Source organism: Somniosus microcephalus, chromosome 18 (genome assembly GCF_052327205.1).
Source record: "Somniosus microcephalus isolate GS21.2 chromosome 18, FLI_Smic_1.0, whole genome shotgun sequence".
Taxonomy (NCBI): Eukaryota; Metazoa; Chordata; class Chondrichthyes; order Squaliformes; family Somniosidae; genus Somniosus; species Somniosus microcephalus.
Window position 1 is genome coordinate 17856062 of NC_141004.1, and position 144179 is coordinate 18000240.

General features: G+C 48.0%; 1 protein-coding gene across 1 annotated transcript; it reads right to left on the bottom strand.

Moving 5' to 3' along the window:
• Positions 1–33121: 33121 nt before the first annotated feature.
• LOC147105063 (uncharacterized) lies at positions 33122–106311 on the bottom strand. The gene is made up of 9 exons (XM_086011127.1): positions 106002–106311; positions 70111–70230; positions 69278–69343; positions 67885–68037; positions 62591–62759; positions 59351–59889; positions 54964–55022; positions 44799–44851; positions 33122–38778 (listed from the first exon to the last, which is right to left on the bottom strand). The coding sequence occupies exons 1-8, from the start codon at positions 106032–106034 to the stop codon at positions 44824–44826; spliced, it is 1167 nt and encodes a 388-aa protein (XP_085867253.1). The 5' UTR covers positions 106035–106311; the 3' UTR covers positions 33122–38778; positions 44799–44823.
• Positions 106312–144179: the final 37868 nt, after the last annotated feature.

Genomic DNA, 144179 nt, shown 5'->3' on the forward strand with positions numbered 1-144179 from the left:
CAAGACGGTCCGGACGGCAGGCGAAGATGGCAAAGTGGAGAGTGTGCAGGAGCAGCCCGTACAGGAAACACCTCCGTGCGGAATGAAAAGGCACGGAGGGTATTTCCTTGAGACGGCTCAAGTTGTGAGGCGCCGGCTCCCGAGGGGAGTTTCGGGGCCGGGCGCCGATGAGGAATTCCGTCCAAACGGGGGAAAGCTCAGGCGGGATTGCCCCACGCGCTTGAGCCGCCTCGATACACCTTGTGGCGCTGGGGCGCAGTGTCGCTTTCATCGACTCGATGGCATTGACCGCGAGCTGGACGTTGGCCCAAGACATGCGCCGCGCCAACTCCTCCGGCGCCACCCAGCCCGCTCCTCCGCCATCGAGCAGGTCCCCGACTCTCGTCACCTTGCCAGGCACAGCCCTGCGCTCCGCCAGCCACCCGAACCCGCGGACGTGGAGGTGCGGATTCCTGAGCAGCGGCTCCCGAAGGATAGCCGCAATTCCTGACGGGGGAGAGCTGCGCCTGGAAGCGACGTAGTTCCAAACCCATAGCAGTTCCTGGTAGAAGACAGGCAGCTCCCGCAGGCTGGCACGCGTGCTGCCCACTTTCACAAACAGGAGCTGCATGTCGTAATTGAGGCCGTGCAGCTGGCGGAAAAAATACGTCGCCAGCGCACACCATCTCGGAGGATTCTCGACGTACAGGTATCTCTGCAGCGTCTGAAGACGGAAAGTCGCAGCCTGGGTGCGAAGGCACACCAGCGCCTGACCGCCCTCCCTAAGCGGGAGACTCAGAACCGCGGCAGAGACCCAGTGCTTCCTTTTGCCCCAGAAGAAGTCGTGAGCTTCTTCTGCATCTTGGCGACAAATGCAAGGGGAGGGATCAAAGTGACCAACCGGTACCACAACATGGCGGCCACCAGCCGGTTTATGACCAGCGCTCGACCCCTGTAGGACAACACTCGGAGCAGTCCTGTCCAGCGTCCTAAGCGAGTGGTGACTTTGGCCTCCAACTCTTGCCAGTTCGCCGGCCAGGCATCCTCGGCAGGGCTAAGGTAGACTCCCAAGTAGAGGAGGTGCGTGGTGCTCCAGGCGAAGGGCCTGAACTCCTCCGGCAGGGAGTCCACCCGCCACTGACCCACCAGGAGTCCGGAACATTTCTCCCAGTTGATCTTGGCGGAGGATGCATCCGAGTAAATCTGCTGGCATTCCCGCATCCTCCGCAAGTCAGCGGGATCCGTGACCATGAGGAGCACGTCATCGGCATAAGCCGAGAGGACCACCTCCATGCCCGGCCATTGCAGAGCCAGTCCCGTCAACCTCTTCCGCAAGAGGCGCAGGAAAGGCTCTACGCAAAGGGTGTATAACTGACTGGACATGGGGCATCCCTGATGCACCCCCCTCCCAAAGCGAAGGGGCGCCGTCAAGGACCCGTTAACTTTAATCAGACACTCTGCGGCAGCGTACAGAAGTCGGATCCGGGCGACAAAATGCGTCCCGAACCCGAATGCGCGCAGAGTCCCGAAGAGATATTCGTGATCCACCCTGTCGAACGCCTTCTCCTGATCCAGGGAAAGGAAGGCGACCGACAGACCAGCCCTCTGGGAATGGTGGACCAGGTCCCGGACCAGATGGATGTTATCGTGGATAGTCCGGCCCGGGACCGTGTAGGACTGGTCGGGGTGGATCATGTGGGCCAGCACGGCGCCAAGGCGAGCAGACATGGCCCTGGCAAAAATTTTATAGTCCGTGCTGAGGAGGGAGACTGGGCGCCAGTTCTTAAGGAGGCGGAGATCGCCCTTCTTAGGCAGCAGGACAATAACCGCCCTGCGCCAAGAGAGGGGCATCTCCCCGGTCGCCAAACTTTCCCCCAGGACCCGCGTGTAGTTGCCCCCTGATGCGCTATCAATTACTGAGAAAGACTGGAAGTTAAGAGAGTAACAAACAGGCTTTTATTAGCTAAAGAACGAAGGCAAGCCTCTAGTGGTCGACCGGTCCTGAATGCCTGGGGAACTGCAGAGCAGCCGCCTTTATACCAGGGCATATGGGTGGAGCCAGGGGTGGAGCCAGCTGAGGCATGCACAGACAGGTACAACAATGGGCAAGAGTGAACAACAGTGAAGTGAACAACAGTGAACAACAGTGGAGTGAACAACAGTGAACAACAGTGGTTTACCACATTCACCCCTTGCTTAAAATATGAGTCCGACGGGGTGAAGTGTATTAAAAGTTCATATAATTAAGTCTTTCTGGGGGTCTTGTATGCCGTCGTGATCATCGTGGCGACGGCTGAGGTGGTGCAGCTTCCGACGCCGAGTCCCACGTGGGCCGGAGCACTGGCGTGTCGTCCTCATGGGTGTTGAGTTGGTTGGTGATCAATGACGGGTCACGGTGCCACGGCGTGCCGTCTACAGGGGTTAGGTATGGGTCCGTTGCTGCCGGTGCATTGTGGGTAGCGGTGAAGGGCAATGGTAGTGGGTAGTGGGTGATGTTGGTTTCAGGGGCCCCCGAGGGTGCGAGGTCTCGTATGGAGACTGTGTCCTCCCGCCCGTCCGGGTACGCAACGTAGGCATACTGAGGGTTGGCGTGGAGGAGGTTGACCCTCTCAACCAGGGGGGCCGTTTTTTGGGTCCTCACGTGCTTCTGAAGTAGGACAGGCCCTGGAGACATCAGCCATGGTGGTAGCGAGGTCTCCGATGTGGACTTCCTAGGGAAGACGAACATTTTTTCGTGAGGGGTGCCGTTAGTGGCAGTACAGAGCAGTGACCGAATGGAGTGGAGCGCATCGGGGAGGACATCCTGCCAGTGGGAGGTTGGAAGGCCCTTAGATTTTAAGGCTAGCAGGGCGGCCTTCCAAACTGTCGCGTTCTCTCTTTCTACCTGTCCGTTCCCCCGGGGGTTGTAGCTGGTGGTCCTGCTTGTGGCAATACCTCTCACGAGCAGGTACTGGCGGAGTTTGTCGCTCATAAACGATGAGCCCCGGTCGCTATGGATATAGCTGGGGAAACCGAACAAGGCGAAGAGGTCGTTCAGGCCTTTAATGACCGTAGCACTGGTCATGTCTGGGCAGGGGATGGCAAACGGAAAACGGGAGTACTCGTCGATGATAGTGAGGAAGTACGCGTTGCGGTCAGAGGAGGGGAGGGGTCCTTTAAAATCGACACTCAGGCGCTCAAAGGGGCGAGTGGCTTTTATCAGGTGTGCTCTGTCTGGCCTATAAAAGTGCGGTTTGCACTCGGCACAGACTTGGCAGTTCCTGGTCATGGTCCTGACCTCCTCGATGGAGTAAGGCAGGTTGCGGGCCTTGATGAAATGGAAGAACCTGGTGACCCCTGGGTGGCAGAGGTCATTGTGGAGGGCCCGCAGTCTATCAACCTGTGCGTTGGCACATGTACCTCGCGATAGAGCATCCGGGGGCTCATTGAGTTTCCCGGGCCGGTACAAGATATCGTAATTGTAGGTGGAAAGTTCAATTCTCCACCTCAAAATCTTGTCGTTTTTGATTTTGCCCCTCTGCTTGTTATTAAACATAAAAGCAACTGAACGCTGGTCAGTGAGTAGGGTGAATCGTTTTCCGGCCAGGTAATGCCTCCAATGTCGCACAGCTTCCACAATGGCCTGGGCCTCCTTTTCGACAGAGGAGTGTCTGATTTCGGAGCCTTGGAGGGTTCGTGAAAAGAAGGCCACGGGCCTTCCCGCCTGGTTAAGGGTAGCGGCCAGGGCAAAGTCGGACGCATCGCTCTCCACCTGGAAAGGGATGGACTCGTCCACCGCGTGCATGGTGGCTTTAGCAATGTCCTTTTTGATACGGTGGAAGGCTAAGCGGGCCTCTGCCGCCAGGGGAAAAGAGGTGGACTTGATAAGTGGACGGGCTTTGTCCGCATAATTAGGGACCCACTGGGCGTAGTAGGAGAAAAACCCCAGGCATCTCTTCAGGGCCTTGAGGCAGTGGGGCAGGGGAAGGTCCATAAGGGGACGCATCCGGTCGGGGTCGGGGCCGATGACTCCGTGTTCCACAACACAGCCAAGGATAGCGAGGCGGGTTGTGCGGAATATGCACTTCTCCTTGTTATACGTAAGGTTTAGGAGTTGGGCAGTGCGGAGGAATTTGTCAAGGTTGGCGTCATGGTCCTGCAGGTCATGGCCGCAGATGGTCACATTGTCCAGGTAGGGAAAAGTGGCCTGCAACGCATTCTGGTCGACCATCCGGTCCATCTCCCTTTGGAAAACGGAGACCCCATTGGGAACGCCGAAGGGAACCCGAAGGAAGTGGTAGAGGCGGCCGTTTGCCTCGAAGGCAGTATACTGGCGGTCCTCATAGCGGATAGGGAGTTGGTGATATGCTGACTTAAGGTCAATGGTGGAGAATATGCGGTATTTGCAATCTGATTGACCATATCAGATATGCGGGGGAGGGGGTATGTGTCCAGTTGGGTATATCGATTAATTGTTTGGCTGTAGTCAACCTGGGCTCGCCAGGGGCTGGTGCTAGCTTCAATAATCCCCTCGTTCAGGAGCCGCTCCACCTCAGATTTAATAAAAACTCTGTCACCAGCGCTGTATCGCCTGCTTTTGGTGGCGATGGGCTTACAGTCGTGGGCGAGGTTAGCGAACAACGGGGGGGGGGGTGACTTTAAGCGTGGAGAGGCTGCAAAAGGTGCGCGGCAGGCAATTTGAAAACTGCTGGTTGCAGACTGTGAGTGGGGGAAGGGGTCCACCGTATGCCATTGTGACACTCTTAAGGTGGCACTGAAAATCCAACCCCAGTAGAACGGCAGCGCAGAGATGGGGCAGGACAAGCAGTTTAAAGTTTCTGTACTCTGTGCCCCTCACCGAAAGGGTCACCACGCAGTAGCCGCCGACGTCCGCTGAATGGGACTTGGAGGCCATAGAGACCCGGTGGCGCGCTGGCAGGACCGGGAGAGAGTAACGCCGCACCGTGTCGGGGTGGATAAAGCTCTCCGTGCTCCCGCAGTCGAAAAGGCAGGTCGTGGCGCGGCCGTTTACCTTAATGTCCATCATGGACCTGGCTAGTTGGTGAGGTCTAGATTGGTCCAGTGTAACGGAGGCCAGCGTAGGGTCAAGCGTGTCACTGCAGTCATCAGGTGAGGCGGTGGGTGAGTCGGGGGCCCGTTGCAAAAATGCCGGCCGGAACGGATCACCCAGGGTCGAAGGCGTCCAAGATGGCATCCAAGATGGTGGCGCCCATGAGCCACGCGCGGCTGGAGGCGTACAAGATGGTGTCCAAGATGGCGGCGTCCAAGATGGCGGCCCGCTCGGCCCACACGCGGCACTGCTGGAGTTTGGGGTAGGTTTAGCCTTGCAGACGCTGGCGTAGTGCCCTTTCTTCCCACAACCAGAGCAAGTAGCGTTTTTCGCCGGGCAGCGCGCTCTGGGGTGTTTGGCTTGGCCACAGAAGTAACACTTCGGGCCCCGGGACATCGCTGCAGAAGTTGGGCCGTTGGCGGGATGTGACGGGGGTGGCGCGGCGCAGGGTGGCGGTCCTACCGTGTCCCAGGATGGCGGCGCCCGCGCCATCCACGATGCGGCCGCGCGGTCAGGGGAGTAGGCGTCCATATTCCGGTGGGCCACGTCTAGCGAGAGTGCGAGGGCCGTGGCCTTCTTCAGGTCGAGTTCGCCCTGCTCCAACAGTCTCTGCCGGGTGTAGTTGGAGCTGAGGCCCGCGACTAAGGCGTCCCGGACAAGTTCCTCCGTGTACACCGCGGCCGACACCTCTTTACATTTGCAGGCCCGGCCGAGCACCTTCAGCGCCCGTAGGTATACCTCCATCGATTCCCCGGGTTGCTGTTTGCGGGACCCCAGGAGGTGTCTGGCGTAAACCTCATTTACCGGGCGTGCGTACTGTTCTTTAAGGAGGTCGAGAGCACCCTTGTAGGTAGTCGCATCTTGGATGAGCGAATAAGCTTGGTGGTTCACCTTGGAGGTCAGAATTTTTAGTTTGTCGCCATCGTTTTGAACTGTTTCGACGGAGGCTTCTAGGAAAAATTCAAAGCATCGCAGCCAGTGTGCGAACTTGGTAGATGAATCCGCCTCTTGAGGGTCTAGTTCCAGGCGTGCTGGTTTGAGGATTTGCTCCATCGAAAAAAAGTTTAGCTAATAAAATTGATGCGCTATCAATTACTGAGAATGACTGGAAGTTAAGAGAGTAACAAACAGGCTTTTATTAGCTAAAGAACGAAGGCATGCCTCTAGTGGTCGACCGGTCCTGAATGTCTGGGGAACTGCAGAGCAGCCGCCTTTATACCAGGGCATATGGGTGGAGCCAGGGGCGGAGCCAGCTGAGGCATGCACAGACAGGTACAACAATGGGCAAGAGTGAACAACAGTGAAGTGAACAACAGTGGAGTGAACAACAGTGAACAACAGTGGTTTACCACACCCCCCAAGACGTCCCAGAATGCCCTGTGGAACTCCACGGTCAGCCCGTCCAGCCCCGGGGACTTTCCCCTGGAGAGCTGGCGGAGGGCGCCGGTCAGCTCCTCCAGACACAGAGGAGCGTCCAATTTTTCGGCGCCCTCCAGGCCGACCTTCGGCAGGTCCTCCCACAAATCTCTGCGCGCATCCTCGCTGGACGGATCCAGAGAGAACAGAGCCCTGTAATAGGCGCGAGCCTCCGCGCTGATTCCCTCCGGATCCGAGACCAGAGATCCGTCGTCGGCCAGCAGCCCCAAGAGCTGCTTACGGACCCCCCGTCTTTTTTCCAGCAAGTAGAAGAAGGGGGAGCCGCGGTCCAGGTCCCGCAGGAACTGGATCCGCGACCTCACATATGCGCCTCGGGACCCGACGAGCTGCAGGTCCTTCAGCGCGCCCTTCTTCTCTTCGTACACCTTCCGCAGGGCCAGGTCCTCGACGACTTGACAGAGACGGGACTCCAGGTCGAGCACCTCCTTCTCCAACCGCCCGACCCGGGCCTCCCGCCTCTTGGTCGACCCCTTCGCGTACTCCTGACAGAAGAGACCGACGTGAGCCTTGCCCACGTCCCACCATAGCCTCAAGGAGGGGAAGCCCCCCTGCTTCCTTCTCCAGTCGGCCCAGAACCAACGAAACGAATCCCGGAACCGCGCGTCCTCCAGCAGCAGGTTGTTAAAATGCCAGTATGCGGCCCCCCCCCGCGCGCGCAGCGGAACGAGCTCCGCCCACACCAGGTGGTGGTCCGTGCACGGCACCGGCCGCATGGAAGCCGCCGGAACGCAGGAGACGTACGCCCGGGAAATGTAAAGGCGGTCGATTCTGGACCTTCCTCCTCCAGACCCCACGTAAGTGAAGGTGCTGGAGTCGGGATGGAGATTTCGCCAGACGTCCACCAAGTCGAAGGACCTGATCAGGTCCCTCAACTTCTCCATCGCCGCTGGGCATTGCAGGGGACCCGGACGGTCCCTCACCTCGAGGGTGCAGTTAAAATCCCCCCCGAGGATGACGCACTCGCCCACGTCGATGGAGCCCAGAAGAGCGGACACTTCTTCAAAGAAGCGCACTTGCTGCGCACCGGCCTGAGGGGCATACACATTCACTAGATGGAGCGGCACGCCCCCCAGGCGAACAGTGACCTGGAGCAAGTGGCCCGGCACGTGCGCCTTGACCCCCAAGATTTCCGGCTGAAAATGCGGGGCCAGCAAGATAGCCACCCCGCTGGAAACATTGGAGAGGTGACTCAAGCTGACCCCTCCTTGCCACTCCAGGAGCCACGTGGCTTCGTCTCCCGGAACGGTGTGGGTTTCTTGCAGGAAGCACACCGCATACTTCCCGTCCCGAAGGACCGAAAGGTTATTAAATCTGCGGCGAGCCTCCCTGCTGCCGTTGATGTTGAGGCTGGCTATGGTTATCTTCATATCAGAAGCATAGTGCAACCTCTACCTACACCTAATGGGAGGAGGGAGCGCAGCCGCTAGTCGACCGCCACTCCCTCAGAAGCCCAGTGAGGAACGACCTGAGCCGACGCAGCTCGAGCGGGCTCACGTCCGCGTCTGCGCCCATGATCTTGACGGCGGCGCGGACCAACCCAATGAGCAGCGCCAGCTCCGACCACCTGGCGAGGGCCAGCCGGGTCTTGTTTTGACGACCCTGGCACACGGCCACAAAATCCCGGAGTTCCCTGACGGGAATGAGGGGAGACTCGGCGAGGGGCACGAGGTCATCCATCGCCTCGTCGGCGATGGAATCCAACTTGTCCTCCGTGCCCATCACCGAGTCCCCGTCCTCCTCCGGGGGGTCGCCACCAGCGGCCGACCCGTCCGTCGCGCAGTGCGCAGCGAACGGCTTGGCCGCATCGGCCGGTCCCACCTCCGCCCGGATCCCACCCCCAGGATCGGTGGCAGAGGATTCCTCCCTGGGCTCCTCCGGGGGCGCCGGGCCAGAAGACGGCGGCGGTTCGGAGTCCCCCTCCGCCCCAGACGCCAGAACGTCCAGAGAAATCGGGGAGTAAACAAATGGAAATTCCTCTAGGACGTCCGGCGCTGGAGACACAGTCAGGGGGCCTTCCCCCTCCACGCCAGCAGCCTCCGACCCAGCGGAAGGGGTGCCTTCAACTAAACCCTCAACCAGGTCGAGCAGCCCCTGGGGAATGTCCGGGTCATATTGGGCGAGCTCATTTTCCTCGAGCTCGCCCGACCCAGACCCCAGGTCGCCCGACCCGGCGAGGGGTAACGGCACCGAGAGAATATCAATATCAGTTTCAATTTCTGCCGCGGGTTGTTCCGTGACCCCCCCCATGGGCAGGGTCTCATCCCCATCCCCGGGAGGCACGTGCCGGACAGACACATCTGCCTCAGCCTCCCGAGGGACAGGCGACCCCTGCCGATCGCTGGTGATGATGACAGCAGGGGGGGGGGGGCGCAGTACCCGCGGCGGGCGACGACTACCCCAGGTCAGAGGGACCTTCCTCCTCCCGGTCCTCCTCCTCCTCTAGGGGGTCGCGCCTTCTTTTTAGCACGGAGGGAGCGAGGGAGACCTCCATGTCTGCAGAGGCCTCCTCCTCTGCTCCCTCCGGCGGAGCAGGTTTGTCGGGTTCCTCGGGCCCGAGCCCGGCCGCAGGTATTGACGTTTCCGCCTCGGCGGTCGCGACCACAGGCTCGGGCACGAGGTCCCTCCCACCCTCGTCTGCCCGACCAACTCCACGATGAGCGCGGGTGTCAGGGGCTCCAGGTTCAATGGCCGGCCCTCCACGGGGGGACCCACCCTAAGGTGTTTGGTTTTTCTCCGTGCCTTTCTTCCGCCTGGACGCGCTCCCTCCCCCCCGCCGGAGGCCTTGATGGCATAGGCCTCCGGCGTCGACCGCGCATCGGTTGTTCGGGGGGCGCGGCCAGACCCGGGGAGAGGAGCGGCGGCGGCGCCAGCCTCGGCCGCACCAGACGATCCGGCGGCCTTGGAGGCGGGGCAGTTTTTCCGGATGTGCCCTACCTCCTTGCAGGCGTGGCACCGCACACCATCCGCTGTCCAAAAGGCGCGATAGGCGGTCCCCTCATGGAGGACGACGAATGCCCCGTCGGTGTCCTCCTCCCGCGCCAGCTGAATAAAGACCTGGCGCCGGAAGGAGAAGACACGCCGAAGGCTGGCTTCCCGGCAGCCGAGCGGGATAGGCGTGATCCCCGACCTCACCTCCCCAAGTTGGCGAAAGTCGGGGAGGATGAGCTCACCAGGAATATAGGGCGGGACGTTGGAAATAACGATCCTCCGCACGGTGGCCTCAAGAGGATGCACCGGCAGGAAGGTCCCGCCCACGGTGAGCCCCTTGGCGACGGCCAGGGACACCGCCCGCTCCGACCCCAGGAAGAACACAGGCTTTCCGTACATTTTTGAGGCGGCGAGGATGGCTGAAGGGCCGAGAACCCCATCCATGGCCTTTACACACGCCTCAATAGTCATTGTGGGGTGGGTGTAGCTCTTCACCCCAAGCTTTTTAGTGATCAATCAGAAAGGTGACGGGGCAGCAGAAGCAGCCGGAGCAGCCGTGGCTGTGGCTGCCACCACCGCATATGACCTTGCTAGCCCCATCACCGGCGATGAAGTAGTCGCCATTATGGTGGTGTTTTTTAGAAGAGCCACACTCACCCCAAGTCACAGGCCTGAAAGTGTTAATGGCCTCAGGTTAATTAGTGTCTTCTCTTGATCAGAGGGAGCTGTTAAATTGAAGGCACACCTCTCCCCTTATTAACTAAAATTGGGAGAGGGGCCTTCTCCCCTCTGCTCAAGTGGCAATTAATGTATATAAAATAGAGGTGCCTCAGAGAGAGAGGCAAAGAGAGACGAAGAGAGAGAGAGAGGTGGGGTTGGGAAGGAGGGAGGCCGCAAGGGCAGGGTCACCACTCAGGATGGTGGGTGGGTGTCGGCAGGGGTGCACTCTCCGATGGAAAAAATAAAGTCTGTTGTTGGTCTTCCGGTGGGGGGAGAAGATGTCTTCACCCGGGAAAGCTGGAGAATGCCCAGGCTCAGTCCTTTCCACCAGGTCTTAAATGGGTTGATTGACTTCGCCTAGGCAGCTCCAGCTGTCCCAGGTCAGGCAGTGGAAGGGGTGTTTTAATAGTGGTGTGTGTGGCCTAGTGTTTGACAAGAGCCACACACACACACACAGACACCCCTTGGTGTTCCGGCCTTCTGTCTTCTGTCTTCTTTCCTCCCCCCACCTACAAAACAAAGTCTTTAGGAGAGTGCACCTAATAACACCCACCTGTAGATGTTCTTATTCTTCCCTCCTTCCAAAAGGTTGGTCGGTGGTTGTTTCTCCCCTCTCTCCCTCTCCTGAAAAGGAGGCCAATTTGGGGAGGCAGTGATGGGAAGGGCCTCTCCCCTGGTTGATGATGAAGTTGGCCTTCCCCTTCCTCCTCTCCTCCTCTGTCCTCTCTCTCCAGGCACCTCAGTAGTTGAAGTTGATGGTAGAAGGAGACCACCACTTTCCACTCTGTTTCTCCTTAGACAGCAAGGCTGAGAATGAGCTGAGCAGGTCCAGTCCCTGCCTTGACTCTCTGTCCAGGTGAAGGCTTCAAACTCAGGGCTTTTATTAAGTAAGAATCTTGGCATCAGGTTAACACAGGGCAACCATCATTCATCACCAACCCAGCCCTTATGAGTAAAACCCAGCTCTTATAAATAAGACTCACACCAATCAGGAGGATCCATAAAGGCAGAGCTAGGGAGGAACATTAGTGGCTACACCTGTAAAACATTCCAGACATTAACAAGTACAACAACAGACAATCCAGAACACAGAGTTATTTCATCACAGGGCCACAAAGCTGGCCTACTGATTTCCTCAGCCCAATTTCTGATATGTGCTCCCGTCACTCGAAGCTTTGTGCTGTAAGTGCTAAATCCTAAAATGTACCCCATTATAAGATCATCGCAAATGTTGGAGCACTCCGACACAACCTTGGGTTCCTGCGGGGCTGGAATTCACTTCCAGAGTTAGTGGTTGAGGCAGCAACTCGGTCAAAAATCGAGATTAGATTAGATTAGATAGCTGGATGAAGGAAGAGGGAAGAAGGATGAAGGAATACGGGAGCAGGGCGGGTAAATGTGATTAGAACGATTTGCTTGCGTGGAGCGTAAATGCCGACACGGACTGGTTGGACCGAATGGCCTGTTTCCACATTGTAACTTCCATGTATTTCTACTTACATTTATTATAAAGAGCCTTGAAGAGTGTGTTGCAAATCTGTAACACATTGAGGGCTGTTACAGTCCCGGGTCTACTAAATTATTCTTACACCGAGATTATTTCGGCTCTTCTACCTTAGGTAACTAACACGGGAAAGTCCCAACTCCCCATCCCTTTGGGAGTGTCTAACCCTGCCTGGAGATCTAGGTAAGCTTTTGGTAACTGACTCAGAAAAAACCCAAAAAGTAAACTCTGTTCCTATGAGGTGCTGGACTTCCTTATATATCCACACGACAATCTTCAAAAGCAGTCGAGTGTCTCATTTTTTTTAGTTGAAGATATCACGTCAATTTAGCAAACAGCGAACGAGTGAACAATATGATAGCCGTTAAATATTTGCAATGGAAAGGGGCCGACTTCCGTTTATGGGGCAGATCGGGCGGGCAGTGGCTGAGTTGCCCACCCAGCCTGTTGGTTGGTGATAGCATCGAGCCCCGACTGATTTTAGTGATCATGCCCCATTCAGATACAAGTGGCGAGCCGCCAGTGCATTCCGAGCACTGAGAGGCAGCTTGCCGATCGGGGAAGGGATGAGAAATTCTCAGCAGAGTTGAGCCGGCGGTATTCAATTAATTGTGGGGGGAGGGGGGGTGTTACTGAGGGTCTGGCAGCAGTGGGGATGATATTAGCTGGACTCCGGCGCATGAATTGCTGCCCAGCATCGAAGCTTTGACCGCGCTCGATCAGCTCCGATGGACGGGCCACACCATCCGCATACCCGATACGAGACTCCCAAAACAAACGCTCTACTCGCAGCTCCGACACGGCAAGAGAGCAGGTGGGCAGAGGAAACCGCTTCAAGGACACCCTCAAAGCCTCCTTGAAAAAGTGTAACATCCCCACCGACATCTGGGAATCCCTGGCCCAAGACCGCACAAAGTGGAGGAGAAGCATCCGGGAAGGCGCCGAACACCGCGAGTCCCTTCGCCAGGAGCAAGCAGAAGTCAAACGCAGGCAGCGCAAGGAGCGCATGTCAACCCGAGCACCCCACCCACCCGCCCCTTCAACCACCGTCTGCCCCACCTGTGACAGAGACTGTAGGTCCCGCATTGGACTCATCAGTCACCTGCGGACTCATTTTTAGTGTGGAAGCAAGTCATCCTCGGTTCCGAGGGACTGCCTAAGAGAGAGAAGAGAGAGAGATTAGCCTCACAAGAATAGTTCCAAGAACTCACCCGGAGCGGTTTTTGCAAGCGGCCCTTGAAGGACTGCTGGTTGAGCTGCTCTATGTTGAGTTCCACTGGCCCATCCGCCACCCGTTGGACCACGAAAATCCCATTGGCACATACAGCACAGGAGCCTGATTTGCATATATTAATGAAGTTCCCCTAGGGATGGTGGCCATCTAAATCAAGGACTGCTCGGAAACTGCATCGGGTGGTCCTTGCGTGGCAAGGCAGGGGTGAATTTTTTTGTTGTCTATTTTTGTCTCCCTCCCCCGTCCCATTCAAATTGAGAATAAAAGTGGCAGCGAGATGAAAATGGCCCTCAAACATCTTTTACCGAAATCCTCAAGTGGAGGATAATAAGCTGTTTGTTATGTATAACTTCTATAAATATAGGTAGAATTTCTGCAACGTTCAGAAGGTGCAGCAGACGGTTAAGAAGGCAAATGGTATGTTGGCCTTCATAGCGAGAGGATTCGAGTACAGGAGCAGTTGTACTTCTTCTTCTTCTTAGGCAGTGCCTCGGAACCGAGGATGACTTGCTTCCACATCAAAAATGTGTTCTCAGGTGACTGATGAGTCCAATGCGGGACCTACAGTCTCTGTCACAGGTGGGGCAGACGGTGGTTGAAGGGGTGGGTGGGTGGGGTGCTTGGGTTGACGTGCGCTCCTTGCGCTGCCTGTGCTTGGCTTCCACTTGCTCCCGGCGAAGAGACTCGAGGTGTTCGGCGCCTTCCCGGATGCTTCGCCTCCACTTTGTGCGGTCTTGGGCCAGGGATTCCCAGGTGTCGGTGGGGATGTTACACTTTTTCAAGGCGGCTTTGAGGGTGTCCTTGAAGCATTTCCTCTGCCCACCTGGGGCTCTCTTGCCGTGCTGGAGTTCCGAGTAGAGCGCTTGTTTTGGGAGTCTCGTATCGGGCATGTGGACAATGTGACCCGTTTATCGGAGCTGATCGAGCGTGGTCAAAGCTTCGATGCTGGGGATGTTGGCCTGAGCAAGAACACTGACATTGGTGTGCCTATCCTGCCAGTGGATTTGCAGGATCTTGCGGAGGCAGATCTTGGAGAGGTATCACCAACGCTGCAGTTGTACAGGGCCTTGGTGAGACCACACCTTGAGTATTGTATGCAGTTTTGGTCGCCTTATCCGAGGAAGGATGCACTTGCCATGGAAGGAGTGCAGCGAAGATTCACCAGACTGATACCTGGGATGGCAGGAATGACGTATGAGGAGAGATTGGGTCGATTAGGCTTATACTCGCTGGAGTTTAGAAGAACGAGAGGGGATCTCATTGAAACTTATAAAATTCTAACAGGACTAGACAGACTAGATGCAGGAAGGATGTTCCCAATGGCGGGGGAGTCCAGAACCAGGGGTCACAGTCTAAGCCATTTAGGACAGAGTTGAGGAATTTCGTCACTCAGAGAGTGGTGAACCTGTGGAATTCTCTACCACAGAAGGCAGTTGAGGCCAACTTATTAAATATATTCAAGAAGGAGTTGGATATATTTCTTAAGGCTAAGGGGATCAAGGGATATGGGGAGAAGGCAGGGACAGGGTACTGAATTTGGATGATCAGCCATGATCTCATTGAATGGCGGAGCAGGCTCGAGGGGCCAAATGGCCTACTCCTGCTCCTATCTTCTATGTTTCTATGTTCGTCTGATCTCCCACCAAAAGAAAGACTTACATTTATATCATGGCCTCGGGACGTCCCAAAGTGTGTTTAAAACAAATGAAGTGCTTTTGAAGTGTGGCAATGTAGGGGACGCAGCAGCTTATTTGCGCACAGCAAGGTCCCACAAACAGCAATGAGCAATGTCCCTGTTAAGCTGCATGGCCGCGCAGTGATCTCAGATTCCCGTGCAGGCATCTCAACAGCTTTATAACGGGAAAACCGCGCATGCGCTATAATTTGAGTGGACCGCGCAGCCCCTTAAGGGGGCCGTGCACCCAAAAAAAATTAGCGGGAGCATTGGTAATGATGTTGGCTGAGGGATAAACATTGGCCATGTTCTACCCTACATAAATTGGAGGTCATCCAAAACTCAGCTGCCTGTGTCCTAACTTGCGCCAAGTCCCGTTCGCCCATCACCCCCTGTGCTCGATGACCTACATTGGCTCCCGGTTAAGCAGCGCCTCGATTTCAAAATTCTCATCCTTGTTTTCAAATCCCTTCATGGCCTCGCCCCTCCCTATCTCTGTAATCTCCTCCAGCCCCACAACCCCCCCCCCCGAGATATCTGCCCTCCTCAAATTCTGCCCTCTCGAGCATCCCTGATTATAATCGCTCAACCATTGGCAGCCGTGCCTTCTGTTGCCTAGGCCCTAAGCTCCGGAATTCCCTGCCTAAACCTCTCCACCTCGCTACCTCTCTCTCCTCCTTTAAGACGCTCCTTAAAACCTACCTCTTTGACCAAGCTTTTGGTCATCTGCCATAATTTCTCCTCATGTGGCTCGGTGTCAAATTTTGTGCCTTTTAACACTCCTGTGAAGCACCTTGGGATGTTTTACTACGTTAAAGGCGTTATATAAATGCAAGTTGTTGTTGTGCAAACTGAGAGGCGCGAGTGCTACCAACTGAGCCACAGCTGACACCTCCTCCCGACTCCACAATAACTTCGGTGGAAGATTGGTGGAGACCCCGCAGAAATGTGTCAACGCCTCTTTGTGCCGTTGTTCCGGAGTTTCCACTGATCTTCCGCAGAAAAACCCCTATGGAAATTCCAGGAGACAGTCCTTTTCTTTCCTACAATCTTTTCTGATCACGGGTGTAAGCTTATTCTACCTTATCTTTTACTTTCGTATTCATTCGATTATCTTCCGATTACTGAACTCAATAAACAGATCCAGCTACCAGTTGTCGTGGCTTGTTTTGGATTTTTCAAATTCGACAGTTGAATTTAAAATAATTGGCTTATAAAGCTTTTAATTCAATAAATCACGCTGTTTAGTCTAAGTTAACTTGGTTTCTCCCCTCAAGCTGGATCTGTTTATTGAGTTCAGTAATCGGAAGATAATCAAATGAATATGAAAGTAAAAGATAAGGTAGAATAAGCTTACACCCGTGATCAGAAAAGATTGTAGGAGAGAAAAGAACTGTTTGGTATAAGTTAACTTGGTTTCTCCCCTCAAGCGTACAGTTCGAAAGCCAGTTTGAACTGATCTTGCAAGATTTTATCAAAGTAAGCTTGGTACAGGGATCTGAACTGTAGTTGTGTTTTTTTTCAGACTTTATGTACAGTGACTGGACTAGACAAAAATACATAATTGGTTACAAATTGGGAAAGGGACGCCTGAGTGGTTTCATAGCATCTTCAAACTATGAAAGAAAGACTTGCATTTCTATAGCGCCTCACACGACCACCGTATGTCCCAAAGCACTTTACAGCCAATGAAGTACTTTTTTTGGAGTGTAGTCACTGTTGTGATGTAAGAAACGCGGCAGCCAATTTGCGCACAGCAAGCTCCCACAAACAACAATGTGATATTGGCCAGATAATCTTTTTTTTTAATGATGTTGATTGAGGGATAAATATTGGCCAGGACACCAGGGATAACTCCCCTGCTCTTTGAAGTAGTGGCCATGGGATCGTTTACATCCACCTGAGAGAGCAGACGGGGCCTCAGTTTAACGTCTCATCTGAAAGACGGCACCTCCGACAGTGCAGCGCTTCATGGAAACTTATAAAATTCTAACAGGACTGGACAGAGGAAGGATGTTCCTGATGGCTGGGGAGTCCAGAACCAGGGGTCACAGTCTAAGGATAAGGGGTAAGCCATTTAAGGACTGAGATGAGGAGGAATTTCTTCACCCAGAGAGTGGTGAACCTGTAGAATTCTCTACCACAGAAGGCAGTTGAGGCCAACTTATTAAATATTTTCAAGAAGGAGTTAGATATATTTCCTTAAGGCATATGGGGAGAAAGCAGGGACAGGGTACTGAATTTGGATGATCAGCCATGATCTCATTAAATGGCAGAACAGGCTCAAGGGGCCGAATGGCCTACTCCTGCTCCTATCTTCTATGTTTCCTCAGTACTGCACTGGGAGTGCCAGCCTAGATTTTTGTGCTCAAGTCCCTGGAGTGGGACTTGAACCCTCAACCTTCTGACTCAGGAGCGAGAGTGCTACCCACTGAGCCACGGCTGACACTCAATAGGATAAATTTTATGGCTATTTTACCCAAGGATAGAAATTCACATTGGTTGCGAATCAGTCATGCTTAACTCCGCACTCGAAATTGTGATACGCATTCCTGTCACCCGAACCTCTGCAACAGGAGCATTAAATTTTAGATAGATGGAATTATAAACCGTGTACAAGGCGGTCCTTTTTAAGTAGGATCTGGGGACTCTGTGGGATGTGTAGGAGCCAGGCTGTCTGAAGTTTCTTCTGCAATATTTTAGGTTCACTGTTGTCAGACCAGCTAACCTCTCTGGTTTGCCCATTAATATGTTGAATTGTGTCTTGGGGTCAGAGTTTTGGCGAAGATCAAGCTTCATTTGTACACAAAACGCCACAATATTCACAAGAGATGGTGGGATACACATGTTGGCTGCTGTGGTAGTGTTTAGAATGCAACTTAACAACTTTTGACATGAGAGCTTGGGAGTTGGTAGCGGCCAGCAGGTGTTAGAATCATGTCCGTGCCAGCCAGAAAAGAGCTATCCAGCCTAATCCCACTTTCCAGCACTAGGTCCATAGCCTTGTAGTGAGTTCCAGACCCCCATCACCCTCTGGGTGAAAATATTTTTCCTCATCTCCCCTCTAATCCTACCAACTAGTTTAAATCTGTGCCCCCTGGTTCTTGACCCCTCTGCTAAGGGAAATAGGTCCTTCCTATCCACTCTATCTAGGCCCCTCATAATTTTATACATCTCAATTAAATCTCCCCTCAGCCTCCTCTGTTCCATGGAAAACAATCTCAACCTATCCAATCTTTCCTCATAACTAAAGTTTTCCAGTCCTGGCAACATCCTCGTAAATCTCCTCTGCACCCTCTCCAGTGCAATCACATCCTTCCTGTAATGTGGTGACCAGAACTGCACGTAGTATTCTAGCTGTGGCCTAACCAGTGTTGTATACAGTTCTAGCATAACTTCCCTGCCCTTATATTCTATGCCTTGGCTAATAAAGGAAAGCATTCCGTATGCCTTTTTAACTACTTTATCGACCTGTCTGCTACCTTTAAGGATCTGTGGACATGCACTCCAAGGTCCTTCTGTTCCTCCACATCTCTCAGTATCCTCCTATTAATTGTATATTACTTTGCCTTGTTGCCTCTCCCCAAATGCATTACCTCACACTTTTCTGGATTGAATTCCATTTGCCACTTTTCTGCCCAACTGACCAGTTCAACGGGGAGGTCCGCTCGCTGTTGAAAGCACGCGACGTAGCATTTAAATCTGGCGACGCGGCGGCTTACAGTGCAGCTAGGACCAACCTAAAAAAGGGTATCAGGACTGCCAAAAGAAAACAGACACTGCGGATCGAGGATCATTTCCACAACAACTCGGACCCCCGGCGCATGTGGCAAGGCATCCAGTCTATCACCGACTATAAGAGTAAAAACACCAGCCCCCCGGTTAGCATTGACTCCCTTCCGGAGGAGCTTAACAACTTCTACCATCGCTTTGACAGGGACAACAGGGAGCCGGCTACCAAAGCCTTGCCACCCCCGGAAGACCAGGTGCTCACTCTGTCCACCTCCGACGTAAGGGGTGTTCTACGCGGAGTGAACACACGTAAGGCTGCTGGACCTGATAGCATCCCTGGACGGGTACTCAAGGAATGTGCTGATCAGCTGGCTGATGTCTTCACCGCCATCTTCAATCTGTCACTGGCCCAGGCAGTAGTCCCTACATGCTTCAAGACCGCCACCATTATTCCTGTGCCAAAGCAAACGGCTGTGACGTGTCTGAACGACTATCGAACTGTCGCACTCACACCCATCATAATGAAGTGTTTCGAGAGACTGGTCCTGGCTCACATCAAAGCCAGTGTTACCGCCTCTCTTGACCAACACCAGTTTGCCTATCGTGCAAACAGATCAATGGAGGATGCAATCACAACTGCTCTACACTCTGCACTGAATCACTTAGATGGTAAAGAGACCTACATCAGAATGCTGTTCATAGACTACAGCTCAGCATTCAACACCATCGTCCCCAACAAGCTGGCCACCAAACTCCACACTCTTGGCCTGAACACTTCCCTTTGCAACTGGACCCTGGACTTCCTAACAGACCCCAGTCTGTCAAATTAGGTAACCACACCTCCCCCCCCCCTGACCCTGAACACGGGGGCCCCACAAGGTTGTGTGCTGAGCCCCCTCCTCTACTCCCTCTTCACCCACGACTGTGTGGCTGTTCATGGTTCCAACACCATCATCAAGTTTGCGGATGATACCACGGTGGTAGGCCAGATCACCAACAACGATGAGTCAGCCTACAGGGAGGAGGTCCAGTACCTCGTGAAGTGGTGCGCCGACAACAACCTGGCCCTTAACATCAAGAAAACCAAGGAAATCATTGTGGACTTCAGGAAGTCTAAAGGCGGAAGACACACCCCGATCCACATCCAAGGAGCTGTGGTGGAAAGGGTGGGCAGCTTTAAGTTCCTCGGAGTCCACATCACGGAAGACCTCTCCTGGTCCCTCAATACCTCCTCTTTGGTGAAGAAGGCCCAGCAGCGCCTATATTTCCTAAGGAGGCTGAAGGGATGCAACCTGTCACCCTGGATCCTCTCTAACTTTTACCGCTGCACAATAAAGAGCATCCTGATGAACTGTATCACAGTGTGGTATGGCAGCTGTAGCTTCTATGACCGGAAAGCCCTGCAGCGGGTAGTCAAAACTGCCCAACGCATTACCGGCACCCGGCTACCGACCATTGAGAACACCTACCAGAAACGCTGTCTACGGAGGTCATTGACCACCATCAAAGACCCTACCCACCCCAGCCACAGTTTGTTCGCCCCCCTGCCATCTGGGAGACGCTACAGATGCATTCGCACCCGCACGACCAGATTTAGGAACAGCTTCTTTCCCAGGGCTGTCATCCTACTGAACTCTGCTAATAAACTCTAAAGCCTGCACATCTGTTAATGCACTTTATTATGTTTATGTTTATGTTACAAGCCAAATGTATGTTAAATGTCTTAATCAAAATGTACACTCTCGGGAGCCGCAAGCTTACATTTCGTTGTACTGCACTTGTGCACTATCAATGACAATAAAGTTGATTATTATTATTATTATATCTTCCTGCCGTCTGAAGCTTTCCTCCTCACTGTCAGCCACGCGGCCAATTTTTGTATCATCTGCAAATTTTTTTATCATGCCCCCATTTAAGTCTAAATCATTAATATATACTACAAAAAGTAAGGGACCAAGTACTGAGCCCTGTGGAACCCCACTGGAAACAACCTTCCAGTCGCAAAACCTCCCCTCAACCATTACCCTTTGCTTCCTGCCACTGAGCCAATTTTGGATCCAATTTGCCACTCTCCCTTGGATCCCATGGGCTTTTACTTTTTTGATCAGCCTGCCATGTGGGACCTTGTCAAAATCCTTGTTAAAATCCATGTAGACTACATCAAATGCACTGCCCTCATCGGCCCTCCTTGTTACCTCCTCAAAGAATTCAATCAAGTTAGTCAGACATGACTTTCCCTTAACAAAATCATGCTGACTGTCCTTGATTAATCTGTGTCTTTCTAAATGAAGGTTTATACTGTCCCTCAGAATTGATTCCAGTAACTTGCCCACCGCCGAGGTTAAACTAACTGGCTTGCACTTGCTCGGTTTATCCCTTCCTCCCTTTTTAAACAATGGTACAATGTTAGCAGTTCTCCGATCCTCTGGCACCACTCCTGTAGCCAGGGAGGATTGGAAAATGATGGTCAGAGCCTCTGCAATTTCCTCCCTTGCTTCTTTTAATAGCCTCGGATATATTTCATCCGGCCCTGGTGATTTATCTACTTTCAAGGATGCTAAACCCCTTAATACTTCCTCTCTTACTACGTTTATCCCGTCCAATATTTCACTATCTTCCTCCTTAACTTCAACGTTGGCATCGTCCCCCTCTTTTGTGAATACAGCTGCAGAGTATTAATTAAATACCTTACCCACATCCTCCGCCTCCACACATAGATCACCATTTTGGTCCCTGATAGGCCCTACTCTTTCCTTAGTAATCCTCTTGCTCTTTATGTAATTATAAAAGATCTTTGGGTTTTCTTTGATTCTACTTGTCAGTATTTTTTCATGCCCTCTTTTTGCTTTCCTAATTTCTTTCTTACTCTCACCCCTACACTTTCTATACTCTTCTAGGCTTTCTGTAGCATTGAGCTCACGATATCTGATATAGGCTTCCCTTTTTTGCCTTATCTTACCCTGTATGCACCTTGTCATCCAGGGGGCTCTGAATTTGACAGTTCTACCCTTTATCTTTGTGGGAACATGTTTACCCTGAACTCCATGGCCTCGATTTTAACTCAGCTACGGGCTATTGGCGTGTTCCCCGAATTTCGTGTTTCCCACACGAATCTAAATGGATGTGGGAGATTGATGCAATTTTAACTCAATTGGCCAATTGATTTCCAACGTGTGGGAAGCCTTTGCAAATGGGTTTCTCATGACTGAAAGTCCCCTCCGATGACGTCATCATTGCTGCTGCATTTAAGGTCCACAGCAAGCCTTGCTTCTTCTGCAGACTGCCAAGCTTTCTCCATTTGATGGCACAGGAACCTGCAGGAACAATGGCCAGCGGGAGGCCAAGAGCAGCTCCTAAGTTTGATGAGGCAGCACCACAGGCATTGGTGGATGGGGCTAGGGCCCACAGGGAGGTCCTGTTCCCTTCATCAGGGAGGAAGAGGCCTCCCAGTCAGACCAAGGCTGTGTGGATACAGGTGGCTGGGGAGGTCAACTCCTTGGGGGTCACACGGCGCACCTGGATGCAGTGCAGGAAAAGATTCCATGACCTTCAACGCACTGGAAAAGTAAGTATGAAGTTCCCATCACCCTTAATCTGATCCTCATTGCCTTTCCTCACCAGCACTCAGCTTTAGCAATCTCTTCCTCCACATCCCACTTGACACTCACATCCATGCACCCTTACCCATTCCCTCTCTCTCTATGCTCACATTCACATAACTATTCCACCATGCAGCCTTCACACTCCCTATCACTCTGATGCTTTGAACACAATTGACAACACACAGGGAGGGCCCTTGGTCTTGCAACCTCACTCCATCTTTGTTTCCTTCTAAGTATCTATGCTATGCAATCTCTACACTCACTCCTTCATTCTCACTCAACCTCCACTTGTCTCCCTCATTGCAGGAAAAGAGAGCTCACAATAAAAGGGAAAGTGCCAGGACAGGAGGAGGCCCCCCATCATTAGCCCAGCTCACCCCCTGGGAGGAAGCCGTCCTGGAAATTGTCGGGGTTGAAAAAGATGCGCACGTTGGGGACGGACAAATGGGTGCATCACAGCAAGCTGGTGACAGAATAGTTTTCCATCTCTCTCATTGACATTGCATGAGTCGCTGATAATGATTCTGAAACTACAACAGATGGACGTATGATCATCTGCAATATGCAATGTGCATATAACCTTGACCTCACATCTCTAACTCTTTCCTTTACTACCCCACAGGACCATCGAGAGCCCCCATCCCCACTGTGCAGGAAGAAGAGGCTGAGCAGCCAGACTCCTCAGAGGAATCTGCAACCGCTGAGGGTGCAGCGTCAGCAGAAATAAGCGCACCCAGCACCAGCGCAGACACTCACACCTCGGTGGGACCTTCGGGACATAGAGTAGCGTTGTCACCTCGTGTATCACAGCTCACAAGTGAGCATCAGCAGATTGTGGTGACAGGGACAGCAGTGGAGAGTCCTCGTCGGAGGGCGCAGGACTCTGCCAGCTCGGCTCAGCTGCATGTCGACCCTCTGCCTCTGGGTCCATCCGTAAGATCAGAGGTGATGGAACTCCAGGCACAGATGCAGGAGTCTCTGGCAGGTTTTGTCTCTAGGGTCGCTGCGAGTATGGAGCGAATGGAGGAGTCCATAGCGAACATGAGCAGAGCCTTTGTGGAGTCATTGGTGCATGAACGCATCAACACAGAAAGGATGGCTACCTACGTGGAAATGATTGCTGCCTCTGTGGTAAGGCTGGCTACGGTAGAGGAGAGGAGGGCTACGGCCATGGAGGAGGTTAGTCGCCAGAAAACATGGTGAGTGTTCAGAATAGAATGACATCTCTTGAGGAGCGATGGGCATCTATTGAACATAGAAACCAGACCTTCATGGAAGTCCTTCTGAGTAGGACTGCCATTGCAGAAACGGGTCCCCATGGCCCCCCTGATGTGCAGCAAGGTGCTCTCCAGCCACTTGCAGGCGCAGAGGGGGAGCTGACCCATGAGAGGGAGGTTGGTGGCAGACCTCAAGGAAGTGGGGGTTCCTCTCCAGGCGCTCACACTTCCATGCCACTTCCAAGCCCCACCGGAGTCCACACCCAAGTGAGATAGACGTCTCAACCCCTGCACAGCCGCAGGAGCAGCAGACTGTTGATGAGCCCTCACAGGCTCGCCACCCCAGAGGACGCCCGCCAAAGGTGACGAGACAGGAGCAGCAGGAAAGTGAGCATGGGGCCTCCACATCTGCTGAAACCCCAGGGGTACCACTATGTAGGAGCACGTGTAAGAGGAAAATAAAGCACAAGTAGTCACAAGGGTAGTCACTTGGGTGAAATTTTATGTATTGTTAAAAAAAGCCATCAGATGAATTCTGTCAATAAAAAGTCTGATGGCTACTGCTGTATACGAACATAAGAAATAGGAGCAGGAGTAGGCCAATCGGTCCCTCGAGCCTGCGCCACCATTCAATAAGATCATGGCTGATCTGTTCCTAACCTCAAATCTACTATCACTCTACATCCCTCCCGAACCCATGTGATCTCCTGGGAGAGGCGAAAAACCAGATAAAAAACCCAATGGCCAATTTGGGAGAAAAAAAATCTGGGAAATTCCTCTCCGACCCATCTAGGCGATCGAAACTCGTCCAGGAGATCACTGTCCCTATATTTTCTACAGTACTTACCTTCTGTAAAAGTTGATCTCCACCCCAGCCAGGAACAGGAATAGAACCATCTCCTGAAATCTAACACATAATTAGAACACAAGAAGTAGGAGCAGAACCAGGCTACACGGCCCCTGGGCCATGACTGTTCCGAACATAGACTCATGTCCAATTTCCTGCCTGATCCCCGTAACCCCTAATTCCCTTTACTTCTAAGAAACTGTCTATTTCTGTTTTAAATGCATTTAATGATGTAGCTTCCACAGCTTTCTGGGGCAGCAAATTCCACAGACCTACTACCCTCTGAGTGAAGAAGTTTCTCCTCATCGCAGTTTTGAAAGAGCAGCCCCTTATTCTAAGATTATGCCCCCTAGTTCTAGTTTCACCCATCATTGGGAACATCCTCAGCACATCCACCCGATCAAGCCCCTTCACAATCTTATATGTTTCAATAAGATCGCCTCTCATTCTTCTGAACTCCAATGAGTAGAGTCCCAACCTACTCAACCTCTCCTCATATGTCCACCCCCTCATCCCCGGGTTTAACCGAGTGAACCTTCTTTGTACTGACTCGAGAGCAAGTATGTCTTTTCTTAAGTATGGACACCAAAACTGTATGCAGTATTCCAGGTGCGGTCTCACCAATACCTTGTACAACTGCAACAATACCTCCCTGTTTTTATATTCTATCCCCCTAGCAATAAAAGCCAACATTCCATTGGCCTTCTTGATCACTTGCTGCACCTGCATACTAACTTTTTGAGTTTCGTGCACCAGGACCCCCAGATCCCTTTGTACTACAGTACTTTCCAGTTTCTTGCCATTAAGATAATAACTTGCTCTATGATTTTTCCTGCCAAAGTGCATAACCTCACACTTTTCAGTATTGTATTCCATCTGCCAAATCTCTGCCTACTTACTTAGCCTGTCTATGTCCCTTTGCAGGTTTTTTATGTCCTCCTCACTCACTGCTTTCCTTCCCATCTTTGTATCATCTGCAAACTTTGATATGTTACACTCGGTCCCCTCCTCCAAATCATTAATATAGATTGTAAAGAGTTGGGGACCCAGCACTGACCCCTGCAGAACACCACTAGTTACTGATTGCCAGTCTGAGAACGAACCATTTATCCCAACTCTCTGCTTTCTGTTAGATAGCCAATCCTCCACCTATGCCAGAATATTACCCCCAATCCCATGATTTTTTATCTTGAGCAACAATCTTTTGTGTGGCACCTTGTCAAATGCCTTTTGGAAGTCTAAATACACTACGTCTACTGGTTCCCCTTTATCCACCCTGTATGTTACTTCCTCAAAGAACTCAAGCAAATTTGTCAAACATGACTTCCCCTTCATAAAACCATGCTGACTTTGTCCTATTAAATTATGTTTATCCAAATGTCCCGTTACTGTCTCCTTAATAATGGACTCTAAAATTTTACCAATCACAGATGTTAGGCTAACAGGTCTATAGTTTCCAGCCTTCTGCCTACTACCCTTTTTAAATAAGGGTGTTACATTAGCAGTTTTCCAATCTGCCGGGACCTTTGCTGAGTCCAGGGAGTTTTGGAAAATTATTACCAATGCATCCACAATCCCTACCGCCACTTCCCTCAAGACCCTAGGATGTAAGCCATCAGGTCCAGGGGATTTATCCGCCTTGAGTCCCATTATTTTACCAAGTACCACTTCCTTAGTGATTTTAATCGTATTTAGCTCCTCCCCCCCTAGAGCCCCCTGTTTGTCCAGTGTTGGGATATTCTTAGTGTCCTCTACCGTAAAGACTGATACAAAATAATTGTTCAGCGTTTTTGCCATCTCCATGTTTCCCACCATTAATTTCCCGGTCTCATCCTCTAAGGGACCAACATTTACTTTAGCCACCCTTTTTCTTTTTATACAACTATAGAAACTTTTGCTATCTGTTTTTATATTTTTTGCTAATTGACTTTCATAATCTATCTTCCCTTTCTTAATCAATCTTTTAGTTATTTTTTGCTGTCTTTTAAAGACTTCCCAATCTTCTATCCTCCCACTAGATTGGGCTACTTTATATGCCCTTGTTTTTAGTCGGATACTATCCTTAATTACTTTACTTAGCCACGGATGGCTATCTTTTCTTTTACACCCTTTTTTCCTCAGTGGAATATTTTTTTTTTGGAAGTTGTAAAATAACTCCTTAAATGTACACCACTGATCATGTACCGTCTTACCCTTTAATCTATTTTCCCAGTCCACTCTAATCAATTCCGCTCTCATACCTTCATAGTCTCCTTTATTCAAGCTCAGCACGCATGTTTGAGATCCAACCTTCTCACCCTCTAATTGAATATGGAATTCAACCATGTTATGGTCACTCATTCCAAGGGGATCCTTTACTAAGACATTTTTAATTAATCCTGTCTCATTACACAGGACCAAATCTAAGGTTGCTTGCCCCCTGGTCAGTTCAGTTACATACTGCTCAAGAAACCCATCCCTAATACACTCAATGAACTCATCCCCAAGGCTGCCCTGCCCAATTTGATTTGTCCAGTTAATATGATAGTTAAAATCCCCCATAATTATAGCTGTTCCCTTATTACAAGCCTCAACTATTTCCTGATTAATACTCCGTCCAACAGAGTTGCAACTGTTCGGAGGCTTATAGACTATGCCCACCAGTGTTTTTTTCCCCTTATTATTCCGTATCTCCACCCAAACTGTTTCACTATCCTGATCCTTTGACCCAATATCATTTCTCTGTATTACAGTGATTCCTTCCTTTATTAACATAGCCACCCCACCTCTCCTTCCTTCCTGCCTGTCCTTCCTGATTGTTAAATAACCTGGTATATTTAATTCCCAGTCATGGTCACCTGCAGCCATGTTTCTGTAATGGCCACAAGATCATACCCATATGTAGTTATTTGTGCCGTTAACTCGTCCATTTTGTTATGAATGCTACGTGCATTCAGATAACGAACTTTCAAATATGTTTTGTGACACTTAGTTCCTGCTTTTTCCCCTTTTACTACTTTACCTTTTACTCCATACCTTCTGTCCCTTCCTGACATGCTCTGTTTTTTAATTCCCCCACTGCTACCTAAGTCTATGACCTTCTCCATAGTCATTTTTATTATTTGTGGCGTGTGTCATTTCGCGAATGGAATTTTCACATTGAGGCCTTAGGATTACTTGCAATTGTCAGTATGCTGGACAAAGAGCTAGGAATCCGCAGTGTCTTGGCCATTGTCGATGCTCAGGTAAGAAGCTGCGAGGCAAAAGTGCTTGATTGGCTAGGCTAAGCAAATCTGGCCAGGATGAGTGCGTTCCTTGCATCCCGGGCAGCAATGTTCTGGCGTAATGCTGCCACTGGTTGTTGTTATTGTTGTTGTTCCTCCTCCTCCTCATCATCATCATCATCTGAGGAGGGTATGTGAGGAGGCACTTGGTCCTCAGGAATCTGCAAGCCATGACGCTGTGCCATGTTGTGAAGTGCACAGCAAACCACGACGATTCTGGAGACCCTGGCTGCTGAGTACTGTAGGGCTCCACCTGATCTATCCAGGCACCTGAAGCGCATCTTCAGCAAACCGATAATGGATCTGGTGGAAATGTGGCTGGAGCTGTAGCGCTCCTCAGCTTCGTTGGCTGACCTCCTCAATGGCATCATTAGCCAGGACCTCAGGGGATAGCCCTTGTCTCCAAGTAGCCATCCGTGAAGTCGGTTTGGCGGCTTGAATAGCGGAGGCACACTAGACTGGTGCAGTATGAAGGAGTCATGGCAACTGCCAGGGTACATGGCACAAACATGCAAAATCTCCTTCTTATGGTCACACACCAGCTGAACATTAAGGGAGTGGAAGCCCTTGCGGTTGACAAAAATACCTGGATTGCGATGGGATGCCCTAAGGGCCACATGTGTGCAGTCAACGATGCCCTGCAGCCTTGGAAAGTCTGCCAGATGAGCTAATCCAACCGCGCGCGCCGTCACACTTGCGCGATCCTTGGTGAAATGGATGTGATTGTGCGCGAGGTCAAAGAGGGCATTGGTTATCTGTGTGATGCAAGGGGTTTCCCAGGAGTTCACACTGGAGATGTGTGTGAGGCTCCAACCTTCCACAGGTGTGGTTAAGCCTGGTAAAAGTTGCCCCAGGCCTGAGACAAAAAATCCTGCCACCTGCAAATGATGGCTGATCAAATCTCCTCTTTAATGGTGGACCTGCAGCTGATAGTCAGCAAGCCAATAGTACTCCCGCCAGGTTTCACAGTCATGATTCTCACCAGGCGTGAGGGGGGGGGGGACTGCAAGGGACTGTTAAAATGGCATTATAGACGCCATTTAGTGGTGATTAAGGGCCTTAAAGACCAGTCCCACCTGTTGGATGCGGGACAGATTCGGGACCATCAGACACGCCTGAGTAAAAGTGGCTCGGAGTCGGGAACCAGGCGGGGTGGTCCCGCCCGCCAGTTTTTGCGATTTTAACCCCCCGCACGCCTCCAAGCCCGCCTCCACGGCTCAGTTAAAATCGAGGCCCATGTATCTCCCCCTTGAATGACTTCCACTGCTCTCACACTGATTTATCTTCAAGTAACTGTTTCCAGTCCACTTTTGCTAAATCACTTCTCAACCTAGTAAAATTGGCCTTCCCCCAATTTAGAACCCTTACTCCTGCTTTTTCTTTGTCCTTATCCATAATTATGCTAAAACGAACTGAATTATGATCACTACCATAAAAATGCTCTCCCACTGATACTCCTTCCACCTGCCCAGCTTCATTCCCTAAAACTAAATCCAGAACTGCCCCCCCCCCCCTCTTGTTAGGCTTGCTACGTATTGGCTAAAAAAGTTCTCCAGAATGCAATTTAGGAATTCTGTGCCCTCTATACCTTTTACACTGGTAGTATCCCAGTTAATATTGGGGTAATTGAAATCCCCCACTATTACTTCCCTATTGTTCTTGCACTTGTCAGAAATTTGCCTACAAATTTGCTCTTCTAGCTCCCTCGGACTGTTTGGGGGTCTCTAGTACACTCCCAGCAGTGTGTTTGCCCCTTTTTTGTTCTTTAGTTCAACCCATATGGCCTTATTTGATGATCCTTCTAACATATCATCCCTCCTCACAGCTGTAATTGACTCTTTAATCAATACTGCGACCCCCCCTCCTTTTTTACCCCCCTATCTCATCTGAAAACCCTGTAACCAGGAATGTTGAGCTGCCATTCCTGCCCTCCTTTCAGCCATGTCTCAGTAATGGCTATAATATCATATTCCCACGTGTCTATCTGTGCCCTTCGCTCATTTCCCTTATTTCCTAGACTCCTTGCATTAAAGTATATACCATTTAGCACTGCCAAACTGTCTTCTTGTCTATTTCCTAGCCCTTGTTTCCTCTGCCTTCCAAACTCCCTTACTAATTTTCTGCCTTCCATTTCCAGCTTTGCTTCTCTCCCTTTTGAAAATACTCTCAGGTTTCCACCCCCCTGCCAAGCTAGTTTAAACCCTTCCCAAAAGCACTAGCAACCCCCCCGCCCCCCGCCGCGAGGATAATGGTCCCGGCTCTGTTGAGGTGCAACCCGTCCAGCTAATACTGGTTCCACCTCCCCCAGAAAAGGTCCCCAATGCCTCAGGAATCTAAAGCCCTCCCTCCTGTACCATCTCTCCAGCCACGCATTCATCTGCTCTACCCTCCTATTTCTGTACTCACTAGCACGTGGCACCAGGAGTAATCCGGAGATTACTACCTTTGAGGTCCTGCTTTTTAATCTCTCTCCTAGTTCCCTAAAATCTGCCTGCAGGACCTCATCCCTCTTTCTACCTGTCGTTGGTACCGATATGGACCACGACCTCTGGCTGATCACCCTCCTCCCTCAGAATGTCCTGCAGCCGTTCAGTGACATCCTTGACCCTGGCACCAGGGAGGCAACATACCATCCTGGAGTCACGTCTGCGGCTGCAGAAACGCCTGTCTGTTCCTCTATCGAATCCCCTATGACTATTGCTCTTCCACTCTTCTTCCTCCCCCCCCCCCCCCCCAGCTGTGCAGCTGAGCCACCCACGGTGCTGTGGACTTGGCTCTGGCTGCACTCCCCAGAGGAACCATCACCCCCCACCAGTATTCAGAGATAAAAATCAGTGATCGAGTGAGATGCATTCAGAGGATTCCTGCCCTATCTGCCTGGTGATCCTCTTCTGTCTGGCGGTCCCCCACTCCCTCTCTGCCTGCACTCTTAAGCTGCGGGGTGGCCACATCCTGAAACGTGCTATCCACGAAGTTCTCAGCCTCACGGATGCACCGCAGTGACTCCAGCCGCCACTCAAGCTCCGAAACCCGGAGCTCGAGCTGCTGTAGCTGGCGACACTTCCCGCATATGTGGTCGTCCAGGCCATGAGAAGCGTCCAGGACTTCCCACATGGCACAGGATGTGCACTCCATGGGACTGAGCTGCCCTGCCATGCCTCCATTTATTAGATTAATTAACTAAAGTTTTTAGTATACCTCTCTGCCCTAACTTAAAGACTAAAAGACAACAGACAAGAAAAAAAAGTGATACTCACCGGCCCGGAACCTGAATAGTAAAGAAAAACGACGTGACCTTTACCAACCAATCATTTACCAGCTATCCTGTGAGTCTGCAGTATAGTGGCTTTATAATGGTTCATAAAGTAAGACGAGGACAAGTCAGATGGTAATTGGTATGTTTAATCTGCAGTTTGATACAGTCTGTGCCTTGAATAAGAATGTAAAGCAGAAGCAGAAACGACCCTCAACACAAGGCCAGCTCATGTCACGTCACATCACGTCATGTCACGGGGTGAAGCATACAACACACCGAACAATATCAAGGTGATCACACTTAACTGGTAAAACATCCAACTTGTCAAAACATGTCAGGTTTCACATGGAGCAAAACATCAAGCACATCAGTGTGTCACAGTTGCAGTAAAAGCCATTATACATTATCTCCTGGCTGGCAGACGGAACTTCAATGAGCTTGCGCACAGATACGGCACACCAAGAAAATGGCCCCGAATCCCGCTGATGTGCTGCTTATGTCACAGTGCTCCTACTGACGATCACATCAAAGATACACAAAGCTCTCTTTTAAGAAAAAACACACCAACCCTTTGTTGAACATGGTGCAAAGCAAATAGGCATGTAGGAAAAATTGTTCCTTGGTGGACGTCTATCTTAGCAAGAAGTGCAATCAATGAACTGGCTTAAGCATTGAAAGTCTTTCTTTAGTTATACCAGGTCATGTAGCAAGGGAGGTTCAGCGGAGAAGACTGTCTCTCCACACTTTGTGGAACAAAGTAACAAGGCCGTTAGAAATGGGAGTATGATTTGGTTACACGCAGCGCACAGAGAAAATCTTACCCCGAGGTCTGAGGAATACTACAGGCCTTCAGCCAGGGTCGCCAACCCTCCAGGACTGACCTGGAGTCTCCAGGAGTTAAAGGTTAAACTCCAGGTCAACCTGGGAGAAAAATCATTGGCGCAGTGAATAAAGTGTTTGAACGCTTTTGCTCATTAGTTATAAAACATTTGGCGATGGGGGAAAAAAAAAGGCTGTTTGACCGGGCGGAGCGGTGGGAGGTGAGAGGTCATGTGATGTAACCTCCAGGAATACGTCCCAACCAGAGTTGGCGACCCTACCTTCAGCCCAGCTCACTCTCTCACACCTCAGTGGCGTCAAATACAGAATCCGTTCCATCCCGACCATTTTGTTCCAGCATCAATACAGAACAAACCTGCCACTGCCACACTGCCTCCTTTTCAAATTATATTCGCCCCAGATCAGTGCTATTTGTCCTGTTCCCAGTTCAATCTGTCATACTGTTATATAAATACTGAAATAGAACTAGTTGAAATATTTCTTTGGGTAATACAGGTTAAGAGTTTATGAAAGAAATACTAAACCTATGGAAATGAAATGTAAACCACCTCAAGGTGTTTGAACAATGATAGTGGGTGGCAATGCATGCGGATTGGTGGACCTGTGCTTTTATAGCCTAATGGGCAGACGCCTAAAAAAGGTTGTTAGATTGGACACAAAGTTTGGCTTTGTCCTTGTTTCACACTTATTCCACTCTTGTGTCCTATGGCACTTTCTGCTGACTTCTCCCGATTGCCTCTTGGCCATAGCCCCCGCTCTGGGCTTGTTGCTGCTAGGTGTGCAGCACTGCGGAGACGCCTGCTGACTCAGACAAATGAAAATGGGTAACAACAACTTCACTGCCTCCAGTGCTCCTCGTGTATCGGGATATGTCTCAAAATGCTTTGCAGGGCCGAGGAAAATGACAATTGAATGCAGGAGGGAAAAGGAGAAAACAGAACTTGGGGAGGGGATTGAAAGCACAGTCGAAGAGAGGCGTTTTGAAAACTAAGGTGACACCGTAGAGTGATTTAGAAAGGGGCTTTGAGCAACCCTATATCCTCTCCATCACCAAGATGACTTACTTCCAACTCTGGAACATTGCCCATCTCCGCCCCGCCTCAGCTCATCTGCTGTGAAACCCTCACCCATGCCTTTGTTACCTCCAGACTCAACTATTCCAATGCTCTCCTGGCCGGCCTCCCACTTTGCACCCTCCGTAAACTTGAGCTCATCCAAAATTCTGCTGCCCGTGTCCTAACTTGCACCCAGTCCCGTTCACCCATCGCCCCTGTGCTCAGTGCCCCGTGTCCTAACTCGCACCCAGTCCCGTTCACCCATCGCCCCTGTGCTCACTGCCCCGTGTCCTAACTTGCACCAAGTCCCGTTCACCCATCACCCCTGTGCTCACTGCCCTGTGTCCGAACTCGCACCAAGTCCCGTTCACCCATCACCCCCTGTGCTCACTGCCCCGTGTCCTAACTCGCACCAAGTCCCGTTCACCCATCACCCCTGTGCTCACTGCCGTGTCCTAACTCGCACCAAGTCCCGTTCACCCATCACCCCTGTGCTCACTGCCCCGTGTCCTAACTCACACCCAGTCCCGTTCACCCATCGCCCCCTGTGCTCACTGCCCCATGTCCTAACTCGCACCAAGTCCCGTTCACCCATCACCCCCTGTGCTCACTGCCCCGTGTCCTAACTCACACCCAGTCCTGTTCACCCATCACCCCCTGTGCTCACTGCCCCGTGTCCTAACTCACACCCAGTCCCGTTCACCCATCACCCCCTGTGCTCACTGCCCCGTGTCCTAACTCACACCCAGTCCCATTCACCCATCACCCCCTGTGCTCACTGCCCCGTGTCCTAACTCGCACCAAGTCCCGTTCACCCATCACCCCCTGTGCTCACTGCCCCGTGTCCTAACTCGCACCAAGTCCCGTTCACCCATCACCCCCTGTGCTCGCTGCCCCGTGTCCTAACTCGCACCAAGTCCCGTTCACCCATCGCCCCTGTGCTCACTGCCCCGTGCCCTAACTCGCACCAAGTCCCGTTCACCCATCGCCCCTGTGCTCACTGCCCCGTGTCCTAACTCGCACCAAGTCCCGTTCACCCATCGCCCCCTGTGCTCACTGCCCCGTGTCCTAACTCACACCCAGTCCCGTTCACCCATCGCCCCCTGTGCTCACTGCCCCGTGTCCTAACTCGCACCAAGTCCCGTTCACCCATCGCCCGTGCTCACTGCCCCGTGTCCTAACTCGCACCAAGTCCCGTTCACCCATCGCCCCCTGTGCTCACTGCCCCGTGTCCTAACTCGCACCAAGTCCCGTTCACCCATCGCCCCTGTGCTCACTGCCCCGTGTCCTAACTCGCACCAAGTCCCGTTCACCCATCGCCCCTGTGCTCACTGCCCCGTGTCCCAACTCGCACCACGTCCCGTTCACCCATCGCCCCTGTGCTTGCTGACCTACATTTGCTCCCGGTTAAGCAACAGCTCGATTTCAAAATTCTCATCCTTGCTTTCAAATCCCTCCACGGCCTCGCCCCGCAATATATCTCTGTAACCTCCTCCAGCCCCACAACCCTCCGAGATATCTGCGCTCCTCTAATTCTGCCCTCTGGAGCATCCCTGATTATAATCGCTCAACCATTGGTGGCCGTACCTTCAGCTGCCTGGGCCTTAAGAATTCTCTCCCTAAACCTCTCCTCCTCTCTCTCCTCCTTTAAGAAGCTCCTTAAAACCTACCTCTTGACCAATCTTTTGGTCACCTGTCCTAATAGCTCATGTGGCTCGGTGTCAAATATTGTCTGATAACGCTCCTGTGCAGCGCGTTGGGACGTTTTACTACGTTAAAGGCGCGATATAAATGCAAGTTGCTGTTGCAGTTGTGGAAATGATGCTGGAGCAGAGGGAACGAGGCGTAGAACAGTGTCAAAGGGGGCAGCGTGTGCATCCTGAGACATGGGCGGTGTGTGGGGTGGTGGGGAAGAAGTGGCGGGAGGGGGAAATAAAGCCATGGAGAGAATTGAAGGCACAGAATAGGATCCGTTTGGTGAGGCTCAGGAGCTCGGTAAGGAGTACAGGATTTTAATTTTTTTTTTTTTTACAGGTGAGGACAGGGACCATGGAATTCAGAGCAAGTGGAGGGATGGGAGAGGGAAGGGGCTGCTTTGGAGAGTTGAGTTTTGACGTGATAGAGGCATAGATTAGGGTTTAGGCTGTGATAAGTGGCGGAGATGGGAAATATTACAGAATTTGAAGAAAACAATCTTCGCAATGGAACAAAAATATTTAACATTCATAATAAAATGAAAGAACAAAAAAAAGTACAAAATAGTGAACATCTACGGATAAAAGGTGCATTGAGAAATCGGCCGTGTATATATACACATCAATTCTCAGATGAAGTAAATGAAAATTCTATGGTATCGTATGTCCAGAGATTAGCTTTACATTCTTTGCCATTTCTCCATGTGGGTACCTTCATATACTGTTTACTGGTATTTTTATACACCACTGTTCCCCTCTTTGGGCATCTGGCTGTAGGACATGACCAGATGGCACTCAAGGCTTTCCTTAAAATGGTCTGTCTAGATTATAAGGTTTATGATGACACAGATTACAATGGTGACAGGTTGTACAGCTGTTAAATATTATATTTATACTTTACATCTTACAAACATGAAAGGCTCCAAAATTCCATGGGAGACTGGCGGAACCCTCAGGAAAATGGCAGAGACCTGGTTTTGTGCTAGATCGCCACGGTTTCCTGGGAGGAACCTTGATTTGCCCCTTCATAGAATCATAGAAAAAATTACGGCACAGAAGGAGGCCGTTCGGCCCCTCGTGTCTATGCTGACCGAAAAAGAGCTATCCAGCCTAATCCCACTTTCCAGCTCCTGATCCGTCGCCCTGTAGTTTACGGCACTTCAGGTGCACATCCAAGTACTTTTTAAATGTGATGAGGGTTTCTGCCTCTACCACCCTTTCAGGCAGTGAGTTCCAGACCCCCACCGCCCTCTGGGTGAAAAAAATTCTCAACTCACCTCTAATCCTTTTACCGATTACTTTAAATCTATGCCCCCTGGTTATTGACCACCCTGCTAAGGGAAATAGATCCTTCCTATCCACTCTATCTAGGCCCCTCATTATTTTATACACCTCAATTAAGTCTCTCCTCTGTCCCTTACAAGGCAAACAGTAGCCAGGGGTCGGGAAGACCCTGAACTGAGTGTAGCGGGATGGACATATTAGCGGCGGCTGGTCTGCCCATTGAGTGGGGGCACACCGACCTCCACAGGGGAATACGCAGCCCCTACCAGTGAAATGCAGGCTTGGCAAACGACCTGGATCCCAAAGAACTTCCTGCACAGATTGGTCCCCTTGTTCAGAGGGCTGACAGGACCATTGGCAGGGTCGAGGTGGGGTGGGGGGGGGGGTGAGTATGGGCAAACTCCCAGTCACAGCCAGTCCGGTGCTAGAGTTTCCTATAGTCAAGAGCAGGTGGGTGCCAGAGATCCACCCAAAGTGGTGATTGGACTCACCTGACCTATGCAAATGAAGTGCCCTCCCCTGGAGCCGCCAAATTCTGCTGGGGTCAGTGCTGGAGGGCCTCAAACTGCCAGGATTGCGACCCAAGGAATTTCGAAGCCAGAGTCTTTTGCCTATTTTGCGTTCATCGTCACCGTGAGTTAATAGTTTCCTGTTTTTGCCTGGATTCCCTTGACTTCGGCACAACTCTGATAGGTGGTGGGGAATGGGGGAGGGGAGACACGGTTATGGGATAAGACGGAGAAGGGGAGACGGATGTCACAGTCAATCAGAGCTCTTCCTTATAGCTGTAAGCTGACTATGGTTATCAGTATTTGGTATCAGCTGACCTTACGTCACCATTTGGGCTCTAGATGTAGAGAATGGGATCAGTCATGTCACATTGATGCCCTGTCATAAACACAGACTCCTGGTGATATAACATTCACTGGATGGATAACCCCTCCTTGTTCATATGAACCTACAATTGTACAAACCTCCGCACCCTTTGGGCATAATCCTATCATTGTGGGTAATTCCTCCCGAAACCTTATACAATTTGTACATATTTCAGGCAAGATATTTTGGTGACATTACTGTAAAATCCGCATTTTCCGTGTACAGTGGTGAACCTATCTGTAAAATCTTTACACATCAAAATCTCAGTTACAACATTTTTTGCGATATCAGGAACCAACTGAGGTGGACAAGAACACTTGAAAATAATTTCTTTTAGAAACATAATTCTTGTAGCTTGTAACAGAGGTGAAGCAGAATTCAATTTCCAGACTTTAGACTAGCAACTCAGGCCTAGAAATTCAGTATAGCCCCGGTTGGGGCGTTAGATCTGGCGAAGCGCTAAGAGTACCGCCAGCTGCGACTTAGCGCCACCTGGCGCGATATTGGGTCGTTGCGCCCCTGATGGTGTTTGCGGCGGTAAATCAGGCGCTGCACGCTACTCTGAAGGCGCTAACGCGGAGGCGCTACCCAATATCGCTGCGGCGGGGCGCAGCGCAGGTGCTTTCAATAATCACTTTCCCTGAGACACACTGGCGCCGGCCAGCTCTTAAAGGGGCAGGTCAATTGGCATCACCAGACACACTCACTGCCTTGTAGGCCTTCAAAGCGGTGGGAGCCTACCTGTGGCGCACCAGCCTAGCAAGAAATGGAAAGGGTGAGGCAGAGGGCGGAACGCCTCACTGATGGGGCATTGGATGCTTTGGTTGGCGCAGTGGAATCAAGGCCAAGGAAGATGGTCGGAATGTGATTTATGTTTTGGACAGTCTCCCGGGTGTGAGAGGCAATTATGTGTCAATGTATTAGTTTTGCTTTCTGTTGCCATAGCTTTCTCATGTTTGAAGGAACCACATTTTGTGTAATGAAACACTTTCTTCATTTACAATGGCCATGTCTGCTATTTACATGCATCTTGCCCTTCACAGGCTTGGGGGTATCAGACCGGCTGCAGATCTGGCTGAAGCAGCTGGTACAGCTCAGTCACCACCTCCTTTCTAAATCGCAGCCTTCTGACACACTGCTCCTCCGGCATGTTCATGTAGGAAAACTGCTGTCGGAAAACCCTGCCAGCGTAAGGTCTGCTGTGGCGACGTCTATTGGCCCTCCTCCGTCTGGCCATGCCCGCCCCCCTCTCCCAGCGTCTCAGTGCCCTTTCCAGATGATTCAGCAGCAGGACGTTCCCCTCCAATGCAGGCCCCATAATAAGTGCCCACAGGAAGGTTCCCCGTTGTCAAGGCTCACCAACAACAAGGCGATGGTCAGAAGGCTGCTGTTCCTCTGCCAGCGTGGGCCCAGTGGTCAAATGGCTCTCAGTGTGCAGGTCAGCAACTCTTTGTAGCTCTCGAGGAAGTTGTGCACCAGAAATGTGTGCCGTTTTTAAACCACACCAGTCCCCTTTAAATAACGCTCCTCCAGCCCGAGAGCAACTTGGTAAGGCCCAGGAAAACTGTCACTAATAGCGCCAGGCGCTACGGAGGGGGGCGCCACTGAATTTCCCGTCTGGGGCGCCGAAAAGGCGTTGCACACTCAGATGACATCATAATTAGCCTGCGCCCATGAGCGGGCGCTAAGCGTTAGCGCCGGCGCTAAATGCATACTCAATATGGGGCGAGGCGCTAAACGCCTTGCGCCCCACCGGAATTTGGCTATCGCCCCAGTTATTGCCCTCTTTAGGCGCTAATCCCTGGCGCAACCAACCGAATTTCTAGGCCTCAGTGTTTTAGTGATGTTAGATTGTTGGCGCTACGGTGACCCGCTGATGTGGACTAGTGGACTAGTAAAACAACGGTGACATTGCATCAAGGTGCCTCAGTGATGACTGACTGGTAACTATGATGCTGTGGTGATGTCAGATTGTTAATTCGATGGTGAAACTGGGTTGCTGAATTGGTAACTTATGACGATTCTCACTGGTAACTCCTGCTTCGGCTACTAGTTTAACTATCCTACTCGTTATGCAGTTTTTCTTTTGTAAATATAAAAATAATTTCTCGAGAGTCAATTTTTTTTTTGCAGAAACATATCTGGATCCTGTAACAGTCTCTAAAATGGTTGACATAGCTCAGATTCCACGCCATTAACCTGGAGCAACAGAAGCAGGTAGATATGGGACGAGTCGGGTGAAAGTATTCAGCTCGTCCTCCTTCCCTGCTTCTAACCACAAACTTCACGTTGCCAGTGTTGCCCGGTTACCGGTCTTGAATTAAATAAAGCCTCTTTGTGTGTTGCAGGAATCCAACATTCTTTGTTTGTTCTTTCACCCCTGCCAGCTCGAGTGCCGTAATTGCTTGGGTCAAAGCCAGGTTTGCTGCAGTCAGTAGCCAGAACGATGGTCACGAGCAGTTCAGGCATTAATCTACACTTCGGGGGGAATTCACGGGGACTTTCCAGCTCCATTAATAACATGGGAAGAAAGCAAACACTGGCTGCTTCACAGAAGCGAAATCTCTCTGGAGACCATAACACCCCTGCAACACAAAGGCCAGAAGTTAGCTCCCATAGGCAATAAAGATTTAAAACTAATATAGTTGTGAGCCTCACCAATGTCCGTTTTCCTCAGCAATCTTTGAGGTACAGCTGCCGACTCAACTCTACTTTGTTGGGTGAGGGTGTCAAGGGATATGGAGCTAAGACGGGTAAATGGAGTTGAGGTACAGATCAGCCATAATCTAATTGAATGACGGAGCAGGTTTGAGGGGCTGAATAGCCCACTCCTGTTTCTATCTACTTGCAAAAACATAATGAAAAAAGTCTTAGGGCTAGCAATTGGCCTCCTTAGCGCCTCCCGTTAGCGCCTCCGGGGGGGGCGATAACGCGGCGCTAACGACTTACCGACCGGGCGCGGCGAGATGAATGTCTCCCGCTAAACTGGCCGCGAGGTTTGCGGCGGCGGTAACACACTGCGCCACGATCTCCTGCGCCTGGAGATCGTGACGTCATCGTCCTGCGCATCGCCCCGGTAGCGCCCCGGACCAGAACTTCGGTTCCGCCCCCTGCAGCATCGCCGGGCGAAAACACCGACAGCTGCAGGAGGCGTTGTTCGGGAGGCCGGGCGCTTCGAGAGTGCTGTTTAAAGGATATGATGGTTGCGGGGGGGAAAAAATGTCTTGTGGAGCCTAACGTCCATTTTTCATTATTTTCTTGGGCCGCGGTGGATCAGCCCAGTGCTTGGGGCTGATCGGGGCGGTTCGTGGCTGCCGTAGGCAATGAGGTACCTCTTTTCACTGCAGAGCCTGTAGCGATGGCCCTTCCCTTTAAGGGAGGGAAGGAGCCTCCGTTCCCGGCAGCACTGTCCTCGACATTGGGCAATGTTGCACCCCTACCGCCCCTCCTGCCGGCTTTAGTGCTCCAAGGGAAGTGGTAGCACTTGATTTAGTGCTCCACTTCCTTGCTGGTGTAATGTAGGAAACGCGGCAGCCAATTTTGCGCACAGCAAGGTCCTACAAACAGCAATGTTGAAATTGTCTTGTTTTGCACACTTTGTACAAAAATAATAAATTGCAGGACAACGGAGTATTACAGTTTAAACTCTTTTAATGAAGCATCAGGTCTGTAAGCTTTCTCAATCAATACAGCACCATGTGGACCAGATGGAGTTAGGACCCTGGGTCCTCCAAAACAATAGCAGTCCTTACAGATACCTGCAGGCCAATGACAACTCTGCATGTGATCACGTGAATATAATAGGTAATCCTTACAGATGCCTGCGGGCCAATGAAAAATCAATATGCAAATGTTACATCCCCTTTCTTTTAAAAGAAAAATGTTATGCATTACTTTTGAACCTTCCTTCTACATAATGTTCTCAGTAGCATCAACATATAAGTAACTCAACGTTTAACTAGCACTGAAAACATCTCAACGTTTCAATAACGATGTACAGTTTTTTTAGGGCAGCGATCCACCCACACCCTTTGACAGTTCACAAGTCAGGGATAACTCTGGGCTTGACCTCTCGTCGGAATGACGGTGTTGTTCCTTGGTGTTCAGGAGGTGCCTGCAATTGCGGCGGTACACCTGTCCTTCTGGAGTGCGGACATGATACGATCGCTCAGTGTCAGCTGGCTGGATGATGACTGCTGGCTTCCAGTAGTCATGCTCCTGGGTTCTGATGGATTCTCCATTGTGCAGCGGCGGCAGTAGTCTAGCTGACCTGTCATAGTATCTCTTTTGGTGTTGCTGTCTCTGTACACGTTTTGCATGCACTTGCTTGCGGCCGACGACCTGCCAGGGCCTGTCTGGGATACGGTGAGGTATCATGGGCTCTTTGACATTTGATGGGCGGCATCTAGACAAATGGAACATTTTCCGACAATGTCCTCAATGTGTTTGCACATTCCGGGCCAAAACATGTCACGTGCTCTTTGTTTGCATTTTTCCATGCCCATATGTCCAGTATGAATTTTTGTCAACGTCGCTTCTCTGAGACTGGTAGGAATGATGATTTTCTCCCCTTTGAAGACGATTCCGTTGATTTGTGACATTTCGTCTCTGTGGTTCCAGAATTCAAATATGCTCTGAGGGCATTGCCTCCTTTCCTCAGGCCATCCTTCATGTATGACTTTGCTCAGCAGTGTGAGTTGTGCATCTTTCTCTGTTCCTGCTCGGATCTCCTTCAGTTTTGAGTCACTCACAGGTAAGCTGTTGTACACCACATCCATGCCTTCACCGAGGCTGCTGTCCTGGTAGCTAAGAGACTTTCTGGAGAGCGTGTCTGCGACTGGAATGTCTTTGCCTGGATGGTGAATGATTGTGAAGTCATACTTCTGTAGCTGAAGGATCATTCTCTGTAGCCTTGGTGGGGCTGCGGCTAGTGGTTTCCTCATGATTGACTCGAGGGGCTTGTGGTCGGATTCCACAATGACTTGTTGGCCATAGACGTACTGGTGGAAACGCGTACATCCAAACAGAATTGCATATAGCTCTTTCTCGATTTGAGCATAGTTGATTTCACTGTCTGAGAGAGATCTGGAAGCGTAGCCGATGGGCTTTCCTTCTTGCAGTAATACTGCGCCTAGTCCGTACTTTGACGCGTCCACTTGTAGTCTGAGCTCTTTGTTGGGGTCGAAGTAGGCAAGAACTGGTCCTGGTTCTCTGGTGATTAGGTCTTTCATTTTCTGAAATGCTGTGTCATGTTGTTTGTCCCACAAGAACTCATTGGATTGTTTGAGCAACTGACGCATGGGTGCGTTGATTTCGGAGAGGCTCGGGGCAAACTTGGCTAAGTAGTTAACCATGCCTAGTACTGTCTCTAGCTCTGCGCGGTTCTTCGGCGGCTCCATCTTCTTGATGGCGGAGATTTTCTCTGTATCCGGCTTAATGCCATCAGTTGAGAGGCGATGCCCGAAATAACTGATCTCGGTGTATCCGATTATGCTTTTCTCGGGGTTGAGCCGGATACCTTTCTCCCGTGAATTTGTAGCATCGAATGGAGGTTCCTGTCATGTTCCTCTCTATTCCTGCCATAGATGAGGATGTCGTCTACGATTGCGACTACTCCGTCGAGGCCTTCATAGGTTTCGTCGATCTTCCACTGGAATTCATCCTGAGCTGAGATAAGACCAAATGGTAAACGCAGAAATCAGTAGCGTCCAAATGGTGTGTTGAACGTTGTTAGCTTAGATGACTCTTCCGTGAGCTTGATAGTTCAGTATCGTGATCGTGCGTCCATTACACTGAAGTAACGTGCTTCCACTAGCTTGGGTGTGATGTCATCTAGCGTTGGTAGAGGGTAGTGAGGGCGTTTGATAGCCTTGTTCAAATCTCTGGGGTCGAGACAGACTCTGAGCTTGCCTGTACGTGGTTCCTCAACCACTACTAACGCGTTGACCCACTCTGCCGGTTCTGTTTCCCGGACGATGATTTCTGTATTCTCCATGCTCTGCAGCTCCTCCTTCAGGCGACTATGTAGAGCAAGGGGTATCCTTCTCGGTGGGCAAACCACAGGGGTTGCTGCTGGGTCAAGGTGAATAGTGCATTCACCTGGGAATAGTCCGATTCCTTTGACAACGTCAGCAAACTCTTCCATGACTGTCTGCTTCGCGACTGGTGCTGTCAATGATAGCACTAGCTTGACGAGGTCCATGTCTAAACATGCCTTTAGACCTAGCACTGGAGGTGCTTGAGTGTCAATAATGTAAAAGTCCAGCATCATGTCGCTTTCTTTGTACTTGCATTTCATCACGCATGTGCCTTTTACAATGAGCTGCTCACCCCCATAGCCGGTAAGTCTGCGTGAGGTGGGCTGTAGCTCACACTCATCCTTCAAGCTGTGATACTCACTCAGAGGAATTACGTTAACCTGGGATCCAGTGTCTAGTTTAAACTTAAGCTCTTTGCCCTGTTTTCCTATCTCAATATTGGCAAAAGCTTGCTCAGTCTCTGAAATCTGTTTTTTCTGTGACACAGAATCAATAAACAGTTCCTCTGCATTTGGCTCTCTATCTGGCATTTGGTTGTCACTCACTGTGTGTACTGCTTTTCCGAAAGCAGTCCTGCAAACTTTAGCAAAGTGGTTCCGTTTACCATATTTAGTACATTGCCTTCCTTTGGCAGGGCAGTACTCCTTTTCTCCATGCCAGTTGTTTCCACAATATCCACAGTTTTTGAAGCGTTTTATGTCTGTGTCGCCCATTTTTAGAACTCTCTCTGTTCTTTCTGTTCTGAAACACGCTCTCTGGGCAGTGTTCTTTGGTGTGTATCTATTAATTGCGTGCACTGTCTGTTCACTCGAGCTACTCGTGGCGCCGGTTATGGTTTTCAATGTTCTTGGGCTATCTCGTGCGATCTAGTTATGTCTATAACTTTGTCCAGCGTTAGCCCGGACCCAACATTCAAAAGTTTCTCTCTCACTTTAGCTGAATGTATTCCAAACACAATGCGGTCTCTGACCATCTCATTTTTATCTGCATATACACAGTCTTCTACCAGCAGTTTTAACTCAGTCACGAACTGTTCAAACGACTCACTAGCTCCTTGTACTTTCTCCTGAATCTTGTACCTAGCGAATATCGTATTTGTCTTGGGCATCACATATGCTTCAAAACGGTCAAAATAACTTTTCAGTACCTTTGCCTCATCCGTGGTGAGAGACCATGTGTTAAAAATGTCTCTCCCTTTTTCTTCGATCCACAGGAGTAGGTAGCTGCATCTTTCTTCCTCCCCTTTGCTTTTCAGTGGACCCGAAAACATTAACTCCACGTGTTGCTTGAACTTGCGCCATTCTCTAGGTAAGTTCAAAGATTCCCAATTCATTCGAGGTAAGGGAGCTCCAACGATGTCCATTTCAAATCCCTGTTCTGACACCATGTCTTGTTTTGCACACTTTGTACAAAAATAATAAATTGCAGGACAACGGAGTATTACAGTTTAAACTCTTTTAATGAAGCATCAGGTCTGTAAGCTTTCTCAATCAATACAGCACCGTGTGGACCAGATGGAGTTAGGACCCTGGGTCCTTCAAAACAATAGCAGTCCTTACAGATGCCTGCAGGCCAGTGACAACTCAGCATGTGATCACGTGAATATAATAGGTATTCCTTACAGATGCCTGCGGCCAATGATAAATCAATATGCAAATGTTACAATAATGACCAGATAATCTGTTGTGTGATGTTGGTTGAGGGATAAATATTGGCCAGGACACCGAGGAGAAGTCACTTTCACCGTGGGATCTTTTAGATCCACCTGAAAGGGCAGACGGGCCTCGGTTTAACGTCTCATCCGAATGGCGTATCAGGTACACCAGATTTCCTATTTCTGTCTTTTAACTGTCTGACGTCACTACCACACTGATGCAGGCACAGCACTGGCGAGACTGCGGAATACAACACTGATGGGTTAAACAGTGTGACGATGCCTGGCACTGTAGTACCAGTTTGCTACAGAGTGTGGTTCTGCGCCCGCAGCTCCTTCTTCTGCTTCTGAGGCAGTCCCTCGGAACCGAGGATGACTTGCTTCCACACTAAAAATGAGTTCTCAGGTGGCTGATGAGTCCAGTGCGGGACCTACAGTCTCTCACAGGTGGGGCAGACGGTGGTTGAAGGGGCGGGTGGGTGGGGTGCTTGGGTTGACGTGCACTCCTTGCGCTTGGCTTCTGCTTGCTCCCGGCGAAGAGACTCGAGGTGTTCGGCGCCTTCCCGGATGCTTCTCCTCCACTTTGTGCAGTCTTGGGCCAGGGATTCCCAGGTGTCGGTGGGGATGTTACACTTTTTCAAGGAGGCTTTGAGGGTGTCCTTGAAGCATTTCCTCTGCCCACCTGGGGCTCTCTTGCTGTGTCGGAGCTCCAAGTAGAGCGCTTGTTTTGGGAGTCTCGTATCGGGCAAGCGGACAATGTGACCCGTCCATCGGAGCTGATCGAGCGCGGTCAAAGCTTCGATGCTGGGGATGTTGGCCTGAGCGAGAACACTGACGTTGTTGCGCCTATCCTGCCAATGGATTTGCAGGCACTGGGTTACTACATTAATCGGGAAATGTTTTGTAGACTCACCGCTCTTTCACTCCTTTAGAGCCCGTTAGACTTCTGTTTCCAGAAAGCTCCTCCTGTAATGAGAAAATTGCAGAAAGTTGTCTGACAGTCTGAGCAATAAGCTAAACCAGCTGGGTGCCAAATTCTAACCAATCATAGCACATTCTTGAATTCATCATTTCATAAATGGCTGGGCCTCTGCATGTGAATGTGAGTCATTTCCCAAACATGCTGAAGATGAGCCAAGGGCTAGTAGTTCATCTTAAAAGTGTTCATATTAACTCTTTGGGTGCAACTGTGTGGAATTCCTACTTAAAAATAAACAGGTTTATGGTTACTAACTATGAGCTGTTGTTTATACAGGAGGATTACTGTTACTCGCTGTGTAAATGTACATAGTCACTGTTTATACAGCAGAATAAGTGTTACTTGTGTAACCAAATGGAATCATTATTTACACAGCAGGGTAAGAGTTACTTCACATGTAATTGTATATAGTCATTGTTTTTATCGGACGGGAATTATGTAACTGTATGGAGTTACCGTTTATTTAGAAGGCATCTGCATTGGGGCTCTCACTCCACATCTCCCTTTTACTTGAAGATGGTACAGCTTTGAGAGCCTTGGTCCCGTTAGTAATAATTGTTTGCTAATTAAAGGACATATAGAGGCTCTAGGGAATAGGCTGCTGACGTTCTCTATTTAGGCTCAGATATAAAAATGGACGAGGCAACTGAGGACATTGATCCTGTGGACCATTCCCAAGCATGACTCAGTGTCTTCAGAAGAGGCAACGATGGGTATCTGGGACATTTAGGATGCAACTGCCAGCTCGACCTTGATAGTAGTTTATGTAACTTTTCACTCGATTTTGCTAAAAGAGCTGTAAAAAGTGTTAGAAAATAGGTCTTTAGATTGGAGTGGCTTACTTTATGGAGTAGAGCAGCTTCACATTTAATGAGAGCAACGAGGGGATAAGATTACTATTGCATTTTTCAAAGTTAAAGTGGGAACGCCACTTCAAGGCAAAGCTTTATTTTTATTTTATCTTTACGATTAATTGTATTAAAGATTCATATACAACCCGTTGGGCCAAATGGCCTGTTTCTATGCTGTAAAATTCCATGTAGTACTCAATGTAGAAACTGAAAACTATACCTGTGGGGGTGACTGCAGCGAAGTGCAGTGAAATTACTAAGGAGTGCCAGTGCGTTACTGGGAAGAGCACTGTTACTCAAGAGTAGAGGAGTTACTGAAGTGTGTTCCTTTTACTGAAGAGTAGGATTGTTACTGAAGAGCAGAGGAATCATACAATAGTACAGCACAGAAGGAAGCCATTCGGCCCATCGAGTCTGCACCGGCTCTTTCGAAGAGCAATCCAGTTAGTCCCACTCCCCCGCTCTTTCCCCATATCCCTGCAATTTTTCCTCCTTCACGTATTTATCCAATTCCCTTTTGAAGGCTACTATTGAATCTGTCTCCACCGCCCCATTAGGCAGCGCAGTCCAAATCCTAACCACTCGTTGCATGAAAAAGTTTTGCCTCATGTCGCTTTCTTTTTGCCAATCACCTTAAATCTGTGTCCTCTGGTTAGCGACCCTTCAGCCATTGGGAACAGTTTCTCTTTATTTACTCGATCTAAACCCTTCATGATTTTAAACACCTCTATCAAATCTCCTCTTAGCCTTCTCTGCGCTAAGGAGAACAACCCCAGCTTCTCCAGTCTATCCACGTAACTGTAATCCCTCAGCCCTGGAACCATTCTAGTGAATCTCTTCAGTACTCTGTCCAAAGCCTTCATGTCCTTCCTAAAGTGCGGTGCCTGGAATTGGACACAATACTCCAGCTGGGGCCGAGCTAGTGCTTTATATCGGATTAGCATAATTTCCCGGCTTCTGTCTATGTCTCTATTTATAAAGCCCAGGATCCCGTATGCTTTATTAACTGCTTTGTTAACCTGTCCTGCCACCTTCAAAGATTTGTGCACAAACACCCCCAGGTCGCTCTGTTCTTGCACCCACATTAAAATTGTATCATTTAGTGTGTATGGTCTCTCCGCTGAAGAGTGGTCCGTTTGCTGAAGAGTAGTATTGGTACTGAAAAGCAGAGGGTTTATCGCAGGCTGGTGGGGTTACTGAACAGGGGCGGGGTTACTGAACAGGGGCGGGGTTACTGAACAGGGGCGGGGTTATTGAACAGGGGCGGGGTTACTGAACAGGGGTGGGGTTAATGAACAGGGGCGGGGTTACTGAACAGGGGCGGGGTTACTGAACAGGGGCGGGGTTACTGAACAGGGGCGGGGTTACTGAACGGGGGCGGGGTTACTGAACGGGGGCGGGGTTACTGAACGGGGGCGGGGTTCCTGAACGGGGGTGGGGTTACTGAACGGTGGCGGGGTTACTGAACGGGGGTGGGGTTACTGAACGGGGGTGGGGTTACTGAACGGGGGTGGGGTTACTGAACGGGGGTGGGGTTACTGAACGGGGGTGGGGTTACTGAACGGGGGTGGGGTTACTGAACAGGGGTGGGGTTACTGAACAGGGGTGGGGTTAATGAACAGGGGCGGGGTTACTGAACAGGGGTGGGGTTACTGAACAGGGGTGTTATAAGGATGTCGTCTAGGTAGCATTGAGTCCCCGGAATCCCTTGCAGGACTTGCTCCATAGCTCTTTGCCAGATAGCTGGAGCTGATGCTATTCCAAAAACCAGTCGATTGTACTGGTACAGGCCTTTGTGTGTGTTTATTGTGAGATACTTTTTAGAGGTCTCCTCAACCTCCATCTGTAGATATGCCTGTGCCAAGTCAATTTTTGTGAAACGTTTCCCTCCGGATAGTGAGGCGAAAATATCTTCTATCCTCGGAAGAGGATACTGTACCGTGTGAAGGACCGGGTTTACAGTCACCTTAAAGTCCCCACAGATGCGAATTTTTTTCTGTTCCTCAGAGTTATTTTTCAATGTTTTTTTCATGACTGGAACGATGGGTGTTGCCCATTCGCTCCAATCTATTTTGGATAATACGCCTGCCTTTTCCAAATTCTTCAGCTCTGCCTCGACTGCCAGACGTATTGCGTATGGCACCGGTCTTGCCTTAAAAATTTTTGGAATTGCTGTATCTTCCACTTTTATTGAGGCGGTGATGCCTTTCAAGGTTCCTAGTTTCTCTTGAAACACTTCTTTGGCGTTGGCCAAGATGTCTTTTAATCGTTCAGGTATGATGTCATCACTGTTTTTTTCCTTACTGGTCACCGTCAGTGCCTGAATGGAGTGCCAGTCTAAACGTATCTTCCTTATCCATTCACGTCCCAACAACGGTGGACCACCATCTTGTAGAATGTATAAATACAACTTCTGTATTTCTTTGCCGTTGTATACCACAGGCACCCTTATTTTTCCTTTGGGGTAGACTTTCTGCCCCGTATATGTTTTTAAGATAATGGATGTGTCTTTTAGAGGTATATGCGAAAATAGCCTCTCGTAATCTCGTCGATTTATTACGGTTAGAGCTGATCCTGTATCTAGCTCCATTTTAACTGGGGACCCTGCTATTGTGAGGGTAACCCAAATGGTTTGGTAATCCTCTTTGGCAAGTACATTATGTAATTTGAGACAGCTTAGTCTCTTGTTTCCGGAGTCGCTATCGCTATTCTGGTCTTCGGAGCTATTGTCCGTCATCATTTGTACCTTCCTGTACTTTTCTTTATTGATTTTTTGTTTTCTGTCAGTGGATTTATTTTGTCCAGATTGGCATACCCGTGCAATGTGTCCAATCTTACCACATTGCCTGCATGCTTTGCCCTTGAACCAGCAGTCCCTCTGGTTATGGGTGGATCTGCCGCAGCGATAACATCTTCCGAACTCCTGTGTCATTTTATGGGTGCCGAAGTCCTGTGTCTCTTGTTGTATCTCTGCAGCTCCTTTTGCTGCTGCTTCGTATGATACAGCCATACTGAAAGCTTTGTCCAATGTTAAATCTTTTTCAGAAAGCAGTCTTTTTTGTGTTCCTTCACTTAAGAGACCGCAAACAAATTTGTCTCGAAGATAATCCGATAGTCCTGCTCCGAATTGGCAGTACTTTGATAGCTTTCTTAATTCGGTTAGGTAATCAGCGTTACTTTCATTCTTGTGTTGATTTCTCTTGAAGAACTTGAATCGTTCCGCTATCAGCAGCGGTGTTGGGTTTAAATGCTCCTGCAGGGTATCAACAATTTCTTTAAAAGTCTTGTCCTTTGGTTTGGCTGGAGTGATTAAATTTCGTAACAGCCCGTATGTCTTCGCGCCCATTAAGTTCAGAAGTATTGAAGCTTTTTTTTCATCTGTTATTCCATTTGCAGTGCAATAAACCTCTACTCTTTCCACGTATGTGGTCCAATCTTCTATTTCGCCATCAATAGCCTCAATATTACCAGATTTAGGCATTTAAGAAAAGATATGGCGCTTCCCGCGCTTTTTTTTTCTCTCTGTAGCAACGATATGGCGCTTCCCGCGCTTTCCCGCCGCTGCTACCGATAACAACGCTGTTTTACTGTGGTTTCCGTTTATTCACTGTTGGAGACTCGTTCCCGACGGAGGTCTAAACGCTGACCTGCTTGCCACGCCGGCCGTCTCTCGAGTGCACCCTCCCAGTCCGTTATTGCTTGCCTCCGATTCCGCTGCCTGTCTCAGCTGTAGAGCCCGCCGCTGGAGCTCCAGCCTGATGCCCAGGAAGGATTAGCGCAGTACCTGTCACCAGCTTGGCCAGCTGGTGAAACCACAGTTTCTCTTACTTCCTTGAGTCTTCTGGACGCTGGAGGAATCGATGTCCTTGAGGTGCTGCCGAATTGCAGGTAAGTCCGTTTCCACTTCGTCGCCACTGTAGTGTTCGTGTGTAGATAAAGACACTGAAGACAGGAGTTGGTTCATAGGTATTTACTAAGCAAGTCTGGGGGGGGGGGTTTCTAAAGGATATACACAATACACAGGCTTATATAGCCCAAGTGGCAATTACCGGCATTACGCACACCTGGGGCTCTTAAAGGCACATACACCATAATTGCTCTTAAAGGCACATACACCACAATTCCTCCCCTTCTAGCTAACTAGTACATCATATTTTAAGTAATTATTAATTACATGTTATATGCAAAATAATATACATTGCTGTATTAATTAATTATAAGTTAGTCTCTCAGGAGGCTTCCTGACTCGGTCCGGATAACGCCTCGGGGTGTAGTAGTTTCTGGTGGTGTAGTAGGTTCTTCTGGCAAGGCTGATTCGGCTTGAAGGCCAGTGTCGGGTTCATCGGGCTCCAGTATCACCGGATCGGAGGTAGATATGGGTATCTCTACTTCATCGTTAGATGTATAGAGTGGTGGTGTAGGTTGTCCCTTTTCGGATGACTTGATGATTTGGTCAGCATGGCGCCTTATTATGCTGTCTCCGATGTCCACGGTATACATCAGTGGTCCTAATCGTGTGCAGATAGTTCCAGGCTGCCATTTCTCGGTACGGTAGTCCCGGGCCAAAACCGGTTGGCCTATCTGGAAGGCCCTAGTTGGCCTTTCATTCATGCCCTGAAACTGCCGGTTCTCCACATCCCTTCGGATGTTGGGCTTGACCAAATCCAGCCGGCATCTTAGGTTTCTATTGTAGAACATCATGGCGGGAGTTTGGTTAGTAACCATATGCGTTGCATTCCTATATGCAAATAAGAAGTTATCCACCTTGTGCTGAAGTTTTATGTCTTCATTACCCATGGCCTTGATGGCCTTCTTGAAGGTCTGGACAAACCTTTCAGCCAATCCATTGGTGGCGGGATGGTATGGGGCGGACGTGTAGTGCTTTACCCCATTGTTCTTTAAGAACTTTCTGAATTCTTCGGACACAAATTGCGGTCCATTATCAGAACATATCTGCTCCGGCAGCCCATTCCTGGCAAATATGGTCCTTAATACTGTGATGGTTTTTTTCCGTGGTGGTGGAGGACATCTTTATTACCTCCGGCCACTTGGAGTGTGCATCAACTGCGATTAAGAACATTGAGTCCATAAATGGACCAGCAAAGTCGATGTGCACCCTTTGCCAGGGAGATGAGGGCCACTCCCATGGATGTAGAGGGGCCTGTGGCAGAGCATTTTGGACCTTCTGGCATCCCAGGCAGCTCTTGGTCATGGCTTCGATGTCTCCATCGATACCTGGCCACCATACAAACGCCCTAGCTAGGTTCTTCATTTTCACTCCACCCAGATGCCCCTCGTGAAGCTCCTTTAGCACTTTATCCTGGAGTTTGGGTGGAATCACCATTCTGGATCCACACATCAAGGTTCCTCGGCACACTGACAGCTGTTCTCTTCTTTGCGAGAATGCTGGCAACAGTGGTTCGCCATGTGCTGGCCATCCCTTCACTGTTAAATCGTAGACCCGTGAGAGAGTAGGGTCATTTCTTGTCTCCCTTTCAATGGCAGAATTTGTCACCGGTAGACATTCCACTATGGTAGAGTGGAATATCTCTACTGGGTCTACTGTAGGTGCCTCTTCTATCGTTGGCAATGGTAGGCGTGATAAACCGTCAGCATTCCCATGCTGTTTTGACCCTTTGTATTCAATGTTGTATTGGTGTGCCCCTAGAAAAAGGGGCCACCTCTGTAGTCTTTGTGCCGTCATAATGGGGACACCTTTTTTAGGGTTGAATATGGAGATGAGGGGTTGATGGTCAGTCAGCAAGGTAAATTTTTGTCCGTGTAGGTAATGGTTGAATTTCTTCACTCCCCATACCAGGCTGAGTGCTTCCCTGTCTATCTGGGCATAGTTACGCTCAGCTGAGTTCAATGAGCGTGACGCAAAAGCTATCGGCCGTTCCGAGCCATCAGGGAATCTATGGGACAATACCGCTCCTATGCCGTAAGGGGATGCATCGCACGCCAGTCTGATTGGTAGTGATGGGTTGTAATGAGCCAAAAAATTTTCGGATGTGATTAAGTCTTTACATTTATGGAAGGCACGTTTACAGTCTTCGTTCCATTTTCAAATCACTCCTGTCTGTAGAAGATCATTAAGAGGGTGTAGAATAGTTGATAAGTTTGGTAAAAATTTATGATAGTAATTTATTAATCCCAGGAATGACCTTAATTGTGAAACATTTTCAGGTGCTGGGGCTTTTATAACTGCTTCAATTTTCTCAGGTGACTTATGCAACCCTTCCTTATTAATTATGTGGCCACAATATGATATCTGATTTTGGAAAAATTCGCACTTGGGGCGATTTGCTCGTAGGCCCCGTTCTTTCAGCCTAGTGAGCACCTGCTCCAAATTGGCAAGGTGCTCGTTGTCGTTTTCTCCTGTTATAAGGATGTCGTCTAGGTAGCATTGAGTCCCCGGAATCCCTTGCAGGACTTGCTCCATAGCTCTTTGCCAGATAGCTGGAGCTGATGCTATTCCAAAAACCAGTCGATTGTACTGGTACAGGCCTTTGTGTGTGTTTATTGTGAGATACTTTTTAGAGGTCTCCTCAACCTCCATCTGTAGATATGCCTGTGCCAAGTCAATTTTTGTGAAACGTTTCCCTCCGGATAGTGAGGCGAAAATATCTTCTATCCTCGGAAGAGGATACTGTACCGTGTGAAGGACCGGGTTTACAGTCACCTTAAAGTCCCCACAGATGCGAATTTTTTTCTGTTCCTCAGAGTTATTTTTCAATGTTTTTTTCATGACTGGAACGATGGGTGTTGCCCATTCGCTCCAATCTATTTTGGATAATACGCCTGCCTTTTCCAAATTCTTCAGCTCTGCCTCGACTGCCAGACGTATTGCGTATGGCACCGGTCTTGCCTTAAAAATTTTTGGAATTGCTGTATCTTCCACTTTTATTGAGGCGGTGATGCCTTTCAAGGTTCCTAGTTTCTCTTGAAACACTTCTTTGGCGTTGGCCAAGATGTCTTTTAATCGTTCAGGTATGATGTCATCACTGTTTTTTTCCTTACTGGTCACCGTCAGTGCCTGAATGGAGTGCCAGTCTAAACGTATCTTCCTTATCCATTCACGTCCCAACAACGGTGGACCACCATCTTGTAGAATGTATAAATACAACTTCTGTATTTCTTTGCCGTTGTATACCACAGGCACCCTTATTTTTCCTTTGGGGTAGACTTTCTGCCCCGTATATGTTTTTAAGATAATGGATGTGTCTTTTAGAGGTATATGCGAAAATAGCCTCTCGTAATCTCGTCGATTTATTACGGTTAGAGCTGATCCTGTATCTAGCTCCATTTTAACTGGGGACCCTGCTATTGTGAGGGTAACCCAAATGGTTTGGTAATCCTCTTTGGCAAGTACATTATGTAATTTGAGACAGCTTAGTCTCTTGTTTCCGGAGTCGCTATCGCTATTCTGGTCTTCGGAGCTATTGTCCGTCATCATTTGTACCTTCCTGTACTTTTCTTTATTGATTTTTTGTTTTCTGTCAGTGGATTTATTTTGTCCAGATTGGCATACCCGTGCAATGTGTCCAATCTTACCACATTGCCTGCATGCTTTGCCCTTGAACCAGCAGTTCCTCTGGTTATGGGTGGATCGGCCGCAGCGATAACATCTTCCGAACTCCTGTGTCATTTTATGGGTGCCGAAGTCCTGTGTCTCTTGTTGTATCTCTGCAGCTCCTTTTGCTGCTGCTTCGTATGATACAGCCATACTGAAAGCTTTGTCCAATGTTAAATCTTTTTCAGAAAGCAGTCTTTTTTGTGTTCCTTCACTTAAGAGACCGCAAACAAATTTGTCTCGAAGATAATCCGATAGTCCTGCTCCGAATTGGCAGTACTTTGATAGCTTTCTTAATTCGGTTAGGTAATCAGCGTTACTTTCATTCTTGTGTTGATTTCTCTTGAAGAACTTGAATCGTTCCGCTATCAGCAGCGGTGTTGGGTTTAAATGCTCCTGCAGGGTATCAACAATTTCTTTAAAAGTCTTGTCCTTTGGTTTGGCTGGAGTGATTAAATTTCGTAACAGCCCGTATGTCTTCGCGCCCATTAAGTTCAGAAGTATTGAAGCTTTTTTTTCATCTGTTATTCCATTTGCAGTGCAATAAACCTCTACTCTTTCCACGTATGTGGTCCAATCTTCTATTTCGCCATCAAAAGCCTCAATATTACCAGATTTAGGCATTTAAGAAAAGATATGGCGCTTCCCGCGCTTTTTTTTTCTCTCTGTAGCAACGATATGGCGCTTCCCGCGCTTTCCCGCCGCTGCTACCGATAACAACGCTGTTTTACTGTGGTTTCCGTTTATTCACTGTTGGAGACTCGTTCCCGACGGAGGTCTAAACGCTGACCTGCTTGCCACGCCGGCCGTCTCTCGAGTGCACCCTCCCAGTCCGTTATTGCTTGCCTCCGATTCCGCTGCCTGTCTCAGCTGTAGAGCCCGCCGCTGGAGCTCCAGCCTGATGCCCAGGAAGGATTAGCGCAGTACCTGTCACCAGCTTGGCCAGCTGGTGAAACCACAGTTTCTCTTACTTCCTTGAGTCTTCTGGACGCTGGAGGAATCGATGTCCTTGAGGTGCTGCCGAATTGCAGGTAAGTCCGTTTCCACTTCGTCGCCACTGTAGTGTTCGTGTGTAGATAAAGACACTGAAGACAGGAGTTGGTTCATAGGTATTTACTAAGCAAGTCTGGGGGGGGGGTTTCTAAAGGATATACACAATACACAGGCTTATATAGCCCAAGTGGCAATTACCGGCATTACGCACACCTGGGGCTCTTAAAGGCACATACACCATAATTGCTCTTAAAGGTACATACACCACAATTTTCAACAAAGTGATCTCTTTGGCCAGTCAGAAATATCAACACATGGGTATGATGCCTCAAAATGTGGTCACAAGCCAAGCTAAGTACTGTGGGGGGAAAAAAAAAACCTCCTGCTCTGTTTCAATATAAGTAGCAACAACAGAAGGGTTCAATTGGAGATAGCTGTACCAAGGACAGCTGCCTCATGAATTTGACTGTGGTTACTGCCGAGAGGGCAAGACGATGGAGCAACTGGACTGGGAAGCCATTCCACTGATTAAAAGATGGCGCTAATGGGAGGAGAGAGGCGTCTCTTGGACCTGTGCTCTGCCGGCCGAAGGGAAAGGCAACACCAGCTCGCTTTTTCGGAAGCGGGAGGTGGAGGCATATGATATACTTTAAGGAAACTATAGAGGAGAAAAGTTGGGTACCTGGCATCTGCTTCATAATTAACGTGGAGGCCTGCTCTCCAGGACCATCTGTTAATTCCCTGGAAACAAAAAAAATCAGATTAATTAGGAATGACACCGAACTGAGCTTATTTTTTACTCCTTGCTTTTCCGTCATTACGCCTCACTTTAGGGTATGCATTACCGTTCCCAGCCAGCTGAATTCTATATATGACATGCCATGATTCCAGTTAAAGTACAGTATTCTGTAAATCACTTGATCACCATGGCCTATAAATGATTTTATAATCGTCAAACCTCTTGTTAACCATATGTCCATTCAGGTCCTTTCAAAAGGAACTAATCAACACAGTATTAATTATTTTTGATGGAAGTCTAATCTACAAATCTAAGAACATATTAGGAGCAGGAGTAGGGCATACGGCCCCTCGAGTCTGCTCCGCCATTCAATAAGATCATGGTTGATCTTCGACCTCCATTCCACTTTCCCGCCCAATCTCCATATCCCTTGATTCCCCAGGAGTCCAAAAATCTATCGATCTCAGCCTTGAATATAATCAACGATTCTGCATCCACAGCCCTCTGGGGCAGAGAATTCCAAAGATTCACAACCCTCTGAGTGAAGAAATTCCTCCTCATCTCAGTCTTAAATGGCCGACCCCTGATCCTGAGACTATGCCCTCTAGTTCTAGACACTCCACTCAGGGGAAACAACCTCTCAGCATCTACCCTGTCAATCCCCTTCAGAATCTTGTATGTTTCAATGAGATCACCTCTCATTCTTCTAAACTCGAGAGAGGATCGGCCCAATCTACTCAATCTCTCCTCATAGGACAACCCGCTCATCCCCAATCTACTACTGTGTGGGGAAAATACTTGGTCTCCTCTTTTTCAAGCAGCGATCTAATTCCCTTTTAAAGGAACACATACAAAGGGCCAAAAAACAAGCCTTTACATGTTGTGTCAGGGAAATTCCAGATTGTGGCTTGCTGTGCCGACTGCTTAAAGGAGGAGAGAGAAGTAGAGAGGCGGAGCGGTTTAGGGAGGGGATTCCAGAGCTTAGGGCCTTGGCAGCTGAAGGCACGGCCACCGATGGTGGGGTAAAGGAAATCGGGGATGTGCAAGTGGCCAGAATTGGAGAAGTGCAGAGATCTCGGGGGGTTGTGGGGCTGGAGGAGTTTACAGAGATAGGGAGGGGCGAGGCCATGGAGGGACTTGAGAATTTTAAATTCAAAGCGTCGCTGGACTGGGAGCCAATGTAGGACACCGAGCACAGTGTCAATTGTAGTCATTTCTTGCAGGAAGTTGCTATTCAGCTATTCAGGTAATATAGTAGCACGGATAGAGGATTGGTTAACGGACAGAAAACAGAGAGTAGGGATAAATGGATCCTTTTCAGGTTGGCAGGCTGTAACTAGTGGGGTGCCGCAAGGATCAGTGCTGGGGCCTCAACTATTTACAATCTATATTAATGACCTAGATGAAGGGACCGAGTGTAATGTATCCAAGTTTGCTGACGATACAAAGCTAGGTGGGACAGTAAGCTGTGAGGAGAACACAAAGAGTCTGCAAAGGGATATAGATAGACTAAGTGAGTGGGCAGTAAGGTGGCAGATGGAGTATACTGTAGGGAAATGTGAGGCTATTCACTTTGGTAGGAAGAATAGAAAAACAATGATTTTCAAATGGTGAGAAACTTTCAAATGTTGGTGTTCAGAGAGATTTGGGTGTCCTCATACAGAGGAAACAGGAAACAGAGAATCAGCATGCAGGTTCGGCAAGCAATAAGGAAGGCAAATGGCATGTTGGCCTTTATTGCAAGGGGGTTGGCGTACAAGAGTAAGGAAGTCTTGCTACAATTGTACAGGGCCTTGGTGAGACCACACCTGGAGTACTGGGCACAGTTTTATCTCCTTATCTAAGGAAGGATATACTTGCCTTGGAGGCGGTGCAACAAAGGTTCACTAGATTGATTCCTGGGGCGAGAGGGCTGTCCTATGATGAGAGATTGTGTAAAATGGGCCGATACTCTCTGGAGTTTAGAAGAATGAGAGGTGACCTCATTGAAACATACAAGATTCTGAAGGGGATTGACAGGGTAGATGCCGAGAGGTTGTTTCCCCTGGCTGGAGTGTCTAGAACTAGGGGGCATAGTCTCAGGATAAGGGTTCGGCCATTTAAGACTGAGATGAGGAGGAATTTCTTCACTCCGAGGGTTTGAATCTTTGGAATTCTCTGCCCCAGAGGGCTGTGAATGCTGAGTCTTTGAGTATATTCAAGGCTGAGATCGATAGATTTTTGGACTCTAGGGGAATCAAGGGATATGGAGATCGGGCGGGAAAGTGGAGTTGAGGTCGATGATCAGCCATGATCTTAGTGAATGGCGCAGCAGGCTCGAGGGGCCATATGGCCTACTCCTGCTCTTATTTCTTATGTTTTTATGTAACCCAATTCAATAAATGAGCTGTTACAAAAAGTTCTGGATTGTCTGGAAGCTGTATAAGCTACTGCTGGGTAAGGAATATAAAGATCGACAGCCTCGAGATATTCTCAGGTATAAGTACAAATGTAACCTCTGCTCCCTCTCTCTCCTTGCCTAGCTTGTCGAAACGGGCCATGCTGTGGAAATTCCAGCAGGTGTGTCATTTGCTGACAGACTGATGTTTTTGTGGTTTATTAACTTGCTTTTTCTCACTGAGCTACACTCCGCCCAAACAGTAACAAAAGAGAGATCAGGTGATTGGAACCCTTTCCCACGACATCACCACCAAATGTTCTATAACCCACAGGCCCTTCTGCATATACTGTTTCTAAAAAGGATAATCTACATCGCACCCAGATCGGATCCCTTCAGAATTTGACAACAACAAGTTTGCATTTACTTAGCGCCTCGAACATAGAAAAACGTCCCAAAGTGTTTCACAGAGGCGTAATCAAAAAAAAAAACAAACAATGACCCAAGGGAGGAGTGGGTGACCAAAGGCATGGTCAGAGTGGTGGGTTTTAAGGATAATCTTAGGAGGAAGAGAGGGAGGTGGAGAGACGGAGGGGTTTGGGGAGCAAATTCCACAGCCTAGGGCCTAAGTAGCTGAAGGCGTGGCTGACTACGGAGAGGTGAAGGGAGGACACCCACAAAGCCTCCTTGAAAAAGTGTAACATCCCCACCGACACCTGCGAATCCCTGGCCCAAGACCGCACAAAGTGGAGGAGAAGCATCCGGGAAGGCGCCGAACACCTCGAGTCTCTTCGCCGGGAGCAAGCGGAAGCCAGGCGCAGACAGCGCAAGGAGCGCACGTCAACCCAAGCACCCCACCCACCCGCCCCTTCAACCACCGTCTGCCCCACCTGTGACAGAGACTGTAGGTCTCGCATTGGACTCATCAGTCACCTGAGAACTCGTTTTTAATGTGGAAGCAAGTCATCCTCGGTTCCGAGGGACTGCCTAAGAAGAAGAGAGAGAAGAAGGGAGGAGGGAGGATTCACAAGAGACGAACGGAAAATTAGGCGGAGGGTTGTAGGGCTGGAGGACGTTACAGGGACAGGAAGGTGCAAGGTCATAAAGGGATTTAAACACGAGGATAATCATTTTATATTTGAGGTGTTGGGGAAACAAGAACCAATGTAGGTGAGTGAGGACAGGAATAATGGGTCACCTGTCTTCAAAGTGGGGACTTTAAAAAACAAAATGTTAAAACACTGCCGAAGCCTATACAACCAATTGCACTGTGATCAATCACATAGCCTTTTTAAAGGCCCCCTCCCTGCTCTCCATAGCAACACTGGACACCTGGGACGAACAGATGTCTCTACTGCCCAGCACTGCTGGGACATAAATGACAGAATTGACCTATTTCTGTTATTTGCCTCGCACTTGAAAATGCCTGCCCATATTTGGCCAGGCGTATTCTATTCCCCATCACTTACGGCGGGAACTCCCAGAAGTAGTGGAGACGAGCGGATTTTACAGTACCCTGCTGGAGTGATGCTGGGTCCCGGACAGAACTGGTGAAAAGTCTAGGCTGGGATATCCTCACTCACAGTGGACAACATGTAGATCTTGCATCCACTTCTCCTTGTCTTCATACAATGAAAGATTTAATCTACATGAAAGCCTACCCCCCCCCCCACCATTTGACCTCTGCCAGTGGAATAGTCCCCCTTCCCCAACTTTGCTCTCATTTCAATCTGTCTTCAAATACCATTTAGCGCGTCTCTCCCCAGTGTTTTCCAAAATTGTCTTTTACCCCACATTTTGGAGCGCAAGTTACTTTATGAATTCAGATACCCTGTGTTATTAGTTCTCTTCTCAGTCGCTAGATGAAGCCCAGTAGAAGCTGAAGGATTAAACATGGAGAGAAGGTCAGATAAGGAAATATGAGGAGCAACTGAACGAGAAGCAATTTCTTACCCTAGTCTTGGAGTAGTAATAAAGGTTTGCACAGAGCACCAGAAACAGTATAGACAGAGTTCCTATGAATGGATACAGATACTTTTGGGAGTAGATCTGCTGTTTATCTTCATGTGGACTCGCTGTTCCTGCTGCTCCAATGGGTGCACAGGCAGTCTGTGAATGAGGTGCAGCAGAGCTTGATGTGGGCAGTGTATCAGGCACAGTTCCACTATCACTAAATTCTTTTTGTGTTAAGTTGCCATCACTGTGACGTGGGTCATCTGTTGAAATGCTCCCAAATAAAGCACTCTGGTTGGTGGCAGCGCTCCCACTGTTGTCTTCTGTGACTACACTGGCCACTGTCGACGTGACTCCCATGCTGGAACTAAGCTCGTAGCCCATTACAGTCTGTACAGGAGGCATCAAGGAGCTGGAAGGCTGTGGTGCACTCGCATTATACGAAGGTTGTGTGGAAGTGTTCCCGTGGAAATCTTTTGACTGTGATTCATTGCGAAGGTCAACCAGGTAGCAATTTGAAGAGATGGAGGCGGTGGAGGCTGCAGGAATAAGCGAGCAAGTTAATTCATTGAAAGAACGGCCGCTGTGAATCAATTCCTACTTTCTAAAATAACAACAGAGAATGCTGGAAAAACTCAGCAGGTCAGGCAACATCCGTGGAGAGAAATTTGAGTTGACGTGTCGGGTTGAAACCCTTCTTCAAAACTGGAAAGAAAATAAAAAGATCGAAGGCAAAGCTGCGATCGAACAAAAGAAGAGACAATAAAAGGTATGCGAAGCCAGATGAGATGGTAATGGGCCCGTGGAGACAAAAGGCTTTCTAAAGATCCCTCTATCATGCTCTTTTGCCTCTTGGCACACGCACACTCCATGATGTCTCCTCTACCACACAGCACCCACACAACATCGTAATAAAGTACAGCCCATGGTTGTTAAACCACCTTCTCATTCGTTTCTCAAATAAACAGAGGCACCTCACGTCTCTTTATTTGGTCCATTCCTTTCTGGATTATGTTGATCACAAAAGCCCCACACAGGCTACACATAACGCCTCTTGTTGTCTCCTGCTTTTTATTGGCCTCATTATTATTATCTATTAATTCATTAATTGTCTTTTGTACTTTGCCCAATTCTCTCACTAACTCCTCAGTAGATAATAAGGTGCCTTGATGTTCAATTAAATCATCTCTCTACTCTTGGTTCATTTTGAATAAAATGTCTTTCAATTGCTTTCTCATCACCTCATCAGGTTCCCACATTCCCTCTAAATCAGCTTGGTTCATACCAGCTGTTGCTCCTATACCCATCCATTCCATTAGCCCCCTCTTTCTTCATTTCTTACCCCCCTCGTACCTATCTTCCCACCAGTCTGATTCTTCTTCTAATCTCTTATGGGACATGTCTGCACAGAGCGGGATTAAACGGAGTGGATTTGAACAGTGTTTTATTTGGGAATTTGGAAAGAGTGGGAATTCGGAGAAGAGGGGGAAGGAGTTGCTGCTTTTTGCCTACACTACTTGTAGTGCTTTGTGTTATAGGTAGATAAAATTGGACAAGGGCTTGACAGGGTAGATGCTGGGAGGATGTTTCCCCTGGCTGGGGAGTCTAGAACCAGGGGTCACAGTCTCAGAATAAGGGGTCGGCCATTTAGGACTGAGATGAGGAGAAATTTCTTCACTCAGAGGGTGGTGAGTCTTTGGAATTCTCTGCCCCAGAGGGCTGTGGAGGCTCAGTCGTTGAGTATATTCAAGACAGAGATCGATAGATTTTTGAATATTAAGGGAATCAAAGGATATGGGGATAGTGCAGGAAAGTGGAGATGAGGTAGAAGATCAGCCATGATCTTATTGAATGGCAGAGCAGGCTCGAAGGGCCGTAAGGCCTACTCCTGCTCCTATTTCTTATGTTCTTATGTTGAAACAATGGTCAAATGTCACCAGAAAGGACATGAACAGTCTCAATTTAGCAAACATTAATAAAAGGAAATAATGCAGGGGAGGTGGTAGCCATAAAGATTGAACAGCTGGAGGAGAATAGTTGGATTGAGTAGATAGCAGGATAACAACAGAAAATGTTGAAAATACTCAGCAGGTCAGGCAGCATCTGTAGATAGAGAAACAGAGTCAATGTTTCAGATCGATGACCCTTCGTCAGAACTGGAAAAAGTTGGAGATGTAACAGTGTAAGAGGTCGAGGACAGAGTGGGAGTGGAACATCCTCTCCGTCCTCGGCCTCTTGCATTGTTCCAACAAAGCTCAACGTAAGCTCGAGGAACAGCACCTCATCTTTCGATTAGGCACTTTACAGCCTTCTGGACTCAACATAAAGTTCAACAATTTCAGACCAGAACCTCTGCCCTTATCATTATTTTTCTCTCTCTCACAGGGCAGCTGTCGATCATTCTGCCATCGCCATTTACACTTCATCTAGAGTCATCTTTTGTTTCTTAACTTGTCCCATTACCATCTCCTTTTGCCTTGCACCATCATCCCTTTTGTCTCTTAATCTCTCCTGCCTTCCATCCTATCACAGACCTTCCCTTTTGTTCTTTCCTCCCCTCCTCCCTTTCCCTGCCCCTGCACTTGCTTAAAAACCTGTTATATCTCCAACATTTTCCAGTTCTGACGAAGGGTCATCGACCTGAAATGTTAACTCTGTTTCTCTCTCCACAGATGCTGCCTGACCTGCTGAGTATTTCCAGCATTTTCTGTTTTTATTTCAGATTTCCAGTGTCCGCAGTATTTTGCTTTTGTAGATAGCAAGATAACTGGAAGGAGGAAGCTGTAAAGACTGGATAGGCTGAAAGGCGAAAGCTGTAAAGACTGGACCTTGTACTGTCGAAGAGGCAAAATTGGGCAGAATGCACAGCAAGTTATATAAGATTGGTGATGCTCTGGACCGTAAGAATTTGCTGCTCAAGTGGGCTGATATGTTTTGGAAGGAAGAATAAAGAGAGGGAACGTAAACTGAACGGTAAAACTTTAAAAGGAGTAAAGCAGCAGACAGACTTAGGAATTGAGGTAAACAAGTTAAAGCTTTAAAAAAAGAATGAGATCCTAGGTTTTGCAAATAAAGGCATAGAGCACAAAAAAGAGATAAAAGAAAAAAAGTGAAATTTACAAGGGTGCGAGGAAAGGGTAGGTGAATGGGAGTAGGGAGAGTTCTTAGAAAGAGCTGGGAGAGGCACGACGGGCTGAATTCTCGCCTCTGTGCTGCAAAATTCTATGAACTCTCAGTTACCTTTAAGGAAGTTAAGGTAGCCCTCTGAAGGCTTTGTGGTTCGATCTTCTGACTCGCACTGATCAAATATATATTTATAGTGATTCAAGACAGCTTGAAAGTATGCGAACAGATCGCTTCTATATGCTGTAACAACCTTCGTGTCCGGTTTCAAACACCGATGAGAATTCTGTGGAGAGGAATAAAAAATGAAGAAGAAAATATTTATTTCCCACATTTAAAAAGTTACTCCCCACACCCCAATATATATTTTGTAATTATATATAAACCAGTCCGATGACCCAAACTTGCGACAGCCTTTTTCCAGAACATTGTAATGGAAATGTTTGCTTAGCATTTTACACAATTCCGTCCCCCCAATGTCAAACTCGTCAATAAACTGGGATTTTTGTACAACTCTCAGAATCTGTGGGAAAAACAAGTCTCCCATTTGATAGATTACCCTCTCACCTCTAACCTCCAACCTCTCTTTCCATCCCACTCTTGTGTCTCTCGATTGTACTGATACAGTTGTGGGCATTGCACCTTTCTTGACAGGGTAGATGCTGCGAGGCTGTTTCCCCCCATGGCTGGAGAGTCTAGAATGAGGGGTCACAGGCTCAGGATAAGGGGTTAGGCCTGAGATGAGGAGAAATTTCTTCACTCAGAGGGTGGTGAATCTTTGGAATACTCTACCCCAGAGGGCTGTGGAGGCTCAGTCGTTGAGTATATTCAAGGCTGAGAGCGATAAGAATTTTGAACTTATGGGGAATCAAGGGGTATGGGGATCAGGCGGGAAAGTGGAGTTGAGGTCGATGATCAGCCATGAGCTTATTGGATGGTGGCGCAGGCTCGAGGGGCCGAATGGCCTACACCTGCTCCTATTTCTTATGTTCTTTTGTTTTTAAGAAGCCCTAATTGCGCTATTTTACACCCAGTCTCTCAGCCACTATTCTACCTTCACTATGGGCCTTGACTCCTCACCTAGATTTCTCAATTTAAGTAAACATTTCTGGAGTATTACCATTTTTATTAAATTAGCACATTGCTTCACCATTAATAACTAGTTTTGCTTTATCTTTTTATTTAAGGTCTATTCCTTAAGTAACAATGCAGAATCATGAATAGAGTGTAACTAGTAACAGAAACAATAATAACGGAATAACAAATATGGGAGCAGTTAGTATTGATTCATTCAAATGCAAATTTGATAGATTTCTTTCAGAAAATAACATTTTGAGATATAGTTTATGAGTAATTTGATGAATTACATGTGGTACGTGTTTGAGAGGAACAGGTGACTTTGGACCTATGGGGGGAGAAATTCAGTATCGCCCTGTTTGGGGCGCAATTATCGGCCGGGCGCAAAGATTAGCGCCTGGCGCTAATTATCGCCTCTGACTGCAAACTTGGCTTTTATCGCCCCTGGAGGTGATTGGAGCGCTAAATCAGGCGCTTCATACCTGTCTTAAGGTGCAAAGGCCGAGGAGCGAGGCGCTACCTCAGAGCGCTGGCGAAGCTCATGTGATGTCAGTCAGCAATGGAACACAGACACACTGGCGCTGGCCAGTTCTTAAAGGGGAGGTCGATCTTGCTCTCCATCCACATCCTGCTCATTGCAGCCTTGAATCTCGGCCTGGAGAGACCTGTACATCAAATCTGCTGGAAAGAACAATGGAGAGACCCAGGGAAAGAGCTCAGAGTGCAGCCCCCACAGTCTCTTCTAAATCGACACAAGGGCAAATCAAAATGAACCTGCAAAGTGCTGCTCAGTACCCAAAACTCCTTCACACAGCGTTGAATCTCTCCAGAAGTCTCTCTCTCTCTCTCTCAAAATGCGTGGTGCAAAAATGTCACCAACAAAAAATGTCAGGAAGCGGTCGCCTTTAAATAGCGCTCCCCCGGTCCCTTTCTGACTGCAAAACGCTGCCCTCAACCTGTCGTTGCTAGCGGCAGGTGGTAAGGCACGGGACGCCACTCAATATCCGGTCCGGGGTGCTACCGGGGCATTGCGCACTCGACTGACGTCACGATCTGCCGGCGCAGGAGATCGTGGCGGTAGTGTTTAGTGCCGCCGCAAAATGTCTAGTTAATTTCGTGAGCGGTGCAAACATTGCCGCGCACGGGCGCAAGTTGCTTTGTGTCCCATTAGCGCCCTCTTAAGGCGCTTACGGGAGGTGCAAACCAACTGAATCTTTCCCCCATGGTTCCCAAAGCTCTCCACCACTGGGAGTTTTCCTCGCCTCATGTCTGGGCCTGTTGTAGACTAATTGATAGAGATTGATTGCTGCAATTAGTCAACAACTCCACTGTCATTGTATCATGCCACTACCAAGTTGGTAGAAAGCAAACTAGATGCGTCTTGGTATTTTATCATCTAGCAATTCCTATGGAATCAGAAAACAGAACACATTTTAAAAACACCTGCGCTAAGAAAAAGGTACCTGTTCACAGGCTAATCAGTTATACACAGCGAGGGAGCTGAAGGTATCAAAGCTTACCAGAAACCTGTGCCAGTGCACTCCATGATAAAATAGAACTACAATCACCTGATGGGAACCTTCCTTAAACCATAGCACCACCAATCATGGGAGCATACAAGAGGAACTGCCGAATCCCGTCGAGCTTGGAAAGAGACTGCTCCCTATTTCTGGTGTCCTCAGAGAGCATCAAGGACATCAGGCTGGTAGGGTCCAGTGTGGATGTGTTGTCCATGGTATTCCAGGCTAGGGGCCCCAAGTAAGGGAGCATTTATCCTGACTGAAATGTGATTCTTTTCCAGATTGGACTGTTGTCCATAACCTGGCAGACTTTGGTAATCCCACTCGTATACAATGGTCGGCTACCTATTGCAACAAGTCAATGCTCCCGTCCGGTAAGAGATACCGAAGCATACGGTCTCGTACCAGCAGGTTTCGAAACAGCTTCTACCCCCAGGCCATAAGACTCATGAATGAATAATTTATTATTGTTGTTTTTATTTATTATTACTGTATTTCTATTAGTATTTTTATCATTGTTATGCCATATTTATTCCAATGTTGGGAGGACTCGTAAAAATCAACATTTCATTGTGCAGTACACACGTTTGCTGCATATATGACAAATAAAATTGAATTGACCCCACCCATAATCCGAAGGTATATCCACTGGCAGCCCAAAAATGCAATGGAGTAGGTCGGATTCAACTGTAATCCTGTTCTGAGTGGAAGCATGAGGAGCAGTGGAAAATACCTGAACGACTCCCAATAACTTCGCTCCAGGGTGCACTAGGGAACGAAGCATTCCAGTACCACAACTGAGCAGGGCATGATAAGTGAAGAGTATTCATTTGCCCCATGTGCTGCCTCCCACTGCCTGGCTGTGATATCAAGATCCAGTCTGACTCCCAAGCATTCTTCATGCCACTGGAGCTCGGTAGTTTCATCGACGTAATAGTGGAATAGAGACCATTTCTCATCTGCTGAAATTAGAGAGAGGAATTTTCACCTCTGGTCTTCTGCTTGCTGTGGCCTGAGGAGAGGCTGAAGAAGGGGGAGGATGGAATAACTAACAACTGCTGCTTGCTGACGCTATGGCCCAGGGGCTTAAAGGGTTAAATTATGAGGCCAGGTTGCATAAACTTGGCTTGCATTCCCTTGAGTTTAGAAGGCTGTGGGGGAATCCAGAACATAGAAACATAGAATATAGGAGCAGGTGTAGGCCATTCGGCCCCTCGAGCCTGCTCCGCCATTCAATGAGATCATGGCTGATCATCCAAACTCAGTACCCTGTCCCTGCCTTCTCCCCATATCCCTTGATCCCTTTAGCCTTAAGAAATATATCCAACTCCTTCTTGAATATATTTAATGAATTGGCCTCAACTGCCTTCTGTGGTAGAGGATTCCACAGGTTCACCACTCTCTGGGTGAAGAAATTCCTCCTCATCTCAGTCCTAAATGGCTTACCCCTTATCCTTAGACTGTGACCCCTGGTTCTGGACTCCCCCGCCATCGGGAACATCCTTCCTGCATCTAGTCTGTCTAGTCCTGTTAGAATTTTATAAGTTTCAATGACAACAAGGGCACAATCCTAAAATTAGAGCTAGGCTCTAATTCAGGAGTGAAATCAGGAAGCACATTTTCACACAAGGGTTGTAGAAATCCAAAACTCTCTTTCCCAAAAGGCTGTGGATACTGGGTCAATTGAAATTTTCAACACTGAGACTGATTGATTTTTGGACTCTAGGGGAATCAAGGGATAGGGGGATAGTGCGGGAAGGTGGAATTGAGGTAGAAGATCAGCCATGACCTTGTTGAATGGCGGAGCAGGGTCGAAGGGCCGAATGGCCTACTCCTGCCCCTATTTCTTCTGTTCTTATGATATGGATCAAAGGTGGGTGATTGGAGTTGAGGTACAGATCAACCATGATTTGACTGAATGGCAGAAAAGGCTCCTATTCCTAATGATTCAGGGGCAGAGGATAGAGAGCGGCGAAGATAGCACCGGGAGGGTGGGGTTGAAGTGTACCAGACTGTTTATTTTCTAAAGAAAGAAATCCTCCAGCGTCATCAAAGGTCAAAAGAAGGTACTGGTTGAAATCACCGCCTTCAAGGTAAAACTGGTTTTGCAAAGTCTCATCACAGCTCCTCCCCGTCAGACACTTTAAGCCCTTATCTTGTCTGCTCAGGAAACCCCACCCTGCCCTAATGGGAGTGACGCAAGTGTTGGGTCTGATAAACTCCAGTGTATGAAAGAAGTGGCAGACATCCTTCCAATTCCCCTGACAAGTCCAGAGCAGCAAATGACTTCACAAATCACCTGAAACACTGTCCTTGAACAGAAATGGGAGGGTACAGATGGGAAGTGGAGGGCTTGAGATCTCCTCCTATATCGCTAGCTACCCACTGATTACCTGCAACAGAAAAAATCCATTCACTTTTACCATGAGTTTGAACTAGAAAATGGCCAACTCCTCCTCTACTCGGGGACCTTCAGATACTAAAATGGATTAATAAGAACATAAGAAATAGGAGCAGGAGTAGACCACACGGCCCTTCGATCCTGCTCCACCATTCAATAAGATCATGGCTGATCTTCTGCCTCAACTCCACTTTCCCACCCGATCCCCATAGCCCTCGGTTCCCATAGTGCCCGAGAATCTATCGATCTCTGTCTTGAATACACTCAATGACTGAGCCTCCACAGCCCTCTGGGGTAGAGAATTCCAAAGATTCACAACCCTCTGAGTGAAGACATTTCTCCTCATCTCAGTCGTAGGGCAATCTTACTGCAATAACACTTAAAAAAAATTAGCAAGAAAGACAAACCCATACTTCATCAGAATAAGATGTGTAAATTTTAGTTAGGTTAGCCACTATTTTTTCAGTCTGTTTGTGATTGTTTGTGTTTGTTCCAAAGTTGCTCATCAGGCGCAGAAGTGTGCTGTTGAGTTGCTGGGCGGTGACGATGATGAAACAGCGATCAGTCTGTTGGGGAGAAAATAATGAAATGACTTAAACATTTTTACCAGCTGGAAACGAGAGCTCACATTATACCAGTGTGTGCAATAGAAATGGTGTCAGGTGTTCTAGGTGGCTTTGCGGGTAAATGCACTTGGAACGGAGATATGCAGTCTGGAAGGCACCAGGTTCAGTCCATGAGCTGTATTGAGTTAGCTGAGCTTGACCAAAACAGAACATGGAGCAACACAGTTGGCCTCAGTGCCCAGGGTTAGAGAAGGAAAAATAAGCCAAGGTTCCCACACTTGATTGCTATCTTGTGATCCACCCCTCCCCCCACCGCTGTCCCCCATTGATGGAAAGTATGAACGCATATAGACTTCAAGTGAGGACAGGATTGGGCAAAACTATAACGCCCCACTATCAAATAGCCTGCTGACAATCGCTAAACGAAATAGTTGCATTTATATAGTGTTTTTCACGACCACGGGTTGTCCCAAAGCACTTTACAGCCAACTTTGAGGTGTAATCACTGTTGTAATGAAGGAAACGCAGCCGCCAATTTTCACACAGCAAGTTCCCACAAACAGCAATGTGATAATGGCCGGATAATCTATATTAGTAATGTTGATTGAGGGATAAATATTGGCCAGGACACATGTCCTGGTCACTGTCTAAGGTCACATGTGAAGAATGACCACTTGACTGAGGTAGCAAGAAAGCTGCCATTATCCATGGAATCGTAGACCAGCAAAAGTCAACACCTTCAGGACAAAAGGGGAAGAAATTGGAAGGGGAAATGTATTAAAACGGTGTTTAGAGAAGATGGCACATGTAGCACCCTGACCTCTGAGGCAAAGGGTTGTGGGTTCAAGTCTCACTCCAGAGACTTGAGCACATTATCTAGGCTGACACTCCCAGTGCAGTGCTGAGGGAGTGCGGCACTGTCAGAGGTGCCGTCTTTCGGATGTGACGTTAAAGCGAGGCCCCGTCTGCTCTCTCAGGTGGACGTAAAAGATCCCTATTTCGAAGAAGAGCAGGGGATGACCAAGAGGCAAGCCGTGAAAAAAAAAAGTGACGATTGCTGCCTCCAAATATATACATCCTGCTTCGTTTATATTTTCTTGTAATGAAGAGCATCGACATAGCCTGACTTCTGTGTTACACCCTATATATTAACGTTGATTCATACAGTGAAACAGAACAACCCAGAAATCACGTCTAATTATCCTGTTGTAACATTAAATCTAAAATAAGCATCACTTACCAGTTCAGCAGTGTTGACACCCGTAAAGACGTCGTATTTTACCATATTTGGGAGCAGATTATCATTCTGGGAAAGAGAGATGTAGTTAGACTCTTAAAACTATTATATTTGAGATCAATTGGGGTTAATTGGCTCTGTGAGTACAGGAAACTCTCGATTTACCGGCACCTAAATAATCGGAAATCTCTGCTAACCGGCAAAATTCAGGAGTAGGTTCAGGTAAGTTTTACTTCATATTAGTGGCCGTTCCTGGATCTGTGGCCGTGTAACCGGGGTTCCTGCACCTGTTGCTAAGCAACAGGGATGCCTGGATCTTGTGGCCGGGGTTCCTGCACCTGTTGCTAAGCAACAGGGAAGCCTGGATTTGTTGCTGTGTATGGAGCTCTGGTACCTTTTACTATACCTCTCTGTAATCCGGACTTTTTGATAAACCAGCACCACGCCGGTCCCGTCGGTGCCGGATAAAAAAGAGTTTCCTGTATTATAGTGAGGGGTGCAGGCCACATCAGGCAGTATTGCAGTGAGGAGTGTAAGGTATAGCAAAGTCAATAGCACTAACATGAGGGATTAAAAGTGCCGGGTATAAAGTAGGAGCAGTGCTCCCCCTAATATTTTTGGGGGTTGCACGGCCCCTTTAAGGGACTGCGCAGGCTATTCACAGTTTCGTAAAATTTAACATTAGAAAAGCTGGTCCTGGGCTGCGCGGGGTATTGAGTGGGGGTAAATTAAAGCGAGAGGTGAGGGTTGCAGGGTTTATCAGAGTGTTAATGAGAAAGAATAGTCAGGCGGTGTTACAGTGAGGGGTGTGCATTATACTGTTTCATTTCTCTAACCAGTTCATTGATCATGTCCTGAAGTGACTGTGTTAGCCATTTGAAGTTATCTGAGTTCTTGCACCATCCCTCTTTTGCAGTAACAGGCAGCAATAACACAAGGCACAAGCAGCAGAGTGCCTGCAATAAAACACAGAAACAGTAATGACCAACTGCGCACCTCAATCAATTGATAAAGTGTGAGCGTGCAAATATAGACATATACATAGACTTTTATAGCACAGGAACCAGCCATTCGGCCCATCTGGTCCATGCCGGTGTTTATGAGCGACACCAGCCTCCTCCCGCCCAACTTCATCTCACCCTATCAGCATATCCTTCTATTCCTTTCTCCCTCATGTACTTATCTAGCTTCCCCTTAAATGCATCTCTGCTAATCTCCTCAACCACTCCCTGTGAGTGCCACATTCCCACCACGTTTATGTCTTTTGACTTTCATCGTTTTTTTCTTAACCTTTTTGTGAATTTTGTGCTCATCAAGGTATGATGCTAATACTGGACAGTGTCCGCACCAGGGACTCCCAGATCAGGAACAGCCCAGTAAGGTGCAAAAGTAAAGACTCCTCTACTCTGCTGCAACAATGTGCCTCAGCCCCAACCTCACAAAAGCACCCCTGCTATACCATACAAGCCATCCTTTTTTTTTATTCATTGAATGTGGGCGTTATTGCCCATCCCTAACTGCCACCATTTCAGAGGGCAGTTAAGAGTCAACCACATTGCTGTGGGTCTGGAGTCACATATAGGCCAGACCGGGTAAGGACAGTAGATTTCCTTCCCTAAAGAACATTAGTGAATTAGAAGGTTTTTTTTAATAATAATCTGGTAGTTCATGGTCAGCTAGCTTTTTATTCCAGATTTTTTATTTAATGAACTGAATTTAAATTCCCCAGCTGCCGGGGTGGGATTTGAACTCAAGTCTCCTGATCATTAGTCTAGGCCTCTGGATTACTAGACCAGTAACACATGCTACCAGACCCTCTCTGAGTGAGGCTGTTAATTTAGTGCCAATTATTGTCAAATTCTGGGCCCATGACCATTAGGAACTTGACAGCATTCAAACATATTTCAGATAGGACCCTTATATCAATAAGATAGGGAGACCTTCATCTCATCACTCTAGGCTGGTACTGAACTCAGCTCGCAGAAGTGAAAAGCCAGCGTCTGATTTCATGGGTTAACAGCCCTTGGGTCTTTATTGATTCTTTCAGCAGTGACCACAAGAAAGGTTATCAGTGGCCCTGAAACAAAAAAGGGTTTGTCATGTTTGGAAACTGCAACTAGATGACGTAGTCAGTTCCAACACCCTGTCCTTTCACCCGAGTACTGGGTTTGTATCCAGCCCAACAAAGTCCGGCGACAATCTCCTCTGTCCTACAGCTGCAAGAGTCCTAGGTGACTGAGTCTGGTTATGGTCCATGGGTGGGGAGGTGAGTAAGGTCTCTTTAGGGTCAAGTTGACTTCAAGATGGTACATCTGGCAATTAGATTTCCCAGTTGTTTGGTCAAGAAACTCCGAGGCATGAGTTAGACATTCCTTTAGCCAAAAAGGATTCTAAAGGTTGTTTGTTTACAAGACAGATCTGCTCTAAACTGGCATTTACCCAAATATAGCACAAGGTAAGATGAAATAGGAAATGGAAATGTCACATTGGTGCAATAGGGAGTGCCCTTCTAATGTTTCAGTTAAGGCGAGGAGCAGAGAGCTTTATTCTAGAACTAATTGCCTGGAATCTCCACCAAGGGTCTAGAGCTGGGGTACACAGTGGAGTACATCAAAGTGCCATTAGTAAAACATCTGGGGGGAGAAATTCAGTATCGCCCCGCTTGGGGCGCAGCTATCAGCCGGGCGCAAAGTTTAGCGCCTGGCATTAATTATCACCTCCAACTGCAAACTTGGCTTCTGTCGCCCCTGGAGGTGATTGGAGCGCTAAATTAGGTGCTACACACCTCTCTTAAGGCGCTAACGCCGAGGAGCGAGGCGCTACCTCAGAGCGCTGGCGAAGCTCATGTGATGTCAGTCAGCAATGGAACACAGACACACTGGCGCCGGCCAGTTCTTAAAGTTCTTAAAGGGGAGGGTCGATCTTGCTCTCCATCCATACCTGGCTCATTGCAGCCTTGAACCTCGGTCTGGAGAGACCTGTACATCAAATCTGCTGGAAAGAGCAATGGAGAGGCCCAGGGAAAGAGCTCAGAGTGCAGCCCCCATAGTCTCTTCTAAATCGATGCAAGGAAGGTCAAATCCAGATGAACCTGCAAAGTGCTGCTCAGTACCCAAAACTCCTTCACACAGCGTTGAATCTCTCCAGAAGTCTCTCTCTCTCTCTCTCAGAATGCGTGGTGCAAAAATGTCGCCGACAAAAAAATGCAGGAAGCGGTCGCCTTTAAATAGCGCTCCCCCAGTCTATTCCCGACTGCAAAACGCTCCCCTCAACCTGTCGTTGCTAACTCAATATTCAGTCCGGGGCGCTACCGGGGCATTGCACGCTCGATTGATGTCACGATCTGTGGGCGCAGGAGATCGTGGTGGTAGTGTTTGGTCAATTTCGCGAGCGGCGTAAACATCGCCGCACCCGGGTACTAGTTGCTTTGCGCCCCATTAGCGCCTTCTTCCATTGGTTGGGCCGGCCCATGTGATCCCAGGAGTACCTACAAACAGCTTGCGCCCCTTGGGATACGTGGGGGCTCTGCCCGCGCAGACCCGGAGCGGCCCAGGAGTGCAAGCCACCATTCTTCCCGGGCCACCAGATACATTCGTAGACATTTTGTGGGTTGGAGGCGTCCGATCGCAAATGTTGTCCCAATATATTATTCTGCTGCTATGCTGAAATTCAGACCCTTTGAAGCTACCAGGAACTTTATAAATTACCACAGAATCATTTGAATGCGAGGGGTCCTGTCTGCCTTTGCATTACTTTGTAAATGATCTGGAGCATAGCTCTGTACAGACATCCAAGCATGCACAGAGAGAGCTCCTTTGCCATTGAGCTCAATATGCCTCGCTGGCCGGCAGTATAACTTGGGTTTGTTAGCTGCACAGTTGGAGACCACTATCGATAGTATAACGGCATCCTTAGGCTGTTTGCTCTGAATTTCTGGTTGGAGAAGTGAGAAAACATCCATGTTGGAAAACTCAGTATTAAATAGTGTTCATTCAACAAGATTCCTAACATATCTATACTCACAGTGGGAAACCCCACTTTGGAATTTTGGAAATGTCCTTTATTCTGTTTGGTGGTTACAAAAAAACAGAAGACATTGTGGACGTTGAAAAAGCCTGTGAGAAATCAAAGAGGAATTTGAAGAATTTTACTGCAGCAGCGCAGGACAGAAAGACCCTCTATGGACTGCAAGGACATACAGGATACTACTTCTCCAGACTGCAGGGTGTAAAATCTCACTATGGATTATGTGGCCATACATGTCCTCTTATTCCTCTCCTCTCCTTTTCACTTGAAGCATAATTACTGCCCAAATCCTTCCCTACTGAGTGTCACCTTTGGCTCACTCTCGCTTCTGAGTCAGAAGGTCGTGGGTTGGAGCCCCACTCTGGAGACTTGAGCACATAATCCAGGTTGACACGCCAGTGCAGTACTGAGGGAGCGCTGTGCACTGTCAGAGGTGCAGCCTTTTGGATGACGCGTTAAACCGAGACCCCCGTCTACCCTCTCAGGTGGATGTAAAAGATCCCACGGCACTATTTGAAGAAGAGCAGGAGAGTTATCCCCGGTGTCGTGGCCAAGACTTATCCCTCAATCAACATCCAAAGCAGATGATCTGGTCATTTATCTCATTGCTGTTTGTGGGAGCTTGCTGTGCCCAAATTGGCTGCCGCATTTCCTACATTACAACAGTGACTACATTTCAAAAGTACTTCATTGGCTGTAAAGCGCTTTGGGACGTCCCGAGGTTGGGAAAGGCTCCACATTAAGGCAACTTCTTTCTTTCTTTTTGATCATGATTCAAAGGTCACGTCAATTCTACCTATGATTCATGAGCCCCGATGTGAAATCTGACCACACGGGAACAGGAATCGGTCATTCAAACTCTCGAGCTTGTTCCGCCAGTCAGTCAGATCATGGCTGATCTTTATTTTAACTCCATTTACCCGTCTTGGTTCTGTATCCCTTAATACCCTCGCCTAACAAAAATCTACCGATCTCATTCTTGAAATTTTCAATTGACCCCCAGTCTCAACCGCTTTTTGGGGGGAGAGGGTTCCAGATTTCCACTACCCTTTGTGGGAAGAAGTGCTTCCCAACATCACTCCTGGATGGACTAGCTCTAATTTTAAGGTTATGCCCCTTTGTTCTGGACTCCCCCCACCAGAGGCAATAGTTTCTGTCTATCTACCCTATCAACCCCTTTAACATAGAAACATAGAAGATAGGAGCAGGAGTAGGCCATTCGGCCCCTCGAGCCTGCTCCGCCATTCAATGAGATCATGGCTGATCATCCAAACTCAGTACGCTGTCCCTGCCTTCTCCCCATATCCCTTGATCCCCTTAGGCTTAAGAAATATATCTAACTCCTTCTTGAATGTATTTAATGAATTGGCCTCCACTGCCTTCTGTGGTAGAGAATTCCACAGGTTCACCACTCTCTGGGTGAAGAAATTCCTCCTCATGTCAGTCCTAAATGGCTTACCCCTTATCCTTAGACTGATCATCTTAAACACCTTAACTCGGTCACCCCTCAATCTTCTCTACTCAAGGGAATACAAGCCTAGTTTATGCAACCTGTCCTCATAATTTAGCCCTTTTAGCCCCGGTATCATTTTAGTGAATCTGTGCTGCACCCACTCCAAGGCCAATATATCTTTCCTGAGGTGCGGTGCCCAGAACTGAACACAGTGCTCTAAATGTGGTCTATAGAACACAGGCTGGCCAAATTTTCATAACCCTTTCTGAGAAGCTATAAATCTCAAATTTCTACAGAATAACTAGTTAGCAGACGTAGCTTCCTGGCAAAAAATGATCATTTTTTATTAAGGGTGGCTCACATGGGCTTCGACTGTGAACGGAATTTTACAGTTCGAGATTACTGAAACTGAGAAAACGAAACAAATGTTTAGAATCCACCACAATTATACTTTTAAGCATGTATTGTAGCCAAATAATGTGACAGTAACACTTGTAATCTTAATGAGGCAAAATAGTGTAACGTTATATGACGCATTAACGCGCTTCTAGGAAATAACTGTCTGCTACTTCAATGCAGGTGTTAATTCAATTTTTATTTGTCATATATGCAGCAAACATGTACTGCACAATGAAATGTTGATTTTTACGAGTCCTCCCAACATTGGAATAAATATGGCATAGCACTGATAAAAATACTAATAGAAATACAGTAATAATAAATAAAAACAATAATAAATAATAATAAATTATTCGTTCATGAGTCTTATGGCCTGGGGGTAGAAGCTGTTTCGAAACCTGCTGGTACAAGACCGTATGCTTCGGTATCTCTTACCGGACGGGAGCAGGGCGAAGAGGTTGTGGCTGGGGTGGCTCGCGTCTTTGATGATTCTCAGGGCCTTCCCCCGGCACTTCTCGGGGTAGACCCTTGGTAATAAACAGGCTAACGATTTAGTTAAAATAATGCCCACTAGAATTTCACACAATCGTGTGAACCCACTAGGATGCTAAATCTTCACCCTGTTACAAACCGCAGTCACTCACAAGTACTATCCTCACCATCGTCATCTGCTAACTAAGAGTCACACCTTCCGTGCCCGAGGCTTGCAACTTGCACCATTCAGTACGCATCAAGCCATCAGCAAGGGAGAGACAACTTGGCATCTTGCAAGTTCTTGCACAGCAATGAATAAAAAAAAAGACTTGCATTTATATAGCACCTTTCACGACCTCAGGACATCCCAAAGCACTTTACAGCCAACAAAGTACTTTTTGAAGTGCAGTCACTGTTGTAATGTAGGAAACCCAGCAGCCAATTTGCGCACAGCAAGCTCCCACTAACAACAATGTGATAATGACCAGATAATCTGTTTTAGTGATGTTGATTGAGGAATAAATATTGGCCAGGACAAATTCTCCTGCTCTTCTTCGAAATAGTGTCATGGGATCTTTTACATCCACCTGAGAGAGCAGACGGGGCTTCAGTTTAATGTTTCATCTGAAAGGCGGCACCTACCAACAGTGCAGCGCTCCCTCAGCACTGTACTGGAGTGTCAAGCCCAGATTTCTCTGGAGTGGGACTATGAACCCACAACCTTCTGATTTAGAGGCAAGTGTGCTACCCACTGAGCCACAGCTGATATGAATGACAGAATGAAGAGAGGGACGGATGGATGTCTTCATCAAACTACTCATTGGGAAGGGTTATCAAGCTCTGAGTTTCATTTTGGTTTTAAGGCATCTGGCTTGTGAACTAATAGTGAAAACCTAATGTCCTTTACGATAGTTTTCAGCAACATGCAGGCAGGATCTAGGGGTCTTGAGGTCCCGAACTGGCATGGCCACGCATGACCATGAAAGGAGCCAGTCAGCACTTTGCACTGTACATTGCCAAGAGCACACAAACCAACTTCAGTAATTACAGAAAATGCTGGAAAAACTCAGCAGGCCAGGCAACATCCGTGGAGAGAGAAATAGAGTCAACGTTTCGGGTCGAAACCCTTCGTCAAGACTGAAAAAACACAGGAAATGAAACAAATTAAAAGGCCAGTTTGGGGGCTGGGAAATGGGGATAAGAGAACAAAAGAGAAGCGAAGAGAGATTAAGAGGTATTCAAAACCAGACGAAATGGTGACAGGACTAGTGGAGAGACAAAAGACGGCTCTAGATTAGGTGTGAAATGCGCTGGCAGAATGGGAGACAGCTGCCATGTGGGAGAGAAAAAAAGAGGGAAGGACCAAAGCAAAGGTGTGGATAAAAAATATATGTAAAAATGTAATAGCGGCCGAGGTTATGATCTGAAATTGTTGAACTCGATATTGAGTCCGGAAGGCTGTAAAGTGCCTAATCGGAAGATGAGGTGCTGTTCCTCGAGCTTACGCTGGGTTTCCGTGGAACAATGCAAGAGCCCGAGTACGGTGAGGTCTGAGTGGGAATGGGGCAGTGAATTAAAGTGACAGGCGACCGGAAGCTCGGGGTCACCCTTACAGACTGATTTTGCTATCCAACTTCAGTAATTACTTGGCACAGGTATGAAGATCCAACTTAGGTGTTTAAGATTTTCATTCTCCTGGATCACAGGCTTAAATGGGAACAATACAGGCAGATCCTTAATCTTAATGCTATCGAGACAAAACCAACTTATTTCCAAAAAGCACGGCCGTCAAATTTCCCCCGACTGTCGGCCTCGTTAACTATTGACAAAATTTGGCTTTCAATAAAACAACGAGATACAGGAGATACCGGCACTTCAACCAGAGTTCAGTGACATAGTGGTAAACGTCAGCTGAAAGGAAATCAGCACTGGCATCTAAAACTGGCTCACTGTATAAAAATAGAACAGGCTCGGGCAGGTTCAGAGAACACCAAGTCCATGCATCAGATTTGGCCCACGGTGTTGTTTGGTCCAACACGTTTCTGTGCGGGGAAAATGATTCGTAAATTGAAGAAAAGAAAAATACGACAACTGCTATAAATGGAGAGGTCACTGCAGCAATTATTGCCTTTGATTAGCAGCAAGGCTACCTTCAAGCCTTGGCCTTACTTCCTCCCTTTTCCAAAATGTCTTTGTCTACTCGAGAGAGTTACTAGGAAAACCTGAAACGAGAAAAGGCTACTTGTCCCTAGCGAGTTAATTCCTTCCCCAGGCCATTCACTCTCCTGGGATGGCCAAGTAGGAGGAAAAACTCCAAGCAGACAGAATTCTGTGAGACTTCTTGCTGATTCCTGAATATGGTGAAACTCCAGGATATGATTCCAACCCATACTATTCAACTCCCACCAGTTCCATTCCACGGCCACCAACACTGGAAAAATTCTATTCCACGGGGTGTTTCTTTTTATTATTTACTCATCGGATATGGGCGATGCTGCAGGGGCTGCAGTCGTTGCTCACCATCTCTGCCTATCCTCATTATTATCCGCTTTAGTCTGTACTTAAACAAATATTCACCCACCTGTGGGAGCACCTTCACCACACGGACTGCAGCGGTTCAAGAAGAAGGCTCACCGCCACCTTCTCAAGGGCAACTAGGGATGGGCAATAAGTGCCGGCCTTGCCAGCGACGCCCACATCCCAAAAATGAATTTTAAAAAACCCTAACTGACATGACATTAAATGAATTTGCTGGATTCCAATATTCATTACTCCAGCGGTTTTTCATGTTCTTTTGATATTGGGGTCCCATGCAAGTATTGACTGACTCCCAGAGCGCTCCTGCTAAGTTGACCCATTCTCAGAGGCACCATATCCTAATCTGCAAAAAGAGATGCCAGCTAGCCAAAGGGCTGCCATTGCAGAACATGTTTCCGTTTCGTGCACAGCAACCGAGATGTCGGGCTCGATTTTAACACCTCCCCCGCTTGGTGGAAACCAGGTCCGGGAGGTGGGGTGGGGGGGGGGGGGAGGGGGGGAGGCTGATGGATGGTGGGGGGGCAGTTGAAATGGAGCGGGGAGACTTACCCACTCCCTTCCCGCCCGGTCCGGCTGACTGCAATTTTAAGTTGCAGGTGGCAAGGACACCTGCCTCTAGTCGGCGGCGTCCTCTTTAAATAGGCAGATGATGTTGTCGGGGCCTGATCTGCCATTTTAACCTGAAGCCTGAGTGGAGGTGGTTTCCCCCCACCAGGCAAAACCAGCCGAGAACAGGAGCCAGGGCCAGAAGAGGTCCAGCAAAGGAAGTGTTATGAATCTTATGATCCATGAAGAAAGACTCATGAAATAACACTGGACGGCCAGCTGGTGGCGCCGTCCAAGGAGTATAAATACTCGGGCGTGGGCCCAGCTTGCCCAGGACATTTTGTAAACAGGAACTAGTGAAAGATAACTAGACCTCCATGTTATGAAACAAATTGATTAAAGCCTTGCTTTATACGCGAACCAAGTGCATAGTGAGTTTTATTACGTCAGGAAGTTTTAAATTTCTTTTTTTTTAAGTTTCCTTGTGGGCCAAGAAGTTTCGTGGAACTTTTTTCTGCCTGGAGATTTTACATGTGCTTGATTGGCACAAGAAAATCTTGGCCCTTCCCTAGCCTGGGCTTCCTGCCCACCTACCCCCACCACCCCTCTCCACCCACCCACCCCCCCCCCCGACTGGGATTCCCCTCCCAGAACACTTACCTTGTGCAGGACCCGCAACCCTGGCCTCCTGCCGTCTGGTTTTAATGGCTGGGCATCCAATTCCCCACCGGCTACCTGGCCGTGTTGGCATGAGTCGGCACGCCCGTTGCCGCTCCCGGATGCGCAAGCTTTGCCACACTTCTGCCTGGGAGTTAAAATCGAGCCCGACGTGTTGGTAAGTCTACAATGGAAAGAGGAAGAAACCCTGATGTCAGGGAACCCCTGGGATCCACTGTGTAGACATCAGAGGGTCTGGAGTTTGGAAACCTACGCGTTATTCTGTCGGAAAGAAAATCTGATATCTTTGAGACTTATTATTTGAACCTGCATTCTGTAAGGAGTCTACGGTTACGCTTAAGTTAGACATAGCTGTTACCCAGTCCTGTCTGTCCAGTCCTGTCAGAATTTTATAAGTTTCAATGAGATCCCCTCTCATTCTTCTAAACTCCAGCGAGTATAAGCCCAATCGACCCAATCTCTCCTCATACGTCATTCCTGCCATCCCAGGTATCAGCCTGGTGAATCTTCGCTGAACTCCTTTCATGGCAAGAACATCCTTCCTCAGATAAGGCGACCAAAACTGCACACAATACTCAAGATGTGGTCTCACCAAGGCCCTGTACCACTACAGCAAGACATCCTTGTTCCTGTACTCAAACCCTCTCGCTACGAAGGCCAACATACCATTTGCCTTCTTAACCGCCTGCTGCACCTGCATGCTTACCTTCAGCGACTGGTGCACAAGGACACCCAGGTCTCGTTGCACTTCCCCTTCTCCCAATCTATTGCCATTCAAATAATAATCTGCCTTCCTGTTTTTGCCACCAAAGTGGATAACCTCACATTTATCCACGTTATATTGCATCTGCCATGTTTCTGTCCAATTACCCAACATGTCCAAATCATCCTGGAGTTTCTCGACATCCTCCTCACAGCACACACGCCCACCCAGCTTTGTGTCGTCTGCAAATTTGGAGATATTGGCCCAGAAATTCGGGTCGGGGGCTTGCCGCGCGTGCAAGCCCCTGATATGCACTTACCCGACACGCCGGCCGTTGAGCTTCAGGGACGCCTGGAATTGCTGTTTTAAAATGTTGACTCCCGGGCAGCGTCTGACGTCACGCCGCCCAGGAGTGCAGCCAGCGCGAAGCCTGTAGCGTGCTGTGCAACTGAGACACGCCCCTTGAGGTCTCAGTTTAATAGGACACGCCCCCAATGTTTCTCACAAGCTGCTAAGCATTTTTACATGCAAAGCAGCATTTTAAATAGGTTTTTGGTATTTTTATGAAGCGTTTGGTAACCTTTATAAACTTTTAAAAACGTTTACATTATTTTGAAGAATCTGAAGTAGTTTTAAACAGAATTAAAGCAATTTAAAGACTTTTAAAAGCCCTAAAAGAATTTTTTTTATTCCATTTATTTATTTAGCAATGTCGTCGTCATACGTGTCTTCACACTGTTCCCTTTGGGGAACTGTATGAAGTGGTGGAAGGATTTATGGCCGTAATTAACGCTCATTCCGTGACCGTAACCATCTTTGAACCAGCCATTAGGGTGGTTAGTATACAAGGAGGGGGGGCCACCCACACCCACGGACGCAAATATCCCACTGGATGTCAACCCAGAATTTAGAGCCGGAGCTCCGACTCCACTTGCCGGGACTGTCTGGAGCAGGGTTCGAAACCCTACCCCGTCTGGCCCAGCGGCGGGGATCCTACCACTACGCCAAAGGCCCAATCCGATTAGCAACGTGAAATGGCTGGAATGAGCACAATTCACGGCATTAAAAGAACTCACAATTGAACTGATGATGACCTCAGCAATCTCCTCAACGAGGTGGAGGCGCAGCGCCTGCTCATCATTGGTAATGAGAAGTCAAAGGCGCCGCAAAAAGGACAGATGATAGCTTGGTCTTTCAAGTGGCAGCATAGGGCTCCAGTCACGGGGAGGGAAAAGGCGCAGGAAACGTATGGGTGTCACCTTTTGCGCGGAGTGGGCCTTTTGCGTAGCGGTAAGCATCCCCGCCGCTGGGCCAGAAGGAGTAGGGTTTCGAACCCCGCTCCAGACAGTCCCGGCAAGTGGAGTCGGAGCTCCAACTATAAATTCTGGGTGGACATCCAGCGGGATACTTGCGTCCGCGGGTGTGGGTGGCCCCCCCCCCCTCAGATGGGTTGTGGGAGCCCGTAAAACCCTCACGCCATAGGACTAACCACCCTAATGGCTGGTATGAAGATGGTTATGGTCACGGAAGGAGTGTTAACGTGGCCAGAAATCCTTCCACCACTTCATACAGTTCCCGAAAGGGAACAGTGTGAGGATACGTACGACGATGACCTCTTGCGCAGTGCACCTCCTTGGACCCTCAGTCGCAGATGCGAGGGGGCAAATCGTGCAATTGTTAAATTTTTCATTTTATTGACATGTAAAATGTTGGCCCAGTAATTCCCTTCCAAACGCGCGAGTACGGTCGGGGTACTTACGTGTCTGGCCGGAGGAAATGCCGGTTTTCAGCATGCACAGCGCATGCGGGGAAAACCGGCATTTCCTGTCCTCTGAACGAAGGGGTTCAGAGGCAGAACGCGTGCGACTGTACAGGCAGCGCGTGCGCAGTAAAATTCGCTGCTTTCATTCATGCTTTCAGTGAGGTCAAGTCCTTACAACTTACACATGAAAAAAGCATGCGTACAGTTGCTCCAGAGGCTGCGGAGGAAGATATTTCTTATCGTGGAGCTTCTGAAAGGCAATATTTTTGTTTGGGAAAGGGAGGAAAGTTATTTTAAGAAATGCTGAGGTAAGTTTTAAAGTTTATTTTTGTTTTTTAAAACGGGTTTTCAGTACTGTAGGTAGAAGGATCAATTGTGGCTATGTGAATTGAATTTGCTGTGTTTATTAAATGTGAAAATGACTCCAACATTTTTAAAAAAGAAACTTTTCATCAGTAATATATTCTTTTAAGTAATTATGTATGTATGTCTGTATATATTCCTTTGCGTGTATGTATATATTCCTTTACGTATGTGTATGAATGTATGTATTTAATTATGACTTTCAGAGAAAGTAACTTATTGGAAAATCATAATTAAAAACATACATTCATACACATAAGTAAAGGAATATAAAACATACATACATATACGTAAAGGAATATATGCGGACATACATACATAATTACTTATTACTGATGAAAAGTTTCTTTCTTAAAAGTGTTGGAAATGTTACATTACTCATTTTAGAACACTCATTCTCACATTCAATTCACACAGCCACAATTGCTCCTTCTACCTACTGTACTGAAAACCCGTTTAAAAAAAAAAATTTAAACTTTAAAACTTACCTCAGCATTTCTTAAAATAACTTTCCTCCCTTTCCCAAACACCTTTCAGAAGCTCCACAATAAAATATATCTTCCTCCGCAGCCTTGGAGCAACTTTACACATGCTTTTTTCAAGTGTAACTTGTAAGGACTTACCCTCACTGAATCCATGAATGAAATCAACGAAGTTCACTGCGCAAGCGCTGCCTGTGCAGTCGCACGCGCTGTGCCTCTGAACCCCTTCGTTCAGAGACTGGAAATGCCGGTTTTCCCCGCATGCGCTGTGCATGCTGAACACGGGCATTTCCTCCGGCCAGACGCGTGAGTACCCCGACCGTACTCACGCGTTCAGAGAGGAATTACTGGGCCATTACATCTAGTTCCCTTGTCCAGATCATTAATATATATTGTGAATAGCTGGGGTCCAAGGACCAATCCCTGCGGTACCCCACTAGTCACTGCCTGCCACTCGGAAAAAGACCCGTTTATTCCAACTCTTTGCTTTCTGTCTGCCAACCAGTTCTCTATCCAAGTCAATACCTTGCCCCCAATCCCATGTGCCTTAACTTTACACGCTAAATCTCTTATGTGGGACCTTATCGAAGGCCTTCTGAAAGTCCAGATACACCACATCCACTGGTTCTCCCTTATCTATTTTACCAGTTACATCCCAAAAAATTCCAGTAGATTAGTCGAGCACGATTTACCTCTTGTGAATCCATGTTGACTTTGTCCAATCCTGTCACTGTTTTCCAAGTGCTCTGCTATTACATCTTTTATAATGGACTCTAGCATTTTCCTCACTACCGATGTCAGGCTTACCGGTCTGTAATTCCCCGTTTTCTCTCTACCAACTTTTTTGAATAGTGGGGTAACATTAGCTACCCTCCAATCCATGGGTACTGTTCCAGATTCCATCGAATGTTGGAAGATGATCAGCAATGCATCTACTATTTCTAGGGCCACTTGCTTAAGTACCCTAGGATGTAGATTATCAGGCCCTGGGGATTTATCGGCCTTCAATCCCATCAATTTCCCTAACACCATTTCCCTACAAATACTGATTTCTTTCAGTTCCTCCCTTTCATCAGATCCTATGTTCCCCGGCATCTCTAAGAGGTTATTTGTGTCCTCCTTTGTGAAGACAGAACCAAAATATGTATTTAGTTGGTCTGCCATTTCTTTGTTCCACATTATAAATTCCCCTGATTCTGACTGCAAGGGACCTACGCTTGACTTCACCAATCTTTTTCTCTTCACATATCTATAGAAGCTTTTACAGTCAATTTTTATGTTCCCTGAAAGCTTACTCTCATATTCTATTTTCCCTTTCTTAATTAGTCCCTTTGTCCTCCTTTGTTGGCCTCAACTGCCTTTTGTGGTAGAGAATTCCATAGGTTCACCACTCTCTGGGTGAAGAAATTCCTCCTCATCTCTGTCCTAAATGGCTTACCCCTTATCCTTAGACTGTGACCCCTGGTTCTGGACTCCCCCGCCATCGGGAACATCCTTCCTGCATCTAGTCTGTCTAGTCCTGTTAGAATTTTATAAGTTTCAATGAGATCCCCTCTCATTCTTCTAAACTCCAGTGAGTATAAGCCCAATCGACCCAATCTCTCCTCATACGTCATTCCTGCCATCCCAGGTATCAGTCTGGTGAATCTTCGCTGCACTCCCTCCATGGCAAGAACATCCTTCCTCAAATAGGGCGACCAAAACTGCACACAACACTCAAGGTGTGGTCTCACCAAGGCCCTGTACAACTGCAGCAAGACATCCTTGTTCCTGTACTTGAACCCTCTCGCTACGAAGGCCAACATACCATTTGCCTTCTTAACCGCCTGCTGCACCTGCATACTTACCTTCAGCGACTGGTGCACAAGGACACCCAGGTTTCATTGCACTTCCCCTTCTCCCAATCTATTGCCGCTCAGATAATAATCTGCCTTCCTGTTTTTGCCCCCAAAGTGGATAACCTCGCATACATACATTGACCCATACATACTTCACGAGGCCCTCTACAGCAGACATCTCGGGCCCCTTCAGCCTTGGCCAGCAAGTACAGTACATTTTTAACTGTATGCAATTGCTAGGGTTTCTGTATAAAAGGGAAAGTTGTTCACAGATAAAACCAAAAACATTTGTGGCTGCCACAAAGGGGCAAAGGTCAGCACAACGGAGGGTACAGCCAAGTACTGGGACCAACCAGCTGCACTACTGAAGTTTCACAAGACACTCAAGATGAGCACAGATGATTCTGCCCTACCAGAATCTGAATTAAGCATTTTTGTTTTGCCATAAATATTGGACAGATGGTGACAATGCAGAGGCAAAACTGCAACTAATAAAGGAATGTTATGCTATTGGGTACTGAAAAAACCTACTGATAGCTACAACCAACTACAGTAAACACCCAGAAATAATATCCAGGTTTGAATAGAGCAAAAATATCCTGCACATCAACATAACAGACATCGAAACAACGAAAGAGAACTTTGCGCATAAATAATCTGCATAGGAACAGGAGGAGGCCATTCAGCCCATCGAGCCTGTTGCGCCATTCAATTTGATCATGGCTGATCTGTATCTTAACTCCATCTACCCGCCTTGGTTCTGTAACCCTTAATACCCTCGCCTAAAAAAAAATCGACCAAACCCTGTTTTGAAATTCTCAATTGACTCCCAGCCTCAACAGCTTTTAGGAGAAGAGAGTTCCAGGTTTCCACTGAAGAGGTTCCGTCGAAGAGAAGTGTGAAGCAGTGTTTCCTGACATCATCCTGGAATGGCCTGGCTCTAATGTTAAGGTTATGCCCCCTTGTTCTAGCCTCCCTCACCAGAGGAAATAGTTTCTACCTACACTATCAACTCCTTTAATCATCTCAATTAGATCACCCTTCAATCTTCTATACTCGAGGGAATACCAAGGAAGAAGATGCTGCCAAAGTCATAGTGAAAGAGGAGGTAGTTGAGATACTGGATGGGATAAAAATTGATAAAGAGGAGGTACTAGAAACGCTGGCTGTACTTAAAAGTAGATAAGTCACCAGGACCGGTTGGGATGCAAAGGTGGAAATTGCAGAGATACTGGCCATAATCTTTCAATCCTCCTTAGATACGGGGGTGGTGCCAGAGGACTGGAGAACTGCAAATGTTACACCCTTATTCAAAAAAGGATGTAAGGATAAACCCAGCAACTACAGGCCAGTCAGCTTAACCTCAGTGGTGGGGAAGCTTTTAGAAACGATAATCCGGTACAAAATTAACAGCCACTTGTACAAATGTGGATTAATTAAGGGAAGCCAGCACGGATTTGTTAAAGGCTGATTGAATTTTTTGATGAGGTAACAGAGAGGGTTGATGAGGGCAATGCGGTTGATGTGGTGTACATGGACTTCCAAAAGGCATTTGATAAAGTGCCACATAATAGGCATACCACCAAAGTTGAAGCCCATGGAATAAAAGGGACAGTAGCAGCATGGATACGAAATTGGCTAAATGACAGGAAACAGAGTAGTGGTGAACGGTTGGTTTTTGGACTGGAGGAAGGTATACAGTGGTGTTCCCCAGGGGTCGGTACTAGGACCACTGCTTTTCTTGATATATATTCATGATTTGGACTTAGGTGTACAGGGCACAATTTCAAAATTTGCAGATGACACAAAACTTGGAAGTATAGTGAACAGTGAGGAGGATGGTGATAGACTTCAGGAAGACAGACAGGCTGGTGGAATGGGCGGACACATGGCAGATGAAATTTAATGCAGAAAAGTGTGAAGTGATACATTTTGGTAGGAAGAATGAGGAGAGGCAATATAAACTAAAGGATACAATTCTAAAGGGGGTGCAGGAACAGAGAGACCTGGGGGTACAGGTGCACAAATCAAGAATGCCATGGAGCTGGAAAAGCCCGAGTAGAACAGGCCCGTCGCTTGCCCCGCTCACAGCAGCCTACTTTCCATGACCGGACCTAAAGCAAGCACAAGGCCCCCCTCATGGGCGTACGCAAGGGGACCTAATGCCTGCTTTAGATGGCCATCCCAGATGCCTGAAAAAAATGGCTCAAACCCAATTTTGGGTCTGACATGTGGTCCTTCGGGGTGCAGGAGATTGCTCCCAGAAAATGGGCCTAGTTGCGGCAGTTGTACGCTCGTAGAATGGGGGCCACACGGTGCCACTTCTAACCCAACGCGTTTGTGCGTCATTCCCCTGCCTGCTAAAAGGGTTGACGTATACTTGAAAATAACAGGCAGAGACACAGGTGAACGGTTTCCTGGTTAATATTACCAACAGCAATTCCTAGATTAAATGTGCATTCTGTGATGTATGACGTATGAGGAGAGATTGGGTCGATTGGGCTTGTATTCGCTAGAGTTTAGAAGAATGAGAGGGGATCTCATTGAAACTTATAAAATTCTAACAGGACTAGACAGTCTGGATGCAGGAAGGATGTTCCCGATGGCGGGGGAGTCCAGAACCAGGGGTCTCAGTCTAAGGATAAGGGGTAAGCCATTTAGGACTGACATGAGGAGGAATTTCTTCACCCAGAGAGTGGAGAACCTGTGGAATTCTCTACCACAAAAGACCGTTGAGGCCAATTCATTAAATATATTCAAGAAGGAGTTGGATATGTTTCTTAAGGCTAAAGGGATCAAGGGATATGGGGAGAAGGCAGGGACAGGGTATTGAATTTGGATGATCAGCCATGATCTCATTAAATGGCGGAGCAGGCTCGAGGGGCCGAATGGCCTACTCCTGCTCCTATCTTCTATGTTTCTATGTATAAAATTATATCTGAATATATGGAATACAATCCCTGGGGATAAGTTTGGAATGAAGCTTTGACTCCGAATTTACTCAAACCACAGGCTCATCTGCGATTGCGGCCACAGAGAATATGCATAAGGAATTATTTGATTACAAGCCAAATAAGCAGAGCGAGAGAGGGAACACACACACGCATGCTGGCTTTCCTCTCTCCGTTCCTCTTCCTCCCTTATAACATGACTTTGAAACCGTGCATCTTATCTCCCCCCAGTACTACGCAGTTATCATCTCACCACCTGTGGTGTGACCAGAATATTGGCCATAACTTTAAAACAAGGCTGGAAAGTCCCACAATAAACTGCAAAAAGGTTCCGCACTATATCAGCACCGAAATGAAAATAATAGTCAGCAAACTCATTCTGTTCCACGTCAGTCGTGCAAATTTACATGCAAAAACCGTTGGCGCTGGGGAAGGATCAACGGCAAAAAATATTCTTGTGGTTTTAATATGCAGTAACCACGTTGAGCCTTCCTTTTGAGTAATAAGAGTGGGTAAATCATCATCCTCGTTAGCTGGTTGGCCTTTTCCTTGTCCCTTCTTTTTTAAGCTTTTATAAAATGGACTTGCATTTATATAGTGCCTTTCATGTCCTCAGGACTCCCCACAGCTATCAAGCAGCACTTACTCACCAATTACTGGCTCACTGATGCCCAGTTTGGGTTCCGCCAGGATCACTCGGCTCCAGACCTCATTACAGCTTTGGTCCAAACATAGACAAAAGAGCTGAATTCCAGAGGTGAGGTGAGAGTGACTGCCCTTGACATCAAGGCGACATTTGGCAGAGTGTGGCATCAAGGAGCCCTAGTAAAATTGAAGTCAATGGGAATCAGGGGGAAAACTCTCCACTGGCTGGAGACATACCTAGCACAAAGGAAGATGGCTGTGGTGGTTGGAGGCCAACCATCTCAGCCCCAGGACATCGCTGCAGGAGTTCCTCAGGGCAGTGTCCTAGGCCCAACCATCTTCAGCTGCTTCATCAATGACCTTCCCTCCATCATAAGGTCATAAGTGGGGATGTTCGCTGATGACTGCACAGTGTTCTGTGCCATTTGCAACTCCTCAGATAATGAAGCAGTCCATGCCCGCATGCAGCAAGACCTGGACAACATTCAGGCTTGGGCTGATAAGTGGCAGGTAACATTCGCGCCACACAAGTGCCAGGCAATGCCTATCTCCAACAAGCAAGAGTCTAACCACCGCCCCTTGACATTCAACGGCATTACCATCGCCGAATCCCCCACTATCAACATCCTGGGGGTCACCATTGACCAGAAACTTAACTGGACCAGCCACATCAATACTGCGGCAACAAGAGCAGGTCAGAGGCTGGGTATTTTGCGGCATGTCTCACCTCCTGACTCCCCAAAGCCTTTCCACCATCTACAAGGCACAAGTCAGGAGTGTGATGGAATACTCTCCACTTGCCTGGATGAGTGCAGCTCCAACAACACTCAAGAAGCTCGACAGCATCCAGGACAAAGCAGCCCACTAATTGGCACCCCATCCACCACCTTAAACATTCACTCCCTCCACCGCTGGCCTACCGTGGTTGCAGTGTGCACCATCTACAAGATGCACTGCAGCAACTCACCAAGTCTTCTTCAGCAGCACCTCCCAAACCCGTGACCTCTACCACCTAGAAGGACAAGGGCAGCAGGCGCATGGGAACACCACCACCTCAAAGTTCCCCTCCAAGTCACACACCATCCTGACTTGGAAATATATCGCCGATCCTTCATCGTCGCTGGGTGAAAATCCTGGAACTCCCTCCCTAACAGCACTGTAGGAGCACCTTCACCACAGGGTTCAAGAAGGCGGCTCACCACCACCTTCTCAAGGGCAACTAGGGATGAGCAATAAATGCCGGCCTTGCCAGCGACGCCCACATCCCATGAACGAATTTTTTAAAAAAGCCAATGAATTATTTCTTAAAATGTAGCCACAGTTGTTTTAGTGGCAAACATGGCAGCTATTGTGTGCACAGCAAGGCCCCACAAGCATCACTGAGATAAGCGACCACTTAATGTGTTTTGGTCGAGGGGTGAATGTTGGCCAAGGCACTGGGAGAATTCCCCTGCACTTCTTTTAAAAAGTGCCACCAGATCTTTCACGTCCACCTGAGAGGGGAGACGGGGGCTTCGGTTTAAAGTCCCATCTGAAAGATGAAATCGCCGACAGTGCGGCGCTCCCTCAGCACCTCACTGGAGTGCCAGCTAAATTATTCGCTCAAAACCAGATTTTGGAGGACTGGCTTTCCCTGCGGACACGCTGCCAGCTGCGAATGTTGGGAAATCGTTCCGTGAATTTCTCTCTATCGATTTAAATGGATGGAAAATCACGGGCAGCATACAGGCAATCTCCTGGTATGGGCGGGCCAGGCGCTAATCAGTCCCTTGGTCATAGCCAACTCTAAACAGCAAACCCTCCAAAATGTGTCCATCCTCTCAGAACCAGGATGGAAAAGTTGAACAATTCCCTCCTTGGACTGAAGCTAAGCTAAACAGAGCAACTCCGGCCAACTTTATCGACAGCTTTGCTCGAGACTTTTTTTTCTCTCATCATGGATCTGCAATTTGATTTCTCTTCCACGTAATATGTGTCACCAGCAATTTCCTGAGATGCGTTGGCACAAAGGCCTCAAATCTTCAAATGTCTGGTTCCAATATGTTGCAGAACGGTTACAAACGGCAATCACTTGTCTAGTGAGAATGTTATACAGGGGACAGGGATTGGTATGGAGACAGGCTGGTAGGGACGGTGGCGGGGGGGCGGGGGGGGTAAGGGTTATCATTGGCCAGATGGGCTGAATGGTCTTCCTGCACTTTCTCATTGGGCCCAAACGTTACTTTTGTGAACAGACATCACAGAACGTGTTTATTGTTTAAACAAATCTATTGGGCATGTCGTTCATGTTCCTCAGCCAGTGTTCCTATCACATGTGCTTTCTGTATTCCTTCTGCAATCACCCAACAGATTGCAAGTGTCTCAAAACATGGAATGCAAATATTGGTGCTAATGGAATGACTCATGTCACTTACTGTTACTAAATATATAGAATATTGAATGATGGGCTTACCACTGAAAGGACAAAGCAACCGCAACAGATACAATCTCAGATATAGTCAATTACTCGCAAGGAAATGACTCCCTAGGAAAGCCCAGAGGCTTTAGAATCATAGCAATTTACGGCACAGAAAGAGGTCATTTGGCCCATCATGTCCATGCTGGCCGACAAAGAGCTCTCCAGCCTAATCCCACTTTCCAGCTCTTGGTCCGTAGCCCTGCAAGTTACGGCACTTCAGGTGCAAATCCAAGTACTTCTTAAATGTGATGAGGGTTTCTGCCTCTACCACCCTTTCAGGCAGTGAGTTCCAGACCCCCACCACCCTCTGGGTGAAAAAGTTTCTCCTCAACTCCCCTCTAAACCTCAGACCAACTACTTTAAATCTGTGCCCCCTGGTTATTGACCTCTCTGCTCAGGGAAATAGGTCCTTCCTATCCACTCTATCTAGGCCCCTCAGAATTTCATACACCTCAATAAAGTCTCCCTTCAGCCTCCTCTGTTCCAAAAAAAATAACCCCAGCCTATCCAATCTTTCCTCATAGCTAAAATTCTCTAGTCCTGGCAACATCCTCGTAAATCTCCTCTGTACCCTCTCTAGTGCAATCACATCTTTCCTGTAAAGTTCTTTGTCTAACTCTTTAACAAGTTTAGAAAACAACATTTACGCTACAACTAGAGGAGGGAACCATCAAAGTTTACAGCACAGAGGGAGGCTAATTCACCTTTTAGGGTCTAATTTAACTCCCCCCCCCCCCCCCCCGCCCGGAGGAAACCGTAACTTCCTGCTGAACCTCCACTGATGTTAAGGCGGCAAAGGGGAAGAAACCCTGAAGAAATTTCAGGTGAATGCATTTCCCTATTCACCCCATCAAAAGCCTTCATAATTAAAAAAAAACTCCATTAAATCTCCTCTTAGCCTTCTCTGCTCCTGTGGAAATATTCCTAGCATCAGAACTGTAGTGTCCATTCCCTAGCATGATTCAAAGAGTTTCAATCTGCTTCCCTAGACAGCTCTTTCACTGACTCCAGATTTACATTACACTGGTACAAAGTGAAACTACTTGACATCAATGTTACAGATGTAGTGTAAATGCAGCCTAAGATTATTTATGTTTGGAGAAGCATTAACTAATACTATAAAACATTGCACAACCTTCTTACACAGTAAGGCCAACATTCCACATCAATAAAACACAGTTGCCCTCTGTCACTCACTGAATTGTTTATTGGGGGTCACTGGATGCCTTTAGATATTGCCCTAGAAATCTGGAGATATGTTAGAATATTAGGAGATAAGAATCTAGGAAAGAGAAAAGGCCATTCAGCCCATCCATCATTCTCTCCCATCGGTCCCATAGGGGAAGCAACATGTGGTATATTGAGGAACTTCATTTTAACACAGAAATGTAGATTTACACTGAGCTCCAGAAGTGGCATTCCCTGACAGCATCCGTTCTATCCCATGGTGTTGTCATTAATCCCTGATGCCATCTATAGGAGAGAGTGGACACTGTCAATCACCATTGCTATCCCATGGGACAGAGGGATATCTTCAATCCATGGGACAAAGTGGATGTCAATGAACACCATTTTAATCCCCATGAGTCACAGTGGGTTACATTGATATCCAGCAGTACCCCCATGGGATACAATGACAATTGCTTTTAGCCATATCCCTAAAAGCTGCAGTGGCAACTATTACTAAAAGAAAAAAGAAAGACTTTACAGCCAATGAAGTACTTTTTGAAGTGTTGTCACTGTTGTAATGTGGGAAACGCGGCAGCCAATTTGCGCACAGCAAGCTCCCACAAACAGCAATGTTAATATGACCAGATAATCTGTTTTTGTTATGTTGGGTGAGGGATAAATATTGGCCAGGACACCGGGGATAATTCCACTAATCTTCTTTGAAATAGTGCCATGGGATCTTTTACATCCACTATGATAATTATGCCATGGTGAAATTACTTTTCTCCACAATCCCTCATGAATCGATAAATATTCAAGATATTTCTGAATAGTCAACAAATGAACAGCATCTCCAGCACGAAAGATGTGGTGTGACGTAAGAAAACTACTAGGCACTTGGTCAGAGTATTAAACAAGGCTTTAATCGACTGTTTCACAACATGGAGATCTAGTTATCCTTCACTAGTTCCCGTTTACAAAATGTCCCTGAGCAAGCTGGGCCCGTGCCCGAGTATTTATACTCTCCCTGGACAGCGCCACCAGCAGGCCGCCCAGTATATTTCATAAGCCATTTCTACATGAATGGCACGATTTATGACATGGTATGTGGACAACCACCCACCCGTCAAATGTTATTGGTCACCAATTGAGGACAATTAATTATTACATATACACATCCTGCACAGACAAGTCTCGACCAAGCTGATTCCACATACAATAGAGAAGCTAATCTGAGCTGTTAAAGAATCTGACTTTGAAGAATAAGGGTGCTCTGTGCAGTCCAGGAAAGGCTGAAAGGCAATGTGTGTGTGTTACGTGATAGGAGGGAGCACAGTCTCGGGTCTCCAACACTCTCTGGAAAAGTATCTTACTTAGCACTGATAAGAAAGCACATGACTGGATCAAAGGGAAGGAAACCGGATCAGACAGCTTGGTCATCATTCCTTTAGGAATTAGCAGTCCCTCCAAAATAAATGATTAGAACCATATTTGTTTACAGCACAGAAGAAGGCCAGTCGCACCATCGTATCTGCGCTGGCTCTTTGCTGGAGCAATCAAAAACTAACCTCACTGCTCCATGTTCATAGATAGAAACTTGTAACCTGCTCACTGATGCTCAGTTTGGGTTCCACCAGGACCACTCGGCTCCAGACCTCATTACAGCCTTGGTCCAAACATGGACAAAAGAGCTGAATTTCGGAGGTGAGGTGAGAGTGACTGCCCTTGACATCAAGTGTGGCATCAAGGAGCCCTAGTAAAATTGAAGTCAATGGGAATCAGGGGAAAACCTCTCCGCTGGCTGGAGTCGTACTTAGCACAAAGGAAGATGGTTGTGGTTGTTGGAGGCCAATCATCTCAGCCCCAGCGGCAGGAGTTCCTCAGGGCAGTGCCCTAGGCCCAACCATCTTCAGCTGCTTCATCAATGACCTTTCCTCCATCATAAGGTCAGAAGTGGGGATGTTTGCTGAGATTGCACAGTGTTCAATTCCATTGGCAACTCCTCAGATAATGAAGCAGTCTGTTCCACATGCAGCAAGACCTGGACAACGTTCAGGCTTGGGCTGATAAGTGGCAAGTAACATTTGCACCACACAAGTGCCAGGCAATTACTATCTCCAACAAGAGAGAGTCTAACCACGTCCCCATTGACATTCAATGTCATTACCTTCGCTGAATTCCCCACCGTCAACATCCTAGGGAGTCACCATTGACTAGAAACTTAACTGGACCAGCCACATAATTACTGTGGCTACAAAAGTGGGTCAGAGGCTGGATATTCTTCGGTGAGTGTGTCACCTCCTGACTCCCAAAGCCTTTCCTCCATCTACAAGGCACAAGTCAGGAGTATGATAGAATATTATCCACTTACCTAGATGAGTGCAGCTCCAATAACACTCAAGAGGCATCCAGAACAAAGCAGCCCACTTGATTGACATCCCATCCACCACCTTAAACATTCACTCCCTCCACCACCGGCGTACCGTGGCTGCAGTGTGTACCATCTACAAGCTGCACTGCAGCAACTCGCCAAGGCTTCTTCGGCAGCACCTCCCAAATCAGCAACCTCTACCACCTTGAAGGACAAGGGCAGCAGGCGCATGGGAACACCATTGCCTCCAAGTTCCTCTCGAAGTCACATGCCATCCTGACTTGGAAATATATCGGCCGTTCCTTTGTCAGCGTTGGGTCAAAATACTGGAACCCCCTCCCTAACAGCACTGTGGGAGTATCTTCACCACACGGACTGCAATGATGGCGGCTCACCACCACCTTCTCAAGGGCAAGTAGGGGTGGGCAATAAATGCTGGCCTAGCCAGCGATGCCCACATCCCGAGAATTTAAAAAAAGTGCAACGCTGTAATTCCACCTCCCTGTCAGTGGTGGCACTGCAGGCTTTTTTATTCGATGTGGGCGATGGTGGCGGGGTCACATTTGATGACCATCCCCAGTTTGCAGCAGGAGTTGTTTTCTTCAAAGTTACCTCAAAGGGCATTAAAAATCAACCACATATATAATGTGGCCATAGGAATTTATCTTGGAAAAGCTGGCAGGATATAGACAGAAATATAAAGAACAGGAGATATTTGTTATAAAAAATGTATAATTTTGTGATAAGCGTCTACTAATTCTCTGATATAGAGCACTTGCACATTCCCAGTAAGAGAGGAACATAGGAATTGCTAGACGCAAAAAGACCAAGGTCCATTTAGTTCGCTTTCTACCACCCTGGTAGTCGCACGATACAATAATGGAGTTGTTGACCAATCACAGCAATCAATCTCTATCAATGAGTCTACAGCAGACCCAGACACGAGGCCAGGAAAACCCCCCAGTGGTGGAGAGCTTTGGGAGCCATAGGCAATGTTCCCGCTAAGGTGCGCGGCCGAGCAGTAATCTCAAAGGTCCCGCGCTGGCCGCTCTCACCGGCTTTTACACTGTAAATACCGCGCCTGCGCAGAAATTTAAAGGGACCGCGCATTAAAAGAAACAGGCCGCGCGGAACAAATCGCAGCTCACGGGGAACATTGGCCATAGGCCCAAAGTCACCTGTTGCTCCCAAGCACGCTACACTTACCATTTGTGTCTCAAACTACTCATATACTGTATCTCAAAATATTATTTTCTGACAAAAATCTATTTGAATGGACAAAAATACCAGCCCCATCACGCTGCCAATACGAGAGAGCCAAATGGGAAAAAAATCAGCATTACTTTGCCAGTAAGGGAGAGAACTCGACACAAACCCATCTCCTCCACACTGCCAGTAAGATAGACACAAATCAGCACATAGCTAACAGGAAATGGGCAAGTGGACACAATCTCAATGAGCAAGAGACCGACAATAATCAATGCCATATTGGACTGCACTGATGGAAAACGCAATACACTGGGATAAAGCTTGCTTTGTCTAATTGCCGGCCAATTCAAACTAAAAACTTTGACAGAGCATGACTTTGAGTGGTACAGCGCCATGACTACTCGGTTGATCGGCACCAGCTGGTATTTGTTCTGGCCGAGCTGTGATAGCACTGTTTGGTGGGGAAGCCCCCTTCTTGTCTAAGTTATGTAAATTATACGTTGACAATCCAAGCTTTGAACGGGAATTTTGGGGTGTTTCAAAATTAATTATGGGGGTCAAATAAGAACAAAGCCAAAATGACCTTCTCTTGCCTATCCACTGTGAGCTGGGTCCTATCAAATCAGTGCCCAATCATGTTCCAAATCACCGTTGGCTCAAGGACTTCTGAAAGACTTGGTTATGTATTAAAAGTGAAACTGAATGTTTTAGGAAACTTTTTGTAAATATAAAGCTTAAATTAATTATTCCTTCGATTTTACTTTAAATCTGATGAGCAGGTTCGTTACACGGAGGGGAGTAGGTAGAAGAGAAAGGGGGATGATAAAGATAGTTCTGCTAGCCAGTTTTTCTGCAGAAAATCACTGCAGAGCAACGAGTAATGTAGTATAGGACGCAGTTATTTAGATAAAGTGAAGCCGTGTTAGAGAGTAATATTACCCATATCTGAACCGCGCCCCCTTTTCCCCACCTCCATAACCTCCATCAGTCCTATATCCTACTCCCAAACATTCTGTTCCTCCGACCCCAACCTCTTGTGCATCCACCCTCCCTTTGCCTCAGCTGCCTGCATCCTACTCGCTAGAATTCCCCGTTAACCCTCTCCATCTCTCTCTCTCTTTTTAAAAAAAAACCTCTCCTCAAAACCCGTCTCTTCAACCAAGCTTCTAGTCACCCCTCTTAATCTCGAATGTCTTGTCTCAGCGCATATTTTCCACACACTTATACTGTGAAGCGCCTTGGGCTTTTTTTTTAACGCTAAAGGCACTGTAGAAATAAAAGCTGCTGTTCAGATAATCTGAGGATAATGCAGCTGTTACTGAGATTCTGTATTTTTTCCAAGTGAAGATCTAACGATATGTTTATTTTCTAATGTTGCTCAGAACTTCTCTTTGCTCCCAATTCCATTCCTAACGAAAAAGTCAGGAACTGGAGCTAAAGGTTGGCGGGGGTTGTCATATTTGTGATTTTATAAAGACAGTAAGAAGGTATTTGTTGGGAGCTTTGCAATTAAAATATTAACTACAACCAGGTACGAGATTGCCTGGGAATAAACTAGGCTTTAAAAATGAGAAGCATTAGAAACACGGCAGCAGGATAGAGGTCTTTAAGATTTTGAAAGGGTTTCATAGATAACAACAACGACAACAATTTGTATTTATATAGCGCCTTTAACGTAGTAAAACGTCCCAAGGCGCTTCACAGGAGTATTAAAAGACAAAAAAATTGACACCGAGCCACATGAGGAGAAATTAGGGCAGGTGACCACAAGCTTGGTCAAAGAGGTAGGTTTTAAGAAGCATCTTGAGGGCAGTTTCTCCCCTGCTGAAGGTCTCGACTCCGTGCTGGTGAATAGCGTTGCAGGTATCAAGTGGCCTCCAGTACCCCCACAAAATGCAAACCGCAACAGTGGATAAACTTGCTGCGTCATTGGGAACGCTAAGTAACATCCCAATAAATGTGTGTCGGCGTGGCTCAGTGGTAGCCTCTGAATTAGAAGGTCGTGGGTTCAAGTCCCGCTGCAGGACATCAGCACGCATTCTGAGCTGACGCTTCAGTGCAGCATTGAGGCAGTGCTGCATTGTCAGAGGTTCTGCTTTTTGGATGCAGTGCTCAACCGAGGCCCTGTGTTCAGGTAGATGTAAACGATCCCGTGACACTATTTGAAGAAGTGGGAAGTTTTCCCTGTGACCTGGTCAATATTTATCCCTCAACCCACACAAGCGTATCCATTGCTGTTTGTGGCTGTGCGTGCCTGTAAGGCAGCAGCGGCCTCACTGCACACGTACTTAATGGTCTGTGAAATATTTTGGGATGCCCTGAGGATGTGGAATGTGCTACAGAAATGCAAGATCTTTCGTTCTAAACTCTAATAATGAGCACTGGAATAGAGCACTTCAGAATACTTGCCTTCTTATAAAGGACTACTTGCAACAGAACCCAACAATTGTGTCAAAAAGGAATTGTGCAGTAATAGATCATGTTGCAACAATAACACCATTGTAGTGTATTGGATCCCAACTGTTGTTACATTTTTCCTTGGTCTTTGGTCTTACATGAACTGGGATAATACATAAAACCACAGCACAATTATTATTTTTGTTGGCCGATATGGCACTGCCACATAGGAATTTCTGATGTAGATTGCTCCGGGACAATGCACGAATCGATCCTTATCTGAAGATTTCAACAACTCCCCTTTCAGGCAGTGCTGCTGCCTCTTTAACTTATCTTTTTCCATTCACTTTCATTAGAAACACGGCAGCAGGATAGAGGTCTTTAAGATTTTGAAAGGGTTTCATAGATAACAACAACAGTAACAATTTGTATTTATATAGCGCCTTTAACGTAGTAAAATGTCCCAAGGCGCTTCACAGGAGTATTAAAAGACAAAAATATTGACACCGAGCCACATGAGGAGAAATTAGGGCAGGTGACCACAAGCTTGGTCAAAGAGGTAGGTTTTAAGGAGCATCTTAAAGGAGGAAAGAGATGTAGAGAGGTGGAGAGGTTTAGGCAGGGAATTTCAGAGCTTAGGGCCCAGACAACAGAAGGCACAGCCACCAATGGTGGAGCGATTATAATCAGGGATGCTCAAGAGGGCAGAATTAGAGGAGTGCATAAGACGTAGAGAAGATGTTTCCACTTGTGGCAAGACCAGAACTAGGGCCCATGAAACTAGGGTAGTCACTAATAAATCCAATAGGGAATTCAGAAGAAACTGCTTTACCCAGAGAGTGGTTACAATGTGGAACTCGCTACCTCGAGGAGTAGTTGAGGCTAATAGTATAGATGCACTTAAGGGGAAGCTAGATAAGTACATGAGGGAGAAGGGAATAGAAGGTTATGTTGATAGAGGTAGATAAAGAGGGATGGGAGGAGGTCCATGTGGAGCGTAAACACCGGCAAAGATCAGTTGGGCCAAATGGTCTGTTTCTGTGCTGTACATTTCATGTAATGTAATTCTATGAAAGCAAGGATTCAGGAGACAAGTCAAGAATCAAATGTCCTTACTGTAATCCCCCACTATCAACATCCTGGGTGTCACCATTGACCAGAAACTTAACTGGACCAGCCACATAAATACTGTGGCAACAAGAGCAGGTCAGAGGCTGGGTATTCTGCGGCGAGTGTCTCACCTCCTGACTCCCCAAAGCCTTTCCACCATCTACAAGGCACAAGTTATGAGTGTGATGGAATACTCTCCACTTGCCTGGATGAGTGCAGCTCCAACAACACTCAAGAAGCTCGACACCATCCAGGACAAATCAGCCCGCTTAATTGGCACCCCATCCACCACCTTAAACATTCACTCCCTCCACCGTGACTGCAGTGTGTACCATCTACAAGATGCACTGCAGCAACTCGCCAAGGCTTCTTCGGCAGCACCTCCCAAACCCGCGACCTCTACCGCCTAGAAGGACAAGGGCAGCAGGTGCATGGGAACACCACCACCTCCAAGTTCCCCTCCAAGTCACACACCATCTTGACTTAGAAGTATATTGCCGATCCTTCATTGTCGCTGGGTCAAAATCCTGGAATTCCCTACCTAACGGCACTGTGGGAGCACCTTCACCACACGGGCTGCAGCGGTTCAAGAAGGCGGCTCACCACCACCTTCTCAAGGGCAACTAGGGATGGGCAATAAATGCTGGGCCTTGCCAGCGACGCCCACATCCCAGGAACTAATAAAAAAAATATGCAGTGTAGAGGTCTCACCTTCATATATACTATTAAGCATAGGGGGGATGCTGCAATTGAGTGTGATTTATAATCCTAACTTACTGTAGGATTTGAAATTACTTTTGCTTTTTATTTGCTCAATGAGGAAGAACACTTTTGGGCAGTCACTTTAGTCATCAACTACACTCAGCTCAGCTTTCTCATGGCCAGATGATCGAGAAAGCTTTCTCTATTCTATCACTAGAACACACCTTAACCACAACCTCAGAAAAAGATTCCTACACTGGCTTTGTTAACGTTTCAGTTTCTAGCACATGTCCTCCCTGGGCGGGACTGCTTATTTTGTGCCAAACTGTGGCCATCTTTTTGTTCTTGTAGCCACACACCATCCTGACTTGGAAATATATCGGCCGATCCTTCATCGTCGCTGGGTCAAAATCCTGGAACTCCCTCCCTAACAGCACTGTGGGAGTACCTTCACCGCACGGACTGCAGCGGTTCAAGAAGGCGACTCACCACCACCTTCTCAAGGGCAACTAGGGATGGGCAATAAATGCTGGGCCTTGCCAGCGATGCCCACATCCCGTGAACGAATGGGATGAGACAGTTCAAAGACATTTCAATTAGGAGACCTACAGCTTGCGGAACTTACACCCCATCAGTCCTGGGGGTTGAATCTGAATCCAGATTCCAGGCGTTAAAAGACAGGGTGCCACCGTCTCACTAGCGGGTGAACTGTAATGTATTAACTTTAGATTTAACTGCTGAGAAAAAAAAATCTTAAACCTCGAACTGAATTCCTTTGAAAAAAAAAGAATGCCTTACTGTGTTGCGGGCTATGTGCACCTTTGCCGCACGTAGCATAACGTAAAACACATCGATATCACACGGCAGCTGATAGTTTAAGCAGAGAAGGGAGGGGAGGACCCATCCTTTCCGGAGTAATAAAAAATCATTGCTCGAATATGAAGTGGTGGGGCAAAATATTTTTTTTCTCTCCTCCTCTTGTGAGAGTGCTGACTCACACTGGAGTCTGGGTGTGTTAGGTCTGCTGCCTTCCCCCAAGGGGCCACTTTCAATGCTTAAAGCCTAGGCAGCGATCGTCAACAAATGACGTGACTGTGAGGGGGCATCACACCGGAACTTGATCCTCACACCTGCTTTACACACATTGAGGCAGATTTTCATCTTCACTGCCCGGGGCTGGTAATTACATAGAATGTACAGCACAGAAACAGGCCATTCGGCCGAGCTGGTCCATGGCGTTGTTTATGCTCCGCACGAGCCTCCTCCCAACCCCTCTTCATCTCACCCTATCACCATAACCTTCGATTCCTTTCCCCTCTCATGTGCTTATCTAGCTTCCCCTTATATTGAAACGTTAACACAGCTGGCCTTTTTCTGAGGTTGTGGTTAAGGTGTGTTTTAGTGCTAGACTAGAGAAAGCTTTCTCGATCATCTGGCCATGCTAGCTGAGCTGGGTTTAGTTGATGATTAAAGTGACTGCCCAAAAGTGTTACATTATATTCTTGCTCATTGAGCAAATAAAAAATAAAAGTAATTTCAAATCCTACAGTAAGTTAGGATTATAAATCACACTCACATGCATCATCCCCCCTATGCTTAATAGTATGTATGAAGGTGAGACTTCTACACTGCATATTACAGTAAAGACATAGGATTCTTGACTTGTCTCCTGAATCCCTGCTTTCATAGAATTATATTACATAGAATGTTCAGCACGGGAACAGGCCATTCAGCCTAACAGGTCCATGCTGGTGTTTATGGTCCGCACGAGCCTCCTCCCACCCCTCTTCATCTCACCCTATCAGCATATCCTTCTATTCCTTTCTCCCTCATGTGTTTATCTAGCCTTAAATGCCATCTATGCTATTCTCCTCAACTAATCCTTGTTGTAGCGAGTTCCACATTCTAACCACTCTCTGGGTAAAGACGTTTCTCCTGAATTCCCTATTGGATTTATTATCACTGATTATCTTATAATTATGGCCCCTAGTTTTGGTTTACCCGCAAGTGGACACATCTTCTCTACATCTACCCTATCAAACCCTTTCATAATATTAAAGATCTCTATCAGGTCACCCCTCAGCCTTCTCTTCTACAGAAAAGAGCCCCAGCCTGTTCAATCGTTCCTGATAATCTGGCAGAGCAAATTGCACGGCCTTTATAGAAATTGCCTGTTTTTCTATCCACTGAAATGACCAACCGTCCTCTTAATCCCCTCTCTCCTGCCCCCTCCATCCTCACCTCCAGCATATGCAAGGAGCTCATGAACTTTGTCGCTAAGATTGAGACCATCTGTTCAGCTGCCTCTGCCTCTTCCATCCCTTCCCTTAGTCCACCAAACCAAACTTACCCCAAGGTTTCTCCCACACCATCCACTCACCCCCACCCCCCCAACCCTGCCCCAGCCCTGAACTCGCAGCTTTCTCTAGTTTCTCTGCTATCTCCACTCATGCCCTCTCCGAGCTCATCTTGTCCATGAGACCCACCCCCTGCTCCCGCGACCCTATTCCCACCAAACCGGTGACCACCCAACTTCCCTTCCTGGCCCTCCCATGCTAGCTGCTATTGTGAACGCTTCCCTCTTAAGCGCCTTGGAAAGTTTTACAACATTTAAGGTGCTATAAAAATGCAAGTTGTTGTTGTGTGTGATCTGCCGCCCCAGGTGTTGAAGACTAAAATCTATCACATTCACTTTTGCGTCCAGAGTTATTGGACAGTAATTAGAAGTGGGACCCTGGCTGACTTTTTCATCTCCCTAGTCTGGGGACAACTGAGGCCAGTAAGCAGCCAACAACACAAGACTGACCTCAAATTTTCAATCACAGCCTGAAGAGCTGAGGGGCTTTCCCGAACGAATGGGGGGAAATGTTTTAAATCAGAGTTCAGATCAACATCGCTGACAGCCAGTTCAAGAGTAAAGGTTTGGAAACATGTTAACCAGCTCCCGCCCAGTCTCACTGGAGGGAGTGGCAGTCCAAAGACACTTACATTTGGAGGGAGTACCAAGCCTAAGCTCAAAACATAGAAGATAGGAGCAGGAGTAGGCCATTCGGCCCCTCGAGCCTGTTCCGCCATTTAATGAGATCATGGCTGATCATCCAAATTAAGTACCCTGCCCCTGCTTTCTCCCCATATCCCTTGATCCCTTTAGCCTTAAGAAATATATCCAACTCCTTCTTGAATATATTTAATAAGTTGGCCTCAACTGCCTTGTGTGGTAGAGAATTCCACAGGTTCACCACTCTCTGGGTGAAGAAATTCCTCCTCATCTCTGTCCTAAATGGCTTACCCCTTATCCTTAGACTGTGACCCCTGGTTCTGGAATCCCCGTCATCAGGAACATTCTTCCTGCATCTAGTCTGTTTAGTCCTATTGGATGCATTTAAGGGGGAAATAGATAGGTACATAAGGGAGAAAGGAATAGAAGGATATGGTGATAGGGTGAGATGAAGTAAAGTGGGAAGTGGTTCGTGAGGAGCACAAACAGCGGCACAGGCCTGTTGGGCCGAATGGCCTATTTCCGTACTGTACAATATTATGTAATTCTATGTAAATTCTTCTCCCATTCCACATCAAGATTGCAACAGCATAAGAAAGAACGTGACTTGCATTTATATAGCGCCTTTCGCAACTTCAGGATGTTTCAAAGCGCTTTACAGCCAATGAAGTACTTTTGAAGTGTAGTCACTGTTGTAATGTAGGAAACCCGGCAGCCATATTGCGCACAGCAAGCTCCCACAAACAGCAATGTGGTAATGACCAGATAATCTGTTTAGGGATGTTGATTGAGGGATAAATATTGGCCAGGACACTGGGGATAACTCCCCTGCTCTTCTTGGAAATGATGCCATGGGATCTTTTACATCCATACGAGAGAGCAGACAGGGCCTCGGTTTAACGTCTCATCCGAAAGACGGCACCTCTGACAGTGCAGCACTCCCTCAGCACTGCGCTGGAGTGTCAGTCTAGCTTTTTAATGTGCTCAAGTCCCTGGCGTGGGGACTTGAACCCACAACCTTCTGACTCAGAGGCGAGAGCGCTACCCACTGAGCCACGGCTGACACAACATGCATGTGGGGATTATGCCGGTATTTTAAACGTTAGCAGTCCTCACACCTGCAGCCAGGTATAAAGGAAAATCACAGAATGATGCGGCACAGAAGGAGGCCATTCGGCTCATCGTGACTGTGTTGGCTCTTTGAAAGAGCTGTCCAAGTAGTCCCACTCCCCCCTGCTCTTTCCCCATAGCCCTGCAGCGCTTTCCTTTGCAGACTTCGGGAAAGACTAAACCGGCTGGGGCTCTTTTCTCTAGAAAAGAGAAGGCTGAGGGCTGACCTGATGGAGGTCTTTAAAATCATGAAGGGGTTTCCTAGGGTAGACGTAGAGAAGATGTTTCCACTTGTGAGGGAGCCCAAAACTAGGGGCCATAAATAAAAGATATTCCCTAATAAATCCACTAGGGAATTCAGGAGAAACTTCTTTACTCAGAGAGTCGTTAGAATTTGCTACCATATGGAGTAGTTGAGGTGAATAGGGGAAGTTAGGTAAGTACATGAGGGAGAAAGGGTTAGAAGGATATGCAGATAGGGTTAGATGAAGTAGGATGGGAGGAGGCTCGTGTGGAGCATAAACACCAGCATGGACCTGTTTCTGTGCTGTAAATTCAATACAATTCTATGTATTTGTGCAGTTCCCTTTTGAAAGTTACTATTGAATCTGCTTCCACCGCCCTTTCAGGCAGCGCATTCCAGATCACAACAACTCGATGCGTAAAAAGAAAATTCCCCACATCTCCTCCCTGGTTCGGATGAGAGAGGAAAGAGCAGAAAGAAGACATTTACACAGAAGAGGATAAAATACTTTAGTGTTGTATTCATACTGTACATGAAGGATGCATGTTGGCATTTCCACAGCGATGCGAGTGGGACCCACACTTTCACTATCAGCTCGTATCACTGTGAAGTTGAAGGTGCCAGGGTTTCAGACAAGGTTGTCTCCGCCCTTGCCTCGGCTCATCCGCTGCTGAAACCCTCATCCATGCCTTTGTCACCTCTAGACTTGACTATTCCAATGCACTCCTGGCTGGCCTCCCAAATTCCACCCTACATAAACTTGAGGTCATCCAAAACTCGGCTGCCTGTGTCCTAACTCGCACCAAGTCCCGTTCGCCCATCACCCCTGTGCTCGTTGACCTACATTGGCTCCCGGTTAAGCAGCAACTCAATTTCAAAATTCTCATCCTTGTTTCAAATCCCTCCATGGCCTCGCCCCTCCCTATCTCTGTAATCTCCTTCAGCCCCACAACCCACCGAGATATCTGCGCTCCTCTAATTCTGCCCTCTTGAGGATCCCTGATTTTAATCGCTCAACCTTTGGTGGCCGTGCCTTCTGTTGCCTAGGCCCTAAGCTCTGGAATTCCCTGCCTAAACCTGTCCACCTCGCTACCTCTCTTTCCTCCTTTAAGACGCTCCTTAAAACCGACCTCTTTGACCAAGCTTTTGGTCACCTGCCCTAATTTATCCTTATGTGGCTCGGTGTCAAATTTTTTGTCTTAAAATACTCCTGTGCAGCGCCTTGGGTCGTTTTACTATGTTAAAGGCGCTATGCAAATACAAGTTGCTGTTGTTGTTGTAATGAAGCGTGCTCCTCGCCGGCCGATTGACAAGACAGTTAGTTATTCTTTGGTAAAATATCAATCGTCATAAAGCCTCCCCCAGAGGTGGTTTCAACATTTAATGCCCCCTTTTTTTAAAAAAAAAAGCTCTTTACAAACTACAGCCAGTTTCTGCCAGGTGATGTGAGGTGTGACATGTCATTTGTTCAAGGTGTGTCTTCCTGTGATGACCAGGAGAGGCGAGACGAGGCTGGAGGTGGGGGGGGGGGTTGGGTTAACCGGGGGGAGTCACAGGTACAGTGAAGTGGCACAGGCAGGTCGGCAGCAGATCCCCCCTCCCTGACCCGTGGCTGTGTGCTTGGAAACTGCGTGCCTGAGTCTGAAGTGAAACAAATCTCACCTAGCCATTGCCTCAGGGGCTGGCTGCTGGTGGATGGGAGACCTGAGCAGCGAAAAGGGGCAAGAGAATGCACAAAACTGAGAAAGGGGCAGAAGCAATGCTACATATATATAATAAAATATCAGATCTCCAAATACTGGTATTGACTCAATAGCTGAAGCTTAGTTAAAATAAATACTGCTAAGAGAGGAGAGAAAGTGAAAGTAGACACTAACTATCCTTACCGGAGCATTTGCAAAGAGCATTTCAAACCAGACAATCAATCGACTGCTATCTGCTCAGTATTTCAGGTCGATCGAGTCCCAGCTCAATTCCTTTGCAGCCATAAGTGGTTTTTTTAAAATAAAAATTGCATTAACTTTAACAATAAATTTCCTCTGGGGTGGGGGAATCCGCACACCGGTGGCTCGAAGATCTGCGGGGTGAGCTCTTACTTACCTCGGGTTTCCAGAGGGACGCTGGCTTCTTCATAGGGAGAAGATGTTGGGTGTAACTCCTGGGCTGAGATAAGGTCGCGATCGCAGCGACAGCTCACATCACATTTGTCAGCGCACATCGCTCGGCGGCTCCTGATACTACATGTCCTGAGCACACACTCACTCACTCACCAGCGATTCTTCTAAATTTAGCAACCCACCCCCTTTGCACATGTGATTTCCCAGAAAGCAGCTCCGAGACTGAAGTTTTAGCTGCCGCTGTAGACAGCAGATAGTGAGTGCGGAGCATGTGTCCGCTCCGGGCTCTGATTCACTCCGCACAGCGGCGGATACTCTCAACCCTTCCAAATCTTCAGCTGACGCAGCATAAAGTACAGCCCCCAATACAGTGTCAAATACAGTGCCCAGTCCTCAATACAGTGTCAAATGCAGTGTCCACCCCCAATACAGTGTCAAATACAGTGTCCAGACCCCAATACAGTGTCAAATACAGTGTCCAGTCCCCAATACAGTGTCAAATACAGTGTCCACCCCAAATACAGTGTCAAATACAGTGTCCACCCCAATACAGTGTCAAATACAGTGTCCACCCCAAATACAGTGTCAAATACAGTGTCCACCCCAATACAGTGTCACATACAGTGTCCACCCCCAATACAGTGTCACATAGTGTCCACCCCCAATACAGTGTCAAATACGTGTCCAGCCCGCAATACAGTGTCCAGTACACACCCCAATACAGTGTCCAGTAAAGTCCCCAACTCTGGATTGGAGCTAATCTACAGAACAAATGGGAAACTGTTCAATCTCCATCACCTCCAGTGCGGATCCAAGGTCATCCCATCCTGTGTCATCGAATTACAGTACGCAGGCGACGCTTGCGCCTACGCGAACTCCAAACCATCGTCAACACCTTCACCAAAGCGTATGAGAGCATGGGCCTTACACTAAACATCCGTAAGACAAAGGTCCTCTACCAACCTGCCCCCGCCACACAGTACTGCCCCCCGATTATCAAAATCCACGACAAGGCCTTGGACAACGTGGACCACTTTCCATACCTCGGGAGCCTACTGTCAACAAGGGCAGACTTCGATGATGAAGTCCAACACTGCCTTCAGTGTGCCAGTGCAGCCTTCGGTCGCCTGAGGAAGAGAGTGTTTGAAGACCAGGACCTCAAACCCAGCAACAGGCTCATAGTCTACAGAGCAGCAGTGATACCCGCCCTGCTGTATGCCTCAGAGACATGGACCATGTACAGCAGGCACCTCAAAGCACTGGAGAGGTACCACCAACGCTGCCTCCGCAAGATCCTGCAAATCCATTGGCAGGATAGGCTCACCAACGTCAGTGTTCTCGCTCAGGCCAACATCCCCAGCATCGAAGCTTTGACCACGCTCAATCAGCTCCGATGGACGGGCCACATTGTCCGCATGCCCGATACGAGACTCCCAAAGCAAGCGCTCTACTCGGAGCTCTGACACGGCAAAAGAGCCCCAGGTGGGCAGAGGAAACGCTTCAAGGACACCCTCAAAGCCTCCTTGAAAAATTGTAACATCCCCACTGACACTTGGGAATCCCTGGCCCAAGACCGCACAAAGTGGAGGAGAAGCAACCAGGGAAGGCGTCGAACACCTCGAGTCTCTTCGCCGGGAACAAGCGGAAGCCAAGCGCAGGCAGCGCAAGGAGCGCACGTCAACCCAAGCACCCCACCCACCCACCCCTTCAACAACCGTCTGCCCCACCTGTGACAGAGACTGTAGGTCCCCCATTGGACTCATCAGTCACCTGAGAACTCATGTTTAGTGTGGGAGCAAGTCATCCTCGGTTCCGAGGGACTGCCTAAGAGACAGTGTCCAGTAAAGTCCCCAATACAGTGTCCAGTCCTCAATACAGTGTCCAGTCCCCAATACAGTGTCCATTCCCCAATACAGTGTCCAGTCCCCAATACAGTGTCCAGTCCCCAATACAGTGTCCAGTCCCCAATACAGTGTCCAGTCCCCAATACAGTGTCCAGTCTCCAATACAGTGTCCAGTCCCCAATACTGTGTCCATTCCCCAATACAGTGTCCAGTCCCCAATACAGTATCCAGTACACACCCCAATACAGTGTCCAGTACAGTCCCCAACTCTGGATTGGAGCTAATCTACAGGACAAACGGGAAACTGTTCAATCTCCATCACCTCCAGTCCGATCCAAGGTCGTCCCATCCTGTGTCATCGAATTACAGTACGCAGGCGACGCTTGCGTCTGCGTGAACTCCAACCCATCATCAACACCTTCACCAAAGCGTACGAGAGCATGGGCCTTACACTAAACATCCATAAGACAAAGGTCCTCTACCAACCTGCCCCGCCACACAGTGCTGCCCCCCGATTATCAAAATCCACGACAAGGCCTTGGACAACGTGGACCACTTTCCATACCTCGGGAGCCTACTGTCAACAAGGGCAGACTTCGATGATGAAGTCCAACACCGTCTTCAGTGTGCCAGTGCAGCCTTCGGTCGCCTGAGGAAGAGAGTGTTTGAAGACCAGGACCTCAAACCCAGCAACAAGCTCATGGTCTACAGAGCAGTAGTGATATCTGCCCTACTGTATGCCTCAGAGACATGGACCATGTACAGCAGGCACCTCAAAGCACTGGAGAGGTATCACCAATGCTGCCTCCACAAGATCCTACAAATCCATTGGCAGGATAGGTGCACCAATGTCAGTGTTCTCGCTCAGGCCAACATCCCCAGCATCGAAGCTTTGACCACGATCGATCAGCTCCGATGGACGGGTCACATTATCCGCATGCCCGTAATGAGACTCCCAAAACAAGCGCTCTAGTCGGAGCTCCGACACAGCAAGAGAGCCCCAGGTGGGCAGAGGAAATGCTTCAAGGGCACCCTCAAAGCCTCCTTGAAAAAGTGTAACATCCCCACCGACACCTGGGAATCCCTGGCCCAAGACTGCACAAAGTGGAGGAGAAGCATCCGGGAAGGCGCCGAACACCTCGAGTCTCTTCGCCGGGTGCAAGCGGAAGCCAAGCACAAATAGCGGAAGGAGCGCACATCAACCCAAGCACCCCATCCACCCGCCCCTTCAACCACCGTCTTATCCACCTGTGACAGAGACTGTAGGTCCTGCATTGGACTCATCAGTCACCTGAGAACTCATTTATAGTGTGGATGCAAGTCGTCCTCAGTTCTGAGAGACTGCCTAAGAGACAGTGGCCTAGAAATTCACTAGCCTTAGCGCCGCTTTTGAGGCGCTAGAGGGACTAGCGCCAGAGTTATGGCCATTTGAAAAATTGAGTGGGGCCCTAAAGCGGCGTTGCACCGGTAGCGCTGCGCCGGCACCGATGACGTCATCGGTGTGCGCAGCGTCCCGGTTGCCGTGGTAACCCGCCCGAACTCCAAAATTGAGTTGCGGCCGCCTCGCCCGTGGCAGCCGCAAGCAACGTTCTGTAAAAGGTGCCTTGCTGAAGTTAGCGCCGGCGCATTAAGGTCGCGCGGCGGCCGGCCGCTTCCCCGGCGGCCGCCTGCCCGCACCTCCCTCCCCGGACTCCTCCAAGACCCCCCCGCGGCACAGATGCATGTGGGCCGCGAGCCCGGCACTTCTCCGAGGTGCTGGGCTCATTTTTATTCAGCCGTCAACGGCCAGCGGTCGGGTGCAGGCAGCTCCTCCTTAACGGAAGGAGGAGGCCTGCACTTCCCCAGCCTGCCGCACCGCATCGGGCGCCGCAGCGCCGGAACAGCGCCGCAATGGGGCAGGTAGCGCCCATTGGGAGGCGCTGAAACCCTCCAGTAGCGCCGGCAGCCGTTTGGGCGCGGCGCTACTGAATTTTTGGCGCGCGCAGGGGGACTTAGCGCCGGCACTAACTTCCGGCGCTAAAGCCCTGGCTGCGCCAAAACCCAATTTCTAGGCCAGTGTGTCTAGTACAGTCCCCAATACAGTGTCCAGTCCCCAATACAGTGTCCAGTCCCCAATACAGTGTCCAGTCCCCAATACAGTGTCCAGTCTCCAATACAGTGTCCAGTCCCCAATACAGTGTCCAGTCCCCAATACAGTGTCCAGTCCCCAATATAGTGTCCAGTCCCCAATACAGTGTCCAGTCTCCAATTCTTCTTCTTGTTAGGCAGTCCATCGGAACCGAGGATGACTTCCATCCACACTAAAAATGAGTTTGCAGGTGACTGATGAGTCCAATGCGGGACCTACAGACTCTGTCACAGGTGGGGCAGACGGTGGTTGAAGGGGCGGGTGGGTGTGGTGCTTGGGTTGACATGCGCTCCTTTCGCTGTTTGCGCTTGGCTTCCGCTTGCTCCCGGCGAAGAGACTCGAGGTGTTTGGTGCCTTCCTGGAATATTCTCCTCCACTTTGTGCAGTCTTAGGCCAGGGATTCCCAGGTGTTGGCAGGGATGTTGCACTTTTTCAAGGAGGCTTTGAGGGTGTCCTTGAAGCATTTACTCTGCCCACCTGGGGCTCTCTTGCCCTGTCGGAGCACCGAGTACAGCGCTTGTTTTGGGAGTCTCGTATCGGGCATGCGGCCGATGCGGCCCGTCCATCGGAGCTGATTGCGCATGGTCAAAGCTTCGATGCTGGGGATGTTGGCCTGATCAAGAACACTGACACCTAATCCTAATGCGCTCTGTCATCTCCATCAATGTAGCCCCAAAACAGTGGCGGCAACAGAAGCAATGCCGCAGGAAAATCAATGCTGGAGCACTCAAAGACCCTGCTAAGAAAGCCCTATTCAGCCTGCACCTCACAACCAACCTGACGAATCCCAGTGATTCAGAGACACAGAGTGTCCACAGCAACTGGTCTGCACTCAAGGCCTCCATAATCAGCACCTGTGAAGAGACGCTTGCTCACTCGACCAGGAAACACCAAGACTGGTTCGACGAGAATAACCAGGAGATCCAGGACTTAACAAGCCGCAAGTGCAAGGCATTCCTGATCTGGAATCAGCAACAGAACTCGAGAGCAAGAAAGCAACTCTACAGACGCCTGAAGGCCGAGGTCTAACAAAAAACTCGCGACCTAAAGAACAGGTGGTGGGTGGAGAAAGTGCAGGAGATCCAGCAGCTTGTCGACAACCACGACATGCGTGGATTCTTTAGCGCAGTCAAGACCACCTACGGCCCAAGCACCCAAGGTCCTGCCCCACTGTGGGCCAAGAATGGAGAGGTACTCATCAAGTACAGAGAGGCAGTCAGTGCCTGCTGGAAGGAGCACTTCAAAGTCCCCAACACAGTATCCAGTACAGTCCCCAATACAGTGTCCAGTCCCCAATACAGTGTCCATTCCCCAATTGTAGGGAGCTTTCTCTTCCCCACCTGGGTTTCAGACTCTAGATTTACGATATAAGTGAGAGAAAGAAGATTCACACTGCAACTGATTGTTTGGTTCCGTTTAATATGGTAGTTCCTTTCTTAAACACACACATACTGTTCATCAAGCGTAAATCTCGAACAGTTTTTCTTACTAGTCCCCTTAGTTACTTAGACTATCGAGTGTATACTCACTCTCACCAGCCCGGTCGGTCTTCCCCTGGTCGAAGTGGTTGTCTGTGAGATGAGTGGCCGTTCCCTCTTCCTGCTTCTTCTGTCTGTCTAGATCAGCCAGTTATCAGTTGAACCTGGGCTGTTTAAATATAGCCCTTCGCGCACAAAAGTCAAGTCACGCCCAGAAAGTTTGTTTTGTTCTGTTCCGTACGTACATTTACAAAGCTGCCTGCACTTTGTCCTCAACCGTGATGACTTTACCAGTTCTTATCAATAGCAGACCCAGCCAAGATGGCTTTACCAGTTGGCAAGACCTTGTTTCCCACAAGCTGGCTCCTGGTTATCGCATTCCTTTGCTTGCTTAGCAGGATGATGCGGTTAGAACATAAGAACATAAGAACATAAGAAATAGGAGCAGGAGTAGGCCAATCGGCCCCTCGAGCCTGCTCCGCCATTCAATAAGATCATGGCTGATCTGATCCTAACCGCCAATCTACTATCACAGAACTATCTCCTGAATCTAACAGAATTAGACACATGAAATAGGAGCAGGATCAGGCTACACGGCCCTTGGGCCCGCTCCGCTACCCACAGGGCCATGACCGATCCGAACCTAGACTCATGTCCAAATTCCTGCCCGCTCCCCGTAACCCTTAATTCCCTTTACTTCTAGGAAACTGTCTATTTCTGTTTTAAATTTATGTAATGATGTAGCTTCTACAGCTTTTTGGGGCAGCATATTCCATGGACCTACCATCCTCTGAGTGAAGTAGTTCCTCCTCATCTCAGTTTTGAAAGAGCAGCCCCTTATTCTAAGACTATGCCCCCTAGTTCTAGTTTCACCCATCATCGGGAACATCCTCCCCGCATCCACCCGATCCAACCCCTTCACAATCTTATATGTTTCAATAAGATCGCCTCTCATTCTTCTGAACTCCAATGAGTAGAGTCCCAATCTACTCAACCTCTCCTCATATGTCCATCCCCTCATCCCCGGGATTAACCGAGTGAACCTTCTTTGTACTGACTCGAGAGCAAGTATGTCTTTTCTTAAGTATGGACACCAAAACTGTATGCAGTATTCCAGGTGCGGTCTCACCAATACCTTGTACAACTGAAGCAATACCTCCCTATTTTTATATTCTATCCCCGTAGCAATGAAAGCCAACATTCCATTGGCCTTCTTAATCACTTGCTGTACCTGCATACTAACCTTTTGAGTTTCGTGCACCAGGACCCCCAGATCCCTTTGTGCTTCAGTACTTTCCAGTTTCTTGCCATTAAGATAATAATTTGCTCTACGATTTTTCCTGCCAAAGTGCATAACCTCACACTTTCCAGTATTGTATTCCATCTGCCAAATCTCTGCCCATTTACTTAGCCTGTCTATGTCCCCTTGCAGGTTTTTTATGTCCTCCTCACTCACTACTTTCCCTCCCATCTTAGTATCATCTGCAAACTTTGATATGTTACACTCGGTCCCCTCCTCCAAATCATTAATATAGATAGTAAAGAGTTGGGGACCCAGCACTGACCCCTGCGGAACACCACTAGTTACTGATTGCCAGTCTGAGAATGAACCATTTATCCCAACTCTCTGCCTTCTGTTAGATAGCCAATCCTCTATCCATGCCAGAATATTACCAATCCCGTGATTTTTTATCTTAAGCAATAATCTTTTGTGTGGCACCTTGTCAAATGCCTTTTGGAAGTCTAAATACACTACGTCCATTGGTTCCCCTTTATCCACCCTATATGTTACTTCCTCAAAGAACTCCAGCAAATTTGTCAAACATGACTTCCCCTTCATAAAACGATGCTGACTTTGTCCTATTAAATTATGATTATCCAAATGTCCTGTTACTGTCTCCTTAATAATGGACTCCAACATTTTACCTACCACAGATGTTAGGCTAACCGGTCTATAGTTTCCAGCCTTCTGTCTACTGCCCTTTTTAAATAAGGGTGTTACATTAGCAGTTTTCCAGTCTGCCGGGACCTTTGCTGAGTCCAGGGAGTTTTGGAAAATTATTACCAATGCATCCACAATCCCTACCGCCACTTCCCTCAAGACCCTAGGATGTAAGCCATCAGGTCCAGGTGATTTATCCGCCTTGAGTCCCATTATTTTACCGAGTACCACTTCCTTAGTGATTTTGATCGTGTTTAGCTCCTCCCCCCCTATAGCCCCCTGTTTGTCCAGTGTTGGGATATTCTTAGTGTCCTCTACTGTAAAGACTGATATAAAATATTCATTCAGTGTTTTTGCCATCTCCATATTTCCCACCATTAATTTCCCGGTCTCATCCTCTAAGGGACCAACATTTACTTTAGCCACCCTTTTTCTTTTTATATAACTATAAAAACTCTTATTATCTGTTTTTATATTTTTTGCTAATTTACTTTCATAATCTATCTTCCCTTTCTTAATCAATCTTTTTGTTATTTTTTGCTGTCTTTTAAAGTTTTCCCAATCCTCTATCCTCCCATTCGATTTGGCTACCTTATATGCCCTTGTTTTTAGTCGAATACTATCCTTAATTTCTTTACTTAGCCACAGATGGCTATCTTTTCTTTTACACCCTTTTTTCCTCAGTGGAATATATATTTTTTGGAAGTTGTAAAATAACTCCTTAAATGTACACCACTGATCATGTATCGTCTTACCCTTTAATCTATTTTCCCAATCCACTCTACTCAATTCCGCTCTCATACCTTCATAGTCTCCTTTATTCAAGCTTAGCACGCTTGTTTGAGATCCAACCTTCTCACCCTCTAATTGAATATGGAATTCAACCATGTTATGGTCACTCATTCCAAGGGGATCCTTTACTAGGACATTTTTAATTAATCCTGTCTCGTTACACAGGACTAGATCTAAGGTTGCTTGTCCCCTGGTCGGTCCAGTTACATACTGCTCAAGAAGCCCATCCCTAATACACTCAATGAACTCATCCTCAAGGCAGCCCTGCCCAGTTTGATTTGTCCAATTAATATGATAGTTAAAATCCCCCATAATTATAGATGTTCCCTTATTACAAGCCTCAACTATTTCCTGATTGATACTCCGTCCAGTCTAGTCAGATGAGCTTGTCTTTCACTCTGGTTCACTGTCAGCACTTTTCCCACCGCTGCTGATCTCAGTCCTTGACCAACTTTCCCATCATTCCGTTGGTCTCGAGGCATAGCCTGAGCGTGTCCTGTTAACTGGGCTGTTAAATCTCTAGTCAACTCGCTACCTCTACAGCGAGGCCAAAGTCACATTGTAGGCAATTAGGGCCCTTCACAATACAGTCTCCAATACAGTGTCCAGTACAGACTCCAATACAGTGTCCAGTCTCCAATACAGTGTCCAGTCTCCAATACAGTGTCCAGTCCACAATACAGTATCCTGTCCCTTATACTGTATCTTCTATCACCCCCAACACCCCTTCCCCTTCGCCCGGCACCTTCCCATGCAAGTGCAGGATTTGTAACACCTGCCCTTTTACCTCCTCCTTTCCCACCGTCCAGGGCCCCAAACACTCCTTCCAGGTGAAACAGCGATTTACTTGTACTTCTTGCAATCTAGTATACTGTATTCGTTGCTCACGATGCTGTCTCCTCTATGGTGTGGAGATGTCGGTGTTAGACTGGGGTGGACAAATGTAAGAAGTCACACAACCCCAGGTTATAGTCCAACAGTTTTATTTGAAATCACAAGCTTTCGGAGCGCTGCTCCTTCATCAGGTGAAGTGGAGAGATGCATAAAGACACAGCTTATATAGTCAGAGAATAATGCAAGATGATTGCAGGTAATCTTTCTAACTGCCATTTATCACACCTCGGCAGAGAGATAATCACAGCAATCAAAGGTGTGAATGGTGTCCAAACAGGTCAGTCAGGAAAACATTACATCAAAGAACAATGAGGTGGGGTCACAAGGGGTCAAATGTTGCAGATGCTGGGGTCTGTATGTAAAACAAAAAATAGACAAAAAACATTTTTTTTGCTGGAAATCACAGCAGGTCCGGCCGCATCTGTGTAGAGAGAACAAGCCAATGACGACTCGAGTCTGGGTGACCCTACGTCAGGTGGGGTTACATGTAGCGTGACATGAACCCAAGATCCCGGTTGAGGCTGCCCTCATGAGTGTGGAACTTGGCTATCAGTTTCTGCTCTACGATTTTGCGTTGTCATGTGTCTCGAAGGCCGCCTTGGAGAATGCTTACCCGAAGATCGGAGGCTGAATGTCCTTGACTATTCAGGAGAACAGCGACCATGACACCACACAACCCTGCCACGGCAACCTCTGCAAGACATGCCAGATCATCAACACAGATACCATCATCACACGTGAGGACACCACCCACCAGATACATGGTACATACTTATGTGACTCGGCCAACATTGTCTACCTCATACGTTGCAGGAAAGGATGCCCCGGAGCATGGTACATCGGTGAGACCATGCAAACACTGCGGCAACGGATGAACGGACACCGCGCAACAATCGCCAGGCAGGAGTGTTCCCTCCCAGTTGGGGAACACTTCAGCAGTCAATCAGACTTTGATGTAATGTTTTCCTGACTGACCTGTTTGGACACCATTCACACCTTTGATTGCTGTGATTATCTCTCTGCCAAGGTGTGATAAATGGCAGTTAGAAAGATTACCTCTAATCATCTTGCATTATTCTCTGACTATATAAGCTGTGTCTTTATGCATCTCTCCACTTCACCTGACAAAGGAGCAGCGCTCTGAAAGCTTGTGATTTCAAGTAAAACTGTTGGACTATAACCTGGTGTTGTGTGACTTCTTACATCTGTCTCCTCTACACTGGGGAGACCAAACACAGATTGTGTGACCGCTTTGCGGAACACCTCCGTTCAGTCTGTAAGGGGGAACACGAGCTTCCGGTCGCCTGTCACTTTAATTCTCCGCTCCACTCCCACTCTGATCTCTCTGTCCTCGGCCTCTTACACTGTTCCAACAAAGCTCAACGTAAGCTCGAGGAACAGCAGCTCATCTTTCGATGAGGCATTTTACAGCCTTCTGGACTGAACATCGAGTTCAACAATTTCAGACCATAACCTCGGCCCCTATGTTTTCTTTTTTTTCCCACATGGCAGCTGTTGATGATTCACCTTTTACACCTCATCAAGACTCATCTTTTGTTTCTTAACTTGTCGCATTACCATCTCCTTTTGCCTTGCACCATCATCCCTTTTGCTGTTCAATCTGTCCTGCCTTCCATCCCATCACAGACCTTCCCTTTATTCTTTCCTCCCGTCCTCCCTGCCCCTGCTTAAAAATCTCTCCTCCCTAAACTTTTCCAGTTCTGATGCAGGGTTCGACCCAAAACGTTAACTCTGTTTCTCTCTATTCGATAATGCCTGACCTGCTGAGTGTTTCCAGCACTTTCTGTTGTTATTTCACACTCCCCAATACAGTGTCCATTACAATCCCCAATACAGTGACCAGTCCCCAATAGTGTCCAGTACAGTCTCTAATACAGTGACCAGTCCCCAATACAGTGACCAGTCCCCAATACAGTGTCCAATACAATTCCCAATACAGTGTCCAGTACAGTCCCCAATACAGTGTCCAGTACAGTTCCAGCAGCATATTCAGTGAAGTTCTTTCCCAGAATGTGTCCCATGAAGTGGTCAGTATAGCCATTAGTACAATGTCTGGTGTATTTCTATATGATGGCCAGTGTAATTCCTTTTTGAACTTCAATTTAGTATGCAGTAGTGCCCAGTACAGTCAATATTACGGGTCCCGCATAAGCTTCCCAGTTCAGCCCCCAACAAAGTTCCCATTATATCTCCTGATGCAGTGTTGAACATAGTGCCTGTTGCAGTCTTCAGTAGAATCGGGTGTGGTCAGTATAGTACCTAGGGCAATGCCAGTGCAATTCCAAAATTGCCACAAGTACCTAGTGACATAAGAAAACTACGAGGCACTTGGTCGGAGTATTAAACAAGGCTTTAATCAACTGTTTTTCAACATGGAGATCTAGTTGTGTCTTTCACTAGTTCCTGTTAAAGAATGTCCTGAGCAAGCTGGACCCATGTATTTATACTCTCCCTGGACAGCGCCACCAGCAGGTCGCCCAGTATTACTTCATAAGTCATTTCCACATGAATGACAAGGTTCATGTCACCTAGTATAGATTCAACATCGTCCTCAATACAGCTCTCCAGTACAGTGTCCATACAATTTCTGGGACTGAGCCTGAGTTTGTATGCTTCAGTATAATTGTTAAATGGTGTCTATCAACTACATATTATTGGCGCCTGTGCTTTAATTAGCGGGTCTTCTTGTGACATAAGGAACTGGTTTATTTAGCTGTAAAAGCATTAATCCAATTAGCCTACAAACCAGTTTGACTTGTACATGCTTAATATTTTTGTCTCACTCTTGAAACAGACTTAGATTGGTGATTGCTAGCTACTGCATTGGTGGAATGTTTTGCGTCTGTTGACTGCCTTTAATTGGATTTTTGCCGAGAAGTATTGTTTGATTTGCTTGCGAAATAATGTACATGTAATGCTCCATGTTAACTGTACAGTTACATGAGTAATAAGGGTAAAAATTCAATTTAGGATGAGCTAGTGGTGGGAATAATGCAGTACAGGTCATTCACCCAACTTGGGACAGACAGTAAACCCAGCAAGAAGATCCAGATTTCCCCACCTTTAAATATTTACTAGTCAATCATCCATGGTGTGGTACGTGATGAGACAGGAGCAATTGACATTTTCAGGATCGAGTGCAGGGACAATTGGATCAGGGCGTGCAGATGTAATTAAGACCCATTTTTAAGACATGAATATTTAGCTGAGCATTATTTTTGTATACTACTTTGATTTTATATTATTACCTGAAGTTTAAATGACAAAACTTCACTCGGGAAGTGGAGTTGGCTGGAGCGTAGGGGTTTCCATGCGGTACGGGCTGAAGAGTTGGGAGACACAAAACCGAGGTGCTAAAGGAGGGTGTCATTGCAGTGTGACAAGTTTACATAAGCAGTACCCATTACACACTGGGAGTGTGTCAGTATTTACAAGGGGTCCCTGGGAGTGTGTCGTTATTTGCAGGGGGTCCCTGGGAGTGTGTCGTTATTTGCAGGGGGTTCCTGGGAGTGTGTCAGTATTTTCAGGGGGTCCCTGGGAGTGTGTCAGTATTTTCAGGGGGTCTCAGGGAGTGTGTTAGTATTTTCAGGGGGTCTCAGGGAGTGTGTTAGTATTTTCAGGGGGTCTCAGGGAGTGTGTCAGTATTTTCAGGGGGTCTCCGGGAGTGTGTTAGTATTTTCAGGGGGTCTCAGGGAGTGTGTCAGTATTTTCAGGGGGTCTCCGGGAGTGTGTTAGTATTTTCAGGGGGTCTCAGGGAGTGTGTCAGTATTTGCAGGGGGTCCCTGGGAGTGTGTCGTTATTTGCAGGGGGTTCCTGGGAGTGTGTCAGTATTCGCAGGGGGTTCCTGGGAGTGCGTCAGTATTCGCAGGGGGTTCCTGGGAGTGTGTCAGTATTTGCAGGGGGTCCCTGAAAGTGTGTTAGTATTCGCAGGGGTCCCTGGGAGTGTGTCACTATTTTCAGGGGGTCCCTGGGAGTGTGTCAGTATTTTCAGGGGGTCCCTGGGAGTGTGTCAGTATTTGCAGGGGGTCCCTGGGAGTGTGTCACTATTTTCAGGGGGTCCCTGGGAGTGTGTCAGTATTTGCAGGGGGTCCCTGGGAGTGTGTTAGTATTCGCAGGGGTCCCTGGGAGTGTGTCACTATTTTCAGGGGGTCCCTGGGAGTGTGTAAGTATTTTCAGGGGGTCCCTGGGAGTGTGTCAGTATTTGCAGGGGGTCCCTGGGAGTGTGTCACTATTTTCAGGGGGGTCCCTGGGAGTGTGTCAGTATTTGCAGGGGGTCCCTGGGAGTGTGTCACTATTTTCAGGGGGCCCCTGGGAGTGTGTCAGTATTCGCAGGGGGTCCCTGGGAGTGTGTCAGTATTATATTATAAATGTGGATACTGGAATTTAAATGAAAAAAGTTGATACAAAAACGTCGTAATAGGAGACCATACTTGGAGGACTGTGAGCAAGTTCTGGTCTCTATATTATAAAAAGGACATAGAGGCACTGGAGAAGGAGCAAGACAGATTTACTAGAATGACACCAGAACTGAGAGGTTACATCTATCAGGAACAGGCTGGGGCACATTTCTCTAGAAAAGAGAAGATTGAGGGGTGACCTGATAGAGGCCTTTATGATTATGAAAGGTTTGATAGGGTAGACATAGAGAAGATGTTTCCACTTGCAGGGGAGACCAGAAATAAGGGCCATAAACATAATATAGTCACTAATAAATCCAATAGGGAATTCAAGAGAAAACTCGTTACCCAGAGAGTGGTTAGAATGTGGAACTCGCTACCACAGGGAAGGTTGAGGCAACTCGCATCGATGCGTTTAAGGGGAAGCCAGATAAACACATGAGGGAGAAAGCAATAGAAGGATATGTTGATGGGGTGAGATGAAGAGGGGTGGGAGGAGGCTCGTGTGGAGCATAAACACCGGCCTGGACCAGTTGGGCCGAATGGCCTGTTTCTGTGCTGTAAATACTATGTAATATGTAATATATGTCTTGTAGATGGGAAGATTATTACTTTATCACGGCTGGTGATGTACCACCTGCACAGTGGGCGGCCTGTGAAATCTCGTATGCACGGAAATAGAATTTTAAAGTGTGTAGCCGCCTACGTGCTGCTTGGTTCTGCAGGTGGGTCTAACAGAAAACAGCATGTGAGAGAAGCTGAACGCTGCTACTTTTTCTTCTCCAAGGCTCTGGTACCATGGGCTTGTTTTATCTGGTACTGGAGTCCGCAGTACCAGTCGGTAGTGAGGGTTCGGACAGCTTCTTAATAATGTTCGATGCTGACAGAAATGGAGTTGAAAATTGTCCGTTCAAATTGTGTGGCACAGCGCAGCTCCCGAAGGACGAGCGCCAATTTCTCTCCACTACGCAGATGGTGAGCCAATGAGAGCATAGCCGGTACCGGTCAGAACCAGAGTAGCTTGTGTTTGCTGATGATATAAAGCTTGGTGGGACAGTAAGCTGTGAGGAGAACACAAAAGGCTGGATTTTGCCATTGGTGGCGGGTTGGGGGCGGGTCAGGTGGTCGGCGGTTCCCGCTCCCGCCTCCGATGTCAGGCGGGATAATTTAGCGATTTTGCCCTAATTGGGCAATTGATTCCCAGCGTGTGTGAACCCCTGGCCCAAGGAGTCTTTTGGTCGTGAAACTCACCTCTGATGACGCCATCTATGCGGCTGCATTTAAATCCTGCGAGCAGCCTTGGTTCATTTTCTGCTTTACAACTTTTATGTGGGATTCTTCTAAGTGATTTGTGCTACGGAGATGTCAACTTCAAGATCCAAGGCCGCACCCCGCTTTGATGAGGACTCCCTCCAAGCTCTGGTGGAGGGAGCCAGAGCTCAGAAGAAAAACCTCCCCAGCAGACCAAAGCTCTGTGGCTGCAAGTGGGACAGGAGGTCAGTTCATGATCAATGTGCAGCAGAACCTGGCTGCAGTGCCGAAAGAGGTTTAATGACCTTCTCCCCACAGGAAAAGTGAGTATGACATCACCATGACCCTCAATCTGCTCCTCATCGCCTCTCATCACCTGCACTCTGCATTGTCAACCTCCTCCTCCACATCCCACTTGACCCTTACACCCCTTGCACTCTTAACCATTCCCTCTCTCTCTATGTACACATTCACTTAACTATTTGACTATGCTGCCCTCACACTCCCTATCACTGTTAGGCTATGGCAACAACTTACAACACAAAGGGAGGGCCCTTGGTCCTGGGACCTCACTCCATCTTTGTGTCCTTCTAAGCATCTATGCTATGGATTCTCTACCCTCACTCCATCATTATCACTCAAACTCCACTTGTGCCCCTCATTGCAGGAAAAGAGAGCCCACAATAAGAGGTGGCCCTCAAGATCATGGAGGATGTGCAAGTGGGGGATGGACAGACGGGCGCATCAGAGCAAGCTAGTGACAGAATAGTTTTGCATCATCTCATTTACATTGCATGAGTGACTGATATTGATTCTGATGCTCTAACAGTTTGACTTATGACCATCTGCACAATTCCATGTGCTTGCAATGTTTATATCACATGTCTAACTCTTTCCTTTACTCCCCCACAGGACCATCGACAGCCCCCCCCCCACTGTCCAGGAGGAAGAGCCTGAGCCAGAAGACTTCTCAGAGGAAGCTGCAACCTCTGAGGGCGCAGCATCACAAGAATTAAGCGCACCCAGCACCAGCACAGACACTCACACCTCGGTGGGACCTTTGGGACATAGAGTAGAGTTGTCACCTGGTGTATCACAGCCCACAAGTGAGCATCAGCAGATGGTGGAGACAGGGACAGCAGTGGAGAGTCCTCGTCGGAGGATGCAGGGCGCTCCCAGCTCGGCTCAGCTGCATGTCGACCCTGTGCTGTTACGGTACGGTAGTGGACCCAAATGCAGACAGCCAGAGACTTGAGATGGAGTAAAACTCAAAAGATGCTACATCAGAAGGCTCTTCAAATTCGGGACGCACAGAGAACTCTTCAAACAAACGACCAAAGCAACAATTCAAAGAAACACAAGCGAGCTGCTGATACGTGTGCGGTAGTGAACCCAAATGCAGACAGCCAGAGACTTGAGATGGAGTAAAACTCAAAAGATGCTTCACCAGGAGGCACTTCAAATTCTGGACGCACAGAGAACTCTTCAACCAAACGATCAAAGTAACAATTGAAAGAAGCGAAAGCGAGTATACCAAACGCAGGGCAAGGACTAAAAACCAAGCTCTGACTTGCAGGCATGAGAACTCAGGACTGTGCGCCTGGGGCTGGAAATAGTCAGCTTAAATAACAGGCCTGATTACTCTAATGAGACAATTACTCTAATGAGACACAGGTGAGGAGAGAGGTACAGAGACATGGCAGCAGTGTACTGAGGAATCCTAAACCGCCCTCTGGCGGCCAGCAGAGGAACGTATAGCTGGGACCCTGACATGTGCCTTCAGGTCCATCCAGAAGGAGAGCGGTGATGGAACTCCAGGAACAGGTGCAGGAGTCTCTGGCAGGTTTTGTCTCTAGGGTCACTGCGAGTGTGGAGAGGATGGAGGAGTCCATCGCTAACATGAGCAGAGCCTTTGTGGAGGCATTGGCGCATGAAGGCATCACCACAGAAAGGATGGCAACCTCCGTGGAAAGGATGGCTACCTCTGTGGTAAGGATGGCTACCATAGAGGAGAGGATGGCTATGGTAGAGGAGAGGATGGCTACGGCCATGGAGGAGCTAAGTCGCTAGGGTCTTGAAAACATGGTCATTGTTCAGAATAGACTGACATCTCTGGAGGAGCAATGGGCAGCTATTGAGCAGAGAAACCAAAGCTTCATGGAAGTCCTCTGGAGTAGGACTGCCAGTGCAGAAACGGGTCCTCCTGCCCCCCCTGAAGTGCAGCAATGTGCTGTCAAGCCACTTGGTAGCTCTGAAATGGGGCTGGCCCATGAGAGGGATGTTGGTGGCAGACAACAAGGAAGTGGGGGCTCCTCTCCAAGCGCTCACACGACCATGCCACTGTGGAGCCCACGGTCAGAGCCCCACCAGAGTCCTCACCCAACTGAGATGGGCGTCTCAGCCCCTGCACAGCCGCAGGAGCAGCAGGCTGTTGCTGAGCCCTCACAGGTTCGCAACCCCAGAGGACGCCCGCCAAAGGTGTCGAGGCTGGAGCAGCATGAAAGTGAGCAAGGGGCCTCCACATCTGCTGAAGCCACAGGGGAAGCACCACGTAGGAGCACGCGTAAGAGGAAGATAAAGCACAAGCAGTCACAAGGGTAGTCACATGGGTGTTCTGTTGTGTTTAATTGTGAAATGCCATCCTTTACTGAATGTTATAAAATGAAGTGATGGCAGACTGTTGAAGTTGTGGGCTGTGTCATTTCGCAAATGGGACTTCCACATTGAGGGCTCAGGGTGACTTGGAATTGTCAGTATGGTGGTCAGAGTGATAGGAAGCCGCAGGTTCTTGTCCATTGTCGATGGTGCGGTAAGAAGGTGTGAGCCAAATGTGTTTGACTGAGCAGCCTAAACAAATCTGGCCAAGATGAGTGCATCCCTTGCATCCCGGGCAGCAATGTTCTCGTATGCTGCTGCCGCTGGTTGATGCACCTCCGCAAGGTCTTCGTTCTCGCTCTCCTCCTCATCCTCATCTGAGGAGGCTATGTGTTGAGCCACTTGTACCTCAGGCAGCTGCAATCCACAACGCTGTGCCATGTTGTGAAGTGCACAGCAGACCACGACGATCCTGGCTGCTGAGTACTGCAGGGCTCCACCTGATCTATCAAGGCATCTGAATCACATCTTCAGCAAACCGATGGTTTGCTCGATAATGGATCTGGTTGAAATGTGGCTGGAGTTGTAGCGTTCCTCAGCTTCATTGGATGGCCTCCTCAACTGTGTCATTAGCCACGTCTTCAGGGGATAGCCCTTGTCTCCAAGTAGCCATCTGCAAAGTTGGTTTGGCGGACTGAAGAGTGGAGGCACACTAGACTGCCGCAGGATGAACGAGTCATGGCAACTGCCAGGGTACTTGGCGTAAACATGCAAAATTTCCTTATTGTGGTTACACACCAGCTGCACATTGAGGGAGTGGATGCCCTTGCAGTTGACAAAAAGACCTGGATTGCGATGGGGTGCCTTATGGGTGCCTTAAGGGCCACATGTGTGCAGTCTATGACGCCCTGCACCCTTGGAAAGACTGCCATATTAGCAAATCCAACCGCACGCGCGATTATACTTGCTTGATCCTTGGAGAAGTTGATGTAATTGTGCGCCTTTACAAAGAGGGCATCAGTTACCTGCGTGATGCAAGTATGTGCGGCTGCCTGGGAGATGCTGCTGATGACTGCTGTTGATCCCTAGAATGAGCCTGAACCAAAAAAGTTGAGGGCGGTGGTGACTTTTATGGCCACTGGTAAGGGGTGTCCACCCGCTCCCCTGGGCTCCAGGTCTTGCTGCAGCATTGTGCAGATGTCATCCACTACCTCTCGCAAAAGTCTCAGCATCCTTTGGCACTGCTGCTCACTCATGTTGAGGTAGCTCAGCCTCTGTCTGTAAACCCTGTTTTGGGGATATCTCCTGTGGCGACGTGCTTCCCTGCGCTGGCGCCTTCTGGCCTGTGCAGCTTCAGGTGGGTGAGCAGCAGGTTGGCGCTCCTGTTGTTGCTGCTGCTGTTGGTGCTGCTGTTGTTCCGGGTTCTGCTGCTGCCATGGCTGCTCTTCGTCCGAATCTGAGGTCCAGGAGGAAAGGAGATAAATGGTTCCCATGCTGCTGATATATACCTCAGTTGAGGAAGCGCTCAGTCAATGTGGGGAGAGGGTTTTCCCAGGAGGTCACAGTGGAGATGGATCTCATCTTCAACACTTCCAAAATCAGTAGACCTGCAAAAAGTTCTCCAAGACCTGAGAAAAAAAAGTTCTGCCATCTGCAAATGATCCTTGTGGAAAACTCCGTTTTTACGGTGGAGCTGCAGCTGTTAGTAAGCCAACCACTTGTGAACCTGACAGGATTAGCTGGCGTGTTCCAGAGGAGACGTGCAGCATGCGGGAAATGTGGTAAACTCTGAAAGGCCTCTCAAAAGAGGGTTATACAGGCACTTAAGTGGTAGTTAAGTGCCTTAAGGACTTATGCCGCTGCTTCAAACCCGCCTCCTCGGGGATGGCAAAATCCAGCCCAAAGAGTCTGCAAAGGGATATAGATAGACTGAGTGAGTGGGCAGTAAGGTGGCAGATGGAGTATAGTGTGGGGAAATGTGAGGTTATTCACTTTGGTAGGAAGGATAGAAAAACAAAATATTTTTTAAATGGTGAGAAACTTTCAAATGTTGGTGTTCAGAGAGATTTGGGTGTCCTCGTGCAAGAAACACAGAAAGCTAGCATGCAGGTTCAGCAAGCAATAAGGAAGGCAAATGGCATGTTGGCCTTTATTGCAAGGGGGTTGGCGTATAAGAGTAAGGAAGTCTTGCTACAATTGTACAGGGCCTTGATGAGACCACACCTGGAGTACTGTGCACAGTTTTGGTCTCCTTATCTAAGGAAGGATATACCTGCCTTGGAGGCGGTGCAACGAAGGTTCACTAGATTGATTCCTGGGACGAGAGGGCTGTCCTATGATGAGAGATTGTGTAGAATGGGCCGATACTCTCTGGAGTTTAGAAGAATGAGAGGTGATCTCATTGAAACATACAGGATTCTGAAGGAGATTGACAGGGTAGATGCTGAGAGGTTGTTTCCCCTGGCTGGAGTGTCTAGAACTAGAGGGCATAGTCTCTGGATAAGGGTTCAGCCATTTAAGACTGAGATGAGGAGGAATTTCTTCACTCAGAGGGTTGTGAATCTTTGGAATTCTCTGCCCCAGAGGGCTGTGAATGCTGAGTCTTTGAGTATATTCAAGGCTGAGATCGATAGATTTTTGGACTCTATATATATGGGGATCGGGTGGGAAAGTGGAGTTGAGGTCGATGATCAGCCATGATCTTATTGAATGGCGGAGCAGGCTCAAGGGGCTGTATGGCCGACTCCTGCTCTTATTTCTTATGTTCTTATGTTTGGCATAGGCAGGTGCTACCTTAGGAGAGTATCTCATCTCCACAGAAACAGAGAATGCAGAGTTAAGGGCAAGGCACAGTTTCTCAGGAACCAGAAGGACACACAACTTGGCTGGTTCTGATAGTATTGACATCTCCTGTACCTTCACAGGCTCACTTGCCTTGGTGGATAAGCTCCCACCTGTGTCCTTTGCACCAATGTGTAAAGGCACAGAAGCCTCTTCAGAAGGGACATCAATTAATATGACCCTAGGACAAGAAGCACTTAGAATAAAAACAGAAAACACTGGAAATACTCAGCAAGTCAGGCAGCAGCTGTGAGGAGAGAAACAGAGTTAACGTTTCAGGTCGATGACCTTTCGTCAAGAAGCACTTAGTGCATTTTGACACCTTCAACTATGATGAACCCAAGAAAAGACTGACATTGATATCACACCTCATCACATCTCTCAGAAATGACTCAAAGTATTACACAACAATGAAGTACGTTGAAGTGTGGTGATTGATGATCTGTGAGCAAATGTGGCTGCCATTTGATGCACAGCATGATCTCACAACCTGCGGTGAGATGAATGACTACTTTGCTTTTGGTGACACTGGTCAACAAAAGAACATTGCTGGAACACATGAGAGAACTCCCTGCTCTTCTTCGAATAGTACCACGAGATCCCTAACATTCACCGGAAGCAGTAGTACAGGCAGTAAGGGCCTCACCCTCCAACAATGCAGCACTCCCTCCGTGCTGCACCAGAGTGTCAGCCTAATTAGATGCTCAAGTACGCTTGAGGCAATAACTGACAGGGAAAGTGATCTCGGCCACATCAAAAAGACCTGGCTGTAAACGTGGCAGAAGATGGCATACCTGAGGGAAGGTTAGACCTTTGAGGGATGAAAAACCCCAAAAACTAAACTATCTGTAACAAAATACTCAGGGGACTGGAGTCCTCAGTATAATTCCTAGTAGAGCCAACCGTGCAGTCAGTAGTGTTGTCCTCAGCAAAAATCCCAGGGGTATTCTCCAGTGCAGTGTCCAGTGCAGTGTCCAGTGCAGTCTCCAGTGCAGTGTCCAATGCAGTGTCCAGTGCAGTCTCCAGTGCAGTCTCCAGTGCAGTGTCCAGTGCAGTCTCCAGTGCAGTAGTCCTGTGCAGTTGTCCAGTGCAGTCTCCAGTGCAGTGTCCAATGCAGTGTCCAGTGTCCAGTGCAGTCTCCAGTGCAGTGTCCAGTGCAGTCTCCAGTGCAGTGTTCAGTGCAGTCTCCAGTGCAGTCTCCAGTGCAATGTCCAGTGCAGTGTCCAGTGCAGTGTCCAGTGCAGTAGTCCTGTGCAGTGTCCAGTGCAGTGTCCAGTGCAGTAGTCCTGTGTCAGTACTAGGTAGATCACCGAGGCCAGGTAAGAATAGCAGGTCCTCACAACAGTAATTTGTACTTAAATGTTATTCTGGACCTTTTGTTTGGTCTTGGTCTTTCGATTTCTTCAAATTGCTGAACTCCATTGAAGATTGCACTTCTCCATCCAACTCTGTGGCTTCCCACAGTTTTGCGCCTTTGTTCCATCTTCATTGGGCACCATCGGAGTGCCATTCTTCCTTCAGCCCTGAGTAACTCTGTCGCTTGACATTCTCATCACGTGCCTGGCACACTGCATTTGCGCTTTCACCAGCATGGTCTCAATCTCAGTTAATTGGGCTCTGGGCAGGACCTTGCCCTGCACTTAATGCTGAGAATGGCACAGAGGTGTCCCATGTGGCGATGTTGGAGGAGTGATAAATATTGGCCAGGACACCGGGGAGAACTCCTCCTGCTCTTCTTCGAAATAGTGCCACGGGATCTTTTTCAGCCGCCCTAGAGAGCAGACGGGGGCCCTCCCTTTAACATCTCATCCGAAAGACGGCACCTCTGACAGCGCAGCACTCCCTCAGGATTGCCAGGCTAGGTTTTTGTACTCATGGCTCTGGAGTGGGACTTGAACCCACAACCTTCTGACTCAGAGTACTACCAACTGAGCCACCATAGTCCATCTAGACCACAGCTGGAGAGGCTGCATTCAACAGGAATGCAGCCACAGACATTGTAGTCGTACCCCTTAATTCCAATAAGACAGAAGTGTGGAAGCCATTAGAGCCAGGACTGATCTCGTTTTCCCTCTAAACCATGCGCTATGAATGATTGGCTTGCTGCTTGGTACATTTGTACAGAAGGTGCAGATTTTGTAAGCTTCGTTCTCCCGGCAGCAAGATGTCTGCCTTAACTGGAGCACGCGGCGGTCTCCTCCCACATCATAAATATGGGAACAAAAATATCTGCCACTCGGAGCGGGACTTTCGCTGGCTCCGTGAAAGTGTAAAGCTGATAAAACATCGGGATTTTCCTTCCTATGCGCATTTTCTATCCAACTCTTAGCTACCTCATCAACCCTACCAATAATTCACCCAATTGACAATGGGCCAAGAGCAAAGCAGAACAGGAAGTTGCCACAGGCACGGACCACACAACATGCTGTTAAACAGCCAAACTGTCCCTCTTCCGCTTACACCCAATAAATAGTGTCCCTGACCCTGCCACCCCTCCCACCATTGGCCTGTGACTATATAGCATAAACCAACACTATTCTGTCTACATAGTCCCACCCAATTACACACAAACTGTGTCTATCTCCACTATTCCAACGCGCTCCTGATTGGCCTCCCATCTACCACCCTCTAGAAATGTGAGCTCATCCAAAACTCTCCTGCCAGTACTCGAACTTGCTCCAAGTCCCCTTCACCCATCACCCCAGTGCTCGCTGACCTACATTGGCTCCTGAACGCCTCTATTTTAAAATTTGCATCCTCGTGTTCAAATGCCTCCATGGCATTGCCCCTTCCCTATCTCTGTCTACCTCCTCCAGCCCTACAGCCCTCCAAGAACAATGCGTTCCTCCAACTCTGGCCTCTTGTCCTTGCGGCCGCGCTTTCAGCCGACTAGGCCCTAAGCTCTGGAATTCACTCCCTAAGGCCTCTCTCTCCTCCTTTACGACTCTCCTTAAACATACCTCTTTGAGTTTTTGGTCACCTGTCCTAATGAAGCGCCTGGGTCGTTCTACTACATTAACGGTGCTGTAGCAAGGGTGGTGGAGCAGAGGGTACGGTGTCAGAGGAGCAGTGTGTGCATCCTGAGACATGGGAGGGGGGTGGGGGGGTGATGGCAGGGCAGGGAAGCCATGGAGAGAATTGAAGGCACAGACTAGGATCCATTCGGTGAGGCTCAGGAGCTTGAGAACCTATTCCAAAATGATGAAAAGTGAGTGGCCGACTGATGTGGAGACCTGAATATCCTACCTGTTGTGGCTTTTTGCTGTTGAGAAAATTATTTTTCTGAAGACATAGGAAGTGGCTGTGGTGTGTGTGAAAGATAAACTGCTGGGACCACATCCACATTCAGTAGAAATGAAACTCAAAAGATTGAGATACGCGTGTGCTTATGTATATCGCGTGTATCTTTATTATTATTTTATATATATAAATGAGTTTGTCTGTCTGTGTGAATGCGTGCGGTAAACTCAAAAGTTATAGAGCGTACCTACACATATGTTATATCAAAAGAAAGCTTATGATTAGGGGGAGTGTCATAGGCGTGTTTATTTTTTGGTCATTCAAAAATTGTTCAGACAGTTTACAAAGAACGGACAAAATCCGCTCATTTCAGCTCATTAGCGTTGAGTGACGTGATGGTTGACCAATCCTACGGGGGAACCGCGGTATGATGCGTCACGGGGGGCGTTTTATGGTGTGTGTGGGCAGGGCTGCTGAGCTGAGGTGAGTCAGGCCGGCCCTGAGGCGCTAGGCCGCGCACAGGGGCTCCGGGTCACCGCGGCCGGGCTCTGAGTCCAACCCCTTCCCCGGGGTGTCTTCCTCTCTTCTCTATCTCCTTCCCTCACTCTCTCCTTCCCTCTCTCTCTCCTTCCTCTCTCTCTCTCTCTCTTCCCTCTCTCTCTCTCTCTCCTTCCCCCTCTCTCTCTCTCTCCTTCCCTCTCTCTCTCTCTCTCTCTCTCGAGACAGAGAGAACCGCGCGGCCCGAGAGCCCGAGAGACAGCAAGCGGGGGAGCGGCGGCGGCGGGCTGGAGCGGGAGCTGAGCTGAGGTGAGTCGGGCCGGGCCTGAGGTGCTAGGCCGCGAACGGGGGCTCCGGGTCACCGCGGCGGGCTCTGAGTCCAACCCCTTCCTCGGGGTGTCTTCCTCTCTTCTCTATCTCCTTCCCTCACTTTCTCCTTCCCTCTCTCTCTCTCTCTCTCTCTCCTTCCCCCCCTCTCTCTCTCTCTCCTTCTCTCTCTCTCTCTCTCCTTCCCCCTCTCTCTCTCCTTCCCCCTCTCTCTCTCTCCTTCCCCCTCTCTCTCTCTCCTTCACCCTCTCTCTCTCTCCTTCCCCCTCTCTCTCTCTCCTTCCCCCTCTCTCTCTCTCCTCTCCCCCTCTCTCTCGCCTTCCCCCTCTCTCTCCTTCCCTCTCTCTCTCTCTTTCCCTCTCTCTCTCTCTCCTTCCCCCCTCTCTCTCTCTCCTTCCCCCTCTCTCTCCTTCCCTCTCTCTCTCTCTTTCCCTCTCTCTCTCTCTCTCTCTCCTTCCCTCTCTCTCTCCTCTCTCTCTCCTCTCTCTCCCTCCCCTTCCTCTCTCCTTCTCTCTCTCTCCTTCCCTCTCTCTCTCCTTCCCCCTCCTCTCTCTCTCTCTCCTTCCCCCCCTCTCTCTCTCTCTCCTTCCCCCTCTCTCTCTCTCTCCTTCCCCCTCTCTCTCTCTCTCTCTCCTTCCCCCCCTCTCTCTCTCTCCTTCCCCCTCTCCCTCTCTCTCCTTCCCCCCCTCTCTCTCTCTCCTTTCCCCCCTCTTGTAATGATATCAGCAAATAGTGATGGTATTTGCCTGTTTGATTATGATGCCTTACCAGCATATTTGCATGTATTGATTGCTTGTGCCTGACCAGCAGAGGGCATGTGACAGAGACAAGCAAGTTTAGTTTTGCTTTCGTTTTAGATGGATCACTAGCATGGTGTCTCCTGTAATGCTGTTAAAAAGAGTTGAACAGACTTTAGATTAAAAGACATTCTCTTTCATAAATGTCTCGTCATTGAACCCACAAAGAAATCAATACATGGTGTCAGAAGTGATTGAAAGAGATGAAGAGGAAAAATCTGAAGTTAAATCAGCTCTCCACATATTAGCAAGCCAAAAGAGAACATCATTACTTACCATTGGAGAATAGCTAACGAAGGGAAAAAATGGAAGGATTACACCCACCGGCGAAGTTTCAGTTGACAGGTAATGTGACTGAAAATTGGAGGAGATTCAAACAACATGTGGAGTTGTATTTAGCGGCAATCGGAGCTGATGAGAAAAGTGATAAAAAGAAATCGTCAGTGTTCTTACATGTCGTGGGTGATGAAGCGCTGGAGGTGTATAATAACTTCACCTTCGCTGCTGATGGAGACAATATGAAGCTAGATAAAATAATGGAACAGTTTGAGGCCTACTGCATGCCTAAACTTAACGTGACGTTTGAGAGGCATAGATTTTTCACATGTGTACAGAAAATGGGAGAGACTATTGATCAGTATGTGACTGAACTGAGAAACCGAAGCAAAACATGTGAATTTGTGGGACTGACAGACTCGCTGATAAAAGACAGACTGGTGTGTGGTATTCCGAATAATGGTCCAAGGGAAAGACTGCTAAGAGAGCAAGATCTAGACCTGGGAAAAGCCATAGCACTGTGTAGGGCTACAGAGACTGTGAAGTTGCAGGCAAAGGAGCTGTTCAGTGACAGTAGCTGCAACGTGGATGCAGTGAGTAAGAACGGACACAAACCGTTTAACAAAAAGAGCGCCAATGTGAAAAAAGAGGCGTGGCCAGCGAACAAAAATGAAAGGGACAATCGAAAGTCATGTAGTTGATGCGGTACACAGCATCCACCAAGAAAGTGTCCAGCATATGGTAAAAAATGCAATAGTTGCAACAAAAACAACCATTATGCCCATTGCTGCAAGAACCAAGCGCAACAAAGCAAGGTCCATGCAGTAGATGAAAGTGAGATAGAGGAGTTCAATGTAGATGTTGTGTCTGAAAACAAAGAAGAAAAAAGAGACTGGATGTTGACACTAAAAGTGAATGACATACACATTCCATTTAAATTGGATACTGGAGCACAAGTTAATGTGATATCAGAGACTGATTTTAAGAAAATTAGACCCAGACCAAAGATAAATGGAATAAAAGTGAAAGGATACTCAGGTACTGATATACCAGTGAAAGGAAGATGCATTGTCAAAGTAACACACAAGGACAGAGAGCACACGCTAGCATTAATCGTGGTGCCAAAGGATGTGCAAGCCATACTAGGTTTAAAAGCCTGTGAGAGACTGAACCTGGTAAAGAGAGTCCTCGTTGTGGAAAGCGAAGGAGAGACAGTCTATGATGAACTCATGAAAGAGTACAACGACCTATTTAAGGGTCTAGGCTGCCTGCCAGGAGAACACATGATCAGAGTAGATAAAAGTATGCCAACGGTCATACATCCATGCAGAAAAGTTCCGTTTGCTCTTCAAAAGCAACTGAAGGCAGAGTTGGACAGGATGGAAAGCCTGAACGTGATTCAGAAGATAGATGAGCCAACTGAGTGGGTGAGTTCCCTCGTCGTTGTGGACAAAAAGAATGGAAAGCTCAGAATTTGCCTGGATCCAAGAGATCTAAACAGAGCAATAAAGAGAGAGCACTTCAAGCTTCCTACACATGAGGAAATCATGTCACAGTTTGCAAAAGCAAAGTATTTCAGCAAGTTAGATGCATCATCAGGATTTTGGCAGATGAAGCTGGACGAAGCAAGTTCAAGACAGTTCTGAGGTTTTATGACCCAGCGAGACCCATCAAGGTATCATCAGATGCATCACAGAGTGGGCTCGGTGCCATTCTTCTGCAAAAATATGACTACTGGCAACCTATTGCATATGCATCGCGCTCAATGACAGACGCGGAGACGCGATATGCTCAAATAGAAAAGGAGCTGCTCAGCATCACATACGCCTGTGAAAGATGTCACCAGTTTGTGTCAGGACAAGCAATCAGTGTAGAGACTGACCATAAGCCCTTGATTGCATTGTTCCAAAAGCCACTAAATAGCTGTCCGCTTAGAATACAAAGAATGATGATCAGGCTGCAACGCTATACACTGAATGTTGCGTACACACCGGGTAAGCTGATGTATACAGCAGACACGTTGTCCAGAGCTGTTGACCCAAGTGAGCCCGCAAACACCAAAATGGATGAAAAAGTGAACGCTTACGTGGACATGATCACAAGTGCACTGCCCATAGCAGATGCAAAAATGGAGCTCATAAAGACTGAGACAAACAAAGATGAAACAATGAGACGACTGAGAAAAAGCATCTTGGATGGATGGCCCAACATGAAGCAAGACTGCTCACCTGACATGGCAGAGTACTGGAACTGCAGGGCGGAACTATCAGTGGTCGAAGACATCATCTACAAAGGAAGTAAAATAGTTATCCCAAAGAGTCTGAGAAAAGAGATGCTAAAAAGGATCCATGGAGGACATCTGGGAATCGAAAAGTGTAAGAAAAGAGCACGAGAGGTGATGTACTGGCCACGAATCAACCAAGATGTGACAAATGAGGTATCAAACTGCACAATATGCCTGAAATATCGAGCAAGCAATCCGGTAGAACCACTAAAGCCACACCCAGCGCCAGACAGACCTTACCAGAAGGTAGGCGCTGACCTATTCGTATGTCAAGGGAAGGACTATCTTGTAGTCACAGACTATTACTCCCTGTATCCAAGGGTTTGTAGACTGTACACCACCACTGCAGATGCTGTGATAACATGTATGAAAGCCATATTCTCCAGACATGGCGTGGCAAGCGAGGTCTTCACAGACAACGGACCCCAGTTTTACAATGCAAGTTTCCGACACTTTGCCAAAGAGTGGGACTTTGTCCACACAACGTCAAGTCCTCACTTTCCATAGTCCAATGGTCTAGTGTAAAAATCGGTCCAGACAGTGAAAAGACTGATGTACAAGGCAAAAGACAGTGGAACTGACTTCTACCAGAGCATGCTTGTATACCGCACAATGCCGCTCGAGTGTGGTAAGTCACCAGCCCAACTCCTTATGGGATGTCGGCTAAGGTCAAACCTACCCATCCCGGAGAACCTCCTGAAAACAAAAGAGGGGGAGAAAGTGAGGAAGTTCAAAGAACAACAGAAAGAAAAGCAAAAGTACTACTATGACAGAGGAACACAAAACCTACCTGAACTCCACACTGGTGACCAAGTAAGGTTCAAAGACAAAACAAACATATGGACTCAGAAGGGAACTGTCCTGAGTGAAGTTCAACCAAGATCATACACCATTCAGACAGATGAGGGTGCTGTTCTGAGAAGAAATCATCGAGATCTTCTCATGGAACCAGCCACAGCAAGTCAAAAGACTGATACTGTTGAACAACCTGATCACACAGCAGGTCAAAAGACTGATACTGTTGAACAACCTGATCACACAGCTGAGAACACATCATCTGAGGCAACAACTCAGATTCAAGGGCAATCAATCAGAAAATCCTCAAGACATGTGAAGCCTCCTGAGAGACTCACTGAGCAAATTTAAGGACTATTGTTATAGAAGGAAGTAATGTTATCTTATTCTTTCTTCAAGTTCTAGTGTATTTACATATTTCATGTGAACACACAAAGCAAGGTTAAAAAACCTTGATCATGATAATGATAATGTAAGTTCATTAAGTGTTACAGTTAAAATGCAGATTAATACAAAGAAAACATGTTGTTAGTTAAAAGTAAAATACTTTTGTTTTAAGAAAGGGAGATGTAATGATATCAGCAAATAGTGATGGTATTTGCCTGTTTGATTATGATGCCTTACCAGCATATTTGCATGTATTGATTGCTTGTGCCTGACCAGCAGAGGGCATGTGACAGAGACAAGCAAGTTTAGTTTTGCTTTCGTTTTAGATGGATCACTAGCATGGTGTCTCCTGTAATGCTGTTAAAAAGAGTTGAACAGACTTTAGATTAAAAGACATTCTCTTTCATAAATGTCTCATCATTGAACCCACAAAGAAATCAATACACCTCTCTCTCTCTCCTTCCCCCTCTCTCTCTCTCTCTCTCCTCCCCCCTCCTCTCTCTCTCTCCTTCCCCCCTCTCTCTCTCTCTCCTCCCCCCCTCTCTCTCTCTCTCCTCCCCCTCTCTCTCCTCCCCCTCTCTCTCTCTCTCCTTCCCCCCTCTCTCTCTCTCTCCTTCCCCCCCTCTCTCTCTCTCCTTCCCCCTCTCTCTCTCTCTCTCTCCCCCCCTCTCTCTCTCTCTCTCTCCTTCCCTCTCTCTCTCTCTCTCATTAATGTCAATGATAACATTGCAAAATTATAATTCTGCTTGCTACCTCCAAATTCACATAGAAGGAAAACTGTAAAACCTGGAGTGTATGGCTACTGGCGATCCCCATTAACAAAAAACAAAGTTTAAGAACCACCTCCTGGGTGCTTAGCAAGAGTTCTTCAATCCCAACAGTTTTATAAACAGTTTTATAAACATGGCAGAGGGTTCTTCAGTTCCCTTGGCAACGCCGGGTACTCCAGGCTAGTATTTTATAAAGCCACGTTTGGTCAGGTTACCTTTTTTGCAGCAGGTAAAGTTGAATCATAAAACCTCTTTATTCACGCATTTACAATTACACCACACCTAGCACTTGTAGAAAATCTTTACTACATGTGCATAAACTATACAAACAAAGTAGATTTATAGTAATTACCAAATCGAAGGAGGCTCCCTACTGATGGATTAATAGCGCGCAACGATGGTGGATATTTGTAGACATCACTGGGAAGAGGAAACAGTGGCACTAAGACAAGTGGCTCCAGGTGACTTATACCATCAACCCACCACCTGAGCAATAAAGCCACCAAAACATTAAATATCTGTCGATAATCTCCAATCCTCAGGCCTGCTCAGACTCGAAACTCTTTTGGACCTGGTTCGAATTGACGGCCCGTTTTTGCATCTCTCCTGATTTTTACCTCCGTGCCTCAACTCCGCTGCTGACTGGCTGTGTGGCTCCGAGTAGGGAGCCTCTTGAGCAAGACCGAGTGGCTGGAAGGATTAGCCGGCTGGGCTTCCCGCGATCTCGGTGTGTAAGGGGCAGGTTTGAGCACAGCCAAGGAAAGAGTGGGGGGGGGGGGGACAGAATAGCTGAGCCGGTTGGGTTCGGATGTCTAGGTACACACAGAGAGAAAGGGTTCTGCCTACCTCTCTTCTCGATTGCAGTCGAAATGTTGCCAGGTTTTTTTTTTCAGGGAAAGGTCTTGTCCTTGGCATCTTATATGCAGAATGATACAGAATGGTTCAAGGCGGAGAATGCCTGTGCGATGGAGTAGGAGACTATTGCCCAATGGGAGACTTGGTAATTGTGGAAGAGAACTAAGTGTCTGTAACCATAGAATCCTACAGCACAGAAGAAGGCCATCTGGCCCATTGTGCCTGTGCCAGCCCTTTGAAAGATTAGTCCCACTCCCCCGCTCTTTCATAAGAACATAAGAACATAAGAAGTAGGAGGAGGAGTAGGCCATATGGCCCCTCGGGCCTGCTCCGCCATTCAATAGGATCATGGCTGATCCAAACTTAGACTCACGTCCACTTCCCTGACTGCTCTCCGTAACCCCTTATTCCCTTATCAGCTAGTAAACTGTCTATCTCCGTTTTAAATTTATTTAATGTCGCAGCTTCCACAACTCTCTGAGGCAGCAAATTCCATAGATTTACTACCCTCTGAGTGAAGAAGTTTCTCCTCATCTCAGTTTTGAAAGGGCAGCCCCTTATTCTAAGATTATGCCCCCTAGTTCTAGTCTCGCCCATCAGTGGAAACATCCTCCCCGCATCCACCCGATCAAGCCCCCTCACAATCTTATATGTTTTGATAAGATCGCCTCTCATTCTTCTGAATTCCAATGAGTAGAGGCCCAACCTACATTTCCCCATAGCCCTGCAAATCTTTCCTTTTCAAGTATTTATCCAATTCCCCTTTGATGGTTACTATTGAATCTGCTTCCACTGCCCTTGCAGGCAGCGCGTTCCGGATCACAACAACTCCCTGCGTAAATTTTTTTTCTCATCACCCCCTCTGGAGCTTTGGACCTCCCAAAAAAGGGGGTCTTCTTCTCATGGCCTACCACAAACAAGCCTCAACCTCTCTTTCAAACAGGTTTTCTTTTATGAAGGCGAGTCTCGGCAGGAGGGCAGAGAAATGGATCTGACCAATGAGCTCTGTCATTTGTACGTGGCGGGGTGGGCAAGCAGTGGCTTTACGGTCCGCCCCCAGTGGGGGTGCGGGGGGGGGGGTGGAGGAAAATTATGGCAGCGGTGTTTTTTTGGGGGGGGGGGCGAGGATTTGGCGGGAGGCCTCCTCACTTTGGGGGGGCGCTCGAAAACGGGCAAAATCCTGGAGGAAAATGATTGGAGATAAGAATTTCGGATCCTTGGTTTCTTACTCTTTGAAGCTGTATTGGGTAAATATTCGCACTGCTCCTGTAAGAGTGCTTAATGTGTTCATGCTAAATTCCTTTGTGTGCTATTATAACTCAGGCAGGTTAACTCCTATTTTTAAAAGTGCTCAGAAGAACTTAGTACAAGTGAGCAAAGCATTTGTACAGGAATAGCAACAGTGGGAAAGTGCATCCCATTCCCCCCCCCCTTATTCTGCATAATTTATCTGATTTCCAGAAACTGTACTCGTTGGTTGAACGGACGTAGAGCAGTGCAGCCAGCATGCAATTTCATTAATGCTTTATTGGTCCCGATATTTAAGGGGAGGTGGGGAGGGAACTGGGATGGGGTGGTGGGAGGGGTTCTGGACAGCAACCGGACGACCTGCAGATATTAAGTGCAGGACGTCTTTTAATTTTTTTTTGCAGGTTTCACGCCCGACAACCAGCCTGATTAACAGGCACAAGGCCACAGCCAAAGAGCTGGTAGGGAGGGAGGGAGAGATTGCAGTACGGGGGGGGGAGGGTGATCGCGGGGGACGATATTGGGGGGGAGTCGGTGATTGTACAGCTGGAAGCAGGTAAGCTTGTTGGGCTGGGGTGGGGAAGCACTCTTCCTCCTCCTGACCACAAGCAGTGCTGTAAGTATCTCACAGATCCGGCCCTTCTCGCCTCCTTTTACCTGCCGGGTTTCCCGAGGCCAGGGAAGCCCAGCCAAAATGGGTTAAAAATAAAAAGACTGTAAAATTGGTGGCACGCAGCCTCCTTAAAAGCTTTTACTGACTGACCCACCTCCTGAGAGCGGATTGGTCCCCCCCCCCCGTCCCTCCTCCGTTAGAACCAGAAGTGGGCGGTTTGGAGGTGTGTTTGAAATTTTTCGCATTTTAACTTCTCAACTGACCCAAACCCACCCGTTCTTGGGGGTCAAAAATTACTCCCATTGATTCTATGCTGCTGTGCTAATGCGTTTGATTCAGAAGAGAATAGAAGGGACCAAGAGAAAAGAATAACTACAGGCCAATTTTCTTCCCCCTTCTCTGCCAGAGGAGGACTCGTAAAAATCAACATTTCATTGTGCAGTACACACGTCTGCTGCATATATGACAAATAAAATTGAATTGAATTGCCTGGACATAAATCAGGCAGAGCATCACTCAAAGTGCGCTTTGCCTGACACAATTTGAATCCGATTTTATTTCTAGATTCAGGTAATTTTAATAGGCCTGGAATTCCCTGGCATAGCCCTGTCCCTTGGCAGGACCTTGCCTTTGGAAGCAGAGTAGGGAAGCCAGATTATACCTGGCTGCTGTCCAAAACATAATAATCCTGACATGCCTTCATGGTGGCCCTGGATAAGGGAAGATTTTTTTTGGGCCTTCTGTATACTTCCTTCCCACTCCCTCTCACATCTTCCGGGGTCTGCGAACAGGATGGAAGCCTTCTGCTGGTTAACTTCTGTTTGGGCGTCTGACCAGCGGAGACCCAGTAGATGAGGCAACATCGCTCCCTCCTCTTTCCCAGACAAGCTGAATGTTCATGACTTTATGGACTTGCATCCCGGCCCCCAGTGCAAACCCCCCGGAAGTACCTGAGCAACGTTAGAAGGGTGAAGATTCAGCATCACGGGTCTCTTCCCCCCTTTTTCCTCTGCTTTAGGCCCAGGAAATAAATTCCAGGATAGAGTGTACTGGTAGGATTTAGTAAACATTATTAAGATCCTGTAACCATTTTTATATAACTATAATATGTGAAATTGTATGTTAAAAACCTAAAAAGCCCGCATAAAATGGCGAATGGCTGAGACCAAAGCAGGATGGGAAATTATGCCAACCTGACTAAAAACCTCTGTTTTAAATTACTGAAGTAATGGAATGTGATGCTGAATAAACACGGAGACTGTCAGGTAATGTTGTGGAAAAGAGGTAAGAGCTAGAGAAAAGAGTTAGGAGTTGGAGACATCCTTCATTTTAGAAACTGCAAAATAGACAAACTGTTTAGAAAACACCTCAAGGATGTTCCGTGAAGTGAAATTCTTAGACAAAGGTATCTTGTTATGCAAAGAAAGAGGCCTAGTGGGGCTAACGAGGCCATAAGATGGTTGGCAAGGAGAGGAGGGACATTTACCAGGTGTCAGAGAGCTAATTACTGCCACGTAGGCAAAATGGGAGAGAAAGGGTCTAAAAATGCAGATATTGAACACCGAAAGCAGCGCAAAGCCAGAGGAGGACGAAGAAGCTTCAGTCAACAGAACACAGTCAGAGAATAAAGAGACCACGCTACAGTCACTCGGAAGGAATGCCGGGGTTCGATGAACAGACTGTGACTCTCTTCTTGTTAAGTATTACTTCTTTGTACCGGATGTTTAATGCTTAATAAACCTGTTTTACTTATACACAATATACAGGAAACTCTCTTTTAACCGGCACCTAAATATCCGGAAATCTCTCTTAGCCGGCAAAATTTAGGAGTTGGTTCAGGTAAGTTTTACTATATATTAGAGACCGTCTAACCGGAGTTCCTGGATCTGTGGCCATGTAACCAGGGTTCCTGCACCTGTGGCCGTGCAACAGGGACTCCTGCACAAGTGCCGTGTAACCGGGGCTCCTGCACCTGTGGCCGTGTACGGGGCTCTCATACCTTGGTACGTATACCTCTCTGTAATCCGGACTTTTTGATCAACCGGCACCACGCCGGTCCCGTCGGTGCCGGATAAAAAAGAGTTTCCTGTACCTGTACCCAGAGTGGTTTGTGTAGTCACGGACAAGTTATTCAAAAGAGCTTTTAAAAGCTACAAAGTGTTCCTCAGGGACAGCGAGCAGAGCCAAGCCTCTCTCCCTTACATCTGTGCGAATCGTGCTCACTGGAACTACAGTGCCAAATAATGAAAATTGCATCGTTGGCAAACCAAGCGAAGTTAAAACCATTATTCTCCATATGTTGTCAGGGTATTGAGCCAATATTTACGAGTTTGCATGCTTGAAGTAGTGGCATTGATATCTTTGTGTTAGTAACGATGGTTGCAGCCCGCTCGGCTGTGATGGTTTCTGTTGACGTGCTTTTGGCCGCACACCTAAATCACAGTTAGTGCACTGATGCCTGCAAGTTTGCATTAGCGGGGCATAAGGCACTCTTCCCATGTGAGACGTGGCCATCGCCCACATGCTCAAGCTTCACAATGGCATGCTGGGCATGGTATGGGCGAGAGTAAAGTGTGACAGGTAGAAAGGGTACGGTGGTATAGTGGTTATGTTATTGGTACTAGTAATCCAGAAACCTGATCCAAGAAATATGAATTCAAATCCCACCACAGGTAGCTGGAGGATTTATAAATCAATTAATTAATTAACTAAATCTGGAATAAAAAGCTAATATTAGTAAAGATGACAAATGAAACTACTCAAGTGTCATAAAAACCCATGGAAGGAAATTAGCCCATCCTTACCTGCTCTGGCCTATATGTGACTCCAGACCCACAGCGATTCTGAAATGGCCTAATAAGCCACTCACCACCACCTTCTCCAGGGCAATAAATGCTGGCCTTGTTGGTGACGCTCACATCCTGTGAATGGAAAGGAAAAACAATGGAGTTTCAGTCACGTTTCATGTAATAACATCTAAATATTTTGAGATCTTGATGGAAGAAATGGAGAATGGAATGGAATGGGAAGGGTGGAAGGACTTGCATTTCTACAGCGCCTTTCACGACCACCGGACGTCCCAAAGTGCTTTACAGCCAATGAAGTACTTTTTGAAGTGTAGTCACTGTTGTAATGTAGGAAACGCAGCAGCCAATTTGCGCACAGCAAGCTCCCACAAACAGCAATGTGATAATGACCAGATAATCTGTTTTTTAGTGATGTTGATTGAGGGACAAATATTGGCCAGGCCATCGGGGAGAACTCCCCTGCTCTTCTTTGAAATAGTGCCGTGGGATCTTTTACGTCCACCTGAGAGAGCAGACATAAAAGTTTAACGGTGAAGTCTGTAATTATTCTCAAAGAGAGCTGTAGCCAAACTAGGATTCTGTCAAAGATAGCTTTTGATGCAAGAGAAAGAAATATAATATCAGAAGGGAAGAAGTCATTCATTTGTTGCTTTGATTGCAGATTTCTTGGTGTGGTCCCTGTTAGTTAAAAGGGAATATATGTAGACAGCATGGAGAAGGGGCATTATATAAACTCTGGGAATACCAAGGCGAGAGAAAGAAAGAAAGAACAATCCTGCGTTTGCCTTTTCATGTCTTCAGGATGTCCCAAAGCATTTCACAAACAATGCATTTGATTTGAAATGTAGTCACTGATGTTAAGCAGGCAAACCTGGCAGCCAATTTGAGCACAGCAAGGACGTGTGAGATACATGATTAGTGTTGAATGAGGGATAGAAGCCGGCCAGGAGACCAGGAGAACATCCCTGCTCTTTGTCAAAGAGTGCGATTGGATTATTTTAATCTCCACCTAAACAGGCAAACAGGTCCTCGGTTGAACATCTCGCCTGAAATGTGGCACATCTAGCAAAGCAGCATGGTCTCAGTGTTGCACTGAAGTGTTGGCCTAAGTTAAGTACTTAAGTCGTGGGGTGGGTCTTGAATCCACAATCTTTTGACTTAGAAGTGAACGTGCGACTACTGAGCCAAGCTGAAACAACATAGGGGAAAAAATTTGGTTGGTTAGCGCCGCCCGTTAGCACCTCCGGGTGGTGGGGGTTTGGTTGGTAACGGGGTGCTAACGACTTACCGCCCGTGCGCGCCGATTTTAGCGCCGCCCGCGAAATTCAATTGGCGGTTTGCGGTGGCGCTAAACACGACCGCCACGATCTCCTGCGCCTGGAGGCCGTGACGTCACCCAAGCGCGCAGCGCCCCGGTAGCACCCTGGACTGGAAATTGATTCTCGCCCCCCATTCCTCAGCGCCTGCCGCTAGGAACGACAGGAACAAAGGTTTGCAGTCGGCTGGGAGCTGGGGGAGCGCTATTTAAAAGCGTGCACTTTCTGTTATTTCCTGTCGGCAATCAATTCTGCCTTCGCACGTTGATAGAAACAGAGAGGCGTTTGGAGAGATTTGACGGGTTCCCACTTGAAGGAGTTTCAGGTTGCATTTCTCTTACCTTTGGTACTGCAACATTTACAAGAGTTAATGGGGGCTGTACTGGCACGGGGCCTCGCCCTCCAGCTTCAACAGCAGAGGCGGAGAGAAAGATTGGAAATCGTGGCCAGAGGGAGGAGGGCCAACAGGGCTCTCCACAGGTGACCTTACCCTCCCAGGGTATTCCAGGAGCAGTTCTCATACATTCATCTGTCAGAGGAGCAGTGCCTTAGAAGGCTCCGGTTCAGCAAGGAGGTGGTCACAGAGCTCTGCCATCTCCTGCAGCCAGAGCTCCAGCCTCAGCTCAGGAGCAGGACGTCTCTCTTAGTGGCAGTGAAGGTCACAGTCGCTCTCAATTTCTACGCTAGCAGCTCCTTCCAGGCTTCAACAGGGGATATTGCCAACATCTCCCAGTTCGCTGTCCATTGCTGCATCCAGGAGGTCACAGATGCTCTGTACAGAAGGAGAAGGGACTACATCTCAGTCCCCATGACCTGAGACAAACAGCATGAACGCGCATGTGGCTTCGCAAGGATAGTGAGCTTCCCCATGTTTCAGGGCGCCATTGACTGCACCCATGTGGCATTGCGGGCACCTCATCAAAATGCAGAGGTGTTCCGCAACCACAAAGGCTACCACTCTCTGAAAGTGCAGTTGGTGCGCGACCACAGACAGCGCATCCTCGCCGTCAATGCCCGCTATCCTGGCAGCAGCCATGATGCATTCATCCTGCGCCAGACTGATGTCCCAGACCTCTTTCAGCCACCGCATCAAGCTCGCGGCTGGCCCCTCGGGGACAAGGGCTATCCACTCACCACCTGGCTGATGACACTGCTCCGTAACCCCAACAGTCCTGCTGAGCTTGCATACAACGAGAGCCAGGAACCTGATCGAACACACCATCGGCGTGCTAAAGCAACGGTTCCGCTGTCTTGACCACTCTGGAGGAGCCCTGCAGTACTCCCCTGATCGAGTCTCCCTTTCCATCGTTGTGTGCTGCATGCTGCACAACCTCGCCATTCTGAGGACCCAGCCATTGCCACCAGGGATTGGTGGGTCACCTCAGGAGGAGGAAGAGGGAGAGGAGGAGGAGGAGGAGGATGAAGAGGAGGAGGAGCAGCAACGTGGGAGGGAGCCACTCAATGTTGCTTCTGCAGGGCCGTCCATGAACGCCTCATTCACAGCGCTTCTGAAGAATGAGAGAGCAGATGGCATTTGGGCGAACAACCAGATCATTATAGCCAGCTCGCAGTCCCTATGACCGGCCAAATTTCCAATGAGAAACATGACCAAATTCGTAACGTTGAAATAAACATTTATTATTCTGCACAACTCTGTCTTATTAAACACAACCAATAACAAACAAACACAATTTATGAACAAACAGAACTGGTTCTTAGCACATGGAAATATTTCTTACCAAACTGAACAATATATTTACAAACA

Excerpts from the sequence above, each read along its gene's own strand:
- LOC147105063 (XM_086011127.1), bottom strand. The coding sequence starts at position 106,034 with ATGAAGAAGCCAGCGTCCCTCTGGAAACCCGAG. Across the intron at positions 70,231-106,001 it reads CGTCCCTCTGGAAACCCGAG|GCACTCTGCTGCTTGTGCCT; the intron begins GTAAGTAAGAGC and ends GTTTTATTGCAG. Across the intron at positions 59,890-62,590 it reads CTACCTTAACTTCCTTAAAG|CCTCCACCGCCTCCATCTCT; the intron begins GTAACTGAGAGT and ends TTATTCCTGCAG.